This window comes from Coloeus monedula (genome assembly GCF_965178545.1).
Source record: "Coloeus monedula genome assembly, chromosome: 14".
NCBI lineage: Eukaryota > Metazoa > Chordata > Aves > Passeriformes > Corvidae > Coloeus > Coloeus monedula.
The window spans coordinates 10,920,115-11,048,630 of record NC_138794.1 but is presented as its reverse complement, the minus strand read 5'-3'; the positions used below and the strand labels follow the sequence as shown (position 1 = coordinate 11,048,630).

At 42.6% G+C, this 128,516-nt stretch overlaps 5 protein-coding genes across 12 annotated transcripts; 3 read left to right on the top strand and 2 right to left on the bottom strand.

Annotated features, from left to right (window-relative positions):
- The first annotated feature begins 15,360 nt into the window (after positions 1-15,360).
- DENND4A (DENN domain containing 4A) lies at positions 15,361-64,495 on the top strand. Of its 5 annotated transcripts, none has more exons than XM_082290501.1 (33): positions 15,361-15,451; positions 23,987-24,072; positions 28,596-28,925; positions 29,504-29,753; positions 30,773-30,842; positions 32,405-32,574; positions 33,245-33,483; positions 35,348-35,414; positions 38,516-38,574; positions 39,219-39,363; positions 39,916-40,091; positions 40,567-40,667; positions 42,165-42,383; positions 42,629-42,774; positions 45,844-45,977; positions 46,824-46,959; positions 47,472-47,678; positions 47,759-47,887; positions 48,160-48,304; positions 50,164-50,289; positions 51,758-51,898; positions 52,743-53,836; positions 54,621-54,831; positions 55,593-55,687; positions 56,482-56,657; positions 56,791-56,937; positions 57,386-57,596; positions 57,840-58,094; positions 58,606-58,723; positions 58,879-58,905; positions 59,391-59,553; positions 60,478-60,542; positions 60,767-64,495. In XM_082290501.1, the coding sequence occupies exons 3-33, from the start codon at positions 28,618-28,620 to the stop codon at positions 60,901-60,903; spliced, it is 5,667 nt and encodes a 1,888-aa protein (XP_082146627.1). In that variant the 5' UTR covers positions 15,361-15,451; positions 23,987-24,072; positions 28,596-28,617; the 3' UTR covers positions 60,904-64,495. The 5 variants fall into 5 exon arrangements, with proteins under 5 accessions (XP_082146627.1, XP_082146628.1, XP_082146625.1 ...); XM_082290502.1 differs by having other exon boundaries at positions 28,593-28,925; XM_082290499.1 differs by lacking the exon at positions 15,361-15,451 and adding an exon at positions 15,831-15,990.
- A 952-nt stretch (positions 64,496-65,447) lies between these two features.
- SLC24A1 (solute carrier family 24 member 1) lies at positions 65,448-79,287 on the bottom strand (the record flags this gene model as incomplete). The annotated part of the gene is made up of 9 exons (XM_082290562.1): positions 65,448-65,697; positions 66,331-66,497; positions 67,329-67,418; positions 67,784-67,981; positions 68,605-68,705; positions 70,400-70,477; positions 76,347-76,455; positions 76,937-76,999; positions 78,367-79,287. 9 exons carry the CDS (start codon positions 79,285-79,287, stop codon positions 65,448-65,450), a joined length of 1,977 nt encoding a protein of 658 aa, XP_082146688.1.
- Positions 79,288-82,627: 3,340 nt separating this feature from the next.
- INTS14 (integrator complex subunit 14) lies at positions 82,628-92,461 on the top strand. The gene is made up of 12 exons (XM_082290557.1): positions 82,628-82,887; positions 82,976-83,250; positions 84,538-84,645; positions 86,448-86,603; positions 87,623-87,741; positions 88,166-88,308; positions 89,059-89,151; positions 89,647-89,791; positions 90,045-90,178; positions 90,277-90,395; positions 90,772-90,837; positions 91,676-92,461. The coding sequence occupies exons 2-12, from the start codon at positions 83,029-83,031 to the stop codon at positions 91,925-91,927; spliced, it is 1,557 nt and encodes a 518-aa protein (XP_082146683.1). The 5' UTR covers positions 82,628-82,887; positions 82,976-83,028; the 3' UTR covers positions 91,928-92,461.
- A 223-nt stretch (positions 92,462-92,684) lies between these two features.
- On the bottom strand, positions 92,685-103,820 carry HACD3 (3-hydroxyacyl-CoA dehydratase 3). The gene is made up of 11 exons (XM_082291049.1): positions 103,713-103,820; positions 103,248-103,290; positions 102,016-102,089; positions 99,972-100,136; positions 99,032-99,083; positions 98,552-98,662; positions 97,806-97,933; positions 97,189-97,301; positions 96,545-96,651; positions 95,627-95,758; positions 92,685-94,675 (listed from the first exon to the last, which is right to left on the bottom strand). Exons 1-11 carry the CDS (start codon positions 103,797-103,799, stop codon positions 94,599-94,601), a joined length of 1,089 nt encoding a protein of 362 aa, XP_082147175.1. The 5' UTR covers positions 103,800-103,820; the 3' UTR covers positions 92,685-94,598.
- Positions 103,821-105,361: 1,541 nt separating this feature from the next.
- Positions 105,362-128,218, top strand: DPP8 (dipeptidyl peptidase 8). 4 transcript variants are annotated; one of them, XM_082291043.1, is made up of 20 exons: positions 105,362-105,416; positions 107,420-107,689; positions 109,196-109,308; positions 110,197-110,370; positions 111,251-111,419; positions 112,603-112,713; positions 113,051-113,179; positions 114,634-114,695; positions 115,802-115,902; positions 117,220-117,397; positions 118,609-118,768; positions 119,522-119,601; positions 119,988-120,140; positions 120,711-120,846; positions 121,587-121,732; positions 122,234-122,380; positions 122,802-122,954; positions 124,102-124,244; positions 124,930-125,041; positions 125,615-128,218. In XM_082291043.1, the coding sequence occupies exons 2-20, from the start codon at positions 107,431-107,433 to the stop codon at positions 125,735-125,737; spliced, it is 2,649 nt and encodes an 882-aa protein (XP_082147169.1). In that variant the 5' UTR covers positions 105,362-105,416; positions 107,420-107,430; the 3' UTR covers positions 125,738-128,218. The 4 variants fall into 4 exon arrangements, with proteins under 4 accessions (XP_082147169.1, XP_082147168.1, XP_082147171.1 ...); XM_082291042.1 differs by having other exon boundaries at positions 121,569-121,732; XM_082291045.1 differs by lacking the exons at positions 124,930-125,041; positions 125,615-128,218 and having other exon boundaries at positions 122,802-122,938; positions 124,102-124,181.
- Positions 128,219-128,516: the final 298 nt, after the last annotated feature.

The window sequence follows — 128,516 nt, the reverse complement described above, 5'->3', positions numbered from 1 at the left end:
AATCATTGCAATTATGCCGAGATAATTCAAGCTTTCCAACCTAGCTGCTAAATTAGAGAAAAGCGTACTCCTAGCACGCACTACCCCCAGTTTGACATGTCAGCAGAAAAAAACCCTTCAAATATAAAATCCATCCACTGAAATTAAAAAAAAACAACCGCTTTTTTAAAACCCTAGACCAATTTAAAGGGTCTACAATGTACAAGGATTCTATTTTTCAGGTAATTCTATGCCACAGGTAGGAATAATGGAAATACATGGAGTCAATAGGAATTTTTCTGTTGATGACTTATTTGCATTCCATCACTTTCTATGTCCTTTCTGATTTCTACAGCTCTAAGAAGAAAAGGTATAAGAAGAAATAGACCAAATCAAAATTAATTTCTAAATTAGCCTTTCCTTTCCTAACCTTGAAGTTGAAATAAAAAAAGGCCTGAATCTGAACACATTTTATATCCAAAAATGAATCTCAGTCTGGTTTTGCTGTTCTTCAGGGATCCCTGCAGCACTGCAGAAAGAGTGGGAAGGGAACAGAAAAATTAACCATCTTCTGGAGACATTTTTCACTAGGACAATATTATGGTAAGCAGAAAGGAAGGAAAGTTTTCAGTGTGTTTTGGGAACAGGAATTGAGTGCAAGACTCAATGACTTCGTGTTCCTTGTGATGACTGTCAAAATGAAGTCATCAGTTTCCTGAATGCATTTTGGACTCAACACTCATCTCTTTGTCTCTGCTGCCTCCAGAGACACACTAGCAAGATAACCGTGGCAGCCCCAGGACAATTGCTGCCGAAGATATATAGAATCATCGTTCAAAATCTTCTTCCTCTTACACACTCTGCCAGAGGGGTTTATTTCCTATCTAGGGTCAAAATTTGCTTGATGTTGGAGTTGGTACCAGGCAAATGCAGAGACATCAGCGCAGGCGTTATCACGTGGCCCATCATCTTCTAATTTGGATTCAAAAGATCAGCCCTGGGGAATGAGGAAGCAGTTTGGGTTCTGTGGCCAAGTCATTCTCTGCTGAAACAACTGGCGGGGCTGGCTGGCTGTGCTCAGCATGGCCACGTTGTTGGGGAGATGCACGGTGGTACTGGGAGCCAAGCTGAGACTGTAAAACTTTTCTCATTAAGATCATTAGAGAGCTGTCAGATGGAACAACTGGGATGGCTTTGATCTGGCAGAATACCCTTCCTCCTGTTCCCAGACCTTGGGAACTATCCAGTTTTCCATAATTTTTTTTTTCAAGTCATTCAAACATACTCTTTGGGTTTTCTATAGGTTGCAATAACTTCTTCAGGCAAACTGGAGGCTGTAACAGCTATTACAATATTAATTTATTAAATAGAAACCCTGATATTTCAGCGATTCCTCTATAAATATATGCACAGTTGGTTTTGCCAAGAAAATGACAAAATGTTGCTGACTGTCCCAAAGATATTCCCTATAAATCCACTAGGTGTCCTACTGTTTTCAAGCAATTAGGATCAAGGTGTGCTTGGGTTTTTCCCTAGTTTTGCCAGTGAGGAATTAGTTTGAGGCTTTAGTGGAATTAGGTCTGGGTTTGCAGGTTGAAAAGATGTGTACGTGTGGTTTGTGTGACACAGCAGGACATCCGGCTCACAGCAGCAGCACTTTTGGCAAATGCCATTAATGTTCCCCCCAGAGACCAACTCAAGGTTACACGCTGGAAGAGAAAAAGGGAAAAGAATCTGCCTTCCTCTCTTGGGAATGCTAAACAAGATCCAGCCGAGCCAAATCCTCTTTTCAGTCAACCTTGGGCATCTATTTATAGGACTGCTAAAGCGAGGCCAATGCTGACCTCAAAGGTGGTGGCAACACACGTTAACCTTCATCAGAGCTGCTCTGCACAGGCTGCAGTTGTGACATTCCTGGTCACTGTCCCCATCCCTGACGGGTGTCCCGCTGCTTGCCAGATCCTGTCACAGCACATGCTCACAAGGTGTCCTGTCACTCCCAACAGGGAGGGCATGTAAATACATACCAAGAAAAGCAAGCTGAAAAGCAACCAAAGGATAATTTTCTCATCTCAGAAAATACTTAGGGTGGAGTGTGGCCATTGGACAGTCTCCAGCTGCTTGGCTGCTCTTCCGTGGCGTGACCTGGAGCACACACACCATATCAATTGTGCTATCCAGGACATCCCTCATCTGCCTCTTTGTTACTTGCACTGAGCCTCAGATATCTCCTAGGTATTGAAAAAGCATCTTTCATTATTCCAGTGGTTTTCAGTGCTCAGAAATGCAGTATTTCAGTGAGGGACAACTGCAGGTTGATTTTTATGGTCTTGTCACTGAAGCCCAAATCACATTCTGTGTAATCCTCCCAGCCTTGCCCTCCCAAACAGGGGCTGCTGCATTTGCAAATATTCCTCCTGTTCACTCTCATTTCACTGGGCTGCCCTATCTATGCAAGGCAAGTGAGGAGAAAATCAGTTTTGTTTTCTATTTAACAAATGCCAGAGGCAGAGATGCTCTCAAACAATGAGATTGTCTCCTCTTCCAGTAGGTGCTTCATGGCCAGAAGTCCTGCCTGGGGCTATTGGCTGTGCAAATAGGCACTGGGCAAGGTGTCAGCACCAGTTTAATCACAAACTGCAAGGGGAAATCAGAGGGGAAACAAGAGCCTCCTGTCCTTGGCCCACCAGGACTCCTTGCCATCAGGCATTGCGCATCATGGGAAGTGCTGAGCATCTGTCCTCTGCCATGTGTTACTGCACTGCCTTTCTTCCCTGCTATCTGTGCTCAAGGTATGGCAGTCCTTTTCCTGACTACCTGCAGGAAGAAAAGGATACTCGGATCTTCCAAGAGTGTATCTGTAGGTACCTGCTCCAGTCCCACCCCTGTGCAGGGTGTACCATATGCTGGCTGTGAGGGAATTTAACCTGGTCCGGCGCTTGTGTTTGCTGTGACACCCAACAAACACCTCAAGCCTTGCCATGATTCAGAGCATAATGTGTGGGAGCCATCTGGTCCCGTAGCTGAAGGAGCAAATGGAAAATCTGATGAAAACACAAACAGTCACAATGAGAGACTGAAAAGATGTGTTGATATTACAAGGAGAAGTCTCCTTTTGTGGGGGGTAATCTCATCACCCATTGCCTCTTTCCTGCTCCCTCCTCTGGAAACCTGCTGATAGCCAGGTTGCACTCAGCTCTGGGAGTACTCACACCTTTGGGATGCTAAAAATATGATTCGTGTGCTTGAGCAAACCACCCGAGACAAGAATTTGCTCAGCAGCCAGCTGCGCAGTGAGCAAGATGTGCAAGATGCTTGCAGAACAGCATATTTTACGGAACTTGGATTGATCCAGAACTTTGGCTGGTTTAAGATGTGTTCTCGATTGGGATTAGTCACTAATATTGTCTCACTACTGTGCAGAATTAAAGCTTGTGGCTGTGACAGACTGGAATTTCACCTCAGCTTCCCTAGATATTCTCAGCCCTGGAATGGAGGTGTATTTGGGAGGGACTGGAGCATTAGGGGAGAAACAAGGAACTCAGTGCAGTGGATGGGGTAGAGCTTGGGATGGCTTGGATTTGGCAGAGTTTTTGTGTAACTTGTCCAGGACACTGGGTTAATAGAAGTTGTTTCATTGTATTTTGGAGTCAGTCTGGGTTTCCCTCATTCTAACCCTGATTTCTGATGTTTGGAGGACACAGGGAAGGCAGGGACACAGAAGATGCCTATTTTAGTACTTCTCTTCAGGGAATGCACATTTCAGACAGGTACACATTTGTTTCCTCTAACACCAAATTAATGGGAATTGATGTATTGACTCTACAATTCTTCTAAAAATTGCTTCAAGATTTGGCCTGCTTCCAGGCTGGTTAAATGCAATGTGCACACAGTTCAAGACAGATATTTAATTATTCTAGTATTAATATAGTTTAAAAAATTCAGTTCCCTGTGAAATGCAGAAGGCAATAGTGTAGAGAGCAGCCCAGAAAGGCACCATATCCTGGTTTCATCCCACAGCAAGGGCAGCAGGTGAGGGGGAGATTCTGCCTCTCTGCCTCACTCAGGTGACACCCCACCTGCAGAGCTGCCTCCAGCCCTGGGGAACAACATCAGAAGGATTTGGAGCTGCTGGAGCAAGTCCAGAGGAAGCCATGGAGATGCTCTGAGGATTGGAGCCCCTCTGCTCTGGAGCCAGGCTGGAAGAGCTGGGGGTATTCAGCCTGGAGAAGAGAAGGCTCTGGGGAGACCTTAGAGCCCCTTCTAGTGCCTAAAAGAGCTCCAACAGAGTTGGAGAAGGACTTTGTACAAGGGCCTGGAGGGACAAGACAAGGAGGAATGGCTTCCCACTGACAGAGGGCAGGGTTAAATGGGATATTGGGAAGGAATTCTTCCCTGTGAGGGGAGTGAGACCCTGGCACAAGTTGTCCAGAGAAGCTGTGGCTGCCCCATCCCTGGAAGTGTCCAAGGCCAGGCTGGAGGGGCTTGGAGTAACATGATCTACCCTCTGTAAGGTGTCCCTGCCCATGGCAGGGGGTTGGATCTGGATGATCTTTAAAGTCTCTTCCAACCCAAACTATTCTGGGATTCTATGATTCCATTATACAATAATAACCTGAGTCAGTCATTTGTCAGTCTCAAGGCTTAAATCCACTGTCTCTATGACTATTCCTATATTTAACTAAATAAATACTGGCAAAGTACTCACCTCAGGTACTCAGCTACTGTATTTGTAGACTATTACAGCTGGTGATGGGGTCAGTAGCTCTGACCCAGGAGGAGGTGACCGGTCTGGGGGGATTGTCCCAAAAGGAATCGCCTTCCTGAGGCCCGGTGTCTTCCCTCAGCTGCTGGCCAGGAGGGCCTGTGCAGAGACTGTCAGCTCTTTAGTGATATCAGCTCGTGATTTCAGCACAGCTCTGCAGGGCAGCCTTCAGGCCAAGCCAGATCAGAGAGAGATGAGAGGCTCGTGTGGCTGGTTCCGCATGAAGGGAGCTTTATTGTTGGTCCCCTCCGGGGAAGGGGAAAGCCAGGGACGAGAGCTCTCTGTCACAGGGGCAGAGGCCTAGCTTTTATAGGGATACAGGGGATGGGTGAAGGCCAATGGGTTACAAAGGATCTGCATAGGGTCTCCTAAAGGTTTGTGGGTCTGTCTTTTCTCGCCGTGACCACAGAAGTGGTTGCCTTTCCAGGGAGTCCTGCTGGGCGATTACAAAATCTCTTATCTCAGCAGAGATCCCTCCAGGGCAGGGGCTGGGCATATCCCACAGTAGACTATGGGAACATCTCTGTGCCAGGTAGGCTCCTGGTCCTAAAAAGAGAAATAACTTGTATTAGGAATGGAGTTAAGAGTCCTGTATTTGATTCTTTGATCACTGTGTCTCTGCTTTTATGATCTCACTAGGACAGTTACTTGATGCTTCTGTATTTTGAGTGTCAACATGACTCCTCCAAATATTTGAAGTCATCTTTGTGTTTAATTTCTTTTCTGGCAAAACAGCATCCACTGCAGTTTAAGAATAGAATACATTTTTAAAAAGTATACAACTCCAAAGCATAGAACATAGAATTTCTGGGCAAAATTCTCCTCTCAGTTACACTTATATAACTCTGGAGTAGTGTCTTCCTCTTTCTTGTTACTCTGAACCTCCTTTTCATCTCATTGGGTGAGAGCCATAGGATCTACCACACATGGCTAAATCCTATTTCATCACAACTGTTGCAATCTCCTAGACAAAATTACAATCTCAGAGGAAGTACATAAAGATGCATGGGCCTCAATATCCTAAAAATATGCTGCTGTCAGTTGTTCTCTGTTAGTAGTTTTCCATGCAAATGAAAATACTGTGGTGGTGGAGAACTGCTGAGCTATCTGGAGCAGATATTTTCTCCACACACGCAAGCAGAGAATCTGCACTATTTGGCTGAGCTCCTTTATAAAACATGTTCAACAGCTCTTTCTTTAAACAAAGAAAGGGTTTGCTCTAAATCATTTGATATTTATTTTGTATAACTTGGCTGTCCATGCTATAGAAATGCTGTTATGGTCCAAGAAGACAGATTGCCTGGGCTGGAAGCCCCAGCCCTGTTCCAGGGAAGCACATGGCTTCCTTACAATGATTATGATTAATATAATTACTATTCAGTATATGGTGCAATTGTTTTTGGTGTTTAAAACAGAACAAAACAAAACAAAGCAGGTTTGGAAAGGAAAACAGAGCATCAGAAAAAAAAATTGTTAAATAGGAAGTGGTTGACTTTCAGGAAGTAACTCCATATCCAGATTCTGCTATCCAGTGCTTCCAGTCATCAGAGAATGGGGGAAAAAAACCCCATTAAATATCCCAATGGTCCTTTAGAAAATAATGCACCTCCCTTTCTGTAGGTACAACATTTTACATCTCCTGTCCAACAGCTGGTGGTGTCAAAGGCCAAGCGAGCAGGACGTGGAATGCAGAGCCTGACATTTTTCAGCGGTTGCTGAAGGCAAAACCATCTAAAACTGTAGCAGATGTTCACTTGCTTCCTGTCTGCTTATCAGCCTTGCAAAGGCACTTGGGTTTTGTGCTTGTTGTGCCAAGGGTAGCTATGGAGATCTCATACAAGCTGTGCAATAGTGATACGCTGAAGAGTTCTTTATGTATTTGGTTATGAATGATCAAGAAAATATTATGGTTTCCAAGAACTCGGTCAAAATTTTCCATATGTACATTAGATGTTCCCCTCGCATGACAAGAAAATGACAGTGTATAAAATAACTTAAGAAATACACTTCTGCAGTGAAGATGTTTGTTTGGCCTCAGTGTGCTCATGTTTTATACATTGTTTCTAGTACACCATGAAATAAAGAATAGTATCTGCAACCAACTGTATTTCTCCAAGGCCTTGAAAATGCTCAAGAAGAGTTTTTAACTGTCAATTTAAATATCACTGCCACAAATCCTTTTTTCTTGCACCTCAGCTGTTTTAACTCCTGTTTTTATTCATTATGAGCTCCTGTAAATTAAAACTTTAATATGAATGACTATAGGTAAGTGTTAAAGCAGAGCTCCATCTATTCTAGAGCTTTGAGATAGCTTAATGAGACTGATTTTTACACTGATGCATTTATATTATTATGCATTCCCAATACAGTCAAGATGCAGGGCAATTAAGTTCATTGCTTAATAGATGGAAGTTCTTTTCCTCCATGAAATAGAAGAAATAAAGGAATTTACTTTATGTAAATTCTAGCCCAGATGTTTTGCTTTAAGGGTAGCAGAAAAGGATGGATTTGGAAAGGTTCCTTTGCCCATGTTGAAACTGGGAACCAAAAGTTACAGCTTTGACTTATCACTGGTAGACATGGTTATAGATATTCCCATGGGAAACAAAAGGTTTCAGAGGAACAGTGGCTCTGTTGGTGTTTGCCACATTTCACGTAACACTATCCAGGAAAAAGAGCACTAGGTAACCATTATTGCACTTTTAAATTGTCAATACCATTGCAAATCCATGTTAACCTGGAAATGCAAACAATGGGCACAGAGTATTCCTTCTAGGGGTGATATTCTCTGCATTGCAACATCATGACGCATGGCCCAGGAGGAACTGAAGCCCTTTGGGACAGTTGGTTCCAGGGGAAGTAGGTGTGGACATTCTTTTGAGAATATGAGCTCCCATACGAAAGCTGGAGGCCTAAAATTCAGTCACCTTCCTGTCCCCAAAGGCAAGGAACAACAAAGCAATGCATGAAACAAAAGAGAAAAGTTGTTGAAATTAAGATATGAGGACTTCATGCAAAGGGCAGACTTGCAGGCAAAGGATGATCTGAAGAATGCGGCAATAGAAACTGCCTGAAGCATCTGGGAAAACACCATAAGAAGTACAAAGATGAAAGAGGAAAAGAGGGAAAAGGGGGACCCAGAGATCAAATTTGTATGAGCTGGGAATGTAGAGAAGGTGAGCACAATTCTGTTGGTGAGTTCCTGGAAGAGATGCAGTAAATATATTAAAAAAAAACAATGTACTGGTACTGTGACTGGGTAGGAGAGTTTTTGTCTGAAGAGTTTGAAAATTGAGGTCACAGTATTTAGACTTCAACCGTACACGGTAGCACAGTTGGAAGCAGGATGGATGAGATGGTTTAACAGGGCTTCATTGTAGTCACATTAATTCAGTTTAAATAATTAATTCTCTTTTAAATTGACTCTACTCTGCACACTTGACATTTTGGAAAAGCTGCCATTGCCTGGCCTTCTGGTAAACGCTTTTGCATCTGTTTTCCATTGTTTTGTTCTTGAAAAAAATCCTTGTCACTAACAGGAACCATCAGCAGCATGGAACAAATTGACTTGCCAAGGACATTTCCTCCCATCTCATTATTTATACTGGAAGTACTCTCTTTTTTTTGTATCAAGAGTCAGTCTGTGATTTTTTTAAATTGCCATTTATTAAGGTAGTTTTGTACTGTATTATAAGTCAAATTCTAGCTTGGTTACATAAATTACTTTCTGTGCATCAACATTTGATCATACATTTTCCAAGGAGGTGATCAAGCAGTTTAATTAATAATCAATTCACAACTTCTCTCTGCCTACCTCATTTATGAAGAGCCCCTGACTGTTGAAAGAGAGGGTCTCCCCCAGGTACAAATCAGCAGATACATCACTATCCCCCTTCTGCTCTTAGCACATTGATTTTGAGCCTCAAGTGGCTGAGATTGAGTGGATCTATAATATTATTTGACACAAATTGGGTTAAACAAACAGGTTTTGTCTTTTACTCTCAAGGTGATTTGGTTTGTGTTTTCTCTTATATCCTTTCTCAGCTCTTGGTTGTGGATCAGTTGCTAAGAAAGTGTTCATCTCCTGTAAACTCCCCCATGGAAGTGTCAGTGCTGTATGGCAAAGGAACACAAACACAATTTGGGGGGGGGGGGTCCGTTGGAGTTGGGGCTCCTTCAGGTAGCCTGGAGCCAACCCTCTGAGAGCTCAGCAAAGGGCAGAGCCTGGGCTGACCTACATTCCCAGTGACTCACCATGAGATTTAATGTTGTTGCTCTGTTTTGCTGGTTTCTCAGCAGTTGCTCGCTCAGGCTTTAAACAAGGGCACTCTTACCTAACCAAATCGATGGATGAGCAGTTAGGACTCAATCTAATAGAGCCAGTATTTGTAATAATAGAAGGGCACATTCCAGAGCAGTTACAGAAGAAAGGAATTTCAGATAATTAGGAGAGGAGTTGAGCAGTGATACAGATTTTAAAAGTACCAAAGATAAAATAACAGATACTAAAAATATCTGTATTGAGATTAAATCCTCATGACTCAGTACTCAAGCCAACTTCCATTCTCTAGGAATTAGTAAGGAAATAATCCAAACAGGGTAGGTCGTGGTGTGTTGCCTTACTCTGGACTTACACTTACACTTCAAAGATGTATCTCACACTGAAAAAGGGCAGACTCAGGTCTGACTTTTCAGGGCAATTGAAAATTTTAAAAAGTATGTTCTGTAGTTGCAGCTTTTTTAAAAAAATGGTGAGTTTATTTCTATCTAGAAAAAAATTGAATAGTGAGCACCCTGGATCTTGAAAGGCAAAAGCACTGACAGCAGGGCCAGAGATGCATTCTTTGTGACAAGAACATAATTTTAAATACCTGTAACTTTCTAGCAAATAACTGGGGAGTGATGAATACAGCTTGCAAATAGAAACACAATTTCTTTTCTTTTTTTCTGCATGAAGTGTTCTCTGACTAGATGCAAGACTTTGAAAGTATTGAAGATACTGTAAGCATTGAAAGTACTTTGAAAAAAATTAGTATTTTGAAAAGTATTTTGACATGCTGTAGAATCTCAGAAAAGCAGAAATCTGTGTTAGGAGAACTTCAGCTACAATCTGGGTCAGATTTTCAGTGCAGATGTGTCAGATGCATTTCCTTGGAAGCTCTCCATGACAGTTAGTGAGAAGAGTGACCCAACATTTTCTCACCGTACAAAATAACCGTTCTGTTTGATGATGTAATGTGCATGAAGCACTGCTTGGATTTCCACAGCAGAGTCCTGTTTAAGCTTGTTTGGGAGAAGAGATTTTGTCTCAGAAGAGTTTCAAACATAGTCTAGCAAATCTCTTTGGTACATCTTGACTGATCTCAATCAGTTTTCGGAATTTTAATGATCTGGTTTTATTTCCAGATAATGACTATTTATGTAAATGAGATGCCTTATAAATAAATATGGAAAATATTCCATAATATTAATTACAGGCTTTATGGTTCAAACACTTATTATATAAAGGCAAATGGTGCTGGGGATTGTCTTTCAGTTTATTAATTTAGTTACTTTGTTAGTTTTATTTTAACTTGACTTACATATGTTGGGCAGTATTTCCTGAACTAAAACAAGGTGTATTGTGTGCCTGGATATATCAAAGGATATAGAAGGACAGTAAAAATCAAAGTGCATCATACAGTGGTAGTAGTAAATGGAACCCAGACTTCAGAAAGTTTTTGTCTAAGAATCAAATAAATGAGTTTTACTTGGAGAATCTCAGCTTAAGTGTTGTTAGCCATTTACTCAAAAATTAGTTTTAAATTAATTATAATCCTTTGCACTTCTATAGCTGCTTCTCTTGAGAATCTCAGTAGTGTTCTACAAACATTAATTAAGCCTAATAGTACTCCTGAGAAGTGGTTAAGTGATAGACATACTTCACCCACCATGATATAAGCAATCTCTAGAACAAAATACAAAAACCTTAAACAGTAGGACTACACAAGAGTTTAGAGTCTGAAGTATCCCAGTCAGGTAAAATGGTGGTGAAGGTTTAGCTATGTGGAATACAATTGCAAAGCCTGGACATGATTCAAAGATGAATAAAAGTGCAAATAATAAGGAACTCTTCACTAGAGATCTCTAGTGAAGGAAAGTTGGTTTTTACCTGATGCGAGAGGAGATACCCACAGTATCACGTGGTGTGGCTCTGGTGATGAATTGGATACTGATTCAGAGGAAAACCGCTGTTTGCAGAAATCACCCCCAGATGGGCCAAAGAGCAGGCATCCACATGGAACATTTAAGGCTGATGCATGAACAGCAGGGATAGCAGTTAAGTCCTTCTCTCACCCCTGAGGGAACAGGAGCTGCTGAAAATAGCAACAAACCAGCAGTATCAGTGTGTACATTTACAGCCCCAGACTGTTATTTTTGCTGGCGAATCTGCATGCACAATTTCCTTCCTGATATTACTCCACAAAGAGAAGCTTTTGTTATCTGGCTTTACTGATGACAGCAATACTTAAACCAGGTTAGTGTTGGCACAGACAGCCAGCTGGCTTTGGTAGATGCATTAGGATTTGGGCCATCCTCAAGCAACACTTCTGCTGTCCCATGCTCACAAAATGAGCTGCAAATATTTGTCCAAACTGTACACGCTGATTGCTGACTAATGACAGAAGAGGTATGGATGGCATCATTGCTTGACACACCAACCCGCAGCAACACAGCCAAGCACAACTTAACTGTTTTCTTTCTCCCTAACACCAAAGGCCATCCCCTGAGTCTCTTACCATTCGAAAGCTGATAGCTGCTGCCATGCTGCAGTGCCTTGTGAATAATTTTAGCAGTTGCTGAGGGAAACTTTACGATGCGCAGCCTAAGTCCTTAGATGCACACTCTGAAATCTTGAGGAAGCAAATCAGCACTGGAAAGGGAAATTGTAATAAGTTTGCACCAGATTTTTATTTATAAAAATGACTTGGAAGCAGCTGGATCTCCTCCTTGGGTACATTCTCTTTCCTTTTTGTTTCCCAGCATTTCTGTGCTTTTGGGACCAGAAACTCTCCCATAAATATTGGCAATACATGCTTGCCGAGAAACTCTACCTGCTGGAGAAAAAATCTGCTCATTTTATCCAAGTGGAATGCCTAGATACTGCAATTAGACAATTAGACTTTATCCTTACACATATACAGTAACATTCTTTATTTGCATTTGTGAATTGTAATTCAGGACACACATGACTCCAGTGCTTCTGCTGAGTTCAGTGGCCTGTGGATCAGGGCTCGTATTTGCTTCATTTCCCCATATTTTTAGCTGCTTTTAATTACTTTACCTAGAGAAGGGGCTAAAAAATATTTTCTTTTTTTGTTTTTAATATATATATGCTATTCTATTTCCTTTTATAATTTATAGTCAGTAGTTTCCCTGGAGTGTAAAAGCTTTTCAGAAATACTATATTTGAATCAGTAAAAGGAAGAGTTGACTGCACTGTTGTACGGCTGCACCATAATATTTAAATACTTTATTTATTTCAAAATCTCTCCTAGAATTTAATCATTCCAAGCAGGGACAGTCTCTTTATGTCAAAAGGGATAAGTTCCAGATTTTCAAATATGCATATACGAAAAAATCCATGAAGACGTTACTTCGTTTCCAGTGTGATTCCAGCTTGCCAAAGGCTCCATTTCACTGCATAACCCTCCGGATGCAGATCCATTACTGCACCGTAAAGTGGGTTACTGGACAGGGTAAGGCAATTCATCTTCTGAAATGCAGAGTCTTGTTTTGCCAGTTACGGAGTTTATAATTATCCATTATCTTCCTAGTTATTTTCACCAAGGTTACAGATAGGTCTATTTGAAAGGTATTCTGTTGGGTTCTCTTGGAGGCTCATCCTTCCCCTCGTAGAGGTAGATGAGCAGCGCACACAGCACAGCCAAGCGAGTTCAAAAGGCATAAAACTGGTGAGAAACCGAACAGATTAAGTCCCAAACTGCACACTTAAGAAACTGAACTAAAATTGTTTTGCCTATGGAAGCCAGTCTCTGCCAGGAAAAACTGGGAATAGTGATAGCTGCCTTTTTTTTTTTTTTTTTTAAAGCACTGCTGAAGCCCCATGAATTATAAATCGTCAAAGCTCACAATCCTGGGACAAAGTCTCTTAAAATCATGTCCTGGGACAGCAAAGTTCTCCATTTTATTCCTGGCTCTGTCACTGACCATCTGCCACTTGTCTTCTGCCTTGCTTGAGTTCACCCATGTGTAAAATGCACTTAAAATAAGCTAAACCAGACTTTGAAAATTACTTCAGTGCCACAAGCTAGAAATTTGGGGTTGTAACATGGAAAAAAATTATTCTGTGGTTGCTGGTCCATAGAAAGCCTGCGTGTCTCTCTGGCTGCACTCCGGGGGAGGCTAAATCTGGCTGCCAGGGCTCCGCCCTGCACTTGAGAGGCAGCAGAATCCCACATTAAGCGTGCTTGGTGCCTGCCCACTGCACTACATGCAATTGTTAATTTGTGTAATTAGCTTACTATGCACAACAAGAATCTGATCCAACACTAACTGGAATTAATAAGTAGACTTCAGTGACTTAATGATCTTGGGCTGGGGTCTTCAGGTGCAAGTAGAGCTCCTTGCTCAGAGATCCCAAAAATCCCTGGGAAGGGAAAGGCTTTGTCTGACTGACACATAGACACATCTCTGTGCAATGAGCCTGGCAGGAGCTGGGCACACAGTAAATCTGTCTCTGACTGTACAGTAGCACTATTCACTGATGCTGCTCTTTATTCACAAATAAATACAGCACTATAGTCACAATTTTTCATAGGCCCTTTCACACGTGGCTTTAGAAGAGTCTTAAAGTGGAAAATTGATGACAAGCTATGCAGGAAAGCTTCGTGGCGAGATTTGTTAGGAAAGGTGACTTGATAAAAGTGGTGACAAGCTAATAATGAAATGGAACATTGCAATTAAATGTGCTGGTGGGGAAGAAAGTATGCCACAGCCAAGAGCATGAGCAGCAGGTAGGTCAGGGAGAGAAAGCAGCAGAGGCTTGATGGAACAGGGTGGGAAGGGGGGGAGATGTAGGAACAAGAAAGACAAGACAGAGATAAGCACTGTTAGCTGTGATGGCAGGATTGGGCAGAAACTACTTTGGTGTTTGCATCAAGCCTTGCAGAGAGAGATCCCTGTCCCTGACCGCAATTTGTTGACATTGACACAATATGTAATTAAATGCAGATAGTCCTAGAAGGACAGAAATGGTGGAGGGAAACAAATTGACAGCAAAACAAAGACATCTACACAAAGTTTTACTTATAAAAGAGCTGAAAAGTATGAAAAATGCCAGAGTATTTGTTTCTCTAAAATGAGTTTCTTTTAGAAATAGTCTAGAATATTTTAATGGCTATGAACTTAAACCCTGCAAAGAGAGCTATTCATACATCAGTGCAGGGATTTTGCTCAGTATACAGGCAGCTGTAACAATACTCTTAGAAACAGGAACAGACCCATTAATCTTGGATGTTAACGCTGAAGCCTACATGAAATTTATGCCTACATGAAAAATGAGCAAGGGCAGAGAACACAGAACAGTTTGCATATCAAAAATTACTAACACTAGCCAGAAGATGGACTTCATTATTGCTATTTATTTGAAAAGCATTTCCAAGATTAAAATATATCGGAAATTGATTTAGAAAAGTTTCTACCAGCACACAAAATAATTTAAAGACATGCTACAGGACACAGAGCATCTTGCTGCAGTGACTAGTGAGATTCTGGGTTCTTGGTCTCTCACTTACCCCACTGTGTACTGTCGGGAGAACCACGTTCTTTATGGGTGTGGCTAGAAATACATTTCAGGTGGAAACACAAGGAATGAGCAATATTCTTGTACTCCCTGACACATTCCTTACTCGGTTTGCTGCCTGTTGAGAAAAAAAACCAGACAGACTCAGCTTCCAAATATCAACCCTGGCAGTGCAGAGCTGTGCCTGCATGTCCAGGCTTGCATATGAGTGCTCCTGTCCAGGTAGACACCAGCTTGTGTCAGCCACCACATTTCCTATATGAGGGCACGAGGAGCAGCATTTCTGCTGTAAGCAATCTAAATAATAAAGGCATGTGGGGACAAACAGTGTTATTTTATACTTTTTTGGTTTTATATTCTCCTATTTGGTCAGATTTTCAGAGGGATGAGGCAAACCAAGAGAGTAGCTTTGAACATAATCTGAGTATTTACAGTTCAGTTTTTATAAATGCACAGCATTTACAAATTCAGAACTTCATATGAATTTTATGGCTTTTATAACAAGCCACATCTAAACCCTCCAGCCAAACATCCAAAACTGAGGTAAGCCTGAATTCAAACTCAAAATTGTATGGTTGGAGCCTATCCCTAAACAGTACTTCGGTATAAAATTTGGAGACTCAGGGTTGCAGTAGACAAGGTGCCAGAAAAGTAGTATTTATTTCTGTGTCGGTACAGGCAAGAGGACTCGTTCTGTTGCGCTCAGCAACATCTTGACACGCTGCACTAATCTTAGCTGCACGCTCTTAAAAGATTATTTTTGTCTCGGGTTCTTTTTCTAGTCTTTGATGCAACAGCCTGCTGCGGGTTACATCAAGCCTGCAGAAAATCCCTCGATTTTCTCATCTCTTGTTTTCCAGACAGCCGGCACTTCCTCCGGGTCCAGGCGACGGGCGCCGCAGGTGAGCCAAATCCCGGCCTATTTGAGCCGGAGATTAATTTCTGTTTAAATTAAAGATGCTGTCTGGATTAAAAGGCTGAGGTGGGGGGGAGGCAGAGTCGAGCCCATGGTCTGTGCACTGTTTTACGCGCTTTCACTGAGGGCGCCCCGCTCCCCCCCTTCACGGCTCGGAGCTGCGTTCCGTGAGGGGGAAGGCAGGAGCGGCGGACCCGCGGTGCGAAGGGGAACGCTCCGAACGGACCCGATGGGCGGCGGGGCACGGCCGCCTCCCCCTCAGGAGCAGCGGGACCCGGCGGGCACCGTCCCGCGCGCCCGCCCCGCCGCGATCACGGGTCGCCGCCCACCTCCCCCGCCCCGTGACAGCCAAGATGGCGGCGGAGGGGAGGGGGGATCCCGCTTGAGCCGCCCACACGGCGGGAGGCGGCGGGGGCGAGCTGGGCTCCGCTGGGATGAGATAAGGGCGCGGGCACCGAGTGCGCTGCCTCCCGAACCCCCTTCACTGCCCGCTCCTCGCCCCGGGGAGTGCGGCTCCCGCTTGAGGTGAGGGCGGCGGGGCTGTCACCGCTGCGGGGCGCGGACCGGGGGGTTCTCCAAGGCGATGCCGCGGGTCGGGTACTGCCGCGTTCCGGGGCCGGCGGGGAAGGGGCGCGGGACTGTCAGCGGGGGCGGGGAGGCCGGCGCTCGCGGGCCGGGGGCTGAGGCGGTGCGGGGGCGGCGGTAACTTTCTGCTGGGCCGCGGTGGGAGGGGGGAAAACTTTCTCCTTTCTCCTTGTGCTCGTCGGCTCGAGGCTCCCGCCAGCCCCGGCCGGGCCCAAGGGGCTCCCCGGGCTGCGGGGCCCGGGGCTGGCCGAGCCCTCGCCGCCGACCTGCCATGTTGTACTGGCTGCACGCCGGCGGGCCGGGGTGTGTGCGTGTTCCCGAATTCGCGTGTGTGTGCGCTCCCCAAATCCCCGAGCGTGCGCGTTTCCCCGATCCGCGTGTGTGAGCGTGTCCCCCAAATCCGTGTGCGGTTTTTCCGCGCAGCACCGCTGCGTCAGCCGGAATTGCCCAGTGGTGCTCAGCCCCACGGTGCGCGTTTCTGTCCCGACTTTCCCTTCGGTGGCCTGGCTTACCCTATACCTGGATTAATGTGGCGCGCTGGACACAGTGGTAAAAATTAGCCTTGGCATTTTTATCGTCGCTCTGTCATGAGGTCTGCGTGTAGCACAAGTTGCTGGCCAGGGGATGATGGTATTCAATAACTTCCCAATGATGGTTGTTATTTTGAAGTTATTTCAAACAGGCTGCATTTAAAAATGTGCCGCTTCTCCTTTGCTAAAAACGGGGTCTTGACTTGCTGCCTAGTCCTGAAACATCTTTTTTTTTTTTTTAATTAACTGAGTGGAAGTGTGGTGTTCTGGACAGCTTTTTACTTCATTTCACAATTTTTTCTGGAACTGTTGCTCAACTGGAGGTTTCCGAAAAAGCGTTACATTACAGTACATAGTATTTCACTTTTTGAATGATTACACGCAAATATTTAATCTTGGCAAGTGTCTGGTGGTTTAGGGAAACTAATTGAGTTAGTCTAGCCAAGGAAGGTCGAGGGGGAGTAAATGGATTATTTCTGGTTTGTGTGTCTAGCATGCAAGTCTTACTTTGTAAGGGTCCCTTGCTTTTCTCTTTTTTTTTTTTTAAGTCATATATTTAGAGTACTGGTGAAACTTCATCTTGCCTTTAGAGTATTGAGGAATCTATAAGTTTTTTTAAAACTAATATTAAAGTGTAACTCTGGTAAAGGGAGCTCTTTTTTAGGTGCTATCATGACTTGGCATTGAAATAGTTTAATTATCAAAAATAGAGCATTAGAGTTTCTGTGGTTAGCTTTTGAAGAAGGGGAAAACTGCATGGAGCCTTCAAGACAGAACAGAAATGATTAGGCTTCTCTACAGCCTTAAGAGCTTCTGTGATGTACATGTTTTACTTCTGGAAATGTTGGGCTCCAGCTGGATGAGTACTTTCCTCGGGTTTGAGTGGCTTCTGCTTCTTTGTACAGGCTTTACCCAATGGCCTCTTCTAAAAAGTGCATTTGTTAGAAAGTAGCATAAAATATAAGATCTGCTTCTGCAAGCAGTAAGACAAAAAGCACCAGGACTATTTTCTTTAAACAGGGACTTACTTAGAAATGTTTTCCCAGTATTTGAGATTTTCATAGAGCTGAGTATTCATATTTTTTGTAGCCGTGTGGTTGCAGGTTTGTGTTTCTGGTGAGCAGCTTGGTCTATATGACTTAACACCAGTATGGTGCTTAATGGAATTACTATATGTGTTAATGGCAATATTAGCAGTTGTCTAGTTAATACAGCCAGAGTTAATTATTAGTTAGAAAAAGCACAAATATTGACATAGCCTGGCACACACTATAGGGCTCAGGTGAACAGAGCTGATGCAGGTCAAGCCTTAGAAACAGTGTAAATAACCTGCTTCTATTTAAAATATGTGCTTGAAAGGGAAAGTAGAAAGGTGGAGAGTAAAGCCAGCTGATCCCTTAAGGGAGTGAGGTTGTAACTAATATAACTCTTCTGTGTGACAAAAAAGAATTGTGGGCACCACCACTGCCAGAGGCCAGTCTGTCAGTTTTTAATCTGCAAGATTTTGCATTGAGGGTTTACTAATTTCTAGGTTAATTCCTGCTGTAGTGTGTGATAGCTGGAGAAAACTGTCTTGTGACTCTTCTGAGAGGAAGACAATTCCTAGACCAAGCTGAATGATAATGGGATTTGATGACCTTGAGGTTTTAATAGGGGAAAAAGAAATTTGCAGCATCACTTAAATATTCAACATCCTTTTTTATTTCCATCATGCTCCCTAGCAGATGAGTTGCAGTTAGTTTTGCAAGTCATAGTAGCCTAAAGTGCTTTCTATAACAGTGGCTGCAGAAACATTTGTGCTTCCTGGCCAAACACAGGCAGGTTGTGGAATGGAATAGTACAGGAGGTACTTAGTCAAAAGCTTTCTCAATCTTAAATTTATCTCCTGAAATGAAGACTTGCAGAAAGACATTTCTTGTCCTTTCTTCCTCTATGACCTGAGTATTTAAATATGGTGTTAGCATGACCAGAAATTTGGAGGCCAAATGTTGCCCAATTTATGTTGGATTAAATAAGAAGTGAGTATAGCCTTGCAGTGTTGTTCAAATGTATGTTGATTTCCAACTATGTTGCTATCTGACAGAGCATTTCAGTAGTGAAGGTTTTGATACACATGTGGCTGTAAAACTGAGGTATATTTCTGAAGTTTCCTGGAAAGAACTGTAATACTGAATAATGCTAATAATGAAAGAACCAAAAAAAGACACCAAAATAATTCCTGTACAAGTGCCTTAAGAAAGCATGATGCAATTTATGGTGATTGGTGTATTTCCAGTATGTTTATCTTGCTTGTTACAGTATTTTAATCAGGCTTCTCTGGGATGTATTCAAATTTCAAACTTTTGTTAAACTGACTCATAAAAAACCCAAACAAAAAAAGCTCAAAATCCAAATCAAGCTATTCCATCCCCCACGTTGCAATCCCCCTCCAAAAGCAAACCTGTAAAAATGTAGGACCTTTGAAGAAAGTTTAGGTTGAGCTTGCCCTTGTGCAAGGGTGCAGGTGTGGTTTGGGGGACTGAGATTACCTGTCCCTTGTCCTTCTGCTGTAGCTTCACTGGATGGTGACAAGAGCACAGAAAAGGCCCTTGGTCTCTGCACTTATATATCAATTCTGAATGTAAATAATATTTGCTACTGCAGATACAAATCATGGTATAGTTTTCTGCCATACTAAGAGCAGCTTACATCTATCCTGTGGAGTTAAAGCCAGCTGTGCCTTATTTTAATTGAGGAATAGCCAGCAGGTAGGGGATGAAGATGTGTAAGCTGTGAATGCATCACCACTGTTCAACTATTGTTAAAAATCAGCTGTTTCTAACACTGGTACTGACCAATAAATTATTTGAAGTGATTGAAGTTCTTTGCTATATGGCATAATAATCCTTGGATATTTTCTGCTGCCCTTCAGTTCAGGTTTAGTCTATGCCTAGTCTGAAAGTTTGGTGGGTGCCTGCTCTGGAAATAGGCTGCTGATGCTTATTAAGTGCTCCCACAGACTCCAGAGTCAAAATTAAACCATGCAGGGAAGGCTGTGTGGGGCAGTGATGCCAAGAGGTTTGATCTATAACACTCATTTCAGTAGCAGTCTGTGATGCAGAACTAGTCACTGGTAGTTCCCTAAAGAGCTCAGAAACAGTACCAGGAGGAAATTGAGAAGTGGAAATGAAAGACTTCAGAAAGTGTTGGCTGGCCCAACTATTTTAAATGGTGTATTTTTACCTTTTCAATATATTAGATGTAAGATACATTGCATTATCTAATATATAGATGAAAAATGTATATATATCTAATGGATATATTAGATAATGGTTACTGTAGAGGCTGAAATAGAATGAACTAAGTAATAATGGGAAGGGAGTGAAAGGAGGAGGAGCTATGGTCTAAAAATAGGATGAGAAGAGTAAGGAGTGTGTTAGAGGTAAGTTAGCCAGTTATATCCTCCCTGTTTAATACTTACTGTAAATCTGAACTTTTAAAAATCTGGGTCAGGAAAATCATTAATGCTAATTAATAAAATTATTTCAGTGTGGCCATCTGAAATGAAAGTGAACAGGCAGTAAGTGTGATGTATAAGTCCCTGTATGTAAATAAAAATGTCCCAAGAGAAAACCCTCACCTTGTGCGCAGGCTTTATGCAAACACAGAGGAGGGCTTTGTGGGCTGGACTCTTGAGTTTTGGTTTTGTCTTGAGCTTCAGAAGAAACTTGTGGGCCTAAGGAATTATTCTCAGAGTTCCTAACTTGCCAAGATCAGGATCAGCAGTAGTTACCTTGGCATATCATTGCTCGTCAGCTAATTTACGGTGATTTTTGGGAGGAGACCCTAATGTTGTTGTCTATTGCTTTGCTGGCTGGGATACTGTCCCACCAGTGCATGGTAGTTGATCAATATATTTGTAGCTGAGCTGGTAGTGGTACTTGCACACTTATTTTTCTGTGGAATAGATGCTGAACATTTTGGTAACTGGATGTAGAGATTTGCTGGATGAGGGAGGTATAAGTGAGTGTTATCCCTCCATTAAACCTTTCCAGTGGGGTGTAGATGATCTGCAGGCAGTGGTTACAGCCCTGCAGATGCAGTCTGTGCATGGCTGTCCCTGTCTATAATTTGCAGTGTGGTTGAGTCCAGTTTTCTCATCTTACAAAACATTTTTCTGGTCAAAGGGAAAAAAATTGTATAAAACATTGTAAGTCTCAGAGTGTGTTTTTAAATGTAGCAAAATGCATTAGAAACAGTCCCCACCTGTCTTTCCTTCCATCACACCATGAATTCAAAATTTAATTTGGGTAGAGAATGGTTTCAAAGCAAAGCTGAGGTTGGCATGTGTGTCCCAATGTGGCAGAGTGAAAACACTTCTGTCACTCTTGGTTGATGCACTTTGACATTTTCAGTGACAGCTTTTGGGTTTGAAGCTCAATATTGGAAGATTTTCTATTTTCATTTGCCTTTATCTGCTGTGCCAAGAAAAATAGAACATTCTGTTTGGGGGACTTTGCCTTTTAAAAAGTTGTTGTATAGTAAATAGTTGTACAAAAAACATGGATGAGCAATGAGCCACCCTGCTGAACTGTGCTTTGGATGAAGTAATATTTTTATAGTGCTTATTTTGGCTTTTGTCCCCCTGATTTGCTACAATTTGTTTTCTGCATCCCTCCCTACAAACACAGTTGTATTTCAGAAATCCTTTCCATTCTTTGGTGGTGCCTTTTGGCCATAAATACTGTAATCTAGAAAGAAAAGTGGAAGTTTTAAAACTGGCCCTGTTGAGATTTGTCTCTGTTGTGAATCTTGTGGGATACTAGAACATCCTTGTCCTGAATTTTTTGTAGGCAGGGTTGAATTTCATGGGATTTTGCTGTGGCACAACTGGAATGATCACCGAAGGAGCCTGTGCCTTGTTACACCCTCTTAGTAAATGCTTTGATTTTATTGAGACTACAAACAGCACTGTTTGTTGTATTGAGAAACAAACAAATAGAACACTTGGTGAGTGAGGGGAAAATGTGTAGAAGATGTGGGATATGCCTGATTCTCCCTCAGGGTGAATGAAGTCTATTCCTTCCTGCCTTCTCTCTGCCACTTACTGTGCTTCCTCCTCTAAGCTTTGATGCTGTAGATGACCAGTTCCTGCTCACTTTACTGTAGTCATCCTGCTGAATCTAGATTAGCCTTTGAATTTAGGCCTAATCTTTCTTTCTTTCTTGGCATTTCTGAACAAGTCTCCTTGTCCCTCAGTTCTTGGCTACATTCCTATTTTCTTCTCCCAAATTCATGGTCTTTTGTTTTGTCCCTCTTCTTTTATCCAGCACTTTTCTGTTTCCCAGCACCTCTTAGACATCCTTTGTTGCCAAGTTTTCTGAGCTCTCTTGATTATCTCCTCAGCTGTTTGGATCAGAGATGTAAACCATGACTTGGTACAGATGATTGTGCATGGGCCTGCAAAACACTTGGTAGCATTTCCAGTCCTGTGATGCAGGGCAGAAAAATCTTAGATTTTCTCCTAGGTTTTTTGTGGATTTTTTTTCTTTTTTAATAAAAATTGATGCCGTGTCAAAGGGAGCCTAGTGGAGGCTGGTGGCTTCCTGTGAATTATTGTGTTGTCTAACACAATAGTGCAGATGTGTGCAGTAGGGTCTGAAAAATAATGCAACTGATCACTTTAGCCCTGTTCTCACTGTTGCTGTCATTTGTGTAACTGTAGTAGGAAATGGGAAGAAAAAGTACAGGCGATGTCCTACTAAAAATAAAAATGCTATGAGGTTATGCTATTTGGGTTTTAATGTAAGTCCTCTGCATCTTGTTTCTTGAAGAAGTAGATCCTTTACTTAGAGGACCAAAAACTATTTGCAAATAAGTTCTGCAAGTAATACAAAATACAGCTGCAAGTACATTGGCAGCAGTGCTGGCTGTGTTCCTTGTGATGCCTAAATCTATACTTTTTTCTTTCATTTAAGTCTCCTCATTGGTTTTCCAGAGAGTTGACTAGAAAAGAATCTATTTGTAGTGTCCATGGGGAGATTAGTCATGTGTCAATGCTGTGGAATTCTTGGACTTTTTTCAGCTGTACTTGAGGTCTGCAGGTGATCCCAAAATTTATAATTTCTGGCACTCTTGGAAACTTGATATTAATGATTGTATAGTTGGAGAAAATTACTTTGTACTACTGCTGCATGCTCTCTTTTTAGTCTTGTATGAAAATGTTCCAGGTCAGATACTGGAAAGTACCTGGCTGTAACTGGTGTGGGTCCATGGTGCTGTGTGGGTTAGAGAGACCTGCACCAGGGCTGGATTCACTCTCTGGGCTGTCAGAGTAATGAACTAACAGTGCTGATTGCTCCTGTGTGATCTTGAAGAAATGGTCTTGTACATTGGGGTTATGAACAGAACCTTGAACTTTGTGATCCCAAAAATATAATTCTGATAATCTAATTCCCCAGATTTTTCCGCTTCAGGAATGGAAGCAAATATTTCATGGTTTGCATCACCCCTCCTGGGATGTGTTTCTTCCCAGCCTCTCTTATGTTACACTTTGTTTGCTGCAGTCTTCTCATGGTAATCTTCTGAGAGTGTTTCCCAGTCTTGGGGAATAGAAGCTTCCTTTAAACAGAGTTCATTTTTGACTACAGCCTTGCTGATGCTAATGAGTTGTTCTGGGAGCCCAGAGTCTGAGTGTCTCCAGTGAGGCGCTGTCCTCAGTCCTGTGGTGCAAAACTGCTGCTTCAAAATGCTCAGATGTAGCATGGGCTCCTGGGCTTGCAAGTGCCTCAGTGTAAAACACAAGCTCAAGCTGTCTGTAGTGATACCAATGTTTAAAAGTGGCCGTGCTGGTGTTCACCATATCTAAAGAAAAATTATGTATTGTGGCAGTAAGGGGCAAGATGACTGTATCACCCACTGCAAGAGGAATTGGGGTAAGGTGGCCAAATGGAAGAGTATGTGTTTTTTGCTGATTGTGGAATAAGAAGGATCTGCTTAAATGTCCGAATCTTGCAAAGAAAAATGGTTTCAAGTAGACTTTGAAAGGTTCTTGGGCTGAGAGAGCACTTTGATAGCTGGCTAACACCTAGGATTGGACACAGAAAGTATTGATTGTCAGAAAATAATGGAAGAGTTGAAGTAATTTGAGTGGCTGGCTCATCTTTGATTTATTTTGGTTTAAAGCATTAGGCGTTGTTTGCATTCTTAAAATATCCATGCAGCATAAAACTTGATATTTTGTTTCTTAGCTTTAAAGTCTGGTTTAATTTATTTTTTTAGTGAAGTGATATGTAACCTTATCTTAGCAAGGAGTCCTACAGCAATCCACAGTGTTCATTTCGTGTGACCGGTGCAGTGAAGTGTGCAGAAAGTAAGTTTCAACAAATGTGTACATTGTTTGATTCTTATTTTTACTGTTTCTATAGGGAATGAAACTTTAACAAGAAGTCTATGTTAAAGCCTGGCTGACAGCAAGAGAAGCAAAGTGTAGAAGCAATGCCCTGATGAAAAGGTAGGGAGCACATTGGTAGAGTTGGCAAAAAGCTTGTGTTCTGCCTTGGGAATTCCTGTGAAATTAGAGGGCTTCTGCTTTGTTCCCAGGATTGTTCGCTTGCTATGAAGAAAATACAGGGGGGAAAAGGCTTATCTGACAATTTTGCCATGCAATTTTGGCAGTACAGAGATGGGGTGAAGTTTTTTCCTTGTGCAACTGCAGTTACTCACATGCCTTGAGACTGTTGAACTCCCATGGGTTTTGTGTGGTGTTATGTCTGAGAAATGGTTCTGAGTAGCTGTAGCAGGACTGACTTATCCAGTTAACTTTGCTTTGCTCTTGTATGCCCAGCTGACACTCTGTGGGGAGGTTACTTCAACAGGCTAATGTAGCAATGCACATATGAGATGCTGGGGGCTGTTAGAACTTTACTGACAATATTTAATAATTAGCCTCTGATTTGTGTCTCTGTTAATCTGTTCTTTGTGTTCCTTCAAAGGAAATAACTTCTTAGAATGTTATTGTATGATGAATATTTAAAAAAAATAAATCTCCAGCTTTGAACTGCTTTAAAAAAGGTTGCAGAGCCCTGCACTGGTTTCCAGCCCCCTGTAGGAGATATTTGTTCCTTGTTTATACATGACACATCTTTGGGGCATGCTAACAAAGTGAAATATCACCTGGTTTAGACAGCAAATGGATCTAATAAGGAACTCAAATTAATAAGCAATTTAATATTCTCAAAGAAAAATGCAGGAAGGAATGAGAATGACAACAGGGCAGATTAAAAGATTACAAGGCAGTTGTTGTATTTGTCTGCCAGATGTGGACTGGCAGAAACTTCTAATGGAGTCAGATGGTCCTTACTGCTGTCTGGGAAAGTTGGCTCCTGGAAAGAAACTGGCATGGCTGGAGCAGTTCTTCTGGTCTGGAGCCACTTAAAAGTTACCTCTACAAAATTCTGTGGGTAGGAGCAGGTTGTAGGAATTGGAGCAGGTTGTAGGAATTGGATCAGTATTTTTTTCCTTGCAAATGTTGTAGTGCATTTGTAGTAAACTGTACTTTGGGAAGCATCGTGCCTGTTCCCGCTGCACAGATGGAATATATGGCACATCCACATCAGTTCTGGTCATGTGGTGGAGAAAAGCTGATGTGTGCTTTCCTCTTCTAGTATTTGAATGAGGAATGTGATCTGTTTAAAAAAGCTTGGACACTGAATAAATTATAACAGTGGTGACAAGCAGCAAAAATCTTTAATTAGTATTTCCTAAATGTTTATGAAAAACTAGGATGTTAGAAAATTACATTGAATAAACAGTAAAACTGTGTTACCCTTTGTCTTTCAGCAGAGCAATCAAGCTAATAGTTTGTGGATCTGAGAGATGATCTGATTGTTTCCCCTGTTCCCATATTTTTAGAAATTACAAAAAGCCCTCTCATCTATGTAGTCATAATTTGCAAAGTGTGTTTAATTTTTTTACATGTGACTTTGCTATTTGCAAGGATATTTTGGTTCTCTCTGATCTTTATGGTGTTCAATTTAATGGCTGTCATATGATTAATACCACTATAAAAATAATTATCATGAGATGGCTCAAAGACCATATATTGCACTTATTTCCGGGGACTTTTGTAAGAGGTTATGGTTATGATCCCATGGTACTGTCTTCAAAGTGCAGCCTTTTGTCCCCAGATTACTGAAGTGTAGAGAGGCAATGGAAGCTTCTCAGTGTGGCACTCTTAATTGTTGAATTTCATCTGGAACCAGCTGCTTCAAGCAACCCTCTTGTGCAGTGTGACTTTTTCTGCAGTGTTTTTCATGTTTGTTTGGTTTGGGGTTTTTTTTTTCTCCTCAAAGTTTACTTGCAGTATGGTGCGATGATGTAGGCAGCATTCCTGACCTCCCACATTACAATCCAAGGGGTGGAGTGGAGACCCCATGGCCAGGCTCTGTTGAAACCGTTGCAGAGGAGGGAACTCTGGGACTTTCTAGCTGATAGAGCCTCACAGCAGCTGAAGACCAAGGGAGATAAGGAAAGCTATCCTGCTGTGGAATCAGCAGCTGTGGAAAAATCTTTCTCCTTGGACTGACACATGTCCCCATCCCAAGGTTATCTCAGGTACTATCCTGAGATTCGCACCTGCAAGGGACAACCACTTACTGAGTAAGATGTATGACTAAAGTCACTGTGGAATAGCTTCATGGTAAGAGTTTCTACAGAAATTCTTCATCAGTTTATGTGAAATGCTCTTCACAGAATGATTATTTGTCACTGAGTTAGCTTGAAATTTATGCCTTGTTTCTGGGGTCTGTTAACATAAAATTTGCATAAATCTGCTCTCCCAGTAACCAGATGCTGAAAATTTGAGTATCACAGTAGCTCTAGTAAAGTCTAAGTCAGCCTTAGACTAAAATACCACTGAAGTTTATCTTCTGCATTTTATTGCATTTTTAGCTGCAAGTTTTTGTATCAAAAGACAAAGATCATAACATCCTCATAGAATCCCTGAATGGTTTGGGTTGGAAGGGACCTTAAATCCTGTCTCATTCCACCCCTGCCATGGGCAGGGACACCTTCCACTATCCCAGGCTGCTCCAAGCCCTGTCCAGCCTGGCCTTGGACACTTGCAGGTATGGAGCAAATATGAAAGGATAATACATCATCAGCCAGGCCTTTTTTTTTCCTCTCTTCTGTAAAATCTGCATTAAATTATGAAAGTCTTGCTGACTTGTGTATTATGTGCTATAACCTTAGGAAGCAAATCTGTGTGATAGCAGGTGTTTGTATGTAGGGGATTCTAATTTTAACTGCCTCTAAATGAGGAGAGCTCGTCCCAGTTTTTCTTGAAAGTGCTTTTGGGAATAAATGAATGTTTGAATTTAAGACTTTGGGTATAAACTTTATATGGAATAATGGTGAGGTTTAAATGGTGTAAAGGTATGGTTCTTCAGTATTATATATATACACATTATTCTGTTTATTTGTAATGCTGTCTTGGCTGATTAAACTGGGGTAGTGCGGTTAATACACTGGAGTTATAAGTCTTGCTTGCAGTTTTAACAGCCGTCATTTGTATAGGTTTTGATTAGTAAAGTGTTAGTTTCATTTCATCCTAACAGGCATCATGAATCACTCCAGAAATCAGTGTAGTTTTGTGAAATGGTGCTGGTGAGAAAAGGAAAAAAACCTTAATGTTACAATAACTATAATGCAGTCTTACAGAGAGTTGTTAATGTAACAAAATACTTAGAACTTCAGTCATATTAGCTGAAAGATGTCGTTGTCTGGTCTTATGCCAGAGTTCAAGGATACTTTGTTAAACATCTCCTCTCCATGCATTTGTTCCCAGCCTGCCTGGGTTTACTGGAGCCAGATGGACAGTGAGATAATAGGCAGCACATGCAGAGGTTGAGTTTGTGTGTCTTTGAATATATCACTCAGGGAGGAGTTTGAATTTGTAGTCATTACTTTCATATATATGCTGAATAACATATTCCAGATGTTTTTGAAATAACTGAATTTAGGTTAAACTAAGCTCAGTTTTGTAACTGCATGCTCTCTTCAAACACAAGCTGAATAGTTATTTTCAAGTTGTTACTCTCCTATATATTGATGATTGTTTCATGTAACATGTAATCATGTTTGCTGAAGTGTCCCATAGGGCTTATTAACCATATAGAAAAAATAAAAGCTAAATAATTTGGGGTTTCTTCTTGGCATTTTCTAGAACAATGTAAATAAGCATAAAATAAAAATCTTCACTCACTTCCTTGCAGCTTTAGAAGCTTGTCAAGCCAGTCCAGCAAAACATAACCAACCTAGAAAATAAGAGCAGGAAGAGGGAATTGTCTCTCTTGTGCTGGTGGATGAGGTTGGTAGAGGTGATCAGGCACAGCCTGACTTTCTTCTTGCTTGAGCAGGGGCTGGTGCTGGAAATCTGAGACCAGCTTGGAACAATTTGATTAAATGCACGTTATCAACTTGGGATATAATTTTCCAAATTACCAGTAAGAAATGTCTGAATTTATTATGTTTTAACAAAAATTCTTGGTCAAATCCAAGAATCATGATGGCATTAAGTTTGAGAAGTCTTAATCCTTGCTGCTTAGAGCAAAAAATAAAGGGAGATAAAGCAAAGGGAATAAAAGTTACATGAAAACTGAAGTCTTGTACCAGCCATTCAAACTGTTTTAAATTCTGGTTGTTCAGTTTCGTAATGTCAGCAAGCTCTTGCAACTCCTGTGTGGTAACAGCTTCTCTTGCAATAAAATTTTGCACCCAAACAAAATTAATTCAACAAAAGGGAGTCTTAAATAGCTTGTCTGGTTTAAAAAGTCTGTAACTTGATGACAGTAAACTTCCTGAAGCTACTCTAGCAAGATTCCAGCACATATGGGTGACTTGGATAAACATTTTTAGCCCATTTCTCAATGTTCCATGAGAGAGCAGAAAGAATTTTCTTTTTTGCAGGCTATGATGTTCTGTTTTTAAAAATAGCCATAATTTTATCATTTCTGATTGGTATTTCTTTCTTAGCAGTTGTAACACCTTGTAATGGAAGATGGAAGACAAAGGGGCTCGTGTTGCTGACTACTTTGTTGTCGCAGGATTAACGGATATCTCAAAACCACTGGAGGAGGAGATCCACTTCAACGATGCCTGCCATAAAATCGCCAAACCAAAAGAACCCATCACAGATGTAACAGTCCTTAATAAATCCCTGGGGGAGGAGGTTCCTCAGGGCTATAAATGCATAGATGTCACTCCCTCGGGCCTGTCCGCAGATCTCAATAACGGCAGCCTTGTAGGACCGCAGATATACCTTTGTTATCGCCGAGGAAGGGATAAGCCTCCACTTACTGATTTGGGGTGAGTGCTTTCCCTGTTCCAGTGGGTGATTTTCACAGGTTTATTTAACTAAAGAGCAAATAAGGCAGATTTAGGGAAATGCCATACTGTTTAAATACAAGGGAAAACTCTAAACAGGAAGATACTTGTTGACTTGAGCATACTGTAACCCAGTATGGAAAGGAAAATGCATGCTGAGTGGATTTTAATGACAAGTGTAATCCTTCCCATTTTGGAGTTTTCAAATCCATTTATAATTTTTAATGTATATATTTGGATGGGGATAAGATGCTTAACCTATTTAATACAAATTGAAAAGAGGTAAATTATATGACATTCTTAGGACCAAACAATGAATCTTTAACAGAACTGAAAATAACACTATTTTGCAGTAAACAAAATGCTTAAAAGCAATTATGTATGAGGAAAACCAGTATAGTTTCGTCATGAAGCTTTTCTGTTAGAATACAGTTGGAGATAATGTGACCTGAACTTGTCAGTAAAAATGTTTTGCTCAGAGATGAGACAAGAGCTGTGATTAAAACTCAAAGTGTTTTAAAAATGTGCCTTCTGAATTTTTTGCATCCCCTTTTAACTAGGGTTTTATATGATGGGAAAGAAAGAGTGAAGCAAGACTGTGAAATCATTCAGACCACCCCGTATGGGCGGCCTGCCAACATCAGTGGCAGTGCCTCATCACAGCGGGTGTACATCACCTACCGCAGGGCCTCCGAGAACATGACCCAGAACACCCTGGCTGTCACAGACATCTGCATCATCATACCGAGCAAAGGAGAGACCCCTCCACATACCTTCTGCAAGGTGGACAAGAATCTTAATAATAGTATGGTAAGATTCAAAATCTGGGCTTTGAACACTTGATACTCACTGATGTGATGTTTGTGAAGTATTTGTGGCAGTTCTTGGAGTACCTGGTGAAAAATTTTGATAAGCGCTCTCCAAAGATAAATCAAATATTGGAAGAGTTGGAGGATTGCATTCCTTTGTTCCTACTTGGAACAAAGTCTTTCTGGAAGCCTTAGAGCAAATGTTTGGGTTTTTTTAGTGCTGACTCCAGCATCTTTGGATTGATCCTTTAGAAACTGTTGTGTACCATGTGTGTAACCGGAGGCTTAACAGGTGTGGCTGTTTCTGACACTGCTTTTACTTTTGTGGTGGGAATTCCATATCTAGCAACCAGTTGCTGTTTTGTTTTCCAGCTCTTCACCTACAATGCTATTTTATAAGTGTTATTCTCCCCAGTAGTTTCACAAGCTTCTTATTTAAAGAAAGTTGTATGTGAGTGATATTGGAAGCTGTTGACTGTAAGCACATTTGAGTAATTAATGTAACATTTGAGTAATAAGTCTGGCCTGCTAAAATACACAGGTTTCACAGCACTTTGATTTTCAGAACTGAGTATTTTGGTGTCTCCTGGTTAAATCTGCAGCCCCAGGTGCTGGCTCTTGCAGGGTCCTCAGAAGTCAGTGTGCTGGGGAGGATGCTGACTGCTCTGCAAGTGGGATTATGTGAAAAAGATGATGGGAATTGATTTGTGCTTGTTTTTAAATAAATGCCTGTAGGCATTAACCAATGGATTTTTCAGTTCTTCTAGTCCCTGCATTGACTGGGTTATGGGAGTGCTGTCTTAGGGAAGTTGTTACACCTTTCTCCCTTCTATAAAAGCTCTGGGTTTGTTCTATGGGTGCTGGTCTTTTCTGTTCCATGCCTTTCCCCGTTCTTTATTCTCATGTCCAGAACTTGAGAATTTAAATACTTTAAATTATCAACTTTATTATTAATTATATTCTGTTATGTCCCTTTGTTATACTTCATCACTTAATCCAGTAACTTCTTTTGCTTTACAGTGGGGCTCAGCAGTATACTTATGTTATAAAAAGTCTGTGGCAAAAACCAACACCATATCATATAAAGCTGGTATGTAACTACTATTTAGCTTTTTTTATCTTCAATTCAGGATTTGCAGGCTCATTTGTAATGTATTTTGTATGAAAGAATTGACTCTATCTTGCCATTATCCAACAAGAAATCTTTCCCTAAACAATTATTTTAAAATCATGTCCAAAAAGAAGCCTTAGAACTGGGTATCATGACCATGCTGTTTTAAAATTGGCATTTAATTGGGAAGCTCAGCTGTGTTTTGATACGTTTCTGCAAACCTGTGTGTCTCCCACCTGGGTTTGTGTTACTGGTAACTGTCTCTTAAGGATGTGTGTATGTGTATATGCAGAAGAAAATACCGCAAAAATTATTTGATACATTTTCATGATCACTTTCTTTACAAACATTTTAAAGAATCCTGCAGATTTCTACACTGCCTTGAGCATCACTGGCACTGAGCTCTTTAAGTATTTTTGGATTGTGTATCATCTTTATTGTTTTATTTATAAGACAGAATTAGATTTGCTATGACTGATTAAACGTGTTGGGTTTGCGTTTGTCGTGTGGGGGTTTTTTTAAAGGCTGATTTTGTTTGGCATACAAGTCATGAGCATGATTCACACTTAAGCTTTAATCCACTTACATCCCTTTTAGATGCTGCTCTCTGTAAACAGGAGTTCAGGACGTACTAAAAGGTGGACAGTACATTTGTAAACAAATAAAAATTTTAAAAGGCCCCACATCTGGTGGTGACTTGCACAAAATTTTGATTCTTGGCAGGAGGGGGAGCCACTGCCCTTTTTGGTTACAAGTTTTTCTTGCTTAATATTCCACTTTCTATTAGAAAAGTGCATAGTGATTGTGCTGTCTAATGGAGAGAAATCCTAAATCCCTTCATGCAGTACCCATTCTCAGTGTGGAGTCCCCTGGGCTGGCAATCAGACAGGATGGATTGCTACAGCCTCTGATGTAACTGAGGACCTGTGTGCTAAAAGCCTCTGATTCAGATCTTCATGTTCTACATCTGTGTTTTAAATTAAGTCTAAACACATTGGTCTGACAGCACAGTAGCTGAATCCTCAGCTGAGGTGGATCAGCATATTTTATTTGATTCTATTGATATTTAAAAACTATCCTAATATCTAACATATACATATTTTTCAGGGGACGTTTGTTGGCAAGAATTAATTGGTGTCATATTGAAATCATCAGTCTTATTTCTCAATTATTCACATTACCTTTTTTAAACTAGATTTTCAATCTTTACTCATACTCGTGGTGAGTGTGGACTGTTATAATATAACAGTTGAGATGCACACAGCCTGAAAAGAGGAAAAGATAATCAGTTATGAATAGTTTCTAGAATGGAAAGTAAAATTTCAGTGTAATGCTTTAGTCAGGTGATTTCCCCTTCGGCCATGGGAGCATCTACCGCTTCCAGCTATTCCTGTGCCTGATTATTTACACCTTCACTGATCTTCTGAAGTTACTGTGTGCTCATATATGAATTTTCTGGCAATTATTTTATGGAATGAGCTATTGCAAACCTGTTTCTGCTGGCTCTTCTATAACTGCCTCTTTGCACATTCTATTTATAGGTTTAATATGCAGATATCCCGAAGAAGATTATGAATCATTCCCATTACCAGAATCTGTGCCTCTTTTTTGTCTCCCTATGGGTGCAACAATTGAATGTTGGCCATCTAACAGTAAATACCCTCTCCCAGTTTTTTCTACATTTGTACTAACTGGAGCTTCTGCAGAAAAGGTATTTTGAAACCTTAAAAAAACATTATTCATTTAACTGAAAAAATTCAGTTGTTTATTTCTTCAGGATGATGATAATGAATGTTTTCATAGATAAGCTTGAATCTGTTCTCTTGGGCTTGATTCCAAGACTGCTTTGAAGAGTGACTTGCAGTAGTTTCAGTGCTGGACTGCTGATCTGTGCTCCTTTGCTTTCTTGTTAGCCTGTAAAACTGGAGAGTTGTAAAATTGCACTGCATATACATGCAAGTAATGCTATTTTTATTGCAAGCATGGAAACGACCTTGCATGTACATACTTGTTCTAGAAAGTATATTGGATGTCAGGGGATATGGCTTTGAGTTGTGTATAAAGGATTCCTAAAATAGCTCTAAAGGCAATTGGAGGAGCAATTGACTGGAGTTGTACTCTTTATAATCATTATTTTTCTCTCAAATAGATAATTCTGTAAATTACTTTTTCTCATATGACATTGAGTGTTTTAAATAAATAATAGTCTGGATTTTCACAGCCATAAGAATATTCTGGAATGGAATGCTTCAAAAGATGATGCATTAATGTATCTTTTCAAACAGTAACACAGACTTGATTTTCTGTGTGTTTGGGGTTTCTTAGATTGCTTTGAAGATCAAGGAAAAGTTATTGACTTCAAATCCATGATGTGTTTGCAGGTATATGGTGCTGCTATTCAGTTTTATGAACTGTATCCTGAAGAGAACCTCACAGAGAAACAAAAATCTCAGCTGGGATTAGCAGCTGCTGTCGAGGGAAAAGACATGTGCAGAACAGTGCAGACAAATAAATGCATCTGTCTGCTCTCTCACTGGCCTTTCTTTGATGCTTTCAAGAAATTTCTTACCTTTCTGTATCGTTACTCCATTTCTGGGCCACATGTCCTTCCCATTGAGAAGTAAGTAATTTCCAAAATTCATAACAGTAATTTCAGTTGGTAAGAGGGGGTTTTTGTTCTAAGCGTCCTGTAATACCCTTTTTACTTGGGTCATCAAACATTAAATATAATGGCTGCACTTTGCTCCTCTGATAAACATATCTTTTCCAACTTCCTGAAAAAGTCTAGATTTTTATTTGTGATTTAAGTGCCTGCAAAGGTCTCTGAAAGCTGTTTTAATTAGCTTTGCACCCTTTAGCCATAGTGATTAGAAAGAGCAAGATTATAAATCCTTTCTTAATCTTGGACACATCAGGTTAGGAGAATTAAATGTGTAGATTTGCATTTTTTCAAACACCTATTTGCAGTGTAAGGAGAGATGATAAAGCAGATTGAATATTTTGCACTAGTAATTATCTTCTATTTGTGATAAATAAACTTAATTTCTTTCTCACATAAAGGATTTCACATTGTAAAATGCAGAGGAAATCCTTACACCAAGAAATGGTCGATAGCTGTAATTGATATGTCATGCCACGTAACATTTCTTGGATCATGTAATGTTTTAATGCAACAGATTTCAGATACACCATTTACTTCTATTACACATCAGTGTTTTTTCTGCTTCAGCTTAAATACTAACTTGTAGGAGACTTCGACTTTGTGGATTAAGTATTTTTTGTGATTGTTTATCCCCTTGATTATTCCACTTCCCATCACTGTACTTATTTGAAGATTCTGACTGTGTAAACTTCCAATGATGAAAACTTTTTTTTTTAAAGCTTAGGGGTTTGGTGTTTTGGGAATGAATAAAATAAGTTAATATGAGAAATGCTTTATCAACTTGGATTTTATGGATTTATTCTAATTTCTCTGATTTGTAAACTGGTCAGTTTACTGTGGATAACTTAAATATGGGATTCTAATGTAGTATCCAGCCTACTTTCTTTGGCTGTTTTAATGATGATGAAAGTTGTGTGTGCCATACATGTACCTGAACATTTTCAGTCAGCCCAGCTGCTGCAAACAGCCAGCTTCCCTTGTTGTGTGACATGTTCCATGTTTTGGCCACTGTCTTCATACACCGGTAATAAAGAAAAACCCAAAGTGATGCTTATTTGTGGTTTGTCTTAATTTCTTCAAAATGCAGTTGCCTGTGTCATAATACTGGTAACATTTGTAGAAATCCTGATAAAATATGTGCTGTAGGAAGGAGTTTAGGATGGAATACCTGTTTCTCATGAGTTTTTACTGACCCCATGTTGCTTCTTTTAATCTGACAGTGTCTATTGTGTAAAACTGCACTTTTAGAACTTGTGTAAGTTTAATCAATTCATAAAACTGAGAACTTTGTCAAATTATAAAAACATTTTTCTGTATTTGTAGTATGTGGAAAAACTTTAATGTTTTTTCATCAGCAATTTTATATAACATTTTGTATTTAGAACTGAAGAAAATGGATAAGCTTAAGGATTCTCCTTGATACTCAGCCATAAATATTTTTTTGCAAATAACCAGTTCTAGTCTCTGAGGTTTAGTGCTATTTCAAGCTCTCTCAGAAGCAGGATTTTAAAATGGGACTGTGATACTCAAACATCAATGTTTCTACTTTACAAATGAAAAAAAAACTTTGTAACAGTCTCACAAACCAAGTTTGTATTCTGAAAGAGAATCTGCCCTCCCATTTTCTTGTGACCAGTAGAAAAATAGGTTTCCAAGGTCAGAATACCCCAGTAGGATTCAGGCGCTGGGTTTTTTGCTCTGTTTTCTGAATAAGTATGTGCTATTTTAATATCATAATTGCTCTTAGTGTAAAAAATTTTGTCTTGAGGTAAAGTAGTTTAAGCGTGCTTTCTACTAAATAAGTATTTTTCTTTTCCTCTAGACACATTTCCCATTTCATGCATAAAGTACCTTTTCCATCCCCTCAGAGGCCAAGAATTCTAGTTCAGGTAGGTGTAATTTTCTCCAATAACTGTGTCTAAGGTGAAGATAAAGCAGGTTAATAAATGGAAAATGTAATTTTTGTGCTCAAACTATTTTTGTTCAGGATTTCTTTTTCCTAAGTTCATGTATGTGATGTGAGAAATCTGTAAAAATTCTATTTCCAGTTTAGTTAGTGACCTTAGTGAGTTATTACACGAAGCTGTTTAGTGAGCTTTGAACTTAATTTTTTTTCAGAGTATATGGAAATTAATGAAAAACTACTCCAAGTCAGCGTGTGGTCTGACTTTTACACTGTTTGCTTTTGAACTGTTTTCTTCTTGCTACTGTATGAAGGCTGAGTGTAAAATAAATAAATAAAACTAAAACCAGATGTGAAATGTATAACTGTGATTGCCCCTCTTCCCAAAGGGCTCTGTGCTCTCCTCTCCATGATGGACGGCTCTCAGTGAGAACTGCAAGAGCCACACTGAGTAACAGCCCCTTTGTCAAACATGGGCCTTGCTCTGTCCTCCCTGCAGGACTGTGTGGGAGTGAAATAATTACAAGAATTGCTGCCTGTTCTTTGAAATTTCAGTGTGTCACTGTTGGTAGGACAGAAAAAATCCTTGTCATGAAGACTTCTGAAGTGTTATTAAATCTTTTTCTTTTCTCCTAAAGAGGCAAAATAGTTAGAGACATGTTAAAATTTTTATTGCAGAGAAAAGAGAGCTCTCTTGCAGTCATAGTATTCTATGAATCGTGGTTTTGATTAAATACTTAAAAAATGATGCTCTTCTCTGTTATTACTTGTATAACATAAAATATGGAGAGCCCTGTGCAGTTCTGAGCCTTAATTGTGTAGCCCATATGGTAGCGAAGTCTTTCAGGGCAAATACAATCCTGGATTATGTCTTTATAGCATGTACTGAATATTGAAGATACTCTTTAGTGTATTCTAAAGGAGTGATATTTATTAAAGGTACTGGAAAGGGATTAGAGAACATTTATACTGAAACTATGTCTGGCACTTTTGTCCCTTTTCTTATGACTTTAAACTTCAATTCAAAACCCAGCATTTTTACATCTTGTTTTAGGCTTTTTGTATTCAAATTCAATAAAATATTTGTGCTAGGATACTCTAAACACCTATTTAGAGAGATTGTAATTGAGTTCAGAGAAAATAGTTTAATGCTTTTAGTCTGAAATGTTAGGGAATTTTGTTGAAGTATGTATGGTTTATATCCTGGAACAAAGTCTGAAGATCTAGATATAAGTGATGTGAAAATTATGTCTGTTATACCTTATTTTCAAAACGTTTTCTGCATTAAATTAGTACAACTTTAGAAGCTGATAGTACAGATGGAGAAAACACTGCTTTTACAGTAGGCAATGGTAATTGAGGTCTGTGAAAAAATTCTTCTTTCCAGCTGCTTCCAGGGACTTAAGTTGTGTTTGAAACTGCACTGAATAAAATCACAGGTGATTGTACCAAAGACTTTTCCCCAAAATTAGTGGCGGAAATGCATGTGTTGAAAATGGCAAGCTTTTAGGATTCCATTTCTCTCTGAAGCCTCTTAATGGAAAATGTGTTAGTCTTTTGCTAAGCAATTAAACTTTTAAGTTTCAAAGACATTATAGCCATTAGTAAAACACTCCAGAATGTTCCTGTTTGCCAGCTTCCAGCTGCCATAGTTGAGAGGTTCCTTCTGACCTGAGATCTGCTGGGCTCTGTTCTGTGTCCTACATCCCCTTACTGCACAGAGGTTGCTGTGCTAATGTATCACAACCTGCAAACTTCAAGAGCATGTGGAGTAATGTTTCTCCCTCTGGGGACTGGGGGTAATTACTGCCCCTTCTGCCTGAGGGAGATGTGCTCCTTGAAGAGATGCTTAATTGTGTTTATGTGCTTTTGCTGAAGCACAAGTCAGAGGACATCAGGCTGATGCTTCCTTTCAGAGGGTAGTTTATGAAGGTTTGCCTCAGGCTGAAAAAATGAATCCTGTGAATTCTTCCACTGAACAAGCTAATGGTGCTGGTGGTCCCAAGGTGACTTACTTGACAAATCCAGCATGTGGTGTGGCCATCCTCATTTGTCAGGGAAGTGGGATGTGAAACGTGCAGGAAACAGCATTACAGACACTCCTTAATTCCCTGGGTTTGGTGGGTCTCCAGACACAGCGTTAGGTGACTTTGTGCTTCTAAGTCATCAGTCTTGTCTTCTGGCTTCTATTACCTGGTCTCCTGCAGTGGGTCTAAGGTCAAACATACTCAAAACTGACATGTTACTAAAAATGGTCCACACTTACAGGTTAGTTATACAAGTTGCTGTGACTGAGTTACTACTGCTTTTATACAACAGAAAATGCAGGCAGGATTAAGCCAGCTGGTATCTTGTTACCGTGGATTTACTATGGCTGAAAACATCAGCTGAGCTTTGATAAACTGATTGTGTATTGCTAGTCTTGTACTGACAAGAGTCTTCCTATTTGTGCTGAATATGTGAATGATTTGCTCAATGCCATGTCACTGTAAGAAAGAAATGTGATTTAATAGGATCTTCTCCTTGCATCTTCAACTAATGCAAAATTTAAAGATTCTATCAGAGCTGAGCAGTTTCTACCAACCAAGAGCTTAACTCTCATATGTCTTCTGAAGAAAATATAGCTTTACATTATGACCTGCCATCTCTCCCCTTCATGATTTTTTATCCCTCTCTTTATCCCTAAATCCAGAAAGAATTCCCCCCCAGTCCCTGAAAGCTGTATATGAACTATGGGTCCTCACAGCCCTTTAACTACAGAAGGCTTCATTTTTCAGCAGTTAATGTATTCAAATTTTTGCAGCATTAACTAGTTTAAAGTCCTCTTTATGAATATGCAGTATATTCAGTTCTGGCCAAGAAAGGAAGATGGTGCTTTGCCCAGTTTTTACTAAAAGATTCTGATGCATATCATTGCACAGCACTTCTTACAGTGCTATACTACTGGGGTATACAAGATTCAGCTTAATTTGAGTTGTTTTTAAGTATTCTTTGTTATAGTTGTTGTTTCTAATAAATTAGTGTAATTTCTAATACATACTTCTAAAGTTCAGAATAAGAATAATGTATTTTAAAATCTTTTCCCAGCTGTCTCCACACGATAACCTGATTCTTAGCCAGCCTGTGTCATCACCCCTCCCACTGAGGCAAGTAACAGTATCTTGTTCATTGTGAAATGTATTTCGATTTATGTTGTGGAAAAGATTTGGTATTTTGAGTTGCAATTGTGTAGTTAACTTACTTTGTCTGGTACCTTTGGAAGCTGGTGGATCTGAAGTTTATTTATGTGATTAGACCTGCACGCTGACAAGCATACACATTTAATTAACAATGTATTTGGGTTTCTTTTTAAAAATTTTAGTGGGTCTTGAGGAGGAATATAGACTATTAGATCCCCTTTCTATGAGTTGATACCTCCCAGGGGTCCCACGATAGTTCAGTTTTTTGTTTTGGAAGGGAGTTGAAGGAGTTCTGTCACTGTCTTAACTTCCATGTTTCTGTGCAGGAGGCTGATGAAAAGAACGTATGTTGTCTCCCTGTAAATTGCTTCTCAAAAAGAAAAATGGTCATGCCTGTGTCCTGAAAATAGTCTAGACTGAGTCAAGTCTCAAGGAATCAGGGTTACTCTTGGGAAGTAACCATTCCTCACTGGCCAGTGAAGTGTGTCAAGTATTCTACCAAGTAATCTTCTCTAAAAGAAAGATTTGCAGATTTCCATTTATTTTATTATTGAACATTTCTTTTTTTATTGTCCCTTGTAACTCACCGGTGTGTTTATGTCCTGTAACAGTGGTGGCAAGTTTTCTACACTACTTCAGAATTTAGGACCTGAAAATGCAGTAACTCTGCTGGTGTTTGCTGTGACGGAACATAAAATCCTCATCCACTCATTGCGACCTTCTGTCCTCACGAGTGTGACAGAGGCATTGGTCTCTGTAAGTACCAGCTTTTAGTCATACACCTGTAAAAGGAATAAAAGAATGCATCTCAGATAAAATCTAAAGTTAGTAGTAGTACTGCTAGGCTTAAAGGCTACTTAAAAATAAGAATTAAAGATCACTAGAGAGAAAAATTACTGTTGCTGATGATATCCTGTGAAGACAGAAGAGAGTAACTGTTGCTTATTTTTTGTGTGTAAATGTTGTAAATACGTTTTTGATTATCACAGCGCACTAAAGAGTTCCTGATTTTCCCAACTAGCACTGCATCTGTTCCTGTGGAATTTTAAATGCATGATTTTCCCTGCCTGTCATCACTAAGCACTGTTTGCTGCCTCTGCTATGTTGAGTCTGTGATTCTGAAGAGCTTTTTCCTGTGGAATTTTAGAGAAATTAGTGCAGTTTTTAATTAATAATCTACATCTAGATTTTCAGTAATAACTATCTGCCATGTTAAATAATTTTGGAGTTAGTGAAGTGTGGTTTGTTCTTGCATAGACTGTATTGCACATGTTTAACCTGTGTTTTTGTCTCTGCATGTTTTCCAAGATGATATTTCCCTTCCATTGGCCTTGCCCATATATTCCTCTCTGTCCCTTGGCACTGGCAGATGTGTTGAGTGCCCCGTGCCCATTCATAGTGGGAATTGATTCCAGATACTTTGATCTCTATGACCCCCCACCTGATGTCAGCTGTGTTGACCTGGATACCAACACAATTTCTCAGTAAGTATTTATCAACAATTTTTCTTCCCTGTTAATTTTTTTTGCTTCCTATTTTCAGAGGCAAAACCTGGCTTTTTGGCAAAACTTGGAGGGGTATTTCTTTTAATTTTTCTTTTATTTTCTTTTCCTTCTGTCCATGCCAGTTTAAGTAATCAGAGCTCAAAACATGGCATGAGTGGTGGTTGCTAGTGCAATGACAGGTGTTTAAGACCATTAATCTATCTCTGGTGAGTTGTAACAGGATTGATTTCAGTGCTGATGAGTGTGGCAGTATAATCATCAGCCTGAAATATAGAGCATTGGTTGGATGGCTCTGATCAGATCTCCACACAGTAAATCAAATTTGACTTTGTTAGTTGGTTTGCAATCCTTTTCAGTCCAGTTTTAATGGAGTGAAACCTCTTCCTCTGGTGGGAGGGAACATCCTCTGAACACATTTGAGTGCATGCTTATACTTATTTTTTTCCCTTTCCAGAACTGGAGACAAGAAAGCTATTGCATGGAAGATCTTACCAAAGAAACCTTGTAAAAATCTGATGAACACTTTAAATACTTTGTATCAGCAACTGGCAGAATGTGAGTGGGAAAAAACATAGTAAGACTTACACCAGGCACAGTGTGCCACAAAAACAGATAAATGTAGCTAATTAAATGTGTTCCAAAGTTACCAGTTCCACTAAACATTTATTTTTACAGAATGGGAAAATCTGTGCTCTAAGTCTGGAGATTAGAGAAACTATGTGGGGACTTTTGGGACAGAGGAGCCAGGACCTAATAAAGACCTTTTTTTTTCATCTTCAAAGTCTGCTCAAAGTTTGCTGATGTCTTGGCAATTGAAATTGAAATAACTTCGACACTTAAGCTAATAGTACCTCATTTAAAAATTTAAGATGGAAATAACAAGTGTTTTGTAAACATTAGGGGTTTAAATGTAAGGCACAATTACTGAACATCTCTAAGTAAAAATTTGTGGTTGATAGAATCCTCAAATATTGCTGAGCAAGGTATACTGCACCTTGATGTGAGAAGCAGAAAAATGGATAAGGGGTGGTTTTAGTGAAATTCATTTTAACAAAGCACTTGTTTTTTAAAGGCTTTTTACACATTCCTGGCTATTGAGGTCACAAGAATTTGTGTCCTGATTAGAATGTACAGAAACAGAAGTTTATTGGGGTGTGATGCACAAAGAAGCGTATAGCTGATGAAAATTATCTGATGCTTCAGAATTTTGATATATTTTAGTGTGAGGGCTTTTTTAGAAGAAACTCTAAACCTTATATTCTGTATGTAAAAATAGAGTGGTAATGATCTTAAATCTTATTACAGAGTAGGTTGCTTAAAAATGATATCGAGGTAAAGTTGACTATAATTATATTATGTGGAAAGACAGTGATGAAACCATCCTTTCACTTTCCTGAGACATTATTAGAATGTATCCAAACTCTGGGTCTAGCAGTGAAGTCTTAGCTAGAGTTCTGATAGCTTTAAAATGTTGATCTAAGTGCATAATTAAAGAATACAGGTTTTGCTAGATCTTAAAAAAAACCCACCAGCTTTTTGTCTGTAGCAGCATTTTGCAGTGCTGTGTTTTAATGGCTCCACTTTGCCTCTAAGTGGTGTTTTTCTGTGTATGTAGGTACTTAATGTGCATTGTCCACTTTTTGAGAGCACTTTGAAATAAAAGGCACAATCAAAAAAAATACATCCCATCTATGTGTTTGTCCTGAAAGTATGCTTCTTTAGTCAGCTCTTGTCTGAATTTTCACATGGTTTTACAAAAACTTTCTTTGAGGGCTTTTTAAAGCTCTGTTCACACTGGTTCTCTGTTGCTGTAGTAACATGTGCTGACAAGACCAGTACATCTTTCTTTTGGTGTTATCCCCAGATACATGAGGTACAGAAGGTCAAGCTGAATCCATTGTCACATGTCATGATTGAATCTCTGTATATTTTAATCTATTCCAAATGTAATGGAGTTCAGTAATCACTGAATCTAGGAAGATAAACAGAGTATTTTTGACCAATATTGAGGGGGGAAAAAAGTAAAACCGTATAATGTTGTTTTGTTCACAGTGCAACAGCGACCAAGAGAAGATGCATTCATGGAATTGGCAATGAATGATTATGATTTTAATTCTGGGAAGAAATTGCATCTCTTAGATTTGGAGATCCAGGAAGCATTTCTCTGTTTCATGGCTTCAATCCTAAAAGGTTACAGGTCTTATCTCAGGCCAATAACAGAGGCACCCTCCGAAACAGCCACAGATGCAAGTTCTCTGTTTGAACTACAAGGTGAAAAGTTATAAACTTGTTTTGTTTGTATTATTTACTATTTTTAATTCTCTTCTATCTACAGAATAAAAACATTTGCATGTTAGTGTTGCAAATTATGGGGGAAATATAAATGCAGACAAATTTGCACAGTAGTGGCAAAGATTGCAGAAAGCTTTTTGCACATAAGTAGAACCTACACTGAGTTCTGGTGAGGGCTTTTCCGTTCTAGGCATTCTGACAATGCTGCTGATTGCACTTTGCAGGGTTCCTCAAAAGCAGAGACCGTTCCCATCAGAAGTTCTACACCCTGATGACCAAAACCCAGATGTTCATTCGCTTCATTGAGGAATGTTCTTTTGTCAGTGACAAGGATGCCAGCCTTGCCTTCTTTGATGACTGTGTGGATAAAGTAAGCAAGTCTTGGTGTGCATACAGTGTTGAACTTCTGGTGTTGTCCACCTTATCTGATAATGTACTACCAGAATGTATTTGAAATGCAAGTTTGTTTTTCCTTTTATTTTCCTATTTTCTCATCATCATAGCCTTCCATTTTCCTTTTTTGTGGGGCTTCATTCCATTTTTTGCTTCAAATTTCTGAATGTAAGTAAAACATCGGGAGAACAAATTAGAGGTCCTAATTTTCACATGTGTGTAAATTTCTGTAATACTGGCCTGTTGTAAGAAGTGCAAGAAGGAGGACTGAACCGAAACCCAGAATCTTATATCCCTATTTCTATGAATATGATAAGAAATTCCACACCTAGTTGTCACTGGCTACCTGTACCAGTATATTCTGGGACACTGCTGTTTAAGCAGGGTGCAGTTGTCTGAGATTTCCTGGAAAGTAGGTCACCTGCTGTTTGTTCCATGGGAATTAATATTGAAGACCAATAACTGCTGTTTACAGTTCCTATTTGTGGCTCATTTTCTCGTGGAAGTGCAGATGAGCTAAAAGGAGCTGTTTTGAGAAGAAATCTGAAAACAGTGAAGTTTGAGAGAAATATAAAAGGATGGTATAATGATATTTAATGCTCTTTATAGCTTTTGCTAGTCTCAATATTTTAGTAGTAGCAGTTTTCAAAACTCTGCTTCCCAGTTCTATAGCATGACTTGCAGGTATTCATGTGTTGTAAATCGAGTTAATTACAAACATTTTTGTAATGCTGAGTCAGTCCTACAGCTCTGTTAGAAACCCTTCAATGTGTAGTGCTTGCTTTGCCATGTGCCAGTTTGTGCATAAAACAGGAGCTCTCCTACTCAGAAAGAGACCCCAGTGACTGAACTGCTGAGCAGCACTTGGTTTCCTTTGTGCTGCAGTTTAGTTCTCTGGCTGATGTTAAATAGGATGTTTATTCAGAACGCAGTGACTGTGTAAGTGTCAAATTCTATCTGTTGCATTTCATTTTATAGAATGGTTTATGAGGGTGCTGAAGTTGATGCCATAAGCTAAAGTTATCTTGTCTGGGAACTCAGACATCTCTTTAAAAAAGTCATGCTTAGATTGCTGATGTCACTGTGAGACTGCACATAATCTGTGGAGCTGTTGGAGCTTTCACCTTTTCGGAAAGGTTAAGTAGCCATTTATACAGCTGAAACAGAGACTTGTCTGTTCTAGTGCCAGGTATTTTGCTGCTTGATGCCCTGGACAGCTTCTTTCCACTATAAAAAATGCTCATGACAGTTCGGTGAGAATAAATTTTCCAGAATGCACTTAGACTTCTCCAACTTCCATTCCTGGCAGGGAGGATTTTATTCAAGCTTATTATTGGGACAGCTGCTTCTGTGCCAGGGATAACTATGGGGAAACTGAGGCACTGGCATTGCTATGTTTTCAGGATTTGCCATGGCTTTAGAATTGCTTGTGAAGCTGGATATTCACTGACATGAGGGAGCAGGTTCCCATGTAGGATTTCTTTGAACAATGATGTATTTGCCTCATCTTTTCTTTCCTGCTTCTCCTTCCTGATTTCTCTTTATTTCTGATACTGTTCTTACCAGTAACATACAAAGTCAATATATTGAAGTATACCAAGGAATGCTGTACCAACTAGAGCTGTAGCCAAGACCAGATATCAAAATTGAATTGTTCCAATAAAGCCAATATTTATATTTTAACCTTTTATAAGGTGAACCAGTACCTGACAGGATATGTATGAAAGTGATGTCATGAGTTGAAAGGTGCTTTCTTATGGGTAGTTATAGACTACTGGCTTGAGACCAATTTTATGTACTGTGAAATTAGTTATCTATAAAATATCAACTTAGCCCAGCCTTGAATAATTTGTAAGAGTAGTTTAAGCTGTAGAGTAATCTCTTCTATGTTATTTGGTCCTAGACAGCAGCAGCAGATTGTAATTGATTACCCATTTTGTCAACTGAAAGATACAGTGTAGTTGTTTCACAAGTTTTCATTTTTCCAGGAGTTCAAAAATTACCTCAATTCGACACACATTTAAGCTACTGGCTTTATTATATTTCACTGGTAAAACTTATAGCTGTGGGGTTTTTACATCCTTAGAAGTATTTAAATTGCAAGTAAGGTTTCGTTTACTGCTGCTTCTCAGGAGCCATATGTTCTTGCTACTTGGCTGGTTCAATTTGCTAATGCTTTCCATCTGTCTCATGCAGCAAAATGTGTAATTAAGGACACCTCTTTGTATGTTTATCAAACTTTAAATATTCAAGAATTTTACTGAAACTACTTGATATATTTGCACCTCACTGAAGGCAGAGAACTGTTTTATGCAGTCTTTTTATACATTAACTCTCTGTCGCCAAACTCTTAATGCATGAAAAACATGCATTCTTGGGTTCCACAGGTTGTTATTCCTTTCCTTGAAGTATTCTGCCATTTGGCTGTCATTTGGTTGCCACTTAAACCATTTAAGTAATTTAAATTAGAAAAACAAAGCTGTGCCTGTCCCCCTTTAACTTCACTAAGATCACACATTTATATTCCATTCTCTTGGAGTGCATGTGTATTTCTGCAGTCTCTGCAAACTATCAAGACATTAAGTGCTGTGTAAGTCACTGCAATTGTGGATGGTGCTGGTAGTACCTTCTGTATGCACCAGACAATTTGATAAAGCTTGGTATTGTTTTCAGTGATTAAAAGAGGGGGAAATAGCTCTTATTTTTATATTTAAAAATAAATTTCAAGCTACTGCTGCAGTTGGAAGCATAGTTCTAGAAATGGTTGTGTTCAGAAGGATTAATCTCTTCATACTACTTAAAATATTTACCTGAAAACAGACAGTTCAGACTATACCATTAAACACTGATTATTGGATTGGGGTAAAGTTCACAAAACCAATGCAACACTTATTATTGTCATTACAACTTGGCAAGGTGTCATGTCCTTGCTTTTAAGATGCTGTTCTTTGATGCTGATGCAGACTTTGTCCTGTTGATCATACAGCTGTAAACAGAAAACACAATGCCCCTGGTAACTACTTTTCCTTTTAACTTCCTTCTCCAGGTAGATATGGACAAAACTGGGGAAACACGACTTATAGAGCTGGATGAGTCCTACAAGAGTGAGCACACAGTTTTCATAACACCACCTGAGATCCCTCATCTGCCAAATGGGGAAGAGCACCCTCTACAATACAGGTAGCTTAAGGACACAACAGGATGCCAGCCAAAATCCTAACAGCTGCCCTTGTAGAGTTTAATTTCTAGGTTCTTGTGAGAGTCAGGAAGTACAGATTTTTCGTGTCCCTTCATGTTGCTCAAGTAAAATGTGTGTGTAAAACGGCTGTCGTGACAGTTCTTTTGAAGCTTTAATTCTGTGTGTGTACACAGAAGCAATAATACTTAATAAAGCTTGCAGTGATCACATTACATTGTGCTGGCTATTGTCACCTTTTAAGCTTAAAGTTGAAATTAATGGACCCCGTCTGTTGTCCTCTGCTATTACTGATAACAATACAAACTGCAGATATTCTTTGGAAAGAGAGTACATATAAAGAATCACTGAAAACTAGTGTTACTAATTTATTAATTATGTCAGATGAGTTTGTTGGTTTCCTCATTAATTCTGAGAAATATTTTTATTTCTAATCTGATTTAATCTTTTAGATTGCTGTTTTTCCTATTGATTTTCATAAACCTCAGTCATGTGATGCTCACTGGGGACTAAGCCACACATTATTTTCTTTTATTAAATAGAATCAATACTAATGCATTTGACACATTAATTAAAGAAAATGCTATGACAGTAAATACATTTATCAATTTAAGTTGCTTACACTGAATAACAGGTTAAGAGACTGTTTGTGCAGGCATATGAAACCATGCTGAGGGATTAGTGAGCCACTTTGTCAGTGGTGTCTTTAAAGGTTTGCTTTTGTGTTTATTTCCTGGGAAGCCTCTGGTGCAGGTGTAGCTGATTTCCTTTGCCATTATGTGATGCATTTGCTTTGGAGCTGACTTACAGGACTGACATTTCTCTTACAGCTATAATGGATTTCCAGTATTAAAACTAGAATTGTTTGAACGGCCTGAAGGATTTCTCACAGCACCAAATAACAAACTGTCCTCAAAAGCCAGTAGCCCCAACAGCCCATCACCAATGTTCAGAAGAACTAAACAGGTACTTGCAGGTTATTCTTGGAGTGTGAGGTGCTTTGGAAGGGGACAGCTTGAGTTTGACTGTAAAGCAGTCTGATGGTTCTTCAGTTCTTCACTGACCTGGTCACTGTGTTAATAATTGTTCTCTGGATGTGCTTCTTGCCTGCACCATGTGCTACAAGGGCCCCTGTACAGGTTGTTACTTGCTGTGCTGTCCCTATCCCTTCCCCTTTCTTCACACTCTTCTCCATGAGTTTTCCAAATCCTCTTCTTGATTGCTTTTAACTTTGAGGGACTCTAACTTCAAAGTGATAGAGATTTAAAGAAATGCAAGGTTTTAGCACTGGAATATTGCACAGTGACTGTTTTTGGTGTAACTCTCACTGCTTTTATATTTCTTCCCACTTTACTATATTGTTAATATTACTGTTGCAGTTTACATGGATATGATGGTACATGTTCAGTTTTTAACATATAGCTTTGTGTGATGTAGATGCAAACACACACACAAATAATCTCCATGTTTCTTTCCAGGAAATTAAATCTGCCCACAAAATTGCTAAGAAGTACTCCTCCATCCCCCAGATGTGGTCCAGGTGTTTGCTCCGTCACTGCTACGGCCTTTGGTTCATCTGCCTCCCTGCCTATGTGAAAGTCTGCCACTCCAAAGTCAGGGCTCTGAGAACTGCCTATGATGTGCTACAGAAAATGCACACCAAAAAAATAGATCCACCTGATGAGGTAAAATAACCCCGAATTCCTGAAGGAGTGCGTGGGTTTGAGGTGTTGGGAGCTCAGGGCTCACTGGTGTGTGTTTGCAGGTGTGCTATAGAGTCCTTATGCAGCTGTGTGGGCAGTATGGGCAGCCTGTGCTGGCAGTCAGGGTGCTCTTTGAAATGCAGAAGGCTGGCATCGACCCCAATGCCATCACCTATGGCTACTACAACAAGGTGAGTATGTTTTAGAGAGTATGGGGGGGACAAAAATTCATTTTTGTCCAGGCAAATAGAAGGGAGAAAAATAACAAAGCACTTCAGGTGTGATTCTGTAATTTCATGTAAGTTGAAGTAACACAAGACAGAATCATTTTGTGGGTTTTGGTTTTGTAGGTTTAGAAATCTACTGTATTGCTGCCAGTGTAACTCAGTTTGAAATTTTAACAGTTTTCACACCCGACTCTTCCTGAAGATGACTTTACTTGATTTTGATATTTCCAAAATAGGCTGTTTTGGAAAGCACCTGGCCTTCAAGCAATCGAGGTGGCTATTTCCTCTGGATGAAAATACGAAATGTTGTCTTAGGAATAGCACAGTTTAAAAAAGCATTGAAAAAGCTACCAGCAAGCACTGCACATACGTCTGTTCCTGGTAGAGTATTCACATCCTACTGGTTTTTTATGTTCATGCTGATAAGAAAATTCTTTGAAAAAATCTTTCTTTTGTGATTTTGATAAAACTGTTTTAGAAGAAGAAAAAACAGTAGTTACTGCATAATTTTTAAAAAGCAGTATCTTTTATTGCCTTTGAATCTGAAATACTCTGCTATTCATTTGTTGTATCAGCTATTCACAAGACAAGTGGAGACAAAATATGGACCTGAAATTTGTGATAATTATCCTAGTTCATCCAATAACCAGTCTTATAACTGGCAGAAACTTTTGTCCAGCCTTGCTTTTTTTTTATTTGCCCCTTTTTTTTTGATGTTAGCTAAGAGGCAACTAGAACTAGTCCTTGAGTTTGCAGTACTGATTGCAGGTTCTGCATACCCACCTGCAGTGATCATGTTTATTTTTATCTAGAATATAAGTAAAACATGTGAGGCTGTAAATTGTGGGGTTTCTTTCTTTTTCTTTTCAGTAGAGACTTACATAATGTGAACATCAAATGGTCATATGGCCATGCCTGTAATTGATATTTTTTAAAGTACTGATTTCCATGGTACTTAGAACTTCCTGGTAGTAAAGCACGATAGTACATCGTAAAGTAGCAGCAATGTAGTTAGTTTAGTTCATGTGGACCTTGGAAGACCTTTACAACATACTTTTATAAATGTATGTAGGTCATCTGACTCAACTTTCAAAGCCCTTCCCACCAGGGCTGTTCTGTGATTCTAAATGTGTACAAATAAATCTTTGCCCTGACAAACAGAACAGATATGATGGCCTTATGGCTAGATGACTTCTCCTAGACCCCAGAGACTCCAGTCCTACTTCTGGCTCTATCATTAACCTTATGGATGACCTTGAACACTTTTGCTTTATTTCTGCCTGTTCTTCATGAAGCTGAACTTCCTGATAAACCACTTTATTGAAAACCAGTTATGCAAAGCACTGTACAAGAGCAAAATGCTGTTTGCAACTCAGACCATGTAAACTAAGGAAGTGTAATTAGATCTTAATGAAATAACTGTCACTTATATAATTAATAGTATTTGCTTTTGACATCATCTGATTTTTCAAGATTAGTTTGCATGAAATCTCATAGCTAGAATGTGTGCTGACTCCTCAGGAAATCAAAAAAACTCTCCCATAAATTCCAGATTATTTTCTTATCTTTACCATAGCAGCAAGGTTTTTACCCTGTCTGTAGCTGTTCAGTGCAGCATCTGTAGGGAAAAGAGGGAAAACTTTGAATTATTTTGGACTCTGTTGATTCTGGAGAGAGACTCTATTAATTACACCTGGGCAGTGTTTTGGCTTGAGAATGACCAGATAAGTGGCTTGAATGTTTGCAGGGGTTTTTGGGATGATGTTGGTTATTTCTATTTTAATCTAATTTTGCAGACAAACTCATGCTTGCTACTGCCTTGTTTCAATTTTTTTTACTTTCTAGAGTGAAGCCACGAGAATCACATGCATTACCTCTGAGAAACATATGACACTAAAATGAAACCATGTTTACATGCCTCTTAGAGCTCTTGAAAAGATGTGACATTTTGATCAAATAAACCAGGCAGCAGAATCAAACAGTGCTTTAGTTCAATATTTTAAAAGAAATGTTGCTCATTACCCGTTTAATTTCATCCTCTAAAACATGACTTCAGTGTTTATGCTATAAGAAGCCAATCCTTTTTCTCTTTTTTTTTTTTTGGTGGTAAAATGTTCACTGTTAATTGGAATGTTCTTGATAAGAGGCCTTTGAATTACTGTTGGTATTCAATTTATTCCCCTGAACAATGTCACACTATTAAACACCATAATTGTCTTTATTCTGATGTTGCCCTGCAGTGATAGGGGGACTTTCAGACACTGGCAATAACACATCACTCAAAGAAGAAGCCAAGCAAGGCAAAACTTGTCTTCAAGACATCCAAGAACAAAAGGAGGACAAGAGAGAGAGTGACTCCAGTTCTCGTATGTATCTTGTGAATACAGATATCTGGTTCATTTGGGATAAATAAGGATTTCAGCAAAAGCTAAGTGGGACAGCTGATTCCTCACAGTGAGTGTGTGTGATAATGCCAGTTTATGCCACTGCCTAAAGTTCTTTTTCTAAATGAAATTTTCTGGATGTCTGATGGTTTCACTTTGAAAATTACAGTCCTTTTTTCTCTCCTGTTTCAAATAAGTGATAATGGTAGCATAAAGACTTAATGATAATTATAGCCTAATGTTTTTGTCTTTTGAAAAAATGAAATTGCCTCATAGGCATAATCTACAGAAAAGCCTTTTCTACCAGTCTGGTTTCTTTATAAATCCTGTAAGAGGAGAACAGCTGAAATTATGCAAGTCTGAGAGGTTTAAATTACCCAGCTCCTTGGAATTCTCAAAGTTTGGGAGATGCATCAAAATGGGAAGGCTTTTTTTTTCTTCAGGTTTTGCATCTGCTGCTCTTGATTCCCTCAAGTGCAGTCAAGCAGCATCGACTTCATGCAAGAACATAGAAGATCAGATTGTGTAGTAAAATTGGTGAAGTACTACAGATTCCCATGTATATTCATGGAAAATACCCTTCTTAGTAAATGTTCCCCTAGTAATATAATTGTTTAAATTTTTCAGTGGGCTTTCTCCTACTATATGAGTTAACTATCCCTTTGTCAAGTAACATAAAAGTCTGAGAAAATATGCAATTAGGTAAGTTGCTTCAGTGTTTTCCCCACGATCTTCCTTCTAGCACTAATATTTTTTTCTTCAATTTGCTTGAAAAGTTGTCTTATCTGTGATCATAAGAACATATATGTAAGATTACAGACAAGTTATTTAGGTTTAATAAAACTTTTAAGGATGCAGAAAACGTGAATTCTGCCTAATTTATTAATTCTGACATTTGTGGCTCTCTATAATAATATGATGTGCTAAAACATTTTGCAGTTTTGAAAACAACTTGATAATATGAAAGTTGCCTGAAATCCCTTAGAGAAGTAATTCTCTATTTTGGGTACTCACCTGCAATGGAATTTTTATTTCATATCTGAAAGAGTTGAATGTGAATATTCACATTTACTTCATTTCTCCTGTGTAGTCCTGGGGGAAGTGAGATTGATGTGAAGCTGAGCTCTTGCAAGGGCAGGAGAAAATGCTCTTACACCTCTTCTATGCAAGTGAACAAGGATGGTCTTAATCTTCACAACCACCACGTATTTTGGAATCATTTTTGGGCTCTGTGTAGAGAAGCTTATGGAACTTCCAGTTCCAAAAGTAATGCTGGGAGTTAAATATCCATAGTGAAAACCTCTGCCCAGGCAGATGTCAGCCTGTGTAGCCTGGGGTAGGTACTACATGATGTCACTTAATCCTGTGTGAGGTGTCCAGTAGGTAATGGGGACTTGAGATTTAAGGGGAGTTCCTCAGATTCTACAAAACTCTCTTCTTCTGTCTGCAGTGTCCGAAGTGGAGAGCACAAAAGGGAGTGGGGACTGCCTGCCTAAACTGAATTACCAGAACTCCAGGAATGACAAAGCCACTTCCAGCATTGTGCGGCTCAATGGCACTGTTGACAGTACTGTGGCAGAAGGGAGCAGGGGTGAGTGGAGGGAAAATATATATATAGTTACTAATGCACTCTAAGTAGTGTTCCTAAGTTCTGTTGTCCACTAAACTTACAGTATTTTATTTCTGTAATAGCAGTGGCTGATGAAATGCGGGGGAGGGCATTTAGGTTGGAGTCAGCATATGCTGTGTCAGGAAGATGCATGGGAATATTCTGCATTTCCAGATTTTTTCTTGTTTGTTCTATTTTTTTGCTGTAGTTAACATCTGCTTACAAAACACCAAAATCTTGGGTTTTTTCTTATAATCTCCAGCAACTAATTAATTCCTTCAGGATGGACAAGGGGTTTCTATGCAGTGGAATTTAAAAGACACTTTCAGACATTTTCATGCGTCTTTAATAATTTCAGATCTGGTTATTATAATACTGTTAGCTATGCTTGAAGTATTGTCGTGTACTTTAAAGTCTGCATACAATGGAGATTTCTCTGACAATAATCCCCCTTATTAGCTCTGTTTTTAATTCATTAAGTTAGAAAGTGGTGGGGTTTTTCCATTTCCTGGATACTTGTGCTATGCTTTGCTTTCAAACCTTGTAAAAAGAGGAAAGTAAATACAGCTGAGACTTTTCTTGATGGTGTCTCTCAAAGTGCTCTGGAGGTGTATGATTTTACTCCCTTTTAAGTGTTTTATTGTCTGTCCCTTCCTAAAAGTTATGACCGTGGTCAGCTCAACATTTCAGCCTCTAGCAGAACACAGTGAATTCCATCTGTGTTGTAAAATGCTTGAAAGATGAGACAAATTTGCATTCTTTTGTACTTTTGTTTAGTTTACTTGTATAGCAACAAATAAAGCACCTTGTTCCATCTGTTTTTCAGAGAGTTCTGTAGGATTACTGTTTACATCATCTTTTGAGGATGCCAATGAAGCAGAAGTTATAAAAAATAAATCCTTAAGAAGGAGACATAAAAGTGCAGTGGAAGCTGACTTAAGGGAGATTCCGTGGGAAAGCAGGAACCGGAATCTGAGTGGAGATGGCTTAGTGGGACTCATGATAAACAGAATCAACCAGGAAGCAAACCCTGGAGAAATTGTTGAAAAACTGGGAGCTGATGCCAAAATTCTATCTAGTGCATTACAGAAAAGCATACGGCCAAAAACTCTTAATATCAGAACTTCCTCTTTAGGGTCTAAGAGAGAAAGCCTGGAGAAAGAATCCAGTGATGAAGATGCAGCTTTTGATTGCAGTTTTACAGATAAAACAGAGTCTCCTGTTATCTTTGATCTGGAAGACCTGGATGCAGAACCTGAAACACCTACAGCAGTGAAAACTTCCAGTGAAAAATCAAAAAGGTTGCAAAGAAAGAGCAGCTTTCCGGTAAAGCCAGTTGAAAAGACAGATGTTGAAACTGGATTTGATCCATTGTCTCTGCTGGTTGCTGAGACAGAACAGCAGAAAGAGGATGAGGAGGATGATGATGATAGAAGTGTTTCTACTCCATCTGCAAGAAGAGACTTAGCTGAAGAGATAGTCATGTACATGAACAACATGAGCAGCCCTTTGTCCAGTCGTGCCCCGAGCATTGAGTTGCAAAAACCCTTTGATGACAGAAATGCTAATAAAAGGAGCCCAACCATTATCCAGCCTTGTAGGAGGTCCAGCCTTCCCCCAAACTCCCCAAGGCCACCCAGTCTTACCAAATCTAAGAGCTACCATGCAAAAAATGAAGAAAGGCCAAGGGACAGGCTTTGGTCTTCCCCAGCTTATTCCCCAAACAGCCCAGCCAAGGAACAGCCCCAGGACACAACCAGTGCATTGACACTTGTGTCATCACCATCGTTCAACTTGGACACACTGTTAACTCCCAAGTTTGATGTTCTGAAAAGCAGCATGTTCTCTGCTGGAAAAGGGGTTGCAGAGAAAGCAAGCAAGTGGTACTCCAAATTTGCAATGTATGCTGCATCTGCAAAGGTAAATGTTTATTAAGATCCTATCAATTAAGGAAGAACTTCATAAAGGTTTAATTACTGACCCTCATGTGATGAATCCCTTGCATGACCTATGTCATTGTAGACTATGTACATTAAGTTGTTTTAATCATGTTTGATATACCAGAATCCTAATTTTAATGTCCTGAATAAAATTTGTCTAGCTTAGGTTCTGAATATATTTAATGGGAGAACAGAAGTGTCCTGACAGAACAAAGACTGCTCTGGCTTCCCTTTTTAACCTAAAGAAGAAACATTTAAATAAGCAAATACTGGGTTTAAGTCTTTATTGCTTTTATGAGTAAGGGGAAATCTGGTTGTATTGTTTGCCAAAGTAATTTAAAGCTAGTTTTGATCTGAGGTCATTTGTTAGAACGTTCTATACTGCTACCAATTCAAATCAAAACTACTTTTGTTCCCACTCCTTGGTAATGCAGAGAGACACTTGCCTTGTCTATCCTAATGTATTCCTACAGCTGCTGATAATTCTTGTAGCAATGGGGTGAAAAAGTTATAGGATTAAAATGGTTATGATTTCACTTAATTATTTTTATTAGGAGAATCTTTAAAAAGGAATCCTGGTGTAGCTGTTTAACCCAGAGTGGGACTTCCCTTGTCTTGCATCAGTTCTGAGCACAGGTCTGTGATCTTCCAAGGAGGGAGGGTCATGCCTTGAATTTACTGAGACAAAGAAGGCTTCCCCTTTTTGTCAGAAATATTTTTGCTTTCCTTTCATTTTTTTACTGGAACTTCTTTTCTTCTCTCAGGATCAAAATTCAGACAGAGCAAGTGTTTCATCTCTTGGAGCTCTGGACTCAGAATCTACTTCTCTCACTGATGAAGATGTCTGCAATGATTTTGAAAGTGCTTCTCCTCAGGAGAACACCACATCAGAAATTAAGGGAATTAGCATCAGCAAGACAAGCCTGGAAAGCTCAGCTTCCCATGATAGCTCAGCTAAACAATTTGACCAGTGTGGTAAGAGACAGCTTTTGCATGGTATTCATCACTCTGAACAAAAACATTCTAGTTTGAAAAGTTGTTCTTTCATAATTATCAGCTTAGGATCATCCTAGTCATTAGTCCTTTTTGTGGAAGAAGTAAATTCCTTTTACTACCTGAAAACTCTTACTCAAATAGGAAACCCTTTGAGTCCTTGAGTATTCATGTAAACACCTTATTTGTGTAAGTTGTACAGCTCCAGAAAACATCTATAGAAACATTGTAATGGTAACTTCATTGGTCCGGTTCTATTTTCTAAAAGTAGTAAAAATACTTTTTTAAAATCTGTTACGATTTTCTATAAGCCACTGTTGAAGCTGATTATCAGACAGACTTCATAGGGTTTTTTTCCTAATGTGTGCTGGATAATTGGTCATGACTGTTGTATCAGTTTCTGATGTCATTGTGGGGTACAAACAGCACCTCTTGTCCTTCCCTAGTTTTTGTCCACACAGAAAATGTGGCTATGAATTGCTTAAAATTTGTTTTCAAGCTACCAACTGTTGTTAACAAAGAAAACTGAACATATGGAAATTGTTTGTTGGTAGCTTTTATTTTTGCCTTGGTTGGTGCTGGGCAGATGGCAGCCTCACACTCCACAGTTCTGAACCAGTGTATCTCATTTGTTGCACCTTCCATCACACATTTTATAACTGCAGTATTGTTTGAGCAGAAAGACAGAGTGCTAAAAATGCATTTTTGGAATAACTAGTACTTTGGGTTTCTTCTGTTAACAGGTTCACTTTCCAAGTTCCCTTTACCTGACAAATCAGAGTTGGTATCTTCCTGCAGCACAAGCAGTACCAGCGTGTTCCAGAACTATGCCATGGAGGTACAGGATGATTTACTGATTTTAATCAGTGGACTAGGAGCACATGTCTTTAAATATGAATATTATCTGTATCTCTGGTAAAGTTGAAAGCTTAAAACTAATACACTGAAAGATAGAGATTTCTGTCACAAAGTAGATTTAATTTCAAATCCTGCTCTAGAAAGGTCTTTATTTCAGTCACATCTTTTGGTCCTTAAAGCTTCAGTTCTCAAGAGTTTACTATTGGATGCAATTGAATTCAGGCATCTAAATCCCTTGTGGAGATAAATTTGTTCAAAGTGAAAATATCAAGTCTTAAGCAGCACTGTATGTTTAAAAACACAGAAAAGAGAACTACCTATTTCTTGGTGTAACTTCTAGTAAGATCATTTTTCTTTTCACTGTTAGGCTGGTTTGGGTGGCTCTTCATTATTTTCTTTGCTTTTCTCCCTCCCCTTACCCCCCACCCTGGATTTAGGTTAATGACTGTTCATTTGCATCTTTTTTTCCCATTTCTACAATACTGACAGTCACCACAGAAGTGTGTTTAAATTCTAATCATAGTTTATGCAGCTGCATAAATAGTCTTGTACTTTTATGCTTGCAGATTACAAATAACGTGTTACTGTTCATAGAAATGTTATTTAATAACTGACTGGTTTTAATCTGATAAGCAATAACAGGATGAACTTGTATGCAAGGGGGGAGGAATATTCATCAAAGGGCAAAGATTTTAGCTGCAGTTTTAAGTGCTCTGTGAAAGAAAAGTAGCTTTGAGAACATGTTCTAGTGGATTCTGTTCCTGCTCTGTGCAGGTCCTCATCTCGAGCTGTTCTCGGTGTCGGACTTGTGACTGTTTGGTTCATGATGAAGAAATCATGGCAGGCTGGACAGCAGACGATTCAAATCTCAATACCACGTGTCCCTTCTGTGGCAATTTATTTCTGCCTTTTTTAAGCATAGAAATCCGAGATCTGCGGCGGCCTGGGCGGTAATAACAATATTGGAATTTTCCTCAATTTTGAATGCTCGTCATTGGGAAGTGCTTTTTGTTTGGGATTTGGGGTTTTTTTGGGGTTTGTTTTTTTTTTTCGGATAATGTTAAGCTTCTGCTTTCCCTGCAGGTATTTTCTGAAGTCCAGCCCTTCTACAGAAAATATGCAGTTCCCATCCCTTTTTTCCAATCAGAGCGGGAAGTCCTGTAACACCACAGGCACTGTTGGCCTTACTACATCCCTGATGTCTGTCCAAGAGGATATCAATTCAAATAGGTAGATGTGCATTTCCTGCCTAGAAATTCCTTAGCTTCTCCATGGATATGCCTGTATTTTAATCAACTGAAATAAATTTAAATTTTTTGAAGAGGATAAATTGATTTGAGAGAGGATCTCTCTGCTGCCTCTCCCTCATCTCTCAGCTGGCCACATCATGCTTTCTCTGCCTGATATGCACCATTTCATCCCTAATATACAAATTCATGTTGGCATTTGTAATTCTGCAAGTTTTATGAACTCTTTTGAGGACGTTTGTGTTCATCAGTGCAAGGGGGAATAAAACTTGCACTGTAACGTGAATGAGTGTGGTGGCTGACAAGGCAGAATTCAAACTGTCAGGTCCATTATTTCCAGTTTATTTCTGTCTGTCTGTGTACATGTTGGAGCACTCAGAGTAAAACAAAAAGCTGAGATTCTTTTTTCTTCTTTTTTCCCTCTCCTCTAGCAAATCTAAGCCGCATGACAATGTTTATGCCAGAAGTATCCAGATCCCCTCAGGACGAAGACAAAATACTTCTGGGTCAGAATGTACAAGTCACCCTGTAGCAAGGAGCATCAGTACTTTTGGTCCTTTGGAAGAAGATGAGAAGGAAAACCAGAAGATCAGCCATATCATTCCTACTGGTAGCCTGCCTGCTACTTTGCAAGGACCAACAGTGTGTAGTTTTTCTACCTTAAAAGTCATTTTTTCATGTGTGCCATAGATTAGAGAAATGTGTAACAGCATTAACCTTCCTAAATTACAGTAAATGCTAGGTTGTGTTATTTAAACTAATGCTAGTTGCAGCTTTTAGATGTTAGTGTGTTGTAGAGAAGAAAAGCATTTATAAGACCTTGTAAAGACAGTTACATTCATTACATTAGTTACAACTAATGGCATTTTTTCTTTCTTACTGCAGGATTCCTTGGGCCTGGAATGGCGCTTGCCTAGTCCTGATCCTATCACAGTTCCTTACCTCAGTCCTCTTGTGGTATGGAAGGAGCTTGAAAGCTTACTTGAAAATGAAGGGGATCATGCAATAACGGTGGCAGACTTTGTAGATCATCATCCCATTGTGTTCTGGAATTTGGTGTGGTATTTCAGGCGCTTGGACTTGCCCAGCAACTTACCAGGATTAATACTTTCTTCTGAGCACTGCAATAAGAACTCCAAGGTATGGAATCAGATAGGAAACACTGACATAGGAGAAATGGTTGTTTTCCCATATAGGAAATCATTAGATGGTTCAGTAGCTCTTAGAAATGTGTCTTGCACTATGCTGAGCCCAGTCCTGAATTGATAAAGAATGTGTCAGCTGAAGGAAAATATTCAAAACTCTGGAATGTGTGCTCAGCAGTGCTTGTGGGGGGCTGGTGTTTAGCTCTTACTTGTCACACTGTAATTTGTGATCCTCAGTTTCAAGGAGGATAAGCTTCTAGTTAGTTTTGTTGCTATTTGAGTAGCTACGCAGTAGAAGGAGGAAGTTTAGATTTTAGGACTGTAGAAAATAGGCAAAACACTTATTTGCCGTGTCACTGGCAATCCCGTTCAGATTTAGCTTTCTGTGGTTTTAATAGCAAAGCTTTTTACCATGAGGCCTAGAGATGTGAAGATATATGTTAAATACAGAACTCCTTTGTCATGACTTCATAATAAAATATCTTTGTGTGCTTTCCGCTGTTCAGATTCCACGGAACTGTATGTCAGAGGACAGTAAATATGTTCTTATTCAGATGCTATGGGACAATATGAAATTGCATCAGGATCCGAGGCAGCCTCTGTATATTTTGTGGAATGCTCAGAGTAAGTTTTGTTTCTTGTGGATTTTGGTGGCATTTTTTAAGAACAATTTTCATTTTGAGCAACTGAAGCATGTATGTTGAGAAAAGATGTCTTTGTGGATAGTTCACACAAGCTACAATACTGATTTTTTGATCATACTGCTTTTTGTCTTGCAGGTCAAAATCGCACTCTTTTGTTTGAGAGTGAGTGTTAAGTTTGGTGTTGCTATTCTCAGTTTGGGTGACTTGTTTTGGGGGGGAGGTTGGTTCTGTGCCTAGCAGTAAACTGCTTGAACAATTTTTAGTTTTCCAGCATTTCTGTATCAAATCACTGACTGGCATTGCCAGTGGCGGCTTCTTCTTTGGGAAGGGAGGAATGAAAGGGCAATACATTTCATTGATGCCATTCATCCACTTGGCTCATGTTCTTATTTTTAGAATTTGCTTACTCAGAGTTTTGTTGCTGGTGTTGGATCACACACCTGAAAATAGCTCATGGCCCATTGCATCTGTTGAGTTTTCTTATGTGCTTTTTGTGTTCTACATTGAAAATTTTTTTACTTGATGTTTTGTTCACTACATACATGTCAATATTTTTGGTTTCTGTAGCCTTCCACCTTTTTTTAATAACTCTGTACTTGCTACACAGAGAATCTATTTATTCTTACAGCCTTTCTAATGTTTTTCAGCCCAGAAGTACCCAATGGTCCAGTTATTGCAAAAAGATGATGACTCCTTTAACCAGGAGCTCTTGAGGAGTATGGTGAAAAGCATTAAGATGAATGATGTGTATGGACCAATGAGTCAGATATTGGAGAGGCTCAACAAGTGGCCACATGTTAAAAGACAGAGGTAAGACCACCAATGTGCCTAACTGGAGCAGTGTTGGGCAATAATCAGGTTATTTGTGAATTATATTTTCCTAGTGTGTTTTATAAAGAAAAAAGCACTGTTTTCCACCAGTGTTCTCAAATTTATCACTCTGGTAAGTTGGGTTTTTTTTCTGGTAACTTTCACAAACTTAGTTTGTCCATTTTTTTCCTTTTTACTTTTTCCCTTTCCCCTCTCCTTTACAGCCACCTCTTTTTCTTACCTCTGAACCATGGGAAGCAGGGAGTGGGGTATATGTGTGTATATTTTGTTGTTAAATGTTGTTTATATATTACTAGGTGTTTTAAAATAAAACCCTACACTTGTTTCTAGGGTGTATGGGTATATTTGGGGTTTATTTTTAAGTCTTCAGTAGAGGACAGAAAAGAACCAAAGAAAGGTTGTCTCATATTTAGGAAGGAGATTTTTTCCATTAGCAGTGGAATTAGTGAACATTAATTCCTATGAATTTTCATTTCTTGCCTGGATTTACTGATTAATACTAGGATATACAACAGTCTTGTCAACAGCTGGAGCATTGACGAGGTGTTTATTTGCTTGTCTGCCTGCTTTTTCAAGCTAATGTGAAAATGCAGAATAGCAAATTCCTTGCCTGGTTAAATCTGGTGGAATTTGGTTGAGTGCTTAAGTGCATGTTTCTCTCTGCGTGCACTTGGTGCAACTTCCAGGGGACCTACCATGGGTGATGTCCATATATGGGGAATCCAGGGCATTCTCCAGAGCTCAGAAATGACAATATTTTGGAGGTACAATCAGGAATTATATTCAAATTGCATCTTTTTAATAATAAGTTATCTTTAAATGCTTCAATCCTTTTTTTAATAGAGGTTGTTTTGTGGTGCATCAGTGCAGTATATAAACTGATTGAGCTTCTTACCATTTCAGGAGCCTTTACAGAGAAATACTGTTTCTTTCTCTTGTTGCCCTGGGAAGAGATAACATTGATATAGGTGAGTTCTGCCAACTATTTAAATGAGCACAGATGATGAATTCATGCAAACTTAGTTGTTCAGCTTCCATAAAAAAAAATTCTGTAGATTAGATGTGTGCCACTCTGGTAAGTGCCAAATAAAAAGGACTTTACAGATATTTTCTGCTGATAAATGCAGCTGTCCTGGCATTTGGGTGGTGGTTTTGAGCTCGATATCTAAAGTTGTTTTTTCCCTTCCTGCAGATGCTTTTGACAGAGAGTACAAAATGGCCTATGATCGTCTCACCGCTAATCAAGTGAAGAACACTCATAACTGCGATAGACCACCAAGCACTGGAGTGATGGAATGCAGAAAGATTTTTGGAGAACCATATCTTTAAATATACCTGGCTACAGAGGTGGTATCTATGGCGTATCCCTGTGTAAAATAACCACTTCAGTCACAAGGAACATCTCAGTCTTCAGTGCTCAGGAACGTGCGTAGGATGGACTGTGGCAGGAGGCCTCGGGAAATTCGGCCGGGCTACGGTTGTGGAGATGGACAGAGGGCAAAATGGGCCAAATATTATTTCCCTGTCCCTTGTCCTTTCTGCAAATCGGTGTGTGGAGAGGCAGGTTCTAAACAAAATCAGTTCTCTGACTTGGGACAACATATTACAGCTCCCTTAAAAAAAATTAAGTAACAGGTGGACAGAAACAATGCACTGAAACTAATGTGAGCGAAGGAAATTCTTCAGAATCTATTGTTTACATAGAATATTCATGATGTTATGAAGAGCATACAAAATTGTATTATACATATTTTAAATTGTTTATAGTAAGTTGATATTTTTTTAATTTTTTTAAATTACTGGAGTGAATTTTAAATGAACTTGCTGCAGAAGCAATACAGTGCTTATTTTTTTTTTGCAGTATACTGCTATTTATAGTAACTTGTCCAGTTACTTTTTGGAGAGTGATTTGTTTTTAAAGCAGAATAGAAAACGTTAACCTTCACCTAGACAGTACTCGAGATCCAGGATTTCTCTCATGCACACTTGGAAAACGTGTTACCACAGCAATCAGAAGGAAGGTATGGTAAATTTTGCAGAACTCTAATGAACACACTGATGTCTCTGTGAAACACTTCTGTAGAAATCTCCTCTTCCTCTCGTGTTCCCTTCCCTCCCCACTCCCTAGGAAAGGGAAAGCATATTGAAGAGTCCTATGGATTATGTTATGGAATCAGCCCATCTCAGCTGTTGGCATTTGTTAGTGTGGCCTCATTCCAGATGGGACATGGAGCAAATGCCAGTCTGCATTGAGTTCTTCATAAACACACAGTGCTCAGAGTCTCTGTGGTTTTGTTTGAAACACTCTCAGTACAATACCACATAATGCCAATCCAAAGCTTCTAACTCAAGTACATCCAGCAAACTTGCTACAGGGAATTATAGGGAATGTAACTTATTGGGGAATACTGTGCTTAGCTAAATATACTTGGAATGTTCAGTCTGTATTTCACAGTTGTTTGCAAAACAACTTTTTTTTTTCTCTGAAGAAAACTGCTACATGTCCTTGTGGTGGAGTCATGGCTTTTGCCTCATGTTTTCTTGTTCTAGACATATGAAAAATGTTCTGTGCTCTCAGTCACATAGCAACTCCTCACCAGAAGGTAGGCTACAGGGAAAATATCAGAAGTCTTGCATGGAGGTGGGAAAACAGACATCGAACTGTATAAAACACCCTAAACAAATTAAATCATGCTTTAACAGATAGCTTTAAGTAATCTTAATGATTTTCCAATTCTAATTTCTTTTAGTTGTTGCTGTTATAATACTTCCAAATATTCAACTGTTACATTATATTTTGTATTGCAGTCTGCCTACCAGTAGGTGTTTTTAAAACATCTTTAGTTTGCAAGTATAATAAATCAGCAATATATTTAGTTAGGCAGAAAGGTGATAAACTTTAAAGCTCACATTTACTTTATTAAGTGAAATAGAATGAGCCTTAGAGGCTTAAATGAAAAGTAATGCTGCTATGAAGCTCTGTAACCTCCTCCCAGACCTCTGTAAAGCTGTAAGCAGATGCTGCCCTAAGAAGGAAGAATTTAAAATGTGTAGAGCTGCAGGTATGTGCTAACAATAATTGCAGGATGTAGTCTTGGATACAGCTTCCATCGGGTAATGCCTCTTCTCTAACGTGCTGCTAATTATGTAGCTGACCTTTTTGAAAGTATCCCCCCCACCTGAGGTGGAGCTAGCAATGCTACACTTACAACATCTTTCACATTTAATTTATTTAATGATTTGTGATGCTCTTTTGTACTGCCACACTTGTACAGTATCCCTTGTGCATGAAATGGCGCTCCTTTTCTCACCCAGGTACATGGTAGACATACCCTCTTCATTCCTCCAAACCATTGTGAAGTAAACAGGCTATTTTTGAGCACATTCCCTGTAAGTACCCCTTAGTGTGCATCGCTGCTCTGCTCTGTACAGTAGGAATGCTGCATTACCATGGAAATCTTGCCTCCAGTAGTTGCTGTATTTAAGCTCACAGCTGGGTGTGCCATGGGGAGGGTCACGTTCCCAACTCCCTGCAGTTCTGTTTCCCATTTGCTACTGGGGCAGCCACTGTCTATAGGACCTTCAAGCCATGAAAGGAGAGAGAGCAAGTGCTTTTTCCAGAGCTGCTGTGGGGCATTAGGGGGGCTGAGCTATGACCCAGCTTCCCACTCTGATTCTGGGGTGGCCGAAGCACCGAGCCCAGTCCCCAGTCCAGGACACGGCGCGTGTTAGTGCTGATGTGGGGGCAGCACTGTCACACGTGGCCCTCCCTCCATCTAGTCCCAGCCTCCTTGTAAGGACTTCCAACTGCCTCCAGACTTATAAACCCAATAAGTTTTACTTCTTTCCAATATCCCCCAGTACTATCAGGTAGTGGATACTGCACTGGGAACAGGATTGTCTGTGCAGCCTTCACACAATCCCTCTGTTCTTGCATCCCCAGTGTGGCACTCCTGAAGCGTTGCTGATGTTAATTTGGGTGTGCTTTTAAATTACTATATCATGTAATAGCTCATCAAGTGAAATCATTATACTTAATGAATTGTTTTATAAAGTCTGTTGCAAGTCAGTCCACTGTAGAAATATATAAAAATAGAGTTGGAATAACAACATACTATAAGTGAGAAATTTTCCTCATTCAAGTCATAATGTTCCAAATGTATCCTGAGGTCATAATTTTTAAGCGTCATACAATTCAGTGTTGAAACAGTTTTCAAATCTCCCTGTCCTTTATTAGAAAAGCAATTGGACTATATTTTCCAATATCACAAAGATGAATAAATAAAATATTTGAGACATATTTTCAATTTAAAATTTTGTATGAACTGAATTTCCTCCTTTTGTGTACTAAATAGTGCTTATGTCCAAAACCTTAAACAAAGGTTTTAGATTTGCAGTGCAATATATATTTTGCTTTACTTATGGTTCCACTGGAATAATTATTGGAGATGAAATACTGAAATGTGAATAGAAACTGTGCTGTTTCTCTGACACTGCTGTGTCCCATTTGAGAAGGTTTGCTGTTGGTACAGTTACAGCCTGATGAATTTGACTTCCACTGGCAAATTAAATGATTTGTATCCCAAGAAAGAGAAAATTCCTGCATGTAAAATCTTTGTGTAACAAATGGGAGGTGCAAATAATAATAATAATAGAGAGGGGTATTTCTGGATATTATCTCACTGGGATTTAAAAATGGTACTTTGTTAGTCTGCAAGCAGCACTTTTTAAATGAATGGTTGTAGATTTGTAAATATGTAATGTTTAAATTTTATTTACCAAAAACCAGTATGTTGGATGTTTGCTTTGGTTTGTAGTTCCTTTAAAATATGCAAAGTCAATGTTCACAATGTTAAGGTTTTTTTCTGTCTCATCCAAAAAAAGAAGTTTTACAGTGAGTCAATAAAAAGCTTAAAATCTTTCTGGTTATTTTCATTATTAGATGGATTAGAGTGACAGAAATGTCTGCAACTCTTAACCATGTTGTGTGCTCCCATGAGGTGTTAACAATAAACCTCTCGGGTTTGTTGTCAGTGGCATTTTTTCATCTTGTCTATGTAGAAGTCAGTGCTAACAAGAGGAACTAGTGCTGGTTAAATAATCTGTAACTGTCAGAGATTAGTGTCAGGATAAAAACAAACTCCCAGCAGTTCAATTCCTTGTAGTATTTGATTCCTGGCTTTAGTTTTGATTAGAGGTGATGTGCTATTCTAACCCCTGAGCCTTTTAGTCTCATTGCAGGAAGAGGTAAACCCAGATGACATCACACTTGTACTGGTGGCACTTCGCATGAATTTTAGGCACTGAACTGCAAGATCAGGTACAGATTTGAAAGGAGCTCAGTGCAGTTTGAGGGAGTTCATTGCTGAGCTGCAGCCTGTGTGTCCACACAGGGATTTTAAACAGAGCAGTTCCATAAAGGCCCAGCTACATCAGTCTGATTCTCTTCCACTGAAGTAAAAGTCACTTATTTCAGGGAGTTTGAGCAGTTCACTGGGTAATTTAGAGTGTGTTCCTGAAAATTTCCTATAATGAGTAAATATTCTGTGCTGAAAATCAGCTCTTGTAAGTTCAGGGGATCAGCCCTAGTGAAAATTTGATGCATCTAAATTGTATCAGCCTTTCCACAAGTGCCTAAACGTGTGTTACTTGTTCCTGTCAAAACTGTCCTTTCAGTATCTGTTCTGATCCTAATGAAAAACATTAGAGGCTGACACACCACTTGAGACTGATTTATTTTTTAGCGTGTTAAAGATACCTTATTTTCAGTAAGTTTGTTACAATTCTGGTTGCTTTTCTCAGCAGAACAACTGCTACTTCAACCATCTTTTGATGTTGCTGGATCCTCCCCTAGATCTTGAAGTGTCCACATGTCATACAGATACTGGGCAGGATATTATCTTGTCCTCTAACATCACACTGATGATCAGAAACACAAAGTAGAGAGCAAACATGGTGAGCCCCAGTAATTTGTTCATTTTCCATTTACAGAGAGAGATGGAGATAATCACAAACAGGAGCATGAGGAAAAGGAGAACAATTGCACAAAACAAACCATTGCTGCTGACTGCCACGGGGCTGAGGCCATTGAAGATAGAAAAAAGGAACCAGGGAACTGGCAGGCTGCAAGGAAAGGAAAAGTAATTGAAATAAATGTTTTAAGGCAGTTCATTTTCTGCATCATAACTAAGCAATTTTTCCAAACTGTTACAGGGAAAAAAAACCATGATTGTATTCACTATAGCTCAGCATAAATCTAAACTGGATGTTGTTCCTGTCAAAACTGCATTTGGATAATGCTTGCACTATCATAATCCAATCCAAGAGTAAAAGGGGTTTGAAAATAATGCCTAAGAATTAAGTGCCTTGATGTGCTATAATAAAGAAATGTCCTGATGGTTTAGGATGGGAGATCAAGGCACTGATACTGACCTTCCCCAGGAGCTGAGTGTCTGAGTGATCAGATAAGGTTCCTGCCTGTATATCTTTGACATTAGCCAAAGATCTCTTGCATTTTTGTCTTGAAAAATTGGTAATTTTGTGTTGATTTAGAATTGGGTGAGGATAATGGGCTGAGTTATGACAGTTTGTCTTTCCTGGCTGGGTTTGGGTTGGGTTTCTTCAAAAGGAACTGGTTGCTCAGCTGCCCTTCATTTTAACTACAGCTAAAATGAAATTAACTGAGGTGTGGCTGGTTTCAAACCAGGTAACTTTGTGGTTCAGAAATGCATCTCTTAGCATTGACCTGCTACTCACCCAACAGTGATGTCAAAGATGTTGCTGCCCACAGAACTGGACACAGCCATGTCCCCTAAGCCCTTCCGTGCCACGATGACACTGGTGATGAGGTCAGGAATGGATGTGCCTGCTGCCAGTATGGTTAACCCCATAATTTCCTCTGATATCCCAATCGTTTCACCAACCTAATCAACACAAAGTTGGGTAGTGCAGTTAGCAATGGAACATGAGTATACCTGCTCTGTGCAGTGTTAGTGTTTGTGCCATGTTTGCATTAAAATATTCTGAGTCCCATAAATGTGGCAGCATTTTCCCGCTTTGTAGAATTAAAAATTCAATTTTACAGTGTCTGTTGATTCTGGATTTGCTCTATAGGGAATCTGACCACAGTGGTGCCAGCACCGAGCCAAGGTCAAGTCAGCTACAGCACAATTTTCCTGTCCTCAGTTCTCCTCTTCTAGATGTTGTTGGCCTTTCCAAATTTAACATCAGCTCCGCAAGATCCAAGGGTCTTTGGAGATGACAGTCCTTGGATTTACAGCATGATCAGATTTACTGGGCATGTGCAATATATCACTCAATACAGACTGGGGGGCTGATCCTACAAGATGGAAGTATTAGTTCCCAGAATACCAGGTGAACATTAAGACTGGGGGAGTGAAGATCATTTAGCAGCCTCCAGAATCAGAACCTATATTTTCCTAGAATTTTAATTAGGTAATGGATAATTATGTTCTGCACAGAAACATTAATCAATGAAAAGTCAGAATTAAGATAAATCTTGATAGTACTTTTCCTTTCACTGATGCACAAACTCCCTTGGAAGTTCTCAGAAAAGAATGAATCTTTGTCAAATCAAAAATTCCCATTTGGGTTTTAACAAAACAAAGTTTCTACTGTTGTGATAGATGACTGCAGCTGTAATTCATCAGATAAAATGCCACAGTAACACTGTCCCCTCTCTCCATCTACTTGTTCTGAAATGGTGATTTGCAGAAAGAACATAAGCCTCTTACCTGGTGAGCCCACCACACCATGAGGTAAGAGAATGCAGCAATCCAGAGGATGGATCCAAAAAATGTGATGACAAAGAATTTTTTTGACTCCTGTTGAAATCAAGTTTGAAAAGAAAAAAGAGACGTTTCAGGGAACTTAATAGTCCCCACTGAAAACTATTCACCTGAAACACTTCACTGCAATTGATTGCTTTAACTTGGACCCTGGTCTTTGTTTGCTCTGTTTTTCAGCTTGATTAGGTGACCTGTAGTTGCTAGAGTTTGTGGTTTACTAAATAAAGTCTCTGGGATGACATTACACTGCAGCTGGGGCTCTTGTCCCACTCCCTGCAGCACTAACAGTATTTCAACTATGCAGACTCCAGACATGGAAAAATGGACCCAGGGACTCTTGCCTGGAGAAAGTCTATAGCTTAGTTAATTATTCCAGTAGCAGAAGGAAGATAGATTCTTACCGAGTTTCTGACATCAGGCAGAGTACTCCAGAGAGGAAAGACAATGGGAAAGAGGAAAAGGTAAATTGCTTGTTTCTTCCTTGATTCTGGCCATTCCAGAGATAAGGGCTCATCGTTTTCATCACCCTCTGTGCTGTCACCATCGCTGTCCTCCTGGCTCTCAGAGCTGCTGTCTGAGGTGTCGCTGCTTGACGGGGGCTGTACGTCAGGATAAAAAAATCAAAAAGCCAATATGTTTTCACACTAACAAGGAGCAGCAGTTACTCACCATGGCCTCACCTGAGCAGAGCTCACATTTGTAACCTGCTGAGGGAAGCCACAGCTCTTGTGGGACAGAATCCAGGCACACCTCCACCCCAGTACCTGTGTATTGTTAACTAATCGGCATCCATTAATTCTAACTACCTTCTAGACACAAATTAAACATTTTATGTCCTTGAAAAACCTTTTCTCATCAGAACTGCCAAATTACATCACCTGAAAGGGATTTGGGGAGCAAAACAGAACAGTCTGCTGGTGAGCACGGGGCAGGGACGTGCTCTTATTTTCCCTTACCCTGGAGTGCCCTCTGACCACAGAAGTCATTTGAGGGGACAATACTACCCAGTCTCAGTTGGTGTCATAATTTGGACCCAATTTGTGTTTGTAAGACAAAATGTTTCAGCCAGCATCTTAATAAATCACTACACACAGAGCCTATTTATAGATGCCAGTGACATGGGTTGGGTCCTGCCCCAACAGCTCTGGAGAGGGAAGAAAGAAAGTACACGTGAAGATCAGCCTGGATGGGCACTTAGTGCCTGTGCTCCTGATTTTGATACCTGTCCATCCTGTGGCACATCTGCCTTCTGTGTGTCTTTGCTGGGCTCTGAGTCACTGGCAGGAGTTACCTGGACGCTGCTCGGTGCTTTCTTTTCCTCTTCTACAAAAAGCAATAAGAAGGAGTTCTGGTTTCAGTCATCTTGGATGGGTGGTCACCATATCAGGTGGTCACCTTCCCTGTGACCAGCAGGAGCTCTGAGCTCCCTACCACAATGGTGGCATTTCAGGTTAAACACCCTGAGATTGCTTAGGTTTGTTGTGTGTCCTCCCTGACTCCTGTGATTGTGTTTTTGGTAAATCTGGGCAGAATTTGGCCCACCTGGAGTAGAATGACATCTTGATGCTCCCCTGACCTTCCATCCAGAACTGCTGTAAGGGGCACATGTGTAACAGGGAAATGCGAATTACCTCATCTGCAGCTGACTAACATTTCTTGGTTTTTTTCCGGATTCTGAAGATTATATTAAAACCATCCATAAAACCCAGAAAGGATGTAAAGCTTTGCTTTTCAGATCCCCGCTGACACCCCCTTCCCAGCAGAGCACAGCATTCTTCAGGGACCTGATATTCTTCAAGGCTTCTGAGAAATGACCAGGATGTGCTGCCAGACTTTAATCCCTGATCATTTGGTGGGTATTCAAAAGCAAATAGGAGGAAAGTGCTGACACATACAAGGAAGTAACTGCAATGTCCTGCTGTTCCTGAATTAACCTGCATAGCCAAGAGGAACACGGAAACCTCTGTGGAAATAGAGTAGAAATATGGATAACACAGAGCAGAGGTGAGGGAGTGGAGTCAGTGTGGTGCTTATAGCATGCACCAAAAATTTACTTGGGTTTTAAACAGTGTGTTTCTCAAGTTTGGGATTCATTCACCTGTGTGAGGCCGTGTTGGGAGGTGCTCGGGTGCCTATGTTGTGTGGAGCTGGGATCTTCCACACAAAAGTTTCTTGTTATTCAAAATCTGCAGCCTTGCTGGCAGCACAAACCTGTGTTGTAGCACAGGCCAGTTCTGGCTCCAAGGCAGCTCACAAAGCCTGTGTGTCAGCAGTGACAGAGAAAGCCCAAAAAAAACATTAAACTGACAGAGGGCAGATCTAGGTTAAATGTTAGGAAAAAATTCTTCCCTGTGAGGGTGGGAAGCCTTGGCACAGGTTACCCAGAGAAGCTGTGGCTGCCCCTGGATCCCTAGAAGTGTCCAAGGCCAGGCTGGATGGGGTTTAGGGTACCCTGGGATAATGGAAGGTGTCCCTGCCCATGGGAGGGGGTGGGGCTGGATGGTCTTTAAGGTCCCTTCCAACCCAAACCATTACGTGATTCTGTGATTCTATTAAAGGAAGGGTGCACAGGTCCTTGGAATTGCTATAGATGGGAGTCAGTGCAGCTTATTTCCTCTGGAGCAACCTTCTGTGCCCTTCTGCAAGTGTGTGAAGGTACTTTGTTTTAACAAACACCTCATTTGCACGGTCTACCAAAGACCAGCAGCACCCAAGTGCTATCTGCAATGGTCTGATTTCCCTCCTGCACTGTTCCCTGGCCATTTCCAGTGCATCCTTGTAGCTCTCCCTGCCCGGACGCTGCCTCACTAACGGCTCCGCTGGGGATGGCTGTTCCTGCCTGCATGCATCGATTGATTTCTGCTGCATTGTTACAGCAGTCATCTGTAACCAGTAATAGCACAAAATTTGTGGTAGACCCCAGTGTTTCTTTGCCAGCCCTCGGGCTTTGTGTGCTGGGAAGGTGAGGGCTTGCTGTGCAAAACAAAGCAAACGGCACTGGCTCTTCCTGCACTCACCTGGCTGGGAGCCTTGTCCTTCCAGGGTCTCAGCCTTGGCCATGTTCCTCAGGATGTCAACCCTGTCTTTAAATTTTGCTGTGGGTGAGAGAAGGACACAGTCATCAGGGGCTGTCACTGCAAAGCCCCCCTTGACCTGCCTCCCCGACACACACATGCTCTTGCCCCCTTCCTCTTGCAGGGGCTGCAGCCAGCACTTCCCCAGGAGTTGCTCTGGCTGTGACCCCAGTTTTTGGCTGCTGCTAGTTGGTCATAGCTGTTGTATTTAACTGCCTAGTGCTACAGCAATTACACCAGCAATTTGACATGGTACTAACACCATCCTATTTAAAGACAATCTAGAGGAATGAGAAATCCTTTCTGGGTCAGTAATACAGAGGATATCTGTATTTCATAGGAAGAAAATGCAGAAAGAACAGAGGAGGAGTTTTGGTGCAATATCATCTTTTTCCCAATGGACTATTGATTTTTTTCCGCGCTAGATCATGTGCAAACTAAAAATGACACCTTCCTCCTGCCATGTGACTGCTGAAGAGGCTTTAGGGTGCTGCTTACAGCCTGGGGACCTGATGGGAATGGAAAATAAATACCTTTTATGTTCCAGTTCCCTGAAAAATTACTGCTTTTTCTAAGTATACACAAGTGTCTCCTGCTCCTGGTATCCAGGTTCAGCATGGTCCAGGCTGTCTGAGAGATGATCTTCACCAGCACAGGTCTGCTGCTCTATTTCTGGGACTGCCGAGGGCTTCTTCCACTATAAACCAAGTTCTGCTCTACTCTGCTGAGCTGCTTTTTTAGTGGTTTACAGTGAACTGTGAAACTGTGTGTCTCCATAGTTGTTTTTTGCTCAAATATCTTACTGCTGATTCTCAGAGAAAGTGAACAAGAATGGGTTCAAAGAAAAGTCCCATTTTGCTCTAATCTATGTCCTTTGTTGAGCTGCACACCCAATGACTGAGGGTCACTGGATTTGCTCATGGACAGTAGCCACAAGGAATTGGCCAATGCTGTGCTTGGCTTGTGTGCAGGGCTGTAAATTAATTTCCTCTGAAAGTTATCACACTGATTTAATCTACTGTGCTGTTGACTATGCACCCAGAAGGTGCTGTTGTCATTTGCCTCAAGGGCAGGGCCCTGCCACTTTATTAATCAGAGTGACATTGAGATAATAGAAATAGCAGGTCCAGCCATTTGAGCAGAATTACTGTTCTGAACTGAACCTTCTGAAAAACAGTAAATTCTGGTGTATGCCCAATAACGGGGCCCAGCTCAGACATTAACACCTCAGGGGACAAGTCCTACTCTGGTGAGATTCCTGCTTCTGTCTGACAGAAACATTTTTCACCAACCAGGATTTCCACTGAGCAGTGGAATGGCTGGAGCTGGAAGGGACCTTAAAGGTCATCCAGCACCCCCCCTCCCATGGGCAGGGACATCTTCCATTATCCCAGGGTGCTCTAAGCCCCGTCCAACCTGGCCTTGAACACTTCCAGGGATCCAGGGGCTGCCACAGCTTCTCTAGGTAACCTGTGCCAGGGCCTCCCCACCATCACAGGTAAGAATTTCTAATTTAAATGGTAATTTATTCTCCTTTGAAAGGCTGGCTGGGACTCAAGAGCCGGACTCTTCCATCCTCCTTGTCAACTGAAGTTCACTGGAGGGGATGTGAAGTGTTTCACTTCCTTCTCCCTGTGCTTGTGCACAAGCACATCCCTCAGTGCAGGGGCGACCTTTTGCTCCCAGTCTCCTCTAAGTAGTGGGTAATGCATCCTTCTGTTTGACTTTTCCCAGAAGCTGCTGCAAAAGCTCCTGTCAGCAGGGTCAGGGCAGTCAGGCTCAGGCTGAGATTATGGAAATTCAAGCTGCTGGCTCGCTGCCCTCAGCCAGGCCACAGGCTGGGAGTGCCAAGTGGAACCTGGGAGCATCTCTCTGTCAGGATAAACAGATTAGGCCCAGACCACTGTCCAGTTCTCATGAGATCAGCCTCATTTAAAAGGGTGTTAATTCCTTTGACACACAATTCCTGCAGGAGGGACTGAGACTGGAGGCAGAACTGGCTCTAAGCTGGCCAGATCTGCATGTCAGCATGGGGAGGAAGGATGTCCGTGAGCTCAGTCCATGCTGTTCTGGATTAGCTGTGCAGGGCAATGTCCCTCTCAGTCACCTGGGGCATTCACTGCTGGCAACTCTGTCCCCTGGGTGGAGAATGCATGACACAGGGCATGTCTGTGTCCAGTGGCCCTGAGACGTTCTCCAGGAGAATTCTTGTTCTGTGAATTGACAGCATCCAGGATGGACTTCAGGTAGCAGTTGAGCTTCTACCTTGAATTTGGCTCTTACATTTAATTCACTCTTTGGCACTAGTATTCAATCCAACAGGATTCACAACACAATCAGCAGGGAGGATTTTTTCTTTACAATTTGGCATGAACCTGAAAGATTTGGAGATTCTGCTGTCTAAAAGTGGAAATATAAAATAAAGGTCTTTAATTCCTTTTGCCCCTTTGTATCATGATTCTCTTACAACAAATGATGGAATGCTAATGAAGCAAGGAGAAGCTGTAGCTGCCTTCAGCCTTGTCTGGCCTGCAACAGTGCCCAATGCTCTGGGTCTAATTTCCAAAATCATTACCTTGTTAACTGGGGCATAGTGAGGGCAGGCAGCTCTGAGAACCTCTCTGCTGGAGCCTTTTGCTTCATTCAAAAAGAAATGTAGGCTTCTGCCTTTTTCTCTGTGTGACTAGAGTTTGAATAGTCTGATGGTAAGGCTAGAGGTTCAGAAATGAGAGGGTTCCTGAGCATTTCCAAAATCCTCGCTCCCTTTAACTCCCCAGCAGTTCCCTCTGGTGTGTAATGGGATGATCTTGAAAAGATCTCATGCTCTTCTTCTACTCACGTTCACAGAAAGTGGGGAAAAGGACAAAACAAAAAACTTGCTAGAAATTCCTAATTTAAAAAAAGGCACATTGAAAATAAAAAGTTCTGTCAAAAATATAATTCAGGATGAAATGTGAATATTGGAATTTCTAAAGTAAACATGTAGTCTCCCTGGAGGCAGAGAAAAAGACTTAAGTAATGATACCTTCCTAACACAAAAAGGAAAAAAACACATTCTGAACTCAATCCACTCTTCAACTGAGAAATTTTGTTTCACACAAGGGGTGTTGCAAGTTTGTGTTTCAGACTTATTCTGTATTTCCAAGACCTCTGCCGCTGAAATTTGGTTTTGGAGGCCCAGCTTTTCTATGTTTCGTACCTTGCTGCCCTGAAACCACTTCTGTGCTGCCTAAATAAAAAGCGAGGGCAGCAGAAAGAAGGAAACCCTACAGAATCATAATTGCAGTAGGTTCAGTGAGGAACTGCTGAGCAACTGCTGGCAACCTTTTCCTTCTGTCGAGTGTTCATTACCACAGCCTCTAAGTGCTGATGCTACAGGCCTTGGCAAGAAGGAACAAGGGCCCTTGAGGAAAGATAAATTGCTTTGGGATCATCTTTTATGTGGCAGCCTAATTACAGAAATGTGCCTGGTACAGACAGTGCTGCACACACAGCAAAGGGAGGGACTGTGTTGGTGATCCATGGGAACCAGGCATAGCTGTCCCCAGGGTCCCACAGGGCTGCAGAGCTGTTAACACAGGACTGGGAACTATTAACATATCAGAACACAAGTCCTGATATGCCTTGGCAAGTTCAAATCCTTTTTCAGAGCCATCCTCAGGATGTCATTTCATTTCTTTGGCCAAGCTCCTCAAGACACTTAGGTTTTTTAGTCCATGCATAAATTCCTTTTCTCCAGACTTTCTTTTCTTCAGGTAGGAATTTATCAGGGTCAGGAGTATCTCCTGCAAGACACACTGGCTCCTTGATTTTGAGTGCTGAGCTGTTGTAATACAGTAATTTTATTGTTATATTTTATAAGGCGCTGTCTTTGTTCTCACAGTCTTGAGTGGAGCAGGCACGTACGTGGGACAGAGGTTTTGCCATTAACTCAGTGGCGTTAGTAAAGTAAAGGGTCTAGGAAATAAAAACCTTCTGGAGAGGCTGTTGGCAGCCCATCCCGGCACAGTCCCTGCGGTATCAGACCCAAATACACACGGCTACACTCCCATCTAGTGGCTGCCGCACACACAGGAACTCACACCCTGCCGGGCCGCCGGCAGAGGCTTAGGTTGGATATCAGGAAAAATTTCAAACCCAAAGGGTTCTCAAGCCCTGGCACAGGGAGTCACCAACCCCAGAGAGATTTAAAGGATGTGTAGATGGGGCACTTGGGGACATGTGGCCTTGGCAGTGCTGGACTTGATGGTCATAAAGGTCTTTTCCAACCTAAATGATTCTGTGATTCTATGTAATGGGTAGGGAAGGTCTCTGAGAGAAGATCCAAGCTGGTCCCCCAGACCTGTTTATTCAGTATTCACAAGGCCTGGGAACAACAGCCTCGTTAGCAAGGACAGTGACTCGCAACTGCATGGAAACTCCCAGCAGCCTAGTCTGGGCTGAACTGGCTGGGGCTTTCCTTGGCCTGGGCTGCCAAACTCAGCCCCCACAACTCTCCTGCTGACAGGCCCCAGGGTTTCCACCAGGGCACCAGCCTGGACTAGAAAGCCAAGCTTGTGGTGGCCTGGGGTGGGGAGATACTGCACAGAGACATTTAGAGGTGTGGGAAGGATGAGAAGGTGCTGGGAGGTCTCTGAGTGGCATCAGCCCCTCAATTCTGGCACTTCCGGATGCTCAAGGCAATGGCATATCCTCTTGGAAGGTTTTGGGTCGATCCTGGTGCTGTTGATACAACCTTTCGGGGGCACAGGAGGCAAGGAGCAAACCCTGATGCGTCTGGCTCTTGTTAGGCTACTGTTCGTAACACATTGGGTGCCTTCACTGGAATCTGTCAAAGCAGCCACTGATCTGCTTTGCTGTCCTCATCCAACCTCCTTTGTTCCCTCGATCAGTTTGTGCAGCTGGGATTCTGATCTGGAGAGTCCTCTTTGTAACCTCTGTGAGGGACACTAGAGGTGTTGATCTGCTTAGCTTCAATCTCTCTTTGAATGGGCAGCAGATAATCTCTTTAGAACAAGTAGGGCAGTGGAGGGGTGGGGCGTGTGCTGAGCTAGGAAAGAAAACCTTAAAAATGTCTTTTTTTAATGTGCTTCTCTATTTCTTGGAAAAGGAACCTCCATGGTGTGATTGGATTAAAGTTAATATAAAGCAGTCTGTTAAAAGGCTGTGTACAAAGACCCTGGTCTGTCTGGAGATGAGGCTTCTCTGCACCCTGAGCAGTTTAAAAGAGGTCTTGGACCTGAGCTGGTCCCTCCCTGGCCCTGGGGAGCTGCCCACTGCCTGCACAGTGCTGTGGGCATGCTTTGCCATGGTAGTGATGATACCATAGCAGTGCAGGTGGGCTTTTAGAGGTGTTGATCTGAATCACATAGAATTGGCCTCACCATCATGATTAGAATCTCAGCTGGGATTTTAACTATTTCAAAAAGACAATTCTTCAAGGGTTTTAACCTCTTTTTCTGCTGACGTTTCAAGGCTGGGATTAGGTCTGAGCTAAGAAGAGGAAGATGGGACATGCTGCGGAACAGAGGAAGCCTGTAACTCAATGTTTGATGACCCTGCAGTCGGAGAGACAGCAGAGATGAGGGACAGGACTGACTGTCACCACTTTCAGGGACCCCAGCAGCAGCAGCTGCCACCATAGCAGTAACTAGCTTGGCACAGGAAAAGTAGATATGGCAGGACCAAAACATGAAGTGTTTGTCCTTGCCAGCCATGTGATCAGAAGGGACACATCCCACCACCATAGAGCTCCCCTCACCAGACACTATCTGTGATGCTCAGCTGCATACCAAGGGTGAGTTGCTGACCCTAAAATACTGATTGTATTCCCAGTTAAACCACTCAGGGCTGTGAACCCAAGGCCCTCTGGTGTGGAACATCCACTCACCTTCTGCCAGGGGGTCCAGGGTGTAGATCATGAGCTGGAAGATGGTGCCGCGCATCTGAGAGTTATGCAGGGAGGCCGAGCTGCTGCCCCGCTGCAAGGCTGGCCCAGGCTGTGGGAAGGCACAAAGCCAGTCAATTCCAGCTTCCTTGTCCACTACATCAGACAGGGCCTCTCCAGGCCATAGGGCAGCAATTCAACAGCAGCAGAGGAATGAGCTGTTCAGTGTTTGCTATGAGGATCCTGCCAGCCTCTGCTATGAGAGCCCAGGAGGAAATTTGGCCACGAAACCAGGTAAGAAGACTCACTTTCTGAATTTCTGTATGCCTGTTTATAGCACAGAATGAACAGCACTCTTCTAGTTAAATCCACCCGGGAAGCCTGAGCTGTCTCCTAAATTTTATAAAAATTCCTTTAAGGACAGGCCTCAGCCAGGTGTCCTCTTAAGCAAACTGTGACCATTGTGCCTGATATGATACAGGCTTTGGTCCAGGTTTCTTGACACAGGAGTTGACACCTTTACTCATGACCTGACATGGGGAGAGATTCAAAATACAATGACTTCAGATCCCTGTAAAGTTGCTTAGACCTACCTGCAGCTTCCTCACATCTGTTGGCTTCATTGTTCCATCATCTGCAACTGCCCCAGTGCTTGTCTGCAAGCAACGAAGAACAGAAATGACCAATCACCTCTGCTGCTTCAGGATCTAATGATCCTTCAGGCTGCTGCCTGTGAGGAAGGGGGACAGCTGACACAAATGCCCATGGATGCTACCGAAAGAGCCAAAGCCATGGGCCTCCTTAAAACCATTGGCTTCTGAGAAAAACAGGATTCTACCTACAGCTCCCCAGTGAGGATGCGGGCACCTGGGGGCAGAGTCACAACTGATTCCTGTAGCTACAGACAGACCCAGACTTCATCCCCAAACATCTGTATCCTTACTCATTTTCCAGCAGAGTGAAGGTGCAAAGGGGGATTTTCTACAGTAATTAGCATTACTTTCCATCACTTATAATTTCTGTGATTTAATTTTCCCAAGGGATAGGTTCAGCAGCTCTCTGTCATGCTACTAAACGTTAATAAGAGTTCTCTGTAAACTTCAAGTGCAGGGCTGGATTCAATTTGTGGTGCTTGGTGATGTCCACAGTGATGTGAGTGTGTCACTGCCGTATTCTTGCACATGTATCCCACTGGAATGTAACACAGGAGCTTTCAGGACTCCCAGCCGTGAGCACTGGCTGAACAACAAACCAGAAGCAGGAAAGAGAAGTAGTTTCTTGATTCTGCACCACTTCAACTATCCTCACTTTCCTCATCTGCTTCCTTCCTTTCCTTAAATGATGTGGAGTGCCAGGATCAGAAGGCAAAGCAAGCTTGAGGGCCAGGGACACATCCAACTAGCAGAGCATGCAATGCCAGGGGACAGTTTGAAATCTGGTGGCATGGAATTGGGTTTGGGCACTTCAATCTGATTGCCAAATGCTGCCCGGGAGAGCTGGCAGTGGTTGCTAAAGGCTGCCAGATGCCTCTCTGTGCTGCTGATCAGGTAACGAGTGATACCACCAGCATCCCAGCAACCCATATGGCTTCAGAAAGGGAAAAGAGATTTTCCTCCAACATCTCTCAGTTGCAAGAGGCTGGGACAGAAGCCTTTCCCCCCGTATTTACCAGAATTGTCCAACCTTATTCCCAGACCAAGAATGTGTTCCTGCAAGTGTTCATTCTGAAACTTCTTTACAACAACCAAGTAAGCAAAATTCCACACGTCTTTGAAAGCACATAAGCAACCACAACTGAGACCTTTAGTAATTGCACAAGTAGAACTCCCTTTTAGTGAGTTCTCCAATCCCTTAGAATCTCTGTCTAGTTTGCATTTCCCTCATTTTAAAACCATAATTATTGACCAGTACCTGTATTCTGAGGTTCAAATATGTGCTTTGTGAAGGAGATGCAGTTTTTCTTTGTGGTTTACCTTAGAAAAAGTTACTTCCAACTTGCCCTCTGAACTCTAATGACACCAACCTTCTGCATATGCTCTGCTGATGCTGCCTGCACAGCATTTGACTTCTTGTTGAGCTCCTGCTTCACCCATTGCTCTAGGAACACGTTCTGTTTCATGGTGTACACGTATGTGGCATAGGCAGTCAGTAAAAGGAGGCTTTCCCACCAATCAATGACACTGTCTAGGAAAAACAGGATGAGCATCAGTAAGTCTACAATGTAGAATGAGATGTCTCTAAATAAGGGCCACCATGTCAGGTGGAGTATCTCCCTTGAGAAGAGGGCACAGGTGCCAACAACAAAGAGGATATTAAACACTGCTGAGCCCACAATGGTACCGATGCCGACATTGCTGTGTGAGATGAAGACACCTATGAGGGAGGTGAAGAGTTCCGGTGCTGATCCACCTGCTGCCATGAAGGTGGCTCCAGCCACATCTTCAGAGATCTCCAACTTCTCAGTGATCACTCCCAAAGCAGGGACAAAATACTCATCACACACTATGGCCAAGGCCACAAAAACATACATTATGCCAAAGATGTGAAGTACAACCCACCCTTGCCTGCGTTCTTCCACACTGAATAGGTCCTGGGGATATTCTCCTTTGGACTCATAGGGTGGTTTTTCATCTTGGGAGCTTTCACTGGCATTTTCTTGCTGTGGTGTTGTACCCACTGATGTAGTGACTGGCACAGCTGGCTCAGGATCCACATAGATACAGTGCCTTATTTTGGGTGCTGTGGCATTGCCTCTTACAGCAGTCTTGTTGCTGGGGAGGTCCCTGGAGGTCACTTTGACAGGGTCTGTGGGTTGGGGGACTCTTTGTGATGCTGGAAGGGCAGAGGGGCTGAACTGGAGCTGGCAGAAAGAGAGGACCAACACTATGGCAAGCAAGAAAAGGATTCGGTTCCTCTGTAGCCGCCTCCTCTGTGGTAAATGCATTTCCTAAAGGTTCAAAACTCAGAACTCAGTGTCCAGAAGCCACTGAAGACTTCACTTGGTCACCAGTTTGCTGATCTGGAGCATCAGGATTGGAACTGCACAGCACAATTTCTAGCTGATCTGGAGCATCAGGACTGGAACTGCATGGCACAAAATGAGGAATCCTGCAAAAGAAAATCTGGTGTGAAAAACAAAGTACTGCAACTTTCCACCATTTGGGCAGCAAGACTTCACTGACTGCTTTTCTATTATTCATTAAAAAGAAATTAACTTAAATGAGTAACAAGACATCTAGATCCAGGTTTCAGTCTATTTTTTTATATATGACTGTAGGCTATGCTGATTAATAGTCATAGGTTTGGCTTAATAGAGAGGAGTTGGCTGAGACAGTCCAATCCAAGCTGAATTCTGATCCCAACAAATGCCTATATCCAGGAGCTGTTAAGGATTGTGCTTTTACTGCAGTCCAGTTGTTATTCTGTAATATTATAAACTGGGTCAGTGTTCTGCAGGAGGAGAAGATACGGCTTCTGTCAAGGAACCAAATTGCTAGAAATGATGCTCTGAAGACAAGACCAAGCTGTATAAAACTCCCTCCTAAACCAGTTATTCACCAAAATAACCTCAGCAGGAGGATTGAAACTGGTTTAGAGTTCCCAGTGATGCTGCTCTGTGGCTTTCCAGCCTTTCAGTCCCCAGGAAACCATCCAAGGAAGGGTAAGTTTTTTCCTTCCGTTTGAGCAGAGCACGAGGAAGATGTGGTTCTAGTAAAACTGGGGGTGCTGAGCAACCATTTGTTTCTATGACCACATCTTTTCAGGACTTTCTGTAGAAATCAGAACTGGCAAAGTGGAATTGTAATCATACCTTTTATTGGGGGGTAATTAGCATATCTTGCATAATTATGTGAGCAGCATTTAGAAAGGGAGAGAAATTGTAAATGCCAGAGTGACAGTGCCTGCAGCTGTGACAGCATGGATACAGGGGTTTGGGCCTGGACAAAATTTACCTTTCAGTACTGCTTGAATGTTTTACCTTAAATGGACATTCTTCATGGATTATTTTTTTCCTCAGAGTGGGCATGTTACATTATTCTTTAGCTGGATGTGAATCATAGTTTTCTAAATCATTCTCAGGTAAGCTCTTCATGCAAGTTATCACACACTTACCCTCTTGCATAACACCCAGGGAAGTTATCAGCCTAAATTTCTTGCAAAACAGGCAACATTAATTTAAACAGTTGGGAGGATCACTAAGGCAACAGTAATAGAGGGTCATGGGAGTACCAAATAAACAGATGAAACAAGCTTTGCTTTTCATACGTAAAAAGAACATAAACATGCATGTGGCAGAACATCGCAATAGGTATAACAAATTGCACATTATGAGAAAATCACTCTCCCTAACAAAGATAGGAGAGTTAAAAGGATGGCACAGAGAGGACACAGACGTATGCACACAATCCTATTTAAACACTGGTTTTACTTCTCCTCTCCAAAATGAGCTGCTGAAAAGCCTTTTTGCAAACAGAAAGACATCCGAAGCTAGGATCAGTTCTAAGAGCTCTCCAACCTTTCACAGTTCCTGACCAGAGGAATTGTTTCTCTAGTTTTGTAAGTCTAGGTCAGCTCCTGATAAACTCCTGTCTCAGTCACACGAGATCCAATGCAATCAAACAAACCTCCCCAGCCTACCTTCCAAAGGTTTGTCCAGGAGAAAGGGGAGTTCCAGGGGTTGGGTGTAGTGCTGGAAACTTCTTTGGTACTGAACAGCCAGATGGGAGATGCTGTTGCAGAGAGACGCAGGTGAAAATTTTCACAATGTCTCCTCTGCTGGTAGAGTCCTAAAACAAGAGCGGGTCAGGTGTGAAGGACATGTTAGTGGGGGAATAGCCAATCCCATTTAATATGCACAGCCCCTAAGAAGATTAAATAGTATTGTGTAGATTTGGGTCTATCTCTGAAGCCAACACCTTTGTCTGCTATCACAGGTTATTCTCAATGTGAGGGCAGGTGATTATCTCCTTCACAAACTACTGGATTGAAGCAGTAGCTGTGGACAAGGATCACCCTCACGGCACTGGCAGGGGGTAAATCACACATAGAAACACTTTTAAACAAGGCACATGGAGCTGCATTTTGAAGCATCTCCTGTGGCTGACAGGCCAGATACCAGACAAGCAGCTCTGCTGGCCTTTGCCACAGTATGTATCTACTTTGCAACGCCAGAGAGAGGTTTAAAACTCGTTGTCTCCTGGAAGAATTCCTCAGGCCCTGTACCAGGGGCACCAAGGAAGAGGGAGAGAGCAGGGACCTGCTGGGCACAGCAACCTGGGGATGGTTCTTGTGACTCTTCTGTGGCACTGATATGGTGCAGCTCCACACGGTAGGAATTAACAACATCCCTGGCCAAGGATTTAACAGCCACAACAATCTAATCATCAGATTTTTCACAGGTGAATTAGAAAATTATGATTTGATTTTGGGTCCTTCATGCCAAGAAGGACACTGAGGGGCTGGAGCATGTCCAGGGAAGGGAACGGATCTGAGGAAGCAGCTGGAGCACCAGGAGCAGCTGAGGGAGCTGGGGGGGGGCTTCAGCCTGGAGAAAAGGAGGCTCAGGGGGAACCTTCTGGCTCTGCACAACTCCCTGACAGGAGGGGGCAGCCGGGGCGGGGTCAGGCTCTGCTCCCAGGGAACAGGGACAGAACAAAAGCAGATGGCTGCAAGTTGCACCAGAGGAGGTTTAGGTTGGATATTAGGGAAAATTTCTTCACTGAAAGGGTTGTCCAGCATTGGAACAGGCTGCCCAGGGCAGTGGTGGAGTCCCCATCCCTGTAGGGGTTTAAAAGCTGTATGGATGTGGCACCTGGGGACATGGCTTATGGTGGCCTTGGCAGTGCTGGGGGAATAGTAGGATTTGATGATCTTGGAGGGCTTTTCCAGCTCAACTATTCCGTGACTCTATGATAATTTTAAAGCAAACTGTTGTCTGAACACACTATTTCGGGAATACATCACTTTTGCACTGGAGTTTATTGCCTCTCGCCCCACCTCACTCCCACACGTATAGAACTGGGAGAAGGAGCCGCACTGCCCAGCCGGGATGCTTATCCATAAACCCCTCTCCACGCATAGCGGTTTATTTTATGTGGGCACCACATTCCCACATCGTGGACATCCAACTTTCCCGCTTCCCGTGCGGTCTCAGCCCTCATGGGCTTAGTGAGGCGCGGCCCTTCCCGCCCGGGTCGCGCGTTCCGGGGGGACGCTTGCCATGACGGACGCATGGCGGCGCGGCGGCCGGGGGTGTGCAACAGCATTTCCCTTCCGCTGCCCTCCTCCCAGCCCGCTGCCGCCGCACAGCCCGGGCCATCCCGGGAGCGCTCCGGGGAGAGGCCCCGCTGAGGGCGAAGGGTTGTAGGGAGGGCTGGATCCCTGCCGGACCGCCCTCGGAGCGGCGGGGCTGCGCCCTTTCCCCAGCGAGGCTCAGCTCCTGCCGTCTCCAGGCCTTGCTCTGTACCCGGCTGGAAATGCTGTGTGGGGTTCACCGTGCATTCACTTAATCTGTGCTCAGTCCCACGTTTTGAGGGGGAAAAGGGTAATTGTCGCTTCTCCACGGGGTGAGCGTGAAGTGGCTCCACAACTACAGCTTTGGTAATGATTTCTGCCTTTTCCTCCCGCTGCAGGCAGGTGATCCCGGCTGATCCCGTCCGTGAGGGCGGCGGAGGAGCAGCTCGCCATGCCCACGGTGGTGGTGATGGACGTGTCGCTGTCCATGACACGGCCGGTGTCGGTGGAGGGCTCCGAGGAGTACCAGCGCAAGCACCTTGCTGCCCACGGGCTCACCATGCTTTTCGAGCACATGGCCACCAACTACAAGCTGGAGTTCACGGCCTTGGTCGTGTTTTCATCCCTCTGGGAGCTGATGGTGCCCTTCACAAGAGACTACAACACGCTCCAGGTAGGGAGTGTGAACACGAAAGTAATAAACCGTCAACGTCTTAAAATAATCAGCCAATTGCACCACCAAAGCACGGTGGAATTGTGTGATTTGGTATCGTCTTGTGCACACGTCTTGAATTGAGTGGGTTTCCCTTATTTTAAGGGTAGGTGAAATCAGTGTGTTTGAAACATTTTGCTGTTTTGCAAATTGTACTTCTGCAGGTGAGCACTGGAGTGTGACTCGTTGACTTTAAAATGGGATGGAGGAAAGGGCTGTCTGATGAAGCTCTACAAGTGATTGGTTCTTTGATGGCCCTGTTTTTATGTGTAGGTGTTGGTTTGCTCCTGATAAACGATGCAGCTGACAGGACCATTTAGAAAGGCTTTGAGTCAAGTGATTTGGTGGAAGGAAGGTGCTGATGAGAGTGTGTAGCAGCGAAAACAGTGCAAGTGTGAGAGTAAGTGATTTTAGGCCTCACAGATGTGGTAGAAAGTTGGGAGGAGGAAATGGAAAGGAAAAAGTCCAAGAGGGAAATTTCACGTGAATGCAGTAAGGCACTGGAGCCTCTGAATCCAGCAAAAATTGTACATTTATATCTGACCCTCATATTTAGGAGGAAATGACACATTGCTGTCACAGGGCACCATGGTTTAGATTTGTCCATTGGACAAAGAGATTTTAAAGGCTATTTTCTGTTATGTTTGCAGTTTAGCAGCTGAGTGCCAGTGCATCTTCTCTGATTTATTTTCACTTCCCTAAGAGCTCACTGGAGGAATTTTGCAAGCTGAGAGCCCAACCAGGCTCCTTTAGCAAGTTCATCTCACAGCTGCACGCTGGTGATGCTGTGTTAAATGTGAGGTTTTCACTTTAGGAGAAAAGCTGGTTTATGGATCCAGATGCGAGTTTTGGGTTTGTTACTCTGCCAAAGAGTTTTTGTGAGACAAACTCCTTGTGGTCTCTGAATCTCTGAGGAGTTTGCTCTTGCACCTGCGAGGATTTTCTCAGCTAAATGTTTCCCGTTAGATATTGCCACAGGTTTTCACTTTTTTAAGACATGGGAAGGTGTTTTTTCATTCTTAAAGAGCTGTGTTTATACTACAGTTCCTTCCACATCAGCTGTCATTGCCTCATGATCTCATTCATCATTTCTTACACCTTTCTCCCTTTTTATTTCTTTGTGTCACAATGGAGCTGTGTTACCCTGCAGAGCAAAGGTGCTGCCTTAGCACAGAGCCATGAGTGACTGTTGGGTGTCTTCTGGCAGGGATATTCCCCCAGCAATGACTGTGGTGTTTGTCTTTGCAGGAAGCCCTGAGTAACATGGATGATTATGACAAGACCTGTTTGGAGTCGGCACTGTTGGGGGTTTGCAATATTGTCCAGCAGGAATGGGGGGCAGCAATTCCTTGCCAGGTATGGCTGATTTCACTGTTTTAAGTTGACTGCATATTTAGTTATCCCTGGCAGGGAGATTGGAACTTGGTGATCTTCAAGGCCCCTTCCAACCCAAACCATTCTGTGATTGATTGATTCTATGCCTGTGAGTTGCAGATAGAAATGTAAATGTAATTTGGAAGCTTGGAATACTCTCAGGCATGCTGGTGCTGCAAAAACACAAAGAATTAGTATTTTGGCTAAATCTGGAATATGAACAGAAGGTGTTCTTTATAAAAATATTCAGCAGCAGGAAAAAATGAGGCTGTTTCCTGCCCAACATGTTATTGTGGTGCAGTGGATTATAAAATGTGGCTCAGGAGCACTGTTGTGCAGGCCTGGTGTTTGATGTGGATGCAATCTGCTGTCCCGGGAGCCCCACTTCATTTGGAAGGGGTGTAGTCACACGTGCATGAACCTCTCCCCTCCAGTCCTTGATGGTTTCCAGGGCTTGTAACAATTCCAGCTCTCAACCAACAGCATGGGGCTGCACTGAGTGTGTTTTGATCTGACTTCTTTCCCAAATGAGTCATTTGCCATGCAGCTGCTCACACACTCCATTCAGCCCTCAAAGCTCTCAGCCTTCCAAATCTGCTGCCTCTTATGGCAGAGTTTGCTTTTAACCCTCGGTTTTCTGAGACACTTTATTTAAGTTCAGTAATTTTGCAGCTCAGTGAGCTGGGAAGATGCCTGAAGCAATATTCCTTAAGGAGAAAAAGGAGAGAGGCTTATTGGTTAGGCAGTGCTTCATCATCTAACACAGATAAAAGGCACCTTGGGACAGCAAAAAACATTCAAAGCAAAGAACAAGAAAGGTACGAAAACCAAGCAGAGATAGACCTCAACAATTTGGTCTCTCATTTGTGTCATGGCTCATTTTACTGGCACTTCAGGTGCTGGGGTGGTGAAGAGCACTGGGGAATGTACTGTGCAGTCTTGGAGTAGTGGAAAACATCACTGGTGAGCAACAGTTCTGAGGAGACTGCGAGAGCGACTGAGGATGAAGAGCGAATACAAATCTGGATGTAGCAATTACACATGGAGGTCCAATTGGATTTGATTTTCCTTACCTAGCAGCCAGAAATTCTGCTTGCAGTTGCCATGCAGCATTGAAGGAGCAGCTCTTTTACTCCTCTGGAAGTGATTGGGTCACAGCTGAGTGTAAATAATCCCATTATTCAGTGTAACCTATTAGGTTTCCACAAGGATTGACTCTGGATGTGCAATTGAACGGAAAAGTGTGTATTCTTGCTGTAGTAGTTCTGCTGCAAAATGTGAGCATACTGCAGCTGTATTTGCAGCAGAACAAAGATCATTAATACTACACTTTTTAAGGTTTCTGTGGCTTGTAGTGGAAGTTGAGTTGCTCTCCAGATTCCGCAGAAGAAATAGCTTTATCTTCCATCTGAAAATTGACCTGGGATTCTTGAGTCCAACAGCAGCAGGCTGGTTTTTGGCTGTGTAGTCACTGTGCTTCTAGTGTACACTTAAAAATGAAATGTATGAAGTCCAAATTTTAGTGCAACTGCCTGATGCCAAGAAAATGTTTATTTGCCGTGCACACTTGTGTAAATCACAAGGGTTCAATCTTCAATTTCTCATTTATATGGGTTTTTTTCTGGAAGTTTTACTCAAAGTTCTTTCACCAGGTCAGTGGAGGAAATCCGGTGGGAGCAGGGATTTTCAGTAGGAGCACATGCTGCAGGAAGGCTCCTACAGTGTGTGGGTGTTCACGTGCCCCTTGCAGCTGGAAGTGTCTCACCTGTCCCCTGTCACTGCAGATTGTCCTGGTCACCGACGGCTGCCTGGGCATCGGCAGAGGCTCCCTGCGCCACTCCCTGGCCACTCACAGCCAGCGCAGCGAAAGCAACAGGTTCCCACTGCCTTTTCCGTTCCCATCCAAGCTCTATGTCATGTGCATGGCCAATCTGGAAGAGGTGATGTCTTATTATGATGTCTTTGTTGCATTGGATAATTGTTGGTCTTTTTGTTGCATTGGATAATTGTTGGTCTTCTCTGAACTAACGACCAGGTCAGCACAAAACATGTGTTGATGTTCTTGTGCTTAAGGTTTAGTTGACATTCTCGTGCTTAGTTATTGGTGAAAGATAATTTAAGGTTTATTATTGCACTATTATTATCTACTGCTCATGCGTTATTATCATAATCTTTATAAATCATGTCAGTTTTTCCCTGGGGAATATTATGGAATTTTAATTTCTCCATTTATATTATTACTGCATTAATTACGTTGAATGCTTTTGGGGCTCTTCTTAATCTACAGTTAAATTCTTGAATAAATGACTTGTTGCAAAGATGCCCAGCACTTAAAACACAGTAGCTGTATGTAGAAATGTGAGAGGGCAAAACTAAAGTCTCTAAGCCAGTGTTCAAACCAGCTTCCCTTAGTTTTGAAGGAAAGGTGTCAATTTTCTTCCTCCTTTCTTTCTCTTGCAAATTTCAATCCCGGCTTTAAAAACATTCACAGGAGTTAGAATTCTGCTGCATAAGCACTCTTTAAAAAGAAGTCTATTTGGCTAATATTCCTTAGATTAGGTTTCATTAACAGCATTGCTTTTGTTTTGACTCCGCTATTCTCATGTCCTTCACAGAAGGGTTTTCTGCTTAGGTATCAATTAGATATCTCAACTTCATGGTCTCTGTCAAAGATGATCCTTTTGATTAAGCTGGTGGATTGAAGCACTGTTTATATATCAAAATAACTGGGAAAATATTTAAAATAAATCTTCTATTTCTGATAAGTAATAAGAGAACATTGCCTGGGAGACAAAGAATGTTGGTTTATTTGGAAAGGAGAGAGATAACAAAAAATCATGGGAGCATCCAGTCAGATGCTTTTTGCTGTGTTGTGCATATTTTCATTAAAAATACTGGTTAGTACAAAAGAGGATAAAAAGATCACTCAACAAAAATATTTCCCTTTATTTTTTTGTAGCTTCAAAGCACAGATTCCTTAGACTGCCTGGAACGGCTCATTGATTTAAACAATGGGGAAGGACAGATTTTCACCATTGATGGCCCCCTGTGTCTGAAGAATGTGCAGTCCATGTTTGGGTGAGTACACTTGTAGATAACAGGCCTTTGGGAATGTTCCAAGTTAGTATCTTGAAAGGAAAACAAATATAATAAGAAATCTGGTGATAGGAGATGTTCTGATTAAACTCTTTTTAAAAATTATTTTATGATCTTGTTAACTGTAATTTCATCTTGGCCTTCACTGGTTATGGTCAATACTTATTTTAGTCATTGTAACCAAACCATAGCATCTGTTTAGGCTTGGCAGATAGAACACAGTAATTTCCGTAATTATTGTTCATTTGCCATCAGTGGGATAATGCTGCTTTGTTTCATAATTTAGCAACACTAGAACTATTGAATTAACTGTAATTATAAAAGGTTTGGGAGCTAAGTTAGTGTGCTTTAGACAAACTATTTTCATTTTATATGTATTATGTTTTCCTTAATAACTGTGTTTTAGAAAGCTAATAGACCTGGCTTATACACCATTCCATGCTGTCCTCAAGTGTGGCCACTTAACATCTGATGTGCAAGTATTTCCCAGACCAGAGCCTTTCATTATAGATGAGGAAATAGACCCCATTCCTAAAGCAATTAATACAGGTAACAAATCTTTGATTGCTTTTTTACTAAAATCAATTTGATTTCTGCCCTTTCACTACCACCTCTCATCCTGTGTAGTTTTGCTTCATCCACTTTGTCTCTGCAAGGATCAGTCACTGGCTGTGTAATTTTTTGGTGTATGCGTGACACCAGGGGACAAAAATATCATCCTACTTCATCCTTGTGTGCCTGGAAAAAGGACTGGAGTAGCACAGAGGCACTTTCAGAGCTCAGGGTGCAAATTTCTAGGGGTAGAGTCTGGAAGACAGCCACAGGCTGCTTTCCATGAACACCCTCATAAGCTTCAGGGAGGAGGAATTATTTTTAAAAACAACTGTGCAAAGAAAAACCTTCCCAGCCCTCCCATTAGTGGACATAGCTCCCATGAGCAGCAGGCATTTGGTTTTTCTCCTTTGGAATTTAGAAGACAGCAATGGATTGTGTACAGGGTAAATATCAAGGTGCCCAATTCTGTAATTGTTCATCAGCACAGCTTGTGGGCAGCAGTATGTGTATGCTGAAAGTCATGTTCTCATCTTCAAAAGTTGTGTGTTTTATGTATTTCTAACTTACTAACACCTTTACACCAGTTGAGTTTGGGTTCTCCTGTGCTACCTGTTGTCATTGCTTCAGAGAACCTCATGGTGCAAGAAGTGGTTATGTTAAATTGACTCTGAATGCACTTCAGCTATTTCCAAATATGACTTAAACTGTCTTAAATATGATTAAAAATCTGTTGTTTCCCTGCAGATCTAGAAATTGTTGGGTTTGTAGATATTGCTGACATTTCCAGCCCTCCTGTCTTGTCCAGACACTTGGTACTGCCCATTGCACTTAACAGAGGTGAGCAATATGGGTTTATTTCAGCAAAAACTACTGTAAGCTTTCCTTGTAATGTGGTTTAGACTGGAAGCACAGGTCTTCTGCTTTATCAAAATACCAGATGTCATATTTGTGTGAATGCATTAAAATTAAAACCTTGACCACAAGCTCTCTTATTTTGCATACTGTGTTCTTTGGGAAGTTCATAGAGGGACCAGGGTGCTAACAGCATCATTATTAATAGAACATGCTAAACTTACAGTTTGGAATAATAACGAGCCATGAAATATGTGGTGCAAGATGAATATTTAATGTCCTTGAGTACAATGCAGTGGAATATTTATGTATCATTATTGTGCCACTTTGCCCAAGCAGTTCATTCTGCAGCTGTTTGTTCTACGAAAGTATTAATTAACTCTTGCAGGCGGACAGTAAAGGGTGGTGTCATGGAAACAGAGCTCGTGTGTTTGAATTTATTCTCTTGTTCTCTCTTTGTTTGCTTTTATTCTTCCCCAGAAGGGGATGAGGTGGGACCTGGGATCACAGATGACACTGAAGATGAGAATTCAGCTAATCAGATTGCTGGGAAAATCCCCAACTTCTGTGTTTTATTACATGGCAGCCTGAAAGTGGAAGGCATGGTGGCTCTCGTCCAATTGGGGTATGGAGCTGGATGTCTGCCTGAAAAATCTCTTACTTTGCTCATTTAGGCTTTATTTATAAATTAAGCTTATTTATATCTGTATTCTGTGCAGAACTCTGCACTGCTAGACAAAGCTGTGCATTTTTAATTGCAGATTTGTTTCTGTCAGTACAAATTGCAAACATTGAGCCTCCACATAGGGAGAGGGAGGCACATTCTAGGCAGAGAGGTGGAAGTTTTTAAGCCTTTGTGGATTTGCTCTTTCCCCCAGGCCAGAGTGGTATGGGATGCTTTATTCACAAGCTGATAGCAAGAAGAAGTCAAACCTCATGATGTCACTCTTTGAACCTGGTCCTGAGCCCCTCCCATGGCTGGGGAAGATGGCACAGCTTGGCCCCATTTCAGGTACTGGTCACTCCTCTGAATAACTCTTACACTCAGTGTTGTGTGAATGATCTTGCCAATTCTTAGTTGCTAAGTCTGTATTTTCTTTTTTCTCCCAGATGCAAAAGAAAATCCTTATGGGGAGGATGACAATAAGAGCCCTTTCCCTTTGCAGCCCAAGAACAAGCGCAGCTACGCTCAGAATGTCACTGTCTGGATCAAACCCAGTGGCCTCCAGGTAATGATCCAGGTTCTGCTGCTTTACCTGGAGCAGCAGGAACCATCTTAGCAGGAATTGCAGTCTGTGCATGTCTTGCCCATTTAATGTAATTGCTTTATTGCTTTTCTTTCAATTTTATAAACACTGCCTCTTTACAATGTCATGATTAAAATGCAATCAGAAAGCATAGCTTGTTTAATGAGAGCTGTGTCTCCAGTGGAGCATCTGGCTTGGTTTATTGGATTTAGTATAATTACCAGTTATGTTTCAGCCTTTGTGAGCTGCAGTCTTGTCAATGGTCAGGATAATTTATCCATAAAGAGTTGGGGGTTGTTCTGCAGCTTCCTCCAGAAGCTGCCACGGCTTTTGTATTTTTTTTTCCTCTTTTCTGCAGACAGATGTACAGAAGATCTTGAGAAATGCAAGGAAACTCCCTGAAAAAACACAAACCTTCTATAAAGTGAGTAACATTCCAGGCGGGCCTAAGTTTGATCCATAGTGATGGTGGTGCATTTGACAGAGGAACCACCCTGTGTGTTCTGTGTAGGCTTGTGGTGCTCTGCAAAAGCTTAGACTGGTTTGGTGAGACAAGGGGGCTGATTTCCATGCTCTGCCACCACATTTTCTGGCGGGGTGGCAGAGATGTGTCATGTTTACAAGTGCCCCTCATGACCCCTGCTATTTCTGTGCTGTTGTCCAGGCAGAAATAAACTGAGGGATCAGAGAGCAATAGGAACGCAGATGTCATTCTGAGTCTGAAAATGTCTCTTCCATTTTATCTACAAATGAAGCAGAGAAACACAAAACTCCAGGCACATTTGGCCACACCATTATAATCCATAACCAGACTATAGCTGGAGGTAATTATTCCTCTTGCAAGCTTAGTGCTGAAGCAGTTTGGTATTGCAGCCTCCAGAGACTTGAAGAATGAATACCCTGCCTAAGTGCACATAAGCACTGTTCAGTTCAGAGGGAAGAAAAATCAATGTATCTGCATTTTACTGGACACTGCAGTTAAAGACAGCAGTCAGTCAGTGAAGCCTGAGCTGGAGCCCTGCTGGGACACAGACAAAGCAGGCAGGTACAATAGCCGAATGCACAAAAGGAAGAAGTGGAGATTTATAGGAAAGGATCAAGGGAAAACCACTGTTTAGTTGTGTCACTATCATCGTCAGCCCTGAAGCATTTTCTGTCTGTGAGCAGCAGTGAGTAACGTCACCTTTACAAACAGATATAAGAAACCCAGGTTTGATGTCAAGGCTTGAAGTGGCTTTAAAAGGGGTTTTGCGTCTTTGCAGGAGCTGAATCGTTTACGCAAGGCAGCTCTGGCCTTTGGCTTCCTGGAGCTGCTGAAGGGCGTGGCAGACATGCTAGAGCGGGAGTGCACCCTGCTCCCTGACACGGCACACCCTGACGCCGCCTTCCAGCTCACACATGCAGCTCAGCAGCTCAAAGTGGCAAGTACTGGAGCCTCAGAATATGCTGCCTATGATCATAACATTGCTCCTCTGCAGACAGATTTTTCCAGTAGCAGCACTGAGAGAATGTGAAGTCTCCATTTTGGGAGCTTCTCTAGATTAGGGCTCAAGTGGTTCAAATTTTCTTCTGTTTACTTTTTAGGGCCTGTTCAATCACTGTTTTAAGAACTTCCTATCCAAACAGGGAAGTTTTGCATCAGTGCTCTCTAAACAAACGTAGCTCGTTTGTGGTGGCTTTAGTCAGACCTGGAAACTGTGGAAAGTGTCCCAAAGCCAATGATGGTGTTGGATGATGGGTGGAAGTTATTTGGTATGTGTGACGAGAAAAAAAAATGCCGTTGTAGGCAGCTCTTGGCTTTTGGCCCCCCCAAAATGCAGTTACTATGTAACTGAACTCACTGGTGAAAGTATCCTAAAAGGCAGCTACTATATTTTAAACATCAACTTGATTAGTCCAAAGAAAAGGTGTGAGAAGCACCCTGCAAGATCACATACAGAGCTGATTTTGGGGTGTTGGCCCTGACTTTATGCCCAACTTGACAGTCTGTACTGAGCGTTATCACTTGCATTGCAGTGCTTATGCTTGTGAAAGTAACTTAATCTTGGGACACGTGGTTGTTTGCATAATACAAATAAAGAGTAATTCTTCATAAAAATTTAAGTTGGATTTGTTCCATTTTCATAGCAACGAGGCTGTGTGACCCAAAACACTGACCTGGTGAAGGCTCAGCTCCCAGCTGTTTATCACAAGTGAAATACCAAATCATACAAAGTCTCAGAAAGTTGTATAATTTGAAGGAACAAATAACTGAAGCAAAATTTGGTTGTAAATCTTTATTAATAGAAACACATTCTTTCTGAAGGACTAAAATTCAGTAGTGTAAGATCCATGACAACTTGCACTAGGTACCACAATTTCACTGATGAATACATACGGATTTCATAACAGAAGTTTAAATGCCCAGCAGAGAAATTAAAATATGAAAGTGATCCTTGCTGTTCTGTTACTCAGCTAATTCAACATTTTCACATACTTCAAACATAGGTACAGTGTGTGCTAACTGAAATATTGTGTAAATAGTGCTCAACTCTCCTGAGTAAAGTAGGCTGTGCTTCTCCCAAAGAGGAGTTGTATCACGGCTCTTGTTGACAGAACACAATTTGTGAAATGCAGTGTGGAGCTTGTACTGCTTCTTTGTTAAAGTCTCCTTTTAACACTTACTTCCTTTCCTCTGCAGTAACAAGCACTGAGTCCATATCACAAACCTTCTGGTGTTTGTTACTTATAATATATATAAAATAATTTTTTGGAGGGTTCATATTGTTTTACAGTAGAAAAAGATAAATAGTAACATGGCACTAAGCTAATCTCAGCTTCAGTGTCTGTTCCGGATTGCTGGCATTGCTCTGCAGTGCCCTGGGGCAGTGGCAGTTGGAAAACAACCTGTTCACAACCACAGTACAGTTTAGAGTCAACTTTCTGTACATTTCAAAACTGGATTAAAGAGGCCAGAGGAATCTGGGATAAGCTACGGGAGGCTCGGTGTGAAGAAGGACATGCTGAAATAAAGTCAGCTGAGCCAAAGGGTTCCAGGTGAGACAGCAGATGACCTGAAATGTGGGGGGAGCTTCTCTTTGTTGTTGTTGGTGGTGGTAGTTAAAGCAAGCAAACAGAAAAGGGTCCTTCAAACCCTGTGTGGGATCTCCCTTACTAAGACTTGATATGTGCTATCTAAATAATACAGTTTATTTGCCCCACTGTTCCATCCCACCAGGGGCCAGTCAAACCATACACACCAACTTCTCTGCTGGACCCCTAAATGCAGGTAGAAAAGCAATTTTGCTGCCTTGCTGAAGGCTATAAATACAGGAGCCACAGCCCTGCCAGGATGGATCAGAGGGGCCCCATCTCCCATGAGAGTTCCATATTCTCCCTTTGCATGGGTCGGATGGAGTTCTGTTGGGGTTCACATGCCAGGGGAAAGCTGGTACCTACGCTCCCTTGTTATGTTTCAGTGCTTGCTCTACCAACCAGGAAAGCATTTCTGTCCTCAGTGGCAGTTTCCTTTCCCTAATGAGTGGATAGATGTGTTGCTACAGGAATACACATTGCTATGGTCCACACAGAGCTCCTATTCTATTAAGGCTCAACTAGAAACAGACTAAGTTGGTAGCATTTAAATCAGCATTAGCTACTTCCAGTTTTAATTCTGCACCATTAATAATGCTGCAGAAGAAAAGGGGGGGTATGTGCTGCGCAAGTTTATCCCAGTGGTTGATAAACACCCAAACACTGCACAGTGGTCTCCAACTGTGCCTCCTCCTGCCATCAAGACGCATCCCAGGAACAGCACAGGCCAGCTAAGAGCATATCCCAACATCAGAAGCCCTATCTGCATGCAATATTGAAAGAGCAAATCTCCAATTAAAAGATAAAACACTATTTCTAGTTAGTGCTGCTCCACTGATTATAAGCATATCATATGCAGATAATAGAATTTCTTTCTCATATGCTGGTTGACAGGATACAAGTTTAAATGTCCAATGGTAAATGCCATGCATAGATGATGGAAAGGGAACAAAATCCAGTATAAGGGAATGTTACCTGAATTCACTATGAAATCATGAAATCTAGCGTGGTCATTTCATTTTACAAAATTCTTTGCATTACAGTGGGTAAAACCGTAAGAATTAGAGGCTTGTCTTGTCCTTAAGTGAGATAAGAAAGCATTGCAGTCCTCCTTCACTTCATCTTTCTCTTCTTTGGTCCAAGGTGCTGTTTCCTTTGCTTGTAGAGGTGACGGAAGTTTACAAATATCCCTGGAAAAGAATGAAGTGTTTAGGTAGGATGTCATTTCATCTCTTTAATGCTAAATGGCTGTACTGGATTTAAAAAGCAATAACAGAACCCAACCAACCCACCACACAACAAATTATTTAGGGGCGTGTATAGCAGTGAAAGCTCATGCAAGTGTTTTCTTGCTGGGTGAGGCAGGAGTTGCTGCACAGGCTGTTTGGTAAAGGGCTGCTCAGAAGGTTGGTTTGTCGCCTTTAAGAAGTTGTGACACCAGCTGTGCAGAGCTAAGGAGGATGAACCATGTATTTCAGGGTGAAACTCGATTGAAGGGTGGCTTTAAGCAATGTCTGTGAGCAGGAGAAATCTAGTGAAAGCTCAGTTTAAAATTCCAGGTTAGATTGCGATGAGCTGTGGTTACCCAGAGTACTGGGTGTGGGTACAAGGAAGTTAAATTTTGTTTACAAATGTAACACCAAAAACCACATATGTATGAAGCAGCTGTTCATCTTTAAATATACTATTTAAAGAGACTTCTATATTGTTTCCTGGAAAAACATGACTTCATGTTGCATTTGTGATTATACTTCAATGTTTAACTAAATTGCTTTAATTTGAAATTTTATTTAGATTGCCACTAAATCATTCCAAAGCTCAAATACCCCATAAAAGGTGAAACTAAGTATGCTATGGTTATAAATGCATGTAAAAATTATTCTTTTAACCCAAGTTTATGCTACTAATTTGTTACCAAGATCACCTTTTTGGAGGGCTAATCAGAGCTCATTGGAGGTGTGTTCCCCTCCATCACTGACAAATTTACATGAACAATCCACAAGGATAATGCTTAACCTCAAGCAATTTTGTGTTGCCATGGTCCCCAAGATGCAGGAATTTAATTTTCTCTGAAAAATCAAGTTATGCAGGGGAAACTGGCCTTTTTATTTCAATACTGAAAAATACAATTAAAGACTTACCTAAAAACAAGGCTATAAGATATATTTGAAGCACAAATGGAAACTGGATTGTGACGTTCAGTGGATTTGGCAATCCCAGACTAAATTTCCCTGTTTCACTGAAGATTGGAATGGATTGAACAATACAGACAGCTGAAAGCAGAAGGTCACCATTATTACCAAGCACAGATAAAATATACAATCACCCAGCCCACACCAACTATTTCAGCACAGTCCCTTCTTATTTGCCAGTGCTGATTAATGACAGCAATTTTGAAGGTGTTGAACATGCAATAATAGGGTGAGAAGCACCTGGCTGAGGGGGTGCAGCAGTGAGCCTGCCTGGTGAGACACTGTTCTCACACACAGCTGCAGCCCCAGGGCCTGTGCCAGGAGGATTTGCCATCCAGAAATACCCCCACCAATGAAACAGGCACAGTCCTCCCCCTACTTGGCATTGGGCAATGCCCAAAGCTCCTCCTGGCTCACAGACATGGGTTTGCAACACAGGAATAAGCTCCTGCCTGTCCTCTGCAGTGATTTACAAGATAATATCAAGACCTGGGAGCTGGTGTGAACCCAGGCCAGGCTGAGCAAGTCAGGCCCCGCAGACAAAGGTTTGGGTCAGTAGAGGGAAGTGAGCACTGGCATCCTGTGCAGCTTGTTCTTGTTCCACTTGTTCCTGCAACCTTTTGTTGCCTTTACTCCCCCCTCCAGAAAGAGTCTTTCCTCCATAACAAAGACTTCTTTTCACATCAAATTGAAAATAATATTTGATTCAGCGTGAAAGACAAAATGCTTACATTTGGTTCACCTCAAAGCAAATCTATTTATCTGTTGTTCTGTTTTACTATTTTAAGTCCAGTTACCAAAAAAGAGATTGAGTTATTTGTCCAGCCTCGAATTCATTATTTAGTAAACTGTGTTTTAAGGAGATACCTTCTGCCAAGCCCCCTAAGGGGTAGAGGGGGATCCAGATAGTGTAACGAAGCCAGGTGAGCGGTTTCCATTCAATTCCAATGCAGGAAAGCATGTAATAGGGGTACCTACAGCCAGTGCAGTGTAAAGAGAAACAAACAGTTTAAAATGGAAACTACTACTAGAATTAGTCTTGTGTATATACACTCTGTGGCCAGCACAATTCCCAGATGACACAAGAATATTCAAGGCATTGTCCCTGTGGATGACGATGGACACACGGTTGTTGGGCAGTTTACAGAGCTCAGGCCATTATTCTGAACACGGGGATGAAGGCAACTGCCTGGCTGCCTAATAAACCTTTCAAAATAACTTCTTTTCAAAGATAAAGACCTCATTTAACAATGGAAATTCAAAGCAACAAACCCCTCAAGGAATCAAGCAACAGGGCAGTATTACTTTAAGACTCCAGCCCTGCCTCAGCCTTTGGCAGATCAAGGAAGGCTGTGACAGTCCATGACTTAAGGAGCTTTTACCCTCTGGGGCCAATGCACTGGTGCCACTCTTCCAAAAAATATGAAGATCAAAATCTTCTTCACAGAGTTCTTGGGAACAACCACTTTGTTCTGTGCACACCTGGTGGAAAGGAGGAAAATCCCACCTACCTGAACAGCTCAGTGATACTCCAGAAATAAAATATGAAGAACACCACAGGTTTGCTCTGCATTTCCTCCAAGCTTCCAAGGATAACAAACAAAACGAAGTTTCTTCCAAATACCTGTTAAAGAAAAACATATTAAGGAATGTTCACGCTTCATCAAAAGAAAGGGCAAGTCCTTGCTGTCAGAAACATATCTACTCTTCACACATTTGAGCACACAACTAACTCACAGCTGAGCTGTGACCTGCTTCTTACAAGTAGGCATCTTGCTCTGTATTTAGGTACAATCCAAGGGACCCAGTCTTAAATCATCCACCCTCATTTTTATGCACAACAACCACAACCAGAATAAAAAGGGCACTGGCACCAAATCAAAATCATGTTCTTTTCATCAACTTCTTGCTTTTGTTGTCCTGCACTCTCTTACCCAGGTGATGGAAGGAGACAGACAGCCTGACACAGCCAAGACTAGGAAGCATGGATTCCTGCCTCTTGAATAAGAAATCCTCTAGTCCAGTGCCAGTGAGGTTGCATCACTTATTTTAGGACAATCTCAACATTTGTGCAAAATAAACATTTACTTTAAACTTAAGAGCAAGGAGAAGAATTTAAAAATATTACCTGCACTACAGCAGGTATCAGCGGTGATCTGACCAGTCCTATTAGTGAATTCATGATCTCCATTAATGCTAGGGTCTGACAGAAATACATCATATCAGAAATCGTGTGAAATGTGTCATAGAAGGAATCTGTAAGACACAAGAAACCAACCATTTTAGAGAAAAAATGAATTTCCATGCTCAGGAAGCTGGTGCAGTAGCACAGCTTATGATAACAGGATTCTAGCTGTATTTGAGAAAAACATGATGCATAATTATGTAAATTCTTTATAGGCCTTATCTTGAACTCACAGCAGTTGGGCCAGAAACACTGCTCCATTTCACACACAGAAGGATCAAGGGCTATTTCAGTAATTGCTTTACCAAAAAAAGCAATAGTGCTGTACCTCAACAGAATGGATTGTTCTTGCTTCAAAACCAAAATATTCTGTCCAGATCATTTTCAAAAACATTAACATTGCAGTGAACAAGACATTTTGCTTCAGCTGATTTTGTTAGAAGTGATCCTGGCAGAGCACAAGTATCATTCACTGAGTGCACAGCTGTGATTACAAGGGGACAGTATTTTCCTGCCCTTGACACTTTGATGACCTTTGAAAGGCTTTCACTGTGCTCTTTGGCAATGCATTCATGGTTTTGTTCCTAAATATGTCTCCCTTTAGATTTTGCTATTTAAAAAGTCTTAAAAACAACACTGAAAATCAACTCGAACCCTCCAATATAAATAAAATAGTGCTCATTACTTGCCTTTTCCTAAGATGAACAGTCGTACTGTCATGTTCACAAAAATCCAAGAGAATCCCAAAAACTGTACAAGGTTATACATGATTAAGTATCCCTTCTTCAGGTGTTTGAAAGCTAAAAATCAAGAATAAACACATCAGGTGAGCAGAGTACAATGGTAATAGAGCTGCAAACCAGGCTTTCTGAGAATAAAGCTTACAAGGAAAAGGGAAGTTATTGATTGTGATAAAAGCATTGTCGCGTGCACTGGGGGGTTCTGCTTTTGCCATTATCTGCCAGAACTCAATTCCTGCTAGTCAGATTTTTGACATTCCTTGGAAACTTCATTCCATTTTTATTAAATTTCTAATAGCTCACAATACAAAGATCCCCCTCCAAGACGCACCAAGTCACTCAAAACTGCTGATTAAGAGTTGAGGTTCACAAAGAGTGAACAAACTTTCTAAATCCCACTTTACCCACTAAAAAGATGCAGTTACTTACGGTCCTTTGGGACTCTGGATTCTATTTTCATTTTGTTAATCTTTTCTTCTTCCTTAAGATGAAGGATAAGGTTTTAAAGACTTACTGTAATTAGCAAGTGATTTGTTAACTATACTACTGCAAAGCTAGTGGGTTTAAAACTCAGCCAAGCAGCCAGCAGCTGGAAGGTTTAAATTTTCACCAGCATAAAACAGCACATTCATCATCTAGAAATTATAGTACAGTAAAAGCCAGAGGGTGTTAACCAGTTATCCTGCCCTCACCATGTATTTTGTTGTAGTAATTAGATGATTTTGCTGAAAAGGCCTCTGCTTTCTGTGTCAATTCTCAGTTATTACTGTGCTGTTTCTTACATGACCCACCAGCGACCTGAATGGAACAGAGAACATCCAGCCCAGGCTCTCTGCCTGCCCTTCCCACTGCTCATGGCTCCTGGCACTGCAGTGCCCCTCTCTGCTCTGTGCTAAGCTCATGGCTGCAGAGGGGAACAGGGCACTGTTTGTTGTAAAAGGGATTTGCAGGAATGTGGTCTGTTCAAGTCTTTTCCAAGTCAGTCTTGTACCTCCCCACCGCAGTAAGCTGCTCAAGCTCACCAGATGGTGTTGGGGTGGAATCCATTCCTTCCAGACAGACAATGCCCAGGACTCAACCCTTTGGGCTCCACATCACAGAGTGACATGATCCTCTGTGGATCACGACACAAGGGGTACATGCAAGGAGCCAGCACAGAGCCTCCAGTTCCAATTCTAACCAGAAATGTCCCAATTTCCAAATTCTTGCTCACAATTTGTACCACTTAAACCAACTCCACATAGAACAGCAATAACAATCAGCCTTCCAGGCAACTGCTCGTAAATGAAGAATGCAGGTTCAGGCACAGGAGAACAGCTGTCCTTGCTTTGCTGTCCTTGCACAAGCCACAGGTGCCCACAGGACTGACCTTCTCCTTCAGCTCCATTTCAGCATCTGATTCGTCCAACCAGCGGTCGAAGTCGGGCGCCAGGAAGAGTGGGCGCTTTTCTTGTTTGGTGAGCCTCTCCCACCAGTTACTCTCTTTCTTCTGCACAGTGATGTTCAGCTGCCTTTGGGTCACCCTGCACACAGGCTGGAGGCAGACACAGGAGCACACATCAGCAAAAGTCCTAAGAAACAAGCTCTGAGACCCAAGTTGATACCCAAGTTCCCCTTATCAAGGAGGCAGGGATGACACAACTGCTGCAGCACAAACATCTCTCTGCCACCCAAGGCACAGAAACAAAGGGCAGTCCAGTTGAAGATGGCAGCTGTGATGGTTGCAGGATTTGATGAGCACCCTGCCTATATCCACTGCATCCCACCACAGAGCTAGCAAAGATCTCAGCACCAGCCTTCCCAGGCAGAATTCCTGATCTTGGCTTTAGACCTTTTGCACTTAGTACTGTGAGCCACCCACCTCCTCTAACGAGCAGTAAAAATAACACTGCCAGCAGCCATACGCACATGTCTAAACAGGGGACCCCATGTGACACCTGCTGCAGTGAGAGGAGGAGCTAAGAGCCTTAGGAAACACCTAGAGACAAGGTGAGCTGATGGACCGGGCAGTGTGGTCACTGCCACCCCAAAAGGCCTCTCTACCTGCAGAGTGACAGCCCAGAACCTCTCCATCCTTCCAGCCCACAACATTGTCACCTTGGAGCCCACCCTTCTGCCACCACCGCGGCTGCTCCGCATGGCACTGCCTCTCAGACCAGCTGAAATTGCTGCATGAGCTGCACTCTTAACTGAGCACGTTACTCCAGCTCTGCTCTGTCAAGGCTGGCTGGATGCTCCTCAGACATCTGAAGGCTGCAGCTGTAATTTACAGCTACTACACCTCGTCCTTGCCTGCCAGAGGCTCTCTCTCTCACTGCTGGCCAGCCTGGCACCAGCAAGGGGAACTCATGGTGCACATCAAAATTGTGATACTTCCTGGTCCTGAACATCTGTAGTTACACAGAGTTCAGTCTGTTCTCCAGTCCCTCCACAGTGACTCAGATTGATGACTTTTGGAAGGAGGCTGTTCTGCAGAGGCAAGGACTTGCTTTCCAGGCCTGGCTCACAGCAGAGCCCGTGTCTGCCAGCACAGGAGACAGGAACAGGCAGAGACAGGCACCTCTCCCACACTGTGGGCTGGGCAGATGACAAGGCAGTCACCAGACCCTGGAACCAAGAGCTGTTCACTGTCTGCCACTCCACACCTGGCAGGAGCCACACCAGAAATGTGCCTGCAGACAGAGCCTTGAAATTTGCCCTCCGATGGTCTCGTTCCCTGTTCAAAGAGCAGATGTGAAGGGTGGCTCCTGGTCTGACTGTAGCTATCCCAAATTCGGCCAGGAATAAGCAGCACAAATCCTGCCCCAGGAGCAAAGCCCAAGTTCTCCTGTGCTCCTAACAGCTCTGAGAGGGAGGGACAGACCTCACAGCCACCTGTGAGTAACACAGAGGGACAGCTCTTTGAGCCAAACTCTTTCAGCTCAGACTGCAACAGGAATTAAGGACAGATTTCTCCAACAGGAGCCACAACATATCACAACCTAAGAAATCTGCACATGCCAGAAACATGAACTCTCCTGACTCTCTTCTTTTGTCCAGCTACAGAAGAAGCCAGCAAACATCACACTTGAGTGCACAATGTTCCCCTGATCTCCAGTCAAGACTGCATCAGACAATGCGTTGTCAGATTCTCTCATTATTTTGCTGCTTTAAATCCTTTAAAAATTTACAACTGCTGTGTAACAAGTGATACAAGCATCTACCAAAGCTAGTCCATGCGGGCACCAGCTCCAGTGAAGTGATTTGCATGAAGACAAGACAATGGCACAGAGGACTGCCACAGAGCTGGCTGTTACAGAGTTACCAGGAAAATTTAAACAGTATATTGGGAACTTTATGCACAGCTATTTTCCTTTTGAGTTTTTCAAACATTACTTTTTCTTTGCAAGAATGAGAAAAGTAAAAATACCTACTTTAGGCTCGACCGGCTCGAGGAACTCAATCTCAAATTCATAGATGTTGTCTCCTTTGGCACCATGACCCTGGGCTAAAAGACAAGACTTGACAGTCAGTGTGAGGTTCCACACACTCCACCTGCAAAGGATGTTTTGTACACAGAAATATTCAGCACTTATTCACAGCACTTTCTTCCTGCCTTCCTGGGAGGCAAGACGAAACCACACAGTAACAGGGAAGACACCAAAACGTTGCTTGGAGGACCAGATGCAGGAGTCAGCAGCTAAAGCTGCTGCCAAGTCTGCACCATGCTGGAAAAGGGTCCCTGCTGCACGAAGGCCGCGTGTGAAATTCCCAAAAGAGGGGCTCAAAAGGCTGCTCATGGATAATTCAAATCCAGCTGAAAATCTCCTGCCTTTGGAGGATCCAGCCTCTGCATGATGGAGCACCCAGGGAGATGGGTGCTGCTGGGTGTGTAGGAGGGTGATGTGGTGATGTTGGCTGTGCCAACAGCAGGAGGGCACTTATCAGGGTTCATTTATCATCTCCCACATTGATCCTGTCCCCGGAAGGACTCCAAAACCATGCACACTGTGTTTAATTTCCAGCCTTCCACACCGTAAACTGATCCCAATCGAGAACACAATGCGCAACACCCTCCTATCAAATGGCCTGGCTGCAGCTCACCAGGGAGGCAGCAGCTCCTAATGAGGCATCTTTTAAAAATCCACCAAATAAAGGAGAAAACCCTATAAAACCAGTGACAGCAGATACTCAGTACTACCCAGCCATGCTAACCAGCACCAGCTCCATGGTGCTGGAATGTGCAGCTGTCCAGCTGCAAAAAACCCATCTTTCAGGGTGAGTTCTGCTTTAGTTTCCAAATGGAGCACTAGTTCCTGATGTGGAGGCTTGATAACAAGTGCACACAAGGTCTTTGTGACAGGAAAAATTTCTGTGAGTTATCTCCAGGGTTTGGCTGGCCCGGGATGGGAAGGATGTATGGAAATACCACTGGTATTTAAATATGGGGAGGTTGGGGTTTTCTTGTTAGATAAGACAGGGCCTGTTGTGGTTACCAGGGCTGGAACACAGAGGGCTGTGGGTGGGAGTGTGGCGGATCTGAACATGCCCAGCACGGTGGCTCCTGCCACTGACGGGAACCAGGCACCCCACGGTGGGGACAACTGGGACAGCGGCAGCCCCGGGTGGGGGCCAGGCTGAGACCCCCTCCCGATGGAGCCCCTACCTCTGAAGTGCAGGACATTGTCGGTGATGGTGATGTCCGGGTTCTGCGGAGGGAGAACATGCATTTAGTTGGCAGCTCACACACCCGCGGGGGTCAGCGCACCCACCTGGGGGCTCCCGCCGGCCCAACGCCTGCACAGCTTTCCCCGGACCCCCGCGCCCCGCTGCGAGACCCTCTCGGCTGCCGCTGCCCCCGAGGGGATCCGCGGGTGACTTCCCCTCGGGGGTCCCGCAGGTGAGTCTTTCCAGGGGTCCTGCAGGTGATTTCCCTCCGGGGGTCCCCCAGGTGAGTCTCCCCCCACACCCAATCCCCCACGGGTGTCCCCGCCCGGCGTCCCCCAGGTATCACTCCCCGAGTGTCCGCAGGAGTCCCCTCCCAGGTGTCCCCAGGTCAGTATGCCCCCCGCCCCCTGCAGGTGAGTCCCCCCGGGTGTCCCCACATGTCCCCGCCGTGTCGCGGCCGTACCCGGACGTCGCTGAGGTCCACGCGCAGGAAGAGCTCGCGGTGCCGCTGTGCCCAGTGCACGTGCGGCCGCAGGCTGGGCCCCGCCATCGTCCCGGCCCGCACCGGCCCGCGGCGGCCCCGCGCCTGCGCACACCGACCCCCGCTGGGCGGGGCTCCCGCGCCTGCGCGGGCCGCTGGGGGTGGGTGGGGTGGCTATAGCCGAGCCCCCTCAGCGCCTGTGTCGGCCTTGTCGCTGACAGTCGTTGAATCACAGCGTTGTCTGGGGTGGGAAAGCCCTTCAGGATCCATTTTAACTATTTCTCGGCACTGCCGAGGCCACCACTAAGCCATGCCCTCGCATCCACGCGGCTTTGAAATCCCTCCAGTATGGGGACTCCACCATTGCCGCGGGCAGCCTGTTCCAATGTTTCACAACCCTTTCTGTGAAGAAGTTTTCGCTAATATCCAAACTAAACCTTTCCTGGCACAACTTAAGGCCGTTTCCCTTGTCCTGTGACCTGTTACCTGGTGGAAGAGACCAGCCACATCTCAGCCATGACAGGAGAAGCTGATAAGAGGAGCTGTGTCTGCCTCATCCCTGGAAGTGTCCAAGGCCAGGTTTGATGGGGCTTGGAGCAACCTGATTTAGGTGGCCCTGCCCATGGTTGGAACTGGATGAGCTTTAAGGTCCTTTCCAACCCACACTATTCCATGATTCTATGATAGTAAGGCTAAAAAAGGATAGCATTTTTTACTTCAGTGTTGTTTCCAAAAAAGCTGCCCCTCACTCCCTCAGGAGCTTACACAAGGGCCCCTCACCCATGGCCATCCTCATTCCAACAGCAAATCTATCCTCCCTCCAACCCATCTTGGCACGACCTCTCTCTCCCAGCCTCAGGGTCTTCCATGTGAATCTCTGGTGTGGAGACACCAGGTCCATGCCCCAGCCTGCCCCTGGATGGAGGATTTCCAACCTCTGCCAGCTCCTAGTGCTGTGACGCTACCACAGAAGGTCGGGTGAGCTGTAGCAATGGTCCCCAGGAGGCTTTATTTCAGAACACAAACCCCACGGGCCCTTTGGGGAAGCGTGTGGGGAAAACCAGCCTCAGGTCCCAGTGTGACCTGGAGCTGCCACCTGCACGTGTGGAAGGGAGGGAGCACCTGCAGAAAAGTTATTTTTTCTGGGTTTTAGGGAGTCAAAAAAGATTTTCCTTTGAAAAAAGGGACTGTGCTTTGCAAAAGGAAATTCAGGGGTATAGAAACATTTGGTTGGGGGCACACAGCTCTGGAGCCTGGGGGTGTTTTGGGGGTTCACTGCACTGGAGCCTGGGTGTGCCCTGGGTTTAACACTCATTATGCCAGCTGGGAATTTCTTTCCGCTGTGGGAAGCATATCATTGTGGAGGTGGTAGCAGTTTTTGGAGAGGAAAGAAAAAGCGATTTTTGAAACTGCAGGGTCCTTGTGCACTGGGGGTTTGCGTGACCTGACTCCCGTCCATGGTGTAGTGTGTGTGTGTTTGTCCCGGTCCCTGTGCAAGGCCTTGGTCCCTGTGTCCCGTGTCCCGGTCCTCGTGCCCGGGTGGATGTCGCACCCTCGCCTCGGTCCTCCCGGCCGGCAGGTGGCGCTATCGCCGGTACGGCTCGGTGCCCGTGGCCGCTCCTGGAAGCGGAAGCTGTAGCAGCGGCCCGGCGGGGCGGTTCGGCAGCAGCGCCGCCGCGGAGCTCCGTGAGTACCGGGAAAACGCCGGGGGTCGGGCAGGGGGCTCCGTTCCGGGGAGGACCCCTGGGGGCCTTGGGACTCCTGAGGTGGGCGGGAGGAGGGGGCTTGACCCGGGGCGGCCGGGCCTTCCGCCCCCGGCCAGGCCTGGCCGCCGCCCCGGCCGTAGAGGGATCCCCGGGATCTGCCTGCCGCCACCCCGGGATCTGCCCCTGGCCGTGGAGGCTCCCCCAGGATCTGCCTCTGGCCGTGGAGGCTCTCCTGGGATCTACCCCTGTCCGGGGAGAGCCTATCGCGATCTGCTCCCGGCCGTGGAGGGACCCCCCCGATGTCCTCTCCCGGCTGTGGAGGGTCCCCCGGGATCTGTCCCCGGTCGTGGAGGAACCCCCGAGATCTGACCGGCCGTGGAGGGACCCCCGGGATCTGTCCCCGGCCGTGGAGGAATCCCTGGGACTATCACCCTGGGCTGACATTCCCGTCCGTACCGGGTGGCCGTTCCCACTGCTATTGGCTCGTTAACGTCTGCTGCTTTTCGGTTTTTATCTCTTTTCCTGCGAGAAGTAGGTCGGGTTAAGAAATAGCAGCATCTGGGGGTAGGTGGGGAGAGGAGGTTTTTTCTTTGTTGGAATTCTGCAGATTAAACGAGATTTGCGGTTCAGGTTTGAAGGTTCATTGTCAGTTCCTGACGCTGTCTCGAGCACAGCACTGCTCGGTGCATGCCTTGGACCCTCCTTCCAGTTGGACAGGGCTCTTTTGTTCTGGATTTTTGTGCTGTGGATAGTATGGGCAGAAGAAGGATCTGTGTTTACTTGGTTTGTGTTGCCAAAGGTGAAACTAAACTATTTGTGTTAAGATGGGTTTGTATCAAGGTGCAGATCATATCTTTTTCACTCCTCTGGGGACATGTATCAGCTGCTCTGTAGAGCCATGGGAGAGCCAGTCCATCAGAGAGCTCTGCCAGCTGTCCAAGCCTGTGCCTTGAGCTCCAGTGATCCTTCAGTGCCTGTTTGCTCGAGGGAAATGCTTTATTTAGGCTGTATTAGTGTTTGTCAGGCTTAGGTCAACATGCTCTGCCCTAGCAGCGTACACAACACTTGTGCAGTCTTTCCATGCTTTATATAGATACCCCCTCCCTCCCTTTGAGGTTTGACAACCCTACACCTTGGGCTCTCCAGGAATGAACTATGTGACAGGAATTTATAGCTTGGATCCTTTTGGAGCTGCCCTCAGCTCTGGGATTTACAGTGGGAGGACTTGGTTTCCTCTTGCCAGACGTCCGGGCTGATAATTTCAGCTCAGATACACTTTGTAAAGCACGGCTGACTGCAGGAAGAGATATCTGCTGAATTAACAACCTGTTGGGCAGATAAGACTTGTGTTGCAGATAAATCTGTTTGGGAAATGCTTTTTTCACTGTGTCCCCTTCTGGTACTTGTAATTGGGACAATATAATAGTGTTGATCACTGCTAGACCCTTCTGGGCTTAGTTTGAAAGGAGATACAAACAAACCCAAGAAGTTATGGGAGAATAATGGGAATAAGGACATGAGGTGCCTAAGCCTGTTGTGTGGCCTGATGGTTCCAGATCAGCTACCAGTGTTATTTCTGCTAAGCAGTTGTTCGTCCCAGCTCTTCCTCCACTCCTAATTATCCCCTGTTCGGATATCAGTGTAGTGAGGTGATATTTGTGCAGGTCTTGTGGGCAAAGAAGCAGGTAGGAGCTTAAAAGGGAAGAATTTATTCACTTCATGAACTAAAATGAGTGGCTGGTATGTGTGGACATGGGAAACACAACAATAAATCTGTGGCTTCATGAAGTCTTTAGTCCCATTCTGAAAGGCTGAGTGGTGCCAGCCTGTTTTCCAGAGTGGAAATATCTTTCCTAATCCTCTTCCTTCTGCCGTGGGTTTTATTCACCACATGAAATTAATGGTTTTCTTAAAGCAGTTTTGCTGTGGGGTGTGTTCGGAGTGTGCAGTGAGGGTTTGCTGGAGCTGTTCTGTTTTTTCCAGAAACATGCAACATGGCAGCAGCCATGGAAACTGAACAGCCGGGCCTGGAAATCTTTGAGACTGCAGGTCGTGAGGAGCAGGTCCCGAGAGAGGAGCAGCCAAAACTGGAACCTTTCTATGTAGAGAGGCATTCCTGGAGCCAGCTTCGGAAACTACTCACAGATACACGGAAGTATCATGGATACATGATGGCAAAAGCCCCTCATGACTTCACATTTGTGAAGAAAAATGATCCTGAAGGACCTCATTCCGATAGGATCTACTATCTGGGTAAGCTGGCTGTGACAGTAGCACTACAGGGCTGTTTGGGATTGACTGTTCCTGACAGCTGGGTGTTCCTGGTAGTTAAATCAAAAGGGATTCCAGGCCACACTGGCTGGTCAAAAGTCATGATTGTGATTGTAATATCTCATTAAAACTTATGATGTAATCTCCCATGGGAGTAGCATGATTGGAGGTGACCCATTAGGCCTGGAAAGAACTCGGAAGTATCCTTTGGGGCATGTTCCCAAGCTGGAAGTCTGTTCAGTCCCTTTTCTCTCACCCAAGTATACACTCTCTCCAAAAGCTATGCAGGTTCATCTCCTTTCTCTTATTACAGCTGTTGAGTAGAACCTTGTTCTCCTTCGAAGTTTCCTTCCAAAGCAGAGATTTTAACTGTAATTTTGGAAGTCCTTTGTGCTTCAGCTACCAATGGAGCAGGTTTTCCAGGAACCCTGGGGAATAAATAGCAGTGTAGGTCAGGGGCAGCTCAGAGAGTAAATACTTTTCTTAACATTTTTGGTCTTAATAATAAAAAACTTTATGTAGTTTGTTGTTCTTGGATTCAGTGCCTCACTTGTGCATTGTTTCACTAATTAATGTTCATTTGATAGAAGTGATTTGGCATCATAAGCAGTACCGTGAGCAACCCTCTGAGTGGCTTTTTGGAGCAGGCCTTGTGGTAGAGAAATGCTTTTGTCAAGAGCTGTGGTAGCTGAACATAAATCCATGAAAACCTGGATTAGGGAGAGAAGCAATGGCTGAACCAGTGCCATGTTAATGGCCCCACTGCTTGCCACTTAGGCTACTTGCTTAAGCTCAGGTTTGTGATTCACAGAGTGCGTGTGCCGTGCAGTGACATAGTCAGAAAACTGCTGCTCTTTTTCCCCTTTTCAGAGGATGGGGGTCATAATCCTTGGATGATGCTGAGTTCAAGCACATCATGGGTGTGTTGACATTGATTCCCCTGGGATGAGCTCTGGTTTCCCAAGTGCCACTTCCTGAGCTATAGACCAGGCTTGGCCTTCCCTGGAGCACACCTGGCTCCCTCTAGGCTGATCCCCATATGCCTGGGCAGAAGCCTTCAGAAACCTGAATGATGTTTCATTGACTGAGGAGAGACTTTCAATGACTGAGGGAGAGGAGCAGGAAAGGGGTGTCCAAACCTCCCTAAAGGTCTGTTACTTTTGAAACACAGGCCATGTATCCCAGACAGGGGAACTGGCACAAAAGCCCTCCTTGATTTATAAAGCTTATGGAATAAAAGGGCAATAAGAAAACACAGAGTGCTTCAGACAGCATGGGGTAAGCCTGGGTGTCATTGTTCTCTGCCTTCTCTGTGACTTGCATTTCTGCAAAGCAGGGAACTCCCAGAGCAAGGCTGCAGTGCAGAGACCATCAGTCCTTCCTCTGGTAGGAAGGGCCTGGGAAATTGTTCTTGGGCATCCTTTGAGAGTGTTTGGATTATTAACAGAAAGCTAATACTTTTTTTTTTTTTCCTCACTTTCTCTGTAGCAATGTCTGGGGAGAACAGGGAGAACACACTCTTCTATTCTGAAATTCCCAAAACCATAAACAAAGCTGCTGTCCTGCTGCTTTCCTGGAAGCCTCTTCTGGATCTTTTTCCAGTGGGTCCTGATTTTTTTCTTACTTCAAGCACGTGGGATTTGGGGTTTTCATCCTGAAAATTTGAAGTTTATTGTCTTAAAAATTTTAAGAGTCTTCTTGTACATGCCAGCCCTGCAGCCATCCCGAAATGAAGCACAGCTTTCTCCTCAGTGTTTGGAGTTTCATCCCCTCTGTGTGCTGGATGATTCCTTTGCTGGCAGAGATTGCAAGTGCTAATTTGCATCAAGTTCTGTGCTGTGAGATCCTGGGGATTGCTGAAGGAGCCTGTAGTCTCCAGTCACTTCCCTGCTGTCTTGCAGGGGAAGGGATGATTCCCCCGAGGATCAGTCAGTGGCTCCATGACTCATGCTAGAGCAGAGGATCCCTTTCCTACTCACTGGAATGTGGATTCCCTTTTCCCTGCTGCACATAGCAAGCCTGCACCATCCCATCCTATGCACCATGGCAGGTTGGAGGAGGTGGGACAAACCCCACATGGAATGAAGTGTATTTTTCCCCGTGTTATTTACCAGGGCTGTCAGCCAGACATAAAGCTCCGGCTGGGCTCTCCTCCCACCAGACCAGTCACTGCATGTCTGGGAAAGTGAGCAAAGCCTCTCGGGCTCATTCTAGAAATAACAGACCCTCAGTCTGAGCTTTCTTATACCAGGGAATATTGGGAATAATGCTGGCCTTGCAATGGGTGGAGTGGCTGTCAGTTTACAGTTGTGTGGGATCTGATCATGGCCTGCACCTACGAGTGCTGATGGCAGAGGCAAAACCGGAGCTGGCTTCCAGCCGGCAGCAGGATTCCGGAGGAGGAGGATGTCTGCTCAGCCATCTGCTCCTGGAAACAGAGTAAGCATGCAGAGCAGAGGTGTTGATTGGGCTTCTCTGCCTGTTTTCAGGCCATCCTGGACTATGGGATGTACTCACGGGAAGAGGAGTTGCTGCGGGAGAGGAAGCGGATCGGCACTGTTGGAATTGCCTCCTATGATTACCACCGAGAGAGCGGCACCTTCCTGTTCCAGGCGGGGAGTGGGATTTATCATGTGAAAGATGGAGGCCCCCATGGATTCACCGTGAGTTTACTCATCTCCTGTCTCTCTGCAGGACTTTGCTCTGGCAAGAACCTCCTTTGGCTTGGAGTGAGAGCAAAGAGCTGATTATCAGTAGTTATTGCATTAGCACAGGAAGTGACCTTGATAACAGTGGAAACAGGGTTATCCACAGGGGTGTGTTTCCATGATTGTAGAAACTCAGATGCAGGTCTACAAGAAATGGTAAAATGATGGCAGCAAGGCAGGATGCCAGATTTGTTTGGTTTTTCATGACTAGCAGTGTCCATAAAAAACAACAAAAGGCTCCATGCTCTTCCACAGAGTCAGACGTCACATCAGAGACAACTTTTATCCCCAGGCTGCAGTTTCCTGGTCACTGTTCTGTGGTCAGTGCTGGATGTGTTACACCATTTTTACACCATTTGACTGTACAACTTGCAGAACAAGCAGCCTTCACTCTGCTGGTGCTGAAGCTGGCCTTCAAAGCTGAAAAAATTTACTATTATTATAGTAAATGCCTGGTGTTTGTCTAACCCTGTTGTCAGAGGTAATTTACTGTATTTTGAGTTGCTTTTGGAGGACAAGGTTGCATGTTCTGCCAGCCCCTTTCAGGGTGCTGTTTTTAAGAGTGTGCCAGGCTTCTCTACACAAGCTGCCCTTTGATTTGGGGCTGATCCTCAGCTCTGGGGAAAGAGGCCTGGTGGGACCTTGGTAGAGGCACAACTTTCCCTATAAAATATCTGCATGGTATTTTTCTGTGTGTGGAATAGATTCCTCTCTAAACATGTATTTGAAGTCAGTGTCCACACTGCTGCGGTCTTCTGAAAATCCAGGTTACTTGGTGGATGTGTTCTTGTGTTATATCTTACTGTGCTTTTTTTTTTTTTTTAATTCCAAACAGCAACAGCCTTTAAGACCCATTCTAGTAGAGACCAGTTGTCCAAATATCCGTATGGATCCCAAGCTTTGTCCAGCTGATCCAAATTGGATGGCATTTATCCATTGCAATGACATCTGGATATCTAATATAGAATCCAGGGAAGAAAGGAGGCTGACGTTTGTGCACAATGGTAATGCATCCTGACTTAAATTCCTGTACCTCCTCTGCACTTGTTCTTGCTAGACTGCATTAAGCAATGGCACTAAAGGTTCTCCTGAAATGAGGGTAATGGCCACTGTTTATTCCACCTTGTTTGTCACGTTCCGTGTGCATCCTGTAGTGCAGATATGGGATGATTCTTCTCCCTGCACTGTGCAATCTGGCAGGATGCGTTGTTTGTTGGATACATATGGAAGGGCTCTTCTGAAACACAGCACAGTGCTTTTCTATGGAACAGCCTTTTTTGTGTGGAGGAGCTGTGGGTGGAATAGAGCTAGAGGAAAGTTTCTTCCAGTGAAATCAGGTTGCAGAGACTTTTAGAAACAATTTAGGCAGTTTCTGAATAGCACTGGGGCTTCTGCTGTACCCTTATACTCAATAACTTAGGTTCTCACTGCTTACCCTCTCCAACTCTTAGGCATTTATCCTGGAAGAAAGAAAATGGGAAATTGTGGATAAAACACTTTAAAAATCAATTGCATTTTGTATTTAAACTATATCATCTGAATTTTAGTCAATTGAAATTTTTGACACTTTATAATAATGCTTTAGACTATTTAAATGCTAAATATTAAAATATTATGTAAGTACAGTAAAAATAAACTGTAGCAATGACTCCTTCTCAGATGATAATTATTTATGGAGCGCTGCTAAGTTACCTCCAGGGTAACAGGAAAAATATTGAAGCCCTATGGATATGTCATCATGTTGAGATGTTATGTAAGTCTGTTACTTTTGGTTCGTACAGTGAATGAAATACTGATGCTTTCATTTTTCTGAATGTTCATGTTTTCAGTTTCCGTTGTTCAGAAAGGTTTTGGGTTTTGATTTTCTTAAAAGTTGTAGTTCCAATTCACTGGACTCAGGTAGAGAGAACATTTTCTTTCTTTGACTAATTGAGAGCCTGATTAGGTACAAGTAAGAAGAGAGAATGGCTTTCCTTTCCTAAAAGAAGCTGCCATGTCAGAGAGGATTAAATCCTCCCTAATATATGAACAGAGAAGGCTGGAAGCAGAAAACAAATCTGCTGAGAAGTCAGATTTATTATCATGTAATGGTTCCCTGGGGGTGAACTTGGGCTGTGTTTGGGATAATGCAGAACTGGTTTGGTTCTGCAGCACATAACAAACTAATTCTTTGGTGTCTTTTTTTAGAACTGGCCAATGTTGAGGAGGATCCAAAATCTGCTGGCGTGGCTACTTTTGTGCTGCAGGAGGAGTTTGACAGATACACTGGCTACTGGTGGTGCCCAAAGGCACAGCCAAGTAAGTGTGGGGATCCAGCGTGTCTGACAGGCCCTGTCCAGTGCAGAGCTCTCTCTTCCTCCTACATTATGCAAATTGGGAATGGCGTCCTTTGGAGCTGTCTGCAGCGGGGACCGGTTACAGGGGCCTTGTGAGCACTGGGGGGAGAGACTTCCCTTCTCACAACAGTGGTGGGAGTTGTAAGAGTCTCAGTGTTTTATTTTAATGAAACATGAATCACAGGCTTTGTTGGATTTTTCTTCATCCTTCCAATCTGCTTGTGCTCCTGAGAGAATACTGATGCCTGCAATAACTGATAATTCTGTTCTGTAATTTGGTAATGTTAATTCATTTACAGCACTGGATGGGGGTAAAGTTCTTCAAATTCTTTATGAAGAAAATGATGAGTCAGAGGTAGAAATTATCCATGTCACGTCACCCATGCTGGAGACAAGAAGAACAGATTCCTTCCGGTACCCCAAAACTGGTGAGATCCTGAAACTTTACATCCATGTTTCTGGAAGACACCTATTTTATTCCATGTGCCTGGCAGCAGTGACTCTCCAAGCTTAGAGCAGAGAGGTGTTGAGTCGTCTTTGAATTGGTGTCCAGGTGGTGCAAATGTGTTTGGGGAAGCTGCTCTGGAGGCTGGATGAGTCACTGGTGACTGTGCTGATACTGCAGCCATGTGGTTACTGGGGGTTCTGGGGTCAGGAGTTGGCAGAAACCTTCTCTCACTGTCACTGTTTGAGCCACTCTCTGGGATCCTGGCAGACCTGAGTTGCTGGGGAGTTGATTCTCATTACAATCCTGTGTTTTTGAGGGAACAGCTCCAGAATTACAGCCTTTTGGGGTTTTAGGAGGGTTTCTGTTTAGCTGCTGGCACTGCCCTGACAGTTCAAGTTCTGGAGGACTCTGATCTCCAGGATTGCTCTTGGACTTTGAACAGCAAACCTGTCCTGCTGTGGCCTGCCAGGAAAACTACCTGTGGTCACATTTGCAGACAGTGGATGATCCGGAGGCTACAGCAGTGAAGGGCTGAGGGCAGGCTTGGAGTGCCACTGGAAGCAGGGAAGTGGGATTTAAGCAGACCTGCTGAGGGCTGATTCACTCTCAGGTGTGGGGCAAGTTTGAACAGTTCTACCCTTCTGAGATGTCCCTGCTGTCACAGTGGAACACATTGCTCCGGTAACAGTGGTTTGCTCTCTTTCCTCACTCCTGAAATCTTCATTTTTTGGAGAAATACCTTCTGTTTGGCTGACATTCTCAAGCTGCAGAATTCATTCAGATCTTGTAGATTTCCCAGTTCACTGGAAAAGATTTCTGCTTTTCCTGATTTACTGCTTGTGTCTAGGAGAGACAAGGGCTCAATGTGAGGTTGGGAAGAAAGAGGTGACACCTTGTGGTTTTTTGGTGCTTGTGAACACTCGGATTTCTGAGAGTGTTTTGCCGTGGCTCTATTCAGTGCAAAGGAAACAAGCTAACGAATGCTCAAATCCCTTAAACAATATATAGCTTTATTATCATAATGGCACTAGTGATGGCAGTAGGTTTTTAGGTGTTTGATATTCACTGATGCTCTTTAGCACTGGATCAGTTTCTATGTACCACCTTGGAATAAAGCCAAACAGTGAACCAAAGCTTGCTTTGCTATTCCATTCACTCCTGAGCATTTACTTTCACCCTGTGAATGCATCCACTGATTGTGGGAGAGAAGACTGACTGTTACAGTAGTGTGGTTCTTGGTCTGTTTGCAGGATTACATCCTCTAATTCTCCTCACGTTTGCAGTTTCTTGGTTCTGTGGTGTCTCTCACACATGCAGGGAGGCTATTTGATCAAAGAGCATTCTGCTGTTTGCCTTTTCCAGTCCTGTATGAATAACACCACAATAATGCACAGCAAACAATTGGTGCTTGACTGCTAACATCTGTTTTTATAGGTACAGCAAATCCAAAGGTCACTTTCAAGATCTCTGAAGTGACAATCAATGCAGAAGGCAGAGTAAGTCTATGTTCTGTTTGTTTGCCAAATACGTATAATTGCTATGATTTTTTTTTTTTTTTTTTGTAAAATTCATTTTCCAGTTCTGTACAAAGAAACTTTCCTGGTTGCAGTGGCTTCCTGGCCTCTCTGGAGGCAGTGCCCTTGGCTCATTCCTGTGCAGATACTCAGTGTGCAGCAGTATTTCTCAAGGCTGTGCTTTCCTTCGCTACCACTGGTGTGTGAACTCAGCTGCAGAGCAGAGTGTTGTAGGTGTGGATGGTTACACCTTCTTATGTGACTGATCTCTTGATTGGCTGCAGATATTGGGAAAACTGTACTGCAAATACAGTATATCACCTTACTAAAGTATGAACATATGGAAAGAGATGAACTTTGCTTTTGCCCTGGGATTTTTAAACAGATGGAGAAATTTCCACAGCCCAGTCCAAGATTTTTGGACAGATGGGAAATTAATCTTATCAAACAGATTCATTACAGCCATAAATTATTGGAATTCTCCCAACTCTTGAGCTACTTCAGCCATCAGCAGTCACCTGCTGGGATAGTGATGCTGGTGTCAGCCAGGAAAGGCAGGCTTCAGCCATCAGCAGTCACCTGCTGGGATAGTGATGCTGGTGTCAGCCAGGAAAGGCAGGGAAAGCCTTCAGGACACTTTGGGTACCACTGGGACTTGTTCCCAGTCCCAGCAGCAGCAGACTGCAGCACTGCATATCATGAATTAGAACCACATTGGTAACTGGGTGTCATGCAGGATGTTCAGCACCTATCCATGAAAATCCTACAAAACAGCTCGGTACAAATTACCTCCCCTTTACAGGGGGGAACTGAGAGTTCAAATGAGTTGTGCGAGATGGATGATGGGTTTGTGAGCAGCATCCAGATTTCTCTGGTCCCAGCCCTGGCTGTACTGGCAGTGTGCAGCTCTCCTGCTGTGCTGGGGTCTGGCTGCAGATGGGGTTCAGTCCCCTGTGTTGCAAAGGCTGAACAATCTAAATTGCATGAGCTGCACAGAAAAAGTCTTCTGTGTCCAGGCTCTCATCGTGCATGAAAAACTGGTTGTGGGGGTTCATCTCAGTGTCACTGAATTGCTGCTTTGTCAACAGATTGCAGATGTTGTGGATAAAGAGCTAGTTCAGCCCTTCGAGATCCTCTTTGAAGGAGTAGAGTACATTGCTAGAGCTGGGTGGACGCCAGAAGGAAAATAGTGCGTATGTTAATCCTGTCTCTGCTCAGAGGGTTTGGGGTCATACAGTCAGAAGCAGATTGTAGTGGTCTCTGTCTTCTTCCAGCTTAAGCCTGCTTTCACTTTTACATTGCTACCAACTTGTTTGTGCAAAGGGGACCATTTTTCCAAAAGCCAAACCAGAGCCCTCCTTGTGTCTTTCTCTGCTCCCTGGCCCTACTGCTTTGGGTTTGGGCACTCGCAGCCTTTGATGTGTGTGTCCTCTCAGCATCCCTGTGAGAGAGAGTGCAGTGCTATTATCCCCATTTTACAGATGGGGAACTGAAGCCCAGAGAGGTTAAGTGCCTTGCCATGGTCACGCAGGAAGTCTGTGGCTGAGGAGAGAAATGAGCCCAGGTCCCCCAGGCCCTAGGCTAGCGCCCTAACCACTGGACCATCCTTGCTGACCAGACTTACTGATCAGAAAACCTGCTGTAAGTGCTACTTACATTTGCATGTCATTTTAACCCTGTAGATGATGTAGTACAGTGTTTCTAACTCACCAGAAGCTTCTCCGAAAGGGTATTTCACTGAAAGGGTTGTCCAGCCCTGGCACAGGCTGCCCAGGGCGGTGGTGGAATCACCATCCCTGGAGGGACTTTAAAGCTGTGTAGATGTGGCACTTGGGGACATGATTAGTGGTGGGCTTGGCAGTGCTGGAGGAATGGTTGGACTCGATGATCTTAAGGGTCTTTTCCAACCCAAATGATTCCATGGTTTTCCAGAATTGCACTCCTCCAGTTTTTGAATCTAAAGATGGCTTTCACCTTTTAAATTTCTTTCCCATCCAAATGTGGAAGAAATCCAGGGACACATTTGCTACTTTATCCTGTTTTTTGCAGGATTATTGTTGGAGCTACATGTAAAGCCATCAGAATATGGCAGGGGCTGCTGCTGGTCTCTTTAGGTGCCAGTGTTACTCTCTGCCAGGTGTAGATCTAAAAGTGGTATTTTCACAAGCATCCTGAAATTTCAATTGAAATTTTTCTGCTTCATTATTCCCTCTGATTTTTCTCTTCTTTTTCTCCCTTGAAGCACAATTCAAATCAGGGAGAACAGAATGAGTTAAACTTTTGAACTTGCAGTGCTTATGCAATATTAAAATGAAGCGAAATAGGTTCTTGTGTTATGGAAGAAATTTGTTTCTGTGGGTGAAATTTTGCACGTGACTTAATCTGCAATTGAATATTCTTGACTCCTTCAAAATGCCTAGTGCTACCGAGTGTCTGCTTAGATTTTTAGACTTGTGTCATACTCATGGTTGCATGTTATTTTCTCTAATATCTGTGTCCTCAACAGCATCTGGTCCATCTTGCTTGATCGCTCCCAAACTCGGCTTCAGATAGTCCTGATCCCTCCTGCATTATTCATCCCCACAGAAGATGATGCAATGGAAAGACAGAAACTTATTGATGCTGTACCAGATTCCGTTACACCTTTCATTATTTATGAAGAAACAACAGACATCTGGATAAATGTAAGAATTTGAATTTCGGCCTTCTCCAACAGTTTGTAGCAATTGAGCAACATTGGTCTTACTGTGCTGTCAAGGACAGTGATCCCATAGTGCAAGTTCTGTGCATATTCAGGGCTTCCTGCTGTGAAAAACAGGATGTAGAGAACAGATTTGGGATGTGAAAACAGAGCTGCTTTGCCTGAGTCTATGCAGTGCTCAGAGCCAGGCGCAGAGCCCAGGGCTCTGGTGTTCCCAGACAGCCCCTTGCCCACAGTGTCACTGGCACTCTCCAGCTTCTTGGCAATTGTTATCACCAGCAGTGCCACCAGATGAAGTATTTTCTAGGCAACAAAGATCTGTCAAGATGACACGGTGAACAAGTCCTGAGAGTCAGCTAACATGCATTGAACCTCTCCTGAACTACATTTGGTCTCGTGAAACAGGTTAAGGGTGTGATGTTCTGGGAGGTGAAATGCAGGGCCTGTGCTGAGAGCAGTCACGGGTGTGCCTGGTCACTGCTGTAAACTGTGCCTCTCCTCACACTGCTGCACATAAAGATCCATGACTCTGCAGTGACATCCCGTTGGAGGTGTGCCTGGGAGCATCAATCACCGGCACATAGTTGGATCTTTCAGCAGAGAACATTTGCACAGAAGCTTCCAGTGAACAGTCCCTATACAGCAAGTGCTCTCTATGATACCACATTCCTTAGTAAATGTTTGGTTTCAGGATGGTGCAGTGAGTTTCGCTTTCTCCATTATTTTTACTGGCTGAAGTGATTTTTGACTGGCAGCTCATACTGTGAAGATAAGTACTCCCAAGTCCTTCAAAGATTGTCCCTTGAAGCAAGAGCTGACATTTGATGAGTGGGAAGATGATGTCAGCTCATCCTTCTTTAAATAATCCTTCACTTGCAGGCAGCACAGGACAGAGGTCTGCAGAGGTGGACCCACCTCTGTGTCTAAGCTAGAAGGGCAGGTGCAGAAAAACTTAATTAGTTTGGCGACCAGGATATAGAGTTAGACTGGCAGAAAGCTGGAGCTGTGGGGATGTGGCACTGGCTGCAGACCCCCCTGGCTCCAAGTGTAACTGGTTCTCCCAGTAAGGGACAGTGCTGCACCCAGTTAGCCTGGACTGTGTGGTCTGTGTTAAGCAGCAAGAGGAACATATTTTGTGTGACTGCAGTGCCAGAGTCCTACTGATGACAATAATCCACTGCTCTGTCTTCTCAGATCCATGATATCTTCCATGTCTTCCCTCAAACCCATGAAGATGAGATAGAGTTCATTTTTGCCTCCGAGTGCAAAACAGGCTTCCGACACCTGTACAAGGTCACCTCGGTTCTGAAGGAGAGCAAGTACAAACGGTCCTGTGGAGGCCTCCCTGCTCCGAGTAAGGGGAATAATTCTTGTGCTTTAATTGGGCATTTGTTGCTGACCAGTGAGGAAATAAATGTCCTTCCAGCTGGCAGGAATTATTGTCTCATTGGAAGCTTCTGCTGTTGTCCAGGGAAGCACTTCAGTGTACTGTCATTGCTCTGGAAATTGTACAGGGGTTATTCTGTTTTCAGCATGCCTTAGTTTTAGCCCCGATCCTTCCTTATGGACTAAAGGGAAAAGTTTCCAAAAACCAGATGGGAAACAAGCTCCCTGTGATACTGTGAGACATATTTGGCTTTTCCTCCTCACTGCTGGAACTTGCTGTTGCTCAGATGCAAGAAATCACTGTGTGCAATGCTCCCAGAGTGGTTTTTTCCACAGTATGTGTTCTTTAATTCACAATTTCATGCTGTGATACTTAATTTACTTAGCTTGTGTTGAAGGCACCTACTGAACTCTGTATGCACAAAAAATACACCTAATTTTACTAGTTCCTTGCAACTGTTGTAGGTCTTTTTTCCACATAGCATTATATCTGGGGTTGATTAGATTTCTCTAAATGCATCTGACTTCTTTTTCATGCTAAATCTCCCTCATTCTAAGGGAAATGAAATCATCTTATAAAAGCAAAATTCTTGCAAAATTTTCCATTTCTGACACCTCGTATTTCCATTGCCTGCCTATTGTTCAGTATAAAACCTTTATTTCTAGGCAAGTGACAAAATATTTTTAGAAATAAAAATCTCTGTACACTGGCTATTTACAGGTGACTTCAAGTGCCTCATCAAAGAGGAGATAGCAATTACCAGTGGGGAATGGGAAGTGCTTGGCAGACATGGATCCAATGTAAGTCTTGCTCTTGCGTCATGGATATCCTGCCACACACACAGGGAGATGGTCCCTTGGAGGGATCAGCATAAACCAATTAATCCAGTATGGTTTTAGCCAAAATACACAGTATTTCTGTTCTGTGTAACTTGTGAGCTTGCACAAGGAGGGAAGGAATGGTCCCCAAACTGCTGCTCTTGTAGCTCTCAGCTGTATGAATTCTTTGATCATTTGAATTAAACTGACAGAGTTGTGGACAGTAAGAATAGTTGTTTGGTTTATACCTTGCAGATTGCTGGGCTCCAACTCAGCCATATGGAAGTGGGGCGGGAGGGATGTGGGGGAGACTTTGAGGTGGTAGAACTGGATATTGAGGGATATGCTGTTTGTTTTGTTCCTGACAGATCTATGTGGATGAAACCAAAAAACTGGTGTACTTTCAAGGCACAAAAGACTCACCTCTGGAGCATCACTTGTATGTTGTTAACTACGAGAACCCCGGGGAAGTGAAGCGCCTGACAGAACGCGGTTACTCACACGCCTGCTGTGTCAGCCAGGTACCTGTGCTGCCAGGGCTGGCTGGGCTGCTCTGCCTTAGCCCAGGCTTATCCTGTCACTCAGCAGACAGGGCAGTATTTATATATAACAAAAGCAGGTTTTAGGCTGTGTTGTGCCCTCCTGTATGTTGTACAGTCAGTGTGTAAAACTACCCTGGAAATCAGACTTGACGTCCTGGTTCCATTGCTCTCCAACTCACTTCAGGCAAAAGGAGCTGGGATGAATTGTTTGAAACTCTGTGAGCCTGACTCTCTGCCTGCAGTGGACTAGAAACCAATCACCAGATGAGATGAGCCTGGGCAGCATTGGGTGCAGTTCCAGGAATCCAGCTGGGAATTCATGACCCAGAAGAGGGTGTGTGACAAGCTCCTCATGCCACTCTTGGATTTGCAGGTGTATCTTTGGGTTCGGAGTGTTAAGGACTGTAGTGTTTCAGAAGCAAAAGTGTTCAGATTTCTGGTTTAATTTGGTCCATAAGCATCTTCTGAAAGATCTAAATGCAAAAAGAAATGATCACTTGCTTGTGCCTCTGCACTGAGGAGTTCAAGGCATGTTCTTTTTCTCCCCAGGACTGTGACATGTTCATCAGCAAGTACAGTAACCAGAAGAACCCCCACTGTGTGTCACTGTACAGGCTGACAGGATCGGAAAATGATGCAGCTCATAGGACTAAGGAATTCTGGGCTACCATTTTAGATTCAGCAGGTAATGGCATGGATGAGGAACAGGAAAAGGACAAGTAAGATCAATGGATGAAAGATATCCCAGTGTATGCTTGCTCGAGATTTGCTGTTTTGACTGACCAGTCTTGTTTCTGAAACTCAGGCTTTTGTGAGAAGTTCTGTGAAGTACAGGAGGGACATTTTCAGCTCAGCAACAAATGGATATAAACAGACCATGAAGGAATTTAAAGTGGAAATTACCAAGTTTCTCCTGCCAGTTTTAGCTCAGGGAGGGATTTAAGTGCTCTCACTTGCTCTGTATGATGTGCTTGCTAAAGAGTGTGTTCATGGGGAGGGAGGTGCACTTCTTAAATAGTGTGTGCTGCTGCCTACTCATGTCTTTGTGAGACAGCTCTTGGGCTATAATCTTCCACTGGATTTCTGTTCCCTTTGATTTCTCCTTACCTGAGGCATACTCCATGTCCTGTGCTTTCTATGTGTTAATGTAGCGAGTCCTAAGTGGGATTAGGAAGCAATGGGACATCTGTAATGGCTCTGTCAGGGGAGATTTACTGTTGTTCACAGGAGAACTGTTGTGATAGGGCTCAGAAAGCTTACCTAGGGCTGGGCCATTTACAGTCTCTGCCTGGATCCAGCCACATCCACTGGAAAGCATGGGAGACCTCCACTGGGATTGCAGTGAGACTGGTGACAGGGCAGTGGTCAAGCAGAGCTGTGTTACTCATCCATTCCTGTTTAAACCAGGCTCTCCTCCCATGGCAGGTCCTCTTCCCGATTACATTCCCCCTGAAGTGTTCTCCTTTGAGAGCTCCACGGGGTTCACGCTGTATGGAATGATGTACAAACCCCACAACCTGGAGCCTGGGAAGAAGTACCCCACAGTGCTCTTCATCTATGGAGGCCCTCAGGTGAGTTGGTGAGCAGTGGGGTGGGCTGGCAGGGATCACTCCATGGCTCTCCTGCAGGAACAGTTCCTGCTCTGTGCTGGGGGCAGCAGGTGGCATTTTGCCTGTTCGGTGAGTATGTGCTTGGCCAAAGGTGCTGTAAGGGTTCATGATCTCCAGGTCATGGATCCAGGCACTGCCACTTGTCTGAGGACAGATATGGAGTAGCAGAGTTGGAACTGAGAGAAAAGGGAATCAGGTAATCCTTGTTCCCAGTTCTGTCTCCTTCTCCTCTCCAGTTGCCTCACTGGACCTCAGCTCTTCATGTCCATGACACAGAATGGCTTGTTTTACTGGGGGAAGAATTTATTGCATAGTAGGGAGAGGGAATCTTACAGCAGGGAGTAGGGATCTTGAAAACTTCACATTATAAAATTGTGTAAAGCATTTAAAGATAAATATAAATAAAATCTGAAATTGGATTAAGAGGTGACCTCTGGATTCTGTGCTGCTCTTGTATTCCAGGTACAGCTGGTGAACAACCGGTTTAAAGGAATCAAGTATTTCCGACTGAACACTTTGGCCTCTTTAGGCTATGTTGTCGTTGTCATTGACAATAGGGGCTCCTGCCACCGAGGGTTGAAGTTTGAAGGAGCCTTTAAATACAAAATGGTAAGTGGACTCTGAGTCTGGCTCTGTTCTCAGCCAGAGATGGGTTTGAGTCCCAGTGTTAGCAGCGCTGAAGCACTATTTTGGCACAGGTGCCCAGCACTGCCTGTGTGACATTTCTGGGATTTGGGGACAGGAAGTGTGTATAGGTGAGAGTTGAGGGAGGAAAGATGCTTGATGTGGGAAAGATAAAATGTCATGGTTTCAGGCTGTAACCCAGCTCCAGCCTGACACAGGGTACTTCATAATGAGGCTGTGACTCCTCAAAGATACAATTTGCAGCTCACATGAAGCAGGACAGTTGCATTCTGAGCATGGATCACTCTTGAGCACCAAAGCTCTGAAGGTTGTTACCTCGGGCAATCCTGAGAACGTAACACTGGCCTGTAACTAACAGAACTTACCTTTGTCTCTGCCCTCCCAGGGACAGATAGAAATCGATGACCAGGTGGAAGGGCTGCAGTATTTGGCATCGCAGTACGACTTCATCGACTTGGAGCGTGTTGGCATTCATGGCTGGTCCTATGGAGGCTATCTCTCCCTAATGGCTTTAACACAGAGGTCAGATATCTTCAGGGTATGTTCATGCATTGAATACTTACTCTAGTGGTACAGACAGAATTTTTCCTTTAATAGTGTGACTTCCATGGGTGATCATAGCACAAAGACCTCAGAGCTTGCTCTAGACAAGTTAGGACACAGTGCAGTGGCTGTTTTCTTCAAGACTATTCTGTTTGGCTGACTTCAGAGAGAAGTTGCTTTTCTAGCAACTGTTGGACTATTGAGCTTGCAATGGCAACTGTGCTGGTGTAGCTCTACCTATCTCAGGTCACCTGTGCTGAAGGTACCTTAGGTAATGTCAGCTGCTGCCCACTTTGTGCCAGCTGAGCTCTTTGTGTTGTGAACCAGGTAAGGGAAACAATCCTGGTGAAAAACAACACCTCCTTCTCATTCTCCCTCTTTTTGGCCCCGAGAGAGTAGTTCCCTTTGCAGACTGATCTATTCCCAGATCAAATTGCCCATGCTGCTGCATAGGAGCATGTTCTAAAGCAGCCAGAAGGACAGTCTGGGGATGGGAAGAGGTACTGGAAAGAGGTTCTTGTGCCTGCCTGACTTTAGACCACTGTAATAAACAGCCAGACTTTCTTTGGGTAGAGATGTGGGAAGAGCTGGCTATTGCCCTTGAGATGTGTTTTGTTCTTTGTGACTACTCTTGCTTTCTTGAAGTCCAACCTTAATATTACTGGGAGGTTTAATAATTATTTGTCTCAATCCTTCAAAATTGTTGTATTTTTACCTTTACAAACACCTGCCTTGCAAAGGGGTTTTGGGTGGTTTTGTGGTTGTTTTATTTCTTATGGGTCTTTTTTTCCACAAGCCTCTGCAAGCTGGTGGTAGCTATGCAGGGTAGTTTGCTGAGTCCTAGGGAGCTGTTTCTGTTAGGCATGCAAATGGACCCAAACCCACAGAACCCCACAGAATGCACTTCAGTCGGCAGCCCTTGCAAGTGGTATGTTTAAAGTTGCTTCCAATTTGCCTGTAGGCTCTTCCTGGTTTCCAGTGCATGTGGGTCATAGCTGAGCTGTGCTGTCTGTGAGCTGGGGCAGGGACAGCAAGGATTGCTTTGCTTGTTCCACAGTTACAGTGGGATGAAGCTGTGGGAGGGAGGGACGTGGCCAGGTCTGGGGGCAGTGTTGTCACTCCCCTCTCTGTGGCACTGGCAGGTGGCCATAGCTGGAGCCCCTGTCACGCTGTGGATTTTCTATGACACGGGATACACGGAGCGCTACATGGGCCACCCAGAGCACAACGAGCAGGGCTACTACCTGGGATCCGTGGCCATGCAGGCTGAGAAGTTTCCTTCTGAGTAAGTTTGCTTCTGGCTCTTGTCTTCTGTTTTTCCTACCGGGAAAGTTCAAGCCCCATAGACACGTTTTTATCTCCCTGTTCTTGGTATTTCTGGAATCACAAATGCTAGCATTAAATAATAATTTTAAAAACCCCAATACCCAACACTAATAAACTTAATACTCAAATGAACATTTGCATAATTACAGACCATTTCATGTAAGCCCTTTTATAGTAGCTGTAATTAAAGACTATCTTTTATGTCTAAGAAATTACAAACATATCTTCAATTTGATTAGCACTTTAGAGCCACATTAAGCTAAACAAAAATTAGTTGATTGGGATGTTTTTGTATGTTCTGAGGCTCTCTCAACACAGCAGAGCAAGCTGGGGCCATGGGCTTTCTTGCCAAAGAGCTGACAGTCAGCAAGGTTTAAGGCCTTGTATTGTCCAAGCTAGGAAGCATTGATGAGAATAACTAAGATATTCAGGTAAAAGGTTTGACTGTAATATGCATGTGCAGGAAGAACTTTCAGAGGAGCAAGGAACAGGTTTGAGAAATGTGTCTATCCAGAGCAGTTTACAACTGAAATCACTGCCTTCAATGCAAATATTTTTTTCTGAGGAGTGTTTTTGTAGGGATGCGTGTGGACTGTGAAACGAGTGGGATTCTGTCTAGAACTTTTGTCTCTTGCATTTCCCAGACCAAACCGTTTGCTGCTGCTACATGGATTCCTGGATGAGAATGTTCACTTTGCACACACCAGTATTTTGCTCAGCTTTTTGGTGAGAGCTGGGAAACCCTATGACCTACAGGTAAGGCCAGAACCAGAGCATAAAGGTGATGTGTCTGTCTTGGAGGAGTCCAGAACTGGAACTTGTACCATGGTTGTGCTGGACAGCTTGGAATTCTAGGATAAAATTGTAGCATTTGAGCCAATAATTTTTAAAATGTTATTATTTTAATATTATTTAAATGAATTAACAAAAAGAAAAATTGGGCAAATAAGCAGTTAAGGCTGTTTCTGAGGAGATCTGCAGCTGGAAGGCAGTGCAGCAGCATTCATATAGCATGAAACAGGGTTCTTCATTTAATTAAACCCTGCTGGCTCAGTGCAGGTGGAGCCCAGGGATCCCACACCACACTGCAGAACTGGGAATGTGCTCTGGCCAGGAGCTGCCTCTGCTCAGCCAGGCTGATCCCCTCCAGCACAGCTGGATCACAGTGGGTTCTCCTGGGTTCAGGCAATGGAGGATGAGGAGTGTTAGTTCAGGTGCAGAGTTAATGCAGGGACATTCCATGGACATTTGGAACGTGGCTCTGGGACTGGTTTAAATGTTGGCGCCTGCAGCTCCTCTGGATATTTACGACTTTATTTTACATTTCAGATCTACCCTCAGGAGAGACACAGCATCAGAGTCCCTGAGTCAGGAGAGCACTATGAACTGCACCTGCTGTATTACCTGCAGGAGAACCTGGGCTCTCGCATTGCTGCCATGAAGGCCATGTGACTGACCTCAGAACTCTGCTCCACGGCTGCTCTCCGGACAGGGAGGTGTAGGAAACTAGAGAAAATAGGATGGAACATTGCTTTCTGGTGCCTGCCACATGTACACACCCGTACACACCCTCACAGACACTTTTTTAAAAGTAAATTTGGTGCCATACAGGAAATTTAAGTACAGTGATCTAATAACTTTAAGCTGTAAATAAAATCCAATGTCTGTGGTATAATACAGTACCATGGGTGTTCTCTTGGGGGACGAGCTGAAACTGAAAATAACGTACTTCTACAGCACCAGATCTTCACTTTTTAAAAGCATTATGGCATAATTGATGTATTTTTACAGTGTGTTCCTTGGTATCTTATTACATAATACTGGGTGATTTACTCACTACACAGCAAGAGTTTACCTGAATGGTTACAACTTTTATTAATTTTAAATGCTATCATATAGCTTTTATGCTTCATGAAAGGGATGTATCTCACTCCTTAGAAGCTGGTCACAAGTTGGACACATCCCTCATCTAGATGTTAATTGTTTTTTAAGAAGAAAGACTTTTAAGCTGCCTCTTAATATATTTAAAGTTTGGATTCAGATCAGTCGATGCCAGGTTCTTTGATTCCTTCTCCCCTAGGATAAATCATTGTCTTTTCTTCCAGCAGCTTGAGAACCTATCCTGATTGTACTTGATTTCAGTGGAGAAGTGAATTGATACTTTACTGTGATATGGGCTTAACAATCTTTTATTCCGAGGTGCAAACTAACTTAAGTTAAAAAGCTGAAACTGTAAATTTTCAAACAAGCTTCAAAGTGCATCCTGTTGAGATTTTTCCCTGATGTTCACTCTGGAGCTGGGTTTGCAATACTCCTTCCTTACCCTCACATCAGCATGATACGGGCATATGCATCCTGTTACAATTTAGAAGTTCAATACTCTAATTCCAAGGTCTGCAGAGGATGTGTGGGGAGACCTTATATGCGAGGCAATATGAACTGTTCTGTTGAATTTCCTCATGTATGAGGGGCTATTTCCCAGGCTTGTGTCCCTATTCCTGGATCCTTTCTAGCACTACTGTGCATGTTGATGATGCTGATGCTGATGATGCTGTCTTTGAGAACCCTTTTCTGTACAGCTTCAGGTAACCCTCAAGGAATTGCAGTCCCAGTTGTGTTTTTGCTACTGAGGTTGGTTTTAACTAAGCAGCAGGCTTGGCTGAAAAGCATAAGTGTGTGAAGGCACTTTTAACTGGCAACAGGTAATTTAGGATAGAAATCCATCGAAAATTATTCTCTTTAATCCAGATTCTCCCCTTGGGACTTGCCTCTGACACTCTGATAAGTTTTAACGGTTTTCTTAGAAACCCAAAAACTTCCTTTTCTTTCTGTTTTGGTGCTAGAGAGAAGCAGAGCATGATTTTCTTTTCATCTGCAGAAAATCTGGAATCACTCTCAGTGTTTACGCTCTTAGAACTCCACATGTTGTAACCTTGTACTTTTCTTGATTTTGTACTGTTCAGCTTGATCCCAGAACTCTGGGATTTAACAGACTCTGGCTGTATCTGATCAAACCGCATCGTTTTTCAGTTAAACTGCTGGGCATGTGCACTAAAGGGAGGGGAGCTGGGGCAGTTACACGGTTGTAAAAGCCGTGTGTGAAAACAGGATCTGGTTTTTGGGATACACAAAGGAGCCAAAGCCAACCGGCGTGCAGGGAGTGTTTCCTCCGCAGTGGGGAGCCTTGGTTCGGGCTGTTTGTTGGTTTTCAGACCGCAGTGATTACAAGTGGATCAGTTAAAAGACCATTAGCAGGTCAATAACGGGTTGATTTTGGGAAGGGCGTGGCACGGAAGGAGCCCAGCTCCAGGAATGTCTTCTCTTAGCGGTTAATTGTGGCTGAAGCAAAGGCAGCATCCCTGGGGACTGTGTTACAGTCGGCACCGAGAGAGCAGCACATGTGCAACACAACAGTGGGGAGAGACAAAAATAAGCTGTTCCTCTGGAATTTCATTGTGTTCCCAACGTGTTTATGCTGTATTATATATACATATATCTATATCTGTTCATATATACATATATGTATAAAATTACCCATGGATAGTATTCACCTTCTCCAAGGTTGTTTATATTTTGTTCAATATTAAATTAACTTGCTTTTTTGGTTTTTTTTTTTGTTCTTTTTCTGGAGGTGATTACCCTTGAATGTAAATGTATATGATTTTTAAGACAAAATTGATCGTTTTGTTTAACAAACAGAGCAAAAATGGCCTTCATCAAACACTGCATTTTTTGGGAATTGAAGAACTAAACATTGCGTGAGTAAGCCAGGCTGGGTTTGGATTTGAGGCAGGATGTGATTATAAGTGTTGACATATAATTCTTAATAATGCATCCTTCTACTGTTTTAAATATATACATCAAAAAGCTATTAAAGTACAACATACTGTAACTGCTCTGTTTTGCAACATAAATTATGGATTCTTTCTTTCCTACCATTTTCTTTTCTTTTTACTGTAGTTAAGCACTTTAAGACCCCGTGCTCTGTTATCCTGTGGAAGTGCTGGAAGGATTTATCACCAGAGTTTTGTAGTTCTTGCAAAAGAGATGCCTTAGATGAAGTCTGATTCCAGCTAATTTCCCAGTGAAGAAAGGAAAAACCCCGTTGTGATCGAGACTGCAGAGGTAGGAAGGTGTTAGTGCTGAGGGACTTTGCATCGTTATTTTTTGGGGGTAGCGGTATTCCTGCACCCTGTATGGTGAAGTGTTGGTCTGGCCAAGGGCCAGGACA

Excerpts from the sequence above, each read along its gene's own strand:
- DPP8 (XM_082291042.1), top strand. The coding sequence starts at position 107,431 with ATGGCAGCAGCCATGGAAACTGAACAGCCGGGCCTGGAAATCTTTGAG. Across the intron at positions 114,696-115,801 it reads CAATCAATGCAGAAGGCAGA|ATTGCAGATGTTGTGGATAA; the intron begins GTAAGTCTATGT and ends CTTTGTCAACAG. Across the intron at positions 124,245-124,929 it reads GCTGAGAAGTTTCCTTCTGA|ACCAAACCGTTTGCTGCTGC; the intron begins GTAAGTTTGCTT and ends TGCATTTCCCAG.
- DENND4A (XM_082290501.1), top strand. The coding sequence starts at position 28,618 with ATGGAAGACAAAGGGGCTCGTGTTGCTGACTACTTTGTTGTCGCAGGA. Across the intron at positions 38,575-39,218 it reads TCATCACCCCTCCCACTGAG|TGGTGGCAAGTTTTCTACAC; the intron begins GCAAGTAACAGT and ends GTCCTGTAACAG. Across the intron at positions 40,668-42,164 it reads GTATCAGCAACTGGCAGAAT|TGCAACAGCGACCAAGAGAA; the intron begins GTGAGTGGGAAA and ends TTTTGTTCACAG.
- INTS14 (XM_082290557.1), top strand. The coding sequence starts at position 83,029 with ATGCCCACGGTGGTGGTGATGGACGTGTCGCTGTCCATGACACGGCCG. Across the intron at positions 84,646-86,447 it reads GGGCAGCAATTCCTTGCCAG|ATTGTCCTGGTCACCGACGG; the intron begins GTATGGCTGATT and ends CTGTCACTGCAG. Across the intron at positions 90,396-90,771 it reads TCAAACCCAGTGGCCTCCAG|ACAGATGTACAGAAGATCTT; the intron begins GTAATGATCCAG and ends TCTTTTCTGCAG.
- HACD3 (XM_082291049.1), bottom strand. The coding sequence starts at position 103,799 with ATGGCGGGGCCCAGCCTGCGGCCGCACGTGCACTGGGCACAGCGGCAC. Across the intron at positions 98,663-99,031 it reads ATCCAGAGTCCCAAAGGACC|CTTTCAAACACCTGAAGAAG; the intron begins GTAAGTAACTGC and ends CTTGATTTTTAG. Across the intron at positions 96,652-97,188 it reads AGTATCACTGAGCTGTTCAG|GTACCCCTATTACATGCTTT; the intron begins GTAGGTGGGATT and ends CACTGGCTGTAG.